The 104,442-nt window shown below is 42.7% G+C and overlaps 2 protein-coding genes across 3 annotated transcripts in view; both read right to left on the bottom strand.

Annotated features, from left to right (window-relative positions):
• Window positions 1–3,471: 3,471 nt before the first annotated feature.
• On the bottom strand, window positions 3,472–74,502 carry cachd1 (cache domain containing 1). The gene is made up of 27 exons (XM_084011365.1): window positions 73,992–74,502; window positions 46,840–46,902; window positions 41,352–41,500; window positions 33,162–33,268; window positions 28,209–28,335; window positions 26,947–27,091; window positions 26,620–26,836; window positions 26,341–26,490; window positions 22,987–23,271; window positions 22,486–22,635; window positions 20,349–20,472; window positions 20,138–20,255; window positions 18,877–19,045; window positions 18,599–18,741; window positions 17,583–17,764; window positions 16,669–16,779; window positions 15,124–15,246; window positions 14,419–14,518; window positions 14,204–14,320; window positions 13,620–13,780; window positions 13,339–13,425; window positions 12,009–12,125; window positions 11,429–11,580; window positions 10,295–10,456; window positions 9,668–9,745; window positions 9,402–9,503; window positions 3,472–5,354 (listed from the first exon to the last, which is right to left on the bottom strand). The coding sequence occupies exons 1-27, from the start codon at window positions 74,247–74,249 to the stop codon at window positions 5,110–5,112; spliced, it is 3,942 nt and encodes a 1,313-aa protein (XP_083867491.1). The 5' UTR covers window positions 74,250–74,502; the 3' UTR covers window positions 3,472–5,109.
• Window positions 74,503–94,035: 19,533 nt separating this feature from the next.
• ror1 (receptor tyrosine kinase-like orphan receptor 1) overlaps window positions 94,036–104,442 on the bottom strand; it is a 108,078-nt gene continuing 97,671 nt past the window's right edge. For both annotated transcript variants that reach the window (XM_084011445.1, XM_084011446.1), the window contains 6 exons: window positions 104,104–104,349; window positions 103,513–103,727; window positions 99,314–99,493; window positions 98,484–98,711; window positions 98,034–98,398; window positions 94,036–97,650 (listed from right to left, as the gene is read on the bottom strand). In XM_084011445.1, coding sequence (XP_083867571.1) covers window positions 96,948–97,650; window positions 98,034–98,398; window positions 98,484–98,711; window positions 99,314–99,493; window positions 103,513–103,727; window positions 104,104–104,349 — 1,937 coding nt within the window. In that variant the 3' untranslated portion in view covers window positions 94,036–96,947. The remainder of the gene's footprint in view (window positions 97,651–98,033; window positions 98,399–98,483; window positions 98,712–99,313; window positions 99,494–103,512; window positions 103,728–104,103; window positions 104,350–104,442) is intronic.

Genomic DNA, 104,442 nt, shown 5'->3' with positions numbered 1-104,442 from the left:
TTACTTGAAAATGAACACACAATTAGCAGCATTTGAGCACTTCATATCAAAAATCACAATTTACTTTTGAGCTTAATGATTGTATGAAGTGAGATGAGTTGTCAGAAATGCTTCTGAGAAGACTTCTGCTTGTAACACTGTGTGTGTTTGTGTGTGTCCAGTTCACCTGGTTTTATATATTATCTTTGAACACAGTTCAAAACTAGGCAACATTTCTTGATTGTCGTCATGACGACAGTGGTGACCTGGCCAAAAAGAAAGAAAGAAAAATCCAATGTTTCATGAGCGTAAACAAGTGCATCAACAATACACAAATGAATACAGGGGAGCACATCCCCTTTTCCAGGGCTTCAACTAAAGGAGCTTTCACACAAGACAAGAGGGTTACCAGTGCAGTCGCTCGACAAAAGCCTCCACGGTGCCATAAAAGCCATGAGAACTAATGGGTTTCAGAGCGCAGTGATGCCACCGCCACATTCTGAGTGAAAGGCCCATAACAAGAACAAGCAATGTTACGATAAAGATTTTAAAGTGAATGTAGTGGATATGTGATATTATCATAGCGTAGAAATGATAGATGGTAGACGAGTGGCGGCGTATGGAAGAGCTTTAACTTACGGGAGCCTCCGACTCTGGCTGCTGGAAGAGTTCCGACATGTATAATTTAACATTTCACTCCTGGGTGTCTTCAGTTTTTTTTTTTTTTTCATAGCCTCTGTCATATCAGAAAAGATATCTTGGTTTATAAATGTGTCCTCAATCCTAACCGGGACAAATAACGTTGAACATTAACACAATTCTTTACTAATTTAATTCAAAATTGATCAGGTCCCCGCTAATAATGTTTTAGCTAGCTTGTATGGAGATAGCTACTGTTGGCTAGTGGTAACTTAACTACTTAAATGTTTCTTTGATGAATGAATGATGAAAAATTAAACTTAAATGCATTTATATAGCACTTGCTAGCTAACTAGCTACTCAAGGTACTTCACATACCTCATTCAGTCACTTTCACCCGTTCACACACACATTCATACACTGATGGCAGAGGAGCCGCCTGCACATCAGGATCCAACTCATTTATACACATTCACACGCCAATGGCGCAGCATTGGGGGCAATTGGGGGTTCGGTATCTTGCCCAAGGCATGCAGACAGGTGCCGGGATTTGAACCGCCAATGATTGAAGGATGACTCGCTCTACCTCTGAGCCACAGCCGCTCCTGTTAAGAAAAGAAATTAAAAAAAGCAGGTGGATCTAAATATTAAAAATATTTTTGGAATGGCAAATATGCATATAGGCTGCATAATCATGGCAGTGACAAATGCTTTTTTTAAAACACAATTGAATAACTTGATTTTCTATTAACTTTTTTTTTTTTTTTTTTGACTGATGGTGGTTAAAGCCACATGATATGGCAGCACTCAAGAAAATCAATGGAAAACATATTATTTTCCTATCAGGTCAGTGTTACAGGTATTTCATAAGTTACCATAGTAACTGAGCTTGAACTATGTTGACTTTGCTTTATGGAACTGGATCAACAGAAAATTAGACAGACATATTTGGTAAACTCGCTTTCTCCCCTCATTTTGCCTGTAATTAAAAAATAAAAGCACATTGTTACTCAATCGTCAATCTACCTTTATAACTCTAAATTAGCTGGATAGCATCAACTTAGCCTGAATTAGCTAGAACACATTTGAACAACAAGGCTGTGGAGAGCAGCACACCTTTAACCCCCAATTTACTTTGTAAAAAAGGAAATTGAAAACATAAAAAAGACGGATCATTTAAGTGTAAAATGGACTTTATCACATTCACATTGCAATAAATCTCAATTTGATAACTTTATATGATACATGAGAGGGTTGATGTACACATGTTCCTTCAGTACATTAATTCATGTGATTCAGAGTGTCCTGTACACACACACACACACACACACACACACACACACACACACACACACACACACACACACACACACACACACACACACACACACACACACACACACACACACACACACACACACACACACACACACACACACAGGTAAATACTGTTTAAAAGTTCTCCAGAAAGAAATATTTTAAAAACAAACTCACTTTGGAAAAAATGAATTTGCCCCAGCACAGACACACACAATGCTGCTTCCAACTGTATTACACATGGTGTGAAGTGGTAAAAAAAAAAGGGGACAATTTAGATTGTTGTTAGCGTTACGAAGGATTACAGGTAAATAAATGTGGTTTGTATGGTCAAACTTCCAACAGTAAACAGTCTGATGGTAAAGTCGTGATGATGAAGAGCGATACAACCATAGCAGGCTTATAGCTGCCTGCTGTTAACCCTGAATCCACGACAGGGATGTGGTTTTGGTCATCACTCAGTGAAAAGATGAAGTACCATTTTTTTTCATCTTCAAATCTAAATTAGTTTGTGGAGAGATTCTTTAACATTTTGAAGACACATGATAAAAACTTTAAAAACTAACTGTCTCTCAAACAACAAAATAAGTGTGTGTATTATTTTTTTTCCAAGTACTGACTTCCATCCAATATGGACCTAAAGAAAAATAAATCTAAATAAAACATCCAAGGCATTGAGAATATAGTGAGACACCATGAACAGACAATTCAATACATGAAACCCGAATATCTGAGCATCATTCGAAGAATAAATCATGTCTTACATTTAAAAAAAAAAAATACGGAGTGTACAGGACGTTAATAGCTATTTGTGATTCTGTATTTACACTTCATAATGACTCTGTGGAAAAAAACAAAACATTTTTGCACCCAGACATGAATGGATGTTTATGTGACTTTGACCAGCTGAGCAATCAGAACCCACGAAGAACACATCAGGTCAAGTGACTCTTTATCGGAATAAAAATAAGTGGATTTCTCAATCATAATAATTTCACTATTATTCTCTAAAGCTATTTTAAAGGAAAAAATACATTATATGCATTCAATGAAAAGGTTCTAGGTGGATAACCTCTCACACACACTCTCTCACACACACACACACACACACACACACACACACACACACACACACACACACACACACACACACACACACACACACACACACACACACACACACACACACACACACACACACACACACACACACACACACACACACACACACACACACACACACACACACACACACACACTTAAACCAGGGACGTGTAGAAAATACATTTTGAGTGGTTAACCACAGAGGAGCCGACAGATGGGTGTAACCTCTGAACAACAACAACAACAACGACAACGACAGCAGCATCTCTCCCCCCATTCACTCTCATCAATTAAAAAGGAGACTCCATCTTGGGAATCACTGGAAATTCAACTTGCTTTGCACTGAATCCAGCACACGACCGGGGCATGCATACAGCATCAGCTCGGCCTCGGGGGGGCAAAAAGTTGTGGTGAAGCGGGAGCTTTTTCTACTTCTGCTCGGGCAGAAAGAGGGGACAGCACTCGGTACCGGTGAATCTCTCAGGATCCCCAATTATCCTCACACACACCAAATCTCCAGCAGTGACTAAAGCCAGGAATGTTTCACTGGTGTTAGATTCTCTCTCTCTCCTCCCTCCTCCATCCCCAGGAGGCTTACAGAGGCCAGCCAGCATAGCCAGTTCTGCCTCTTGATAGGGAAGTCCAGAACGAGGATGTTCAGCACAGCAATTCTTACCGTACAATAATAAAAACACTATTACTGCAGAAAGGAAACACATGTTAAAGACCACTTCCTCCTAACAGCTCTGACGGATCAGGATGTTATTTAAGGGTCATGTTTTCTTCCCGTTTCTTTTTTAACCGATTTTTTATTTTTTTGTAAAAAAAAAAGGAGCAGATCTGGTTTTGATTTTAAGTCTCCGCATCCAAAAAAGATTTTTTCCTGCTTGAAGAAGACACAGCTCACCACACCATGTGGTAAATAGAATCCTCTGGTGGAGTGGATGGCTCAGAATAGAATAGAATAGAAGTCTGGCAAAATAAAATAAAAATGGAAATAAAATCCAAACAAGCTTCTGATTATGCAGCGGAGTCCCTCATTTGGTGGATAAAAATGAACACAAGCAGATATTTAGGGAAATAAAAAACAATGAGCTCTAGATATGATGCATTGTTTACAGGAAGAGGGTCGCTACGCATCACTTCTCCTGATTACTTTCGTTCGTGCTTCCTCATCTGTCATCAAAATCTACCTCTTTAATAAATAGTAGAAAAATAATTGTTTCCTCTTTAAAGTGTTTCTTCCTGTATTCATGTGATCATTGAAGCTTCTTTTGTTTTTTTTTGTTTTGCACTCTGATGTTCAGACGCTCGTGAAAATGTCCAAATGCCTTTTCGAGGAAACCAACTGGGGAGTTTCTAGCTGCAGAACTGAGGAGAGCAAAGCTGTAATACAATCCCACATTATATCTATGTAAAAATACATTATTTCTGCTCTTCGTCTGAGATGTTTTCACAAATAAGGAGTCCACTACTCCCCTTCTGCTCCTCATCACAAGTGGGCTTCGTTAGGATTAGGCAAAAGGGGTCTAATCATCCATCTCTCTGCTTTGCTAATATGATTATCCTCTATCCTATAAAGTGTTCTCTCTGGCCTTCCACGTGGAAATGAAGACCTCCGTTCTCCCTCAAACATTTCTGGTTCCAGTTGTGTCCTCTCCTCAACCAGTGGGCTCAAACAGCATTCTGGTGTGCTCTCACAGAGTCCCGAATGCCAACTTCCTTCAGAAAACAACAATAAAAAAAAAATCTCATTTGGTTATTTTTTACTGGCCCAGGTCTGGTGTGAAGCTGTGTTCCAGATTTATATAAAGAGGGTTGAGATAGAGTTCGGCACAAGGAGACCATGAGGCTAAAACCCATATTAAGCTAAACATCCATTCATGGCAGAGATCCCAGCGGCCCGGTGACGGCGAGTCCAGCTGTAGCTTTCCTCTCCAGCCGTCCGTCCTGAAAGTACCTAGTGTGTGCCGTCTAATCCGGCATTTTTAAAAATAGTCTTTTAATAAAAGAAAAAACAACAAAAAAAACGTTCCATCCCTGTCAGGAGGGCAAACGCAGCACTGAGGATCAGCACTCGGCGTCCACGCTGTGCACGGTGACCGCCGCCTGCAGGTGGTGCGTGTGCGTGTGCAGCGGGTGGTGGTGCGTGTGCCGGTAGGGGTGAAACTTATGGCTGAGCAGCGCCGCCGTCTGAGGAGGCGTGTCTAGGTCCAGGTCGTCGTCGTGGTTACCGACGTCGACGCCGGCCGAGAGCGGGTCGTTGTTCCCGGGCGGATTCTCGCTGTCCTCCTGCGGACTCATTGTGCTGTAGCCTGGAGACCAAAAAGGGACATGCACAGGACGGTGTTAGTGGACATTTGTAAAAGTCATTTGTCTGATGACATTGATTTGGATCTTCACTAAAAAGAGACCATAAAAAGGTATTCCACGCTCAGATTTATTTAATTTGGCATTAAATATGTTTTGCTTCTTGAAGAAAATTTTGAGGCCTTAAGTGGAAAAAAAATGTATATATCCTCAATATGAAAGTTTGCTTCAAAACCATCAGCCTCAGGGGTTGATTTATTCAGTTCAATACTACATTTATATACTACATGATATACTGAAAATAACATTAAAAAGGTTGATACAAGATGTTTTTTACCAAGATACTGGTGTATGATTTATTATATAAATAATTAATAATTAAATATATTAATATCCGTGTACTTATTGATTGCATTTTGAGTTACAAAGTTAGGAAAGCAATGTGCAAGTCACTGTAGGACGCCTCATTGGGCCACTGGGTGAGGTGTTAATCAAATATAGAGCACTGAACAGCTGCTCTGCACCACTTCAGAAGAGCTGCGGAACAGCGAAAACAAATGGGAAGACACCATCAGAGAAACTACTCGGCAAATGACGCCCTCCAGTCATAGACGGGCAACACAGCACGTTAATACGCGGTAACACGCGGTGTTTCTGAAAGCAGCACGAGCTCTTTGATGGAGCAGTGACAACGCAATATTCCCACAGGGCATCCTTCTCCTCGTTTTCAGCCTTTCCTCACAATTTGAAAAGAAATGAAGCAGCATACATATTTATGACGGCTTCCCTACACATACGTTTAACCCGAGGAGATAAAACATAAGCCAACATGGTGGTTAGGGTACACTGGTAAGCAGAGAAGTGGGAGGGCAGCACTGCTGTCAAAGAGGAAATTACTGGGTCAGAGAATACGTAAACAGATCATATCAATCCTTATTATATTACATTCTACTGACGAAAGACAATCCATGTCTGTTAAATGACTAATTATGTACACTTCCAGTATCTTATTTTCATTAAAAAAAATCCTGGTCGGCTCTGGATTTAATCAGTTGTTTCATTTGAACTCAAGTTCATCATAACCCTTCAAAGGCTGAGTGGGTTTCATCGCCTTCAGGGCCATAAAAACACACGATCTGACAAGAAATAATACTTGGGAGTTGATCTGGAATTTTTAGTGCAGTTTTAGTGACACCGGCAACGTGCTGCACGACGGGAACATCAATCTGTTGTTGCAATCGAGCAAATAACCCCGTAAGCCTGACAATTATATTTAAAGAAGAATAAATAAATCACTGCAGTACTGGACGATGAAACATTAAACCTCTGGTGACACTAAGCTGAAGTGATTTGTGATGTGATGTGTGCGAGTCAGAGGGGGTTCATATGTCTGAGGTATGTAGGGGGGGAGGCGTTGGCTGGAAGGACGTTTCTATGTTTGTGTGCCGCAATAAACCATTGAGGAAACGGATCTGATGAACATTCTTCTCAGGGCTCCGGGGGTTCACATTATCAAGCAGGCCGTCCTAAATGAACTGCTTTGTCACAAGACTTAGAGTCTGTCGCTGAGCTAGCGGGGTCTACGAGGCTGTAGCCAGCATGCTAACAGGCTAAACTGACAATGCTAAATGTGCAAATGCAATTAGTTCATTCATTCATTCAGGTACAGTATTTGGTCAAAAACAAAGAAAAGAAACATTAAGATTTTGACCCGACGATGGCGCGAGAGGAAGTTATTAGGATTCATCCTGATGGCGACATAAATGTCTGTACAAAATCTCAATGTTAATCCAAACGATATTGTTATTTCTGTCTGCTCTATAGCTTTACAACACAATTAAAGGTTTTCTACAATATTGTTATCATTGATTTAAGTGATTTCTTATGTATTGTTTTGTCCTGTGATACAGTGTCGTATAATACAGGAAAATGTTCTATAAAAGAAGTAAGTCCTTTATGTCTCACTGTGGAGTCCTACAATCCTGTGAGTCAAACTGTGAATTGTGCACAGAAAGGTCCATCCCCGACTCTTAGAAGATCCGCTGGACTTTGATAGTGAAAACAAAAGGGACGAGGAGGAGAAAGGAAGGGACGGAGACTTCAAAGAAGTTCCACACCTGAAGAACTTCAGCACAGTTTATCCCTCTTTTCCTCAAACCAAGAGCAGAGTTTAAGCCAGGCCTACAGCTAACTGTTTGCAGTGGACGGATTCTCAGCTGCACCAGATCCCCGACTGGGATCAAGAGATGTGGAAGGAAAAGGTGGACTACCATGTTGTCTCAGGTTTTTTTTTAGTTGTCGGTGGATATCTAAATCCTCAAATTCAAACCTGGACAAAGTAATTGAGTACGTCCTATTACATATCAATTCAACATTATCATTATCATCAATTATTATGAAACATAAAGTCGGTGTGCGGCTGAAAGTTGGTGATTATCTGCAGCTCTGCCAAACAGCACTTTAGTATGTGTGCGTTTAAACGCTCTGATCCTTGTGTGATCATCACGTAGCTTGTGTGTTTGCACGCGTTTCTTCGTACCCTCCGGCAGCGAGAGCGAGTGGACTGTGGTGGGAGGCCACCTTTGGCCGAGCAGCAACTTAGACGTACCAGTTAGTTTTAATCACCCTCCTCTTCTCACGATTTCAAACCCGTCTCCCTCCCTGCGCCTCTCCTCCTGCCCTTTCATTTCACTCTTATTTCCCCTCTTTCATCATTTTTGCATCTTTACATCTCTCCACTTGTCCTCCGTTTTTCAGTTCTTCCTTTCTTTCGCCGTCCTCCGTTACGCAACATGTGACGGCCCATTTATGCAGACTGCTCTTTTGATTAGCGCACATGAATCACTGCGTTGGCTTCTCTTACAACAAGTGAAAGAGGATTCAGATGTCCTTCATGAATCAGGCTGGAGACTAAAAACATGAATCTAGTCCACACTTCTTCTTCTGTAGTTGCATAAAATAATTTCCTAATGTATTATGCACAAATATGTTATGAGAGGTGAACAAATGCCCTCTTATTTAACAGCTATACATGCAGCTAACACGCTCTTCCCCCTGCCTTGGTTTCACTTTAGCCCACTCTCCTCTCTCCATGTTCACCCTTGTTCTCCTCTGTCACCGTCGGTTACGTAACGATATGTTGGAGACACTCACTGCCAGGAAGCGGAGTGATGCCATATGTAGGTGGTGAGAGCCTCGTGTGGGTGAAGGCTGTCCGTCCGCGCCCGCCGAGTGTCAGACTTTCGAGTTACACAAGTGGTTAAAGCCAATCATGAGCAACTCTCCCAGCTGGAGTGGAGCGAAAACCAGGTTCTGAGCTGTGATATAATGAAAAGAACAAGCCGGGAAGCTGAGCCGCTGCCAAAGAACGGAGAGCCGACCGTGGATTCCAGACTGTACACTAACAACCATTTAAATAAGATGATACCTTGGAGGGGCTGCTACATATTTATCTTGATATGGTTTTTATGTTCTAGATCGTATGTTATGAAAAGATTCGGGGACATTAACTTTATGTTCACATCTCTGGGCCCGAGTCACTGTAACCCAAACTTCTCCCTGCTTCTTCCCAGCTCTCTATCGGGGATCCTGAGGCGTCCTCAGACCAGCTGGGATGTGGGATACTTGCTGCCTCGGGTTCTCCTCCAAAGCTGGATGTGTCCAGAAGGCCTCCTACGTCTAGTTTTTACTGTAGCAGAACCGATGCCGGGTGAGGTGAGCCCATGTGGTTCTATAAAAATCATCATTTTAAATGCGTAGTTGCCGAGGGCAACATTTCAGCAGAGCTGGTGCAGGGGTTACTTCTGTAACCCATGAATGATTCATTTTCCAAAATCCAAGAATGTTCTGGAATGCACTGTCCGTGTAGGAATAACATGACATGGAGGTAAATATTGAACAGTTGCAAGAAGACACACAAGTATATTGTAATATAATAAGTATACTATGTTTCATAATCTCATCATGATAAAGTCCCAGCAAAACCTACAGAGAAACCACAGTTATGAGGGATATTAATGTAATAATAGAAAGAAATGATTAGAAATGATTACCGTGATCACTCTCTGTCCCAGATCGACCCCAGTACCTCCGCCTCCGCTCGGGCGTGTGAGTGTGCCGCTCTATCACCGCGGCGATGAATCGAGTATTACTGACTGAAAGTGAAGAGAAGAGAACGCAGAGTTCAGCACAAATCAACCAAATATCTGCACTGTTAATTAAAAGGAAATACTGTAATGACGTTATCTTAGGGATTCAAACCCTACATCCGAATATTGTGTAGCGCGTGTAGTTTATATCAGTGGGGTGTCAAACTCACTGATTCCTCTGTCCTCGTGGCTGTCTTCATCCCTCTCATCTCTCTCGTTGTCCAGGTTGGACATTCTCACTGACATTTCTGGAGCAGAGAAATAAGCACAATTAGGTGAACATGGCCAACAAAGCTGCGACTTTATGAGCCGCTTCCTCAGCCTAACGCCTCGTGATAATGTAGTTCCATCCTCCACCGTCTCTCCAAAGCTGTTTATCAAACTATCGGATGGAACAGGACTTGGTCTCAAGAGCTTTAATGAGGTTGGAATCTCGTCTGACTGCTACGTCCGTATCACTGAGTAATTACACAAATCATCACGCAGCATCTGCTGCTGCTGCGTGATGCTAATGTCAGCTGTTTAGCTCCGGCAGCACTCGCCACACTGCTTGTTAATCAGAGCACTTTAAGACTCCTTTGGTATTTAAAGAAATGTCAGTATGTGAAGAGCAAACCACTACTGCACCACACGTGTTTCCATTATTGCTCTTGTAGTTTTTTTTGGCCCTACAGTCCGACCGATGGGAATACATGATACAGAAAGTCCACTAGAAATGCATAAATGTATACCGAACTTTCACTCTAACTGCTTGATAACGGTATAAATGTGAGACAGGATTAATGCGTCAGTCCTACCCTGCGCTGCCAGTGGCGACATGTGCTGGTGCGAGCGTCTGTGGATCTGGTGTCTGTATGCGTACACAGCCAGTACCAACACCATGATGCATCCCATAATGCCCCCGGCAACCGGACCCACAGGGGCGCTTTTGATCATTGACAAAGGTGACACCTCCTCATCTGTGGGAAGAAAAGAGGGAAGACGAAAGGAGAGGGAGATGGTTGTTGAAAGATATAACAAAGGATTTCAGACGACTGAAGACATGAAAATACAACAAGCCAATATCAAACAGCTCTGGCTCGGATCTTAACTCATGCTGAGATATTTTATAATTCATTCTGTTCTCCCATCAGTGTGAAATGCCACAGGAAAAAAAAATATTCAACTGCAGACAGACTGCCAATTCTCAAAAAAAAAGAAAAGAAAAAGAAAGCAGAACCAAAGACGAATAAGCATAAAAACAGAACCGTTTCAGTCAGTTTCAAATATTGGAATTATAATATCTGTGATCAACGAAAGTAACAATTCCACTGTCACAATGGCCCTCAAACCATTTGAATATCCTTGTTGCTTGTTGCTTATTGTTTTACTTTATAGCAGCTATTCTCAACCACTGGGATGGGCCTCAGAGGGCCATCTAGTGGGCAACGGAGGTACTGCCACATGGTTAGATTACATTTTTAAATTATATACAGTATATGGTAATTTACAAATCTAGTCATTTTATATCTAAATGTGCTCAATAACGACCATAAATTAAAAAAAATAAAATTAAAATGCATAATTGCAATGACCGGCCACTACACATCATCAGGTAGCTAACGTTCCCTCCATGCAGTGACACAATATTTATTTGTTTTGGATTCATAATGTCAGAGAGGTATAACTCATATTGACTGCCCAGTTTATTTTTCTCCTTTTTTGTCATGTCATTTGTTTTTTTTATATGATGTATTTCTAATTTATTTAGGGAGGTGGTTTTAACAATCAGAAGTGGGCCTTAAGTTGCACTACACTACATTTAGTACCAATATCTCATAAGTGTGGGACCAGACTCCACCCACTTTGCCCCTTAACTGAAAAAAGAAGGATCTAGTCTATATATTCCTTAAGCGTGAGTAGATCTCGACTTCTATCCAAATGTCACCCACCTAGGATTCCCAGGCCATCCGCATAGGGACTCTTGGCACCGACGATGCCCCCGAAACAGTCCTTCTGCACGGCACAGTACGGCTTGTCCAGGTGAGTCTTCCCATCGATGCTCACCATGCACCACTCACAGTCCAACACGCCGAAGCAGTCACTGAAACGGGACGCAGGCAGACAGAAATATGGGCTTGAAAGAAGTGTTTTTAGAGGGTCATCATTTTACTGTCAAATTACTCAACGCTACATGGAGGGAAAGTAAACTAAACTGGAGTTAATCTTGGTGACATCCCAGGAATCCAGCAGCCCATTATTGATACAATGTAATATATCAATAATGGGCTGTATAATCATAATAATAATGTATAATGTATGAACAAAAGTGATTCTAGCAGTTTGTGACCTACAATTAAAGATTTGAGTCCATTAGAAGGGGACCCTTTTCCCAGTTCCCATTCATTACTACTAGTAAGCACTGTGCCGTTGATGGATAACAGTAACTTTATCACAAATACAACCGCGTAGCTCAGCCTCTGGTATACCTGTTAATATGCAGGGTACGCGTGATGCTTAGTGTGTGTCTACCTGCTGGTGTATCTCTGGGTACAGCGTGTGTTGATGCACTGGGGCAGGGTGTCATGCAGACTGGGATCAATCACATTCAGACTGACTGGCTCCTGATGCACCTCGCAGCTCGGATTCCTGCACAGCACAACGATCACGAAACACAGAAAGTACACAGTATTGAAAATACAGTAAAAAGGTGCAAACACGGTGCGTATTCTACGGTCACAGCACAAAGATCCGGCTGACAACATCCATCCAAACTCCCAGAAACGAAACACGATTGAAGAAGAAAGCAGATGCTGTGCAGTAAATCTGACGTACAGAGAAATCAAAGCACGGGCCCTCAAAAGGCTTCAGCGTGTCAATCAGTGCTGCTTGACACAATAGTACTGAGAAAACATCTTGACAGCAAAAAAAAAAAAGTGATAATTGCACGTCTACTTGAAATAAAGGAAGAATCGGCATTTGAACCATTGATGTGCTGTCGGGGGCTGCTGATGTGTGATGAAAGGAGACGGGCGAAACAAGAGGGAGAGACGGGACGGGGACTGAAAGGACAAGAGAGACGGTGAGAAAGAAAGACAAGAGAGGAAACACCCACAAACATTTACACATCTCCCAAAAAGTGCATACAGTTCAAATGATAATGACAGCAATATATAAAAAAAAAAGACTTGCCAGCTTGGAAACACAGAATGCTCATCTGCAGACGCTACTATCGTCGTTACCCTCCATACTTTGAACCCCGGGCTCTATTTGACGTTGCGGCTGCTTTGATCCCTCTAGTCGTAATGTGAATTCTGACTTATGGCACGGCATGACTACAGTTTATTCTGGCCTCTAGCATGTTAATTTAGCATTCTAGTTTATTATCAGTAATAGATCTTGAAGGAACACTCTTATTCGTCTCTATGGAGACCGTCTCTCTGGGATGTGACTGATAGTTCGATGGTGCGACACACTCAACATTTCACACAGAGTCTGAGCCTTTAATTGAATGTAAAATCCTAGTATTACAAACTATGGTTTCCCCTCTGGCCTGTTATTACGTGCTCCAGTGGTCTGTGGTGCAACCAGCCTTCAGACTTTTTGCTCCAACAGTACAGTTTTTAAGATCTTTTTTTTTGGCATTTCTGCTAGATTTTGATAAGAGATAGGAAACAGCAGCGGGGAGAGAGTGGGATGCTAAGGGCCCGGACTCGGACCTGAGCTGCGGCAGGACAGACTCCGCCTTGATGAGCACCCCCATCTATTCGTTTTTTAAACGTTTTTCTCATTTTACATCACACGACATAACTCACAAACAAAGTACAATCTGTGGATATAATGTAATGCAGTGTGTACTGACCTGTTTTCAGCATTGGTGAGATTGCCGGTACATTCATTGACCTCCAGGGGGCACTCACATGGACACTCACATTCATTCTGCTCCATTCTAAAAAAAAAAACACCACAACAGTCACATGTTAGGTCTTCTTTTTCTCTCCCCGTCATAACTATTCAGTCCATTATGACCTTGCTGCAGAAACACACTGTCAGATCTGGATCTTCACTAAACTCAGACGTGTGTCTTATTGTCATATTGTTGGATTTTAGCATCAAGGGCCCGAGAGGTAAACAGTGAATGACCTGTGGCAGTTGAGGCAGAGTCGGTCCACGGTGCTGCAGGCACAGAACGCCAGTGAGTCACACGTCTCATTGACGATACCGGCAAAGGCGTTGGTGCCAGGGATTCGGGTCAGACGGTACTTGGAGCAATGACTACCATGGACCAGGTTGGTTAGGTCGCCCTATGAGAAAGACATGAAATGTACTTTTTTTTAAATAAATAACTTATAAATTCTATCTAAAAGAAATCAAAAGAAAAAATGTAGGCCTCTTCACAATTATCCATAATAACGTCAAAATGAAGCATGTGTTGAAAGACATAACTTCATAACTTTCAAGCTGTAGACCTTAAATTGGAATAATATATACTCTCAGACTTTAACTACACAAAAATACACTGCAGCTTTATAAGAATTATAGTCTACAGTATAGGGACAATTCATGGTTGCAACACCAAGGAACGACCACAAGGTGGCAGTGTTAATCTACCACATGTTCACATCCGGATGAGAAAGGCCTGGAGGAGCATGTGTCCTTGTGTGTCCTGAGTAGAACGGTAGAATGGATTCTATGTGCGGTGGTTGTCTTGTTTTTTGCAGACGTACCATGATGCTGGTGTTGAACTTGTAGAAGCGCTGCACGGTGCGGTCACTGAAGCTGTTGCACAGGTTTTTCTTGACAAAGTTGGGATGGTTCAGGATGTCGTTAGCCACCAGTGGCTCCTACCATGAAAGACAGGTGGTAAAAATGAGGCATTGAAAGAAAAATAAACATGAAAATAATAATATAAGCATTTGTATATTAGTTCCTGGCCCTTTACCTTGTGTGTGATGTGCTGTTGCTCTGCAGGGGCGTGACCTTTGGGGTCAATGAGAGTGGGGTGAGCGACAAGGTACCCTCTGTCCTCCATGATGAAGCACCTGCAATGTATGCACACAAAAACATATGTAAATATAACTTAAACAAATCTTGACTCTCTCTTTTTGCCCCCCAATGCTTAACTCAACTTCAACCTGCAAAATATTACTCCTTTCGACTTCCCTCCATTCCTCAATATGCCAAATACGGTGACTCTCTGCACCAACCCCCCTTTGATCTAATCCTGTTTTATATGGCTCCTGAACACCAACAGAGAGAGCATGAAGGAAGTGCAGAGGAAGAGGGGGGTGGGGTGGGGGAGACAGGGGAAGGGGAGAGGAGCTGCTGGAAGAAAGCGGATGAAGAGAAAAAAAACAAAAAAACAAAAAGGAAGAGGAACATAAAAGCCGGAGAAAGTATGTAGGACTGAGACAGCAGCAATGCCACATCTCCGGCAGGAATGCTGTGTTAATCAGCTTATCTCTCCTCCCCTCCCTCTTCTCTTCTTTTCCTCTCTGCAAGTTTAATTCTTGTGCAGGAAAACAGACGTTTAGCCACCCTCCAGGGAAATAGCAAAAGAGGAAATAGACCAAGAACCAGAAATGGTTTGAATGATGAAGAGAAGAAAAGACGAGTCCGACAACCATCCGATCCTTCCCCTTCCTACCTGATCTTGTTGCCTTTGTCCTGGTTGCAGATGGGCAGCAGGTCCAGTAGGACCTTATAGAAGTAGCGTAGGGTGAAGTCTATACCCATCACTGCTATTGCATAGCCAGGGGCCATCTGAGAGCTGGGAGGAGTGGAGGAGACAGAAGACAGAAGTCAGGAAAGCATCACAAAGTTGAATTTGTTTGCTGTTATTGTGTGTAAAGCTGTATGCTCAGTTGAAATTAGTTACTTGATGGAAAACAGAAACCCACACCAAACACAAAAAAAAATCTTCATTACACACATTCACACAACACAGTACACACACTTTAAAACGGTGTTTACACAAGCATTGCAATGTTATGCTTACTGAACCGGTCATCAACACACTAATCCTGACTTATCACACACCGATGCTGGATGTTTACGTGAACATCAGCATGGACCGTGGTAAACAGCTCCTTTTGTGCTACTGAGATGTGGTGTCGTGGCGCTACATTGTATTTTAAGCTCACAGAACTAGAAACAAACTCTTTAATCTCGGCCGCAGTTACAGCCTTCAATTCACAGAGAATGCGTCCAAAATAAAATTGGACTACAGCTGCTATGAAAATTGGCTGAAGCACGGGGTAGTACACCACTTCTTTACACCAGAGCTCAAGGAGCTGGCCGGTATACAGTGGCTTCGCTCAAAGGCGTTTTGGAAGAGCAGCTACTTGAGGACATGATATTACACAGCCATTAATCTAAAATGGTTATTGGCCTCTTTCAAGTGATCTCCTATCTTCAGAGACGGCGCGCTGAAATGACTCCAGGGCCGAGGGCCCGACAGACCACAATGATGCCTCGGCTCATAGAATCATACACTGCAGATCATTTTATCACAGAGTTAGGAAAACCCCAGTGACACATTGTCACCTTTAAAAGTATAAGCAACGTATTGTCCAACAATTCACTCTCTTTTAGCTCTTTTTTTGGTCTCCACCAACTCCCGAGGGGAACACGTGTCCCTTTAGCTGCTAATTGCTCCACTATGTTCTCCAGCTAGCTGCTAACGGAGTCTGTCTGCTGTGAGTAGGTGGTGGACGACGGGCGTGTTCACAACATTGTCATTTTAAACAGCTGCCTGCTGGGCTGAACACGACACCAACGCAGTGGTGAGAGTGAACCAAAACAGCAACGTTTGGCTGGACATGCTTAAAAACATTCATCAGCTATTAAAAGGTTAATAACAGATAAATAGTCCCTTCATTTCCCATGATTTTCTTGTTTCCTAGTAAGTTTTGGTGTGTTTACGATTTTTTTTTTAACTTTTATAAAAACACTGAGGTGTAAAAATGTAAGGTTACACAGTCTAACATTAGTAGCAAGTGTGATAGCATTAGCTAACATTAGCCACCTTAAGCTACTGGTCATACCAGCCCAAGTAGCTGATGACTTCAACATTTATTTAGAGATTATTATTAATTTTATTTCCAAGCATCACATAGTCTAACTTTAAAAAACTTCAATTAACCAGATGATCAGGATATTTGACTTGTAAAATACACCTTCATGGTCTTACCTTAAGGCGTGGATGGTGTGGCTGATGGTGACCACGTAGCCCGCCCCGCCCACATCCAGGTACGGTCCCGTGAACGTGATGAGACCGGGGTTAGCCACAGCATGCTGGTACCTACACATCACACGGTCAGACAAAAACGCATTGAGTCTGCATTTTTATCTTGGCAAACAAAGTAAATGAAATACCTTGTAAGGGTGCCTTTACAGGTTATATCCAAGTTTTGACTACATACAAAAAAACTGTTGAATACACTGCCCCAATTTATTAATGATCATATCAACTCTTGATTGAATTGATGCACTGAATATGAGAGGATGTTTTATTCTCATTTTACCTGATTAATAAGATTGCTATTTTGACAAAAAATATTTAATTATTGTGATTATCTCTTTTCTTTTCTTATTCTATCTGTCGAGTGTGTTTATATGCATAAATTGTATACATAAGCTATGTTTCATTACTCTCTGTACACATTTGTTGAAAAATAGTATGAAAAAATAGCAATTAAAGCAGGGTTGACACTTGTAAGGTAAAATCATTTTGTTATGGATATGACAAAAAGCCTTGTGCACAGTGATAGAGCTCTACTCTAAGTGCTGAGAATCACAAATCTTCCCAGAATACTATCTTGTGAGGAAAAACTTTTTGTGTAATGTTAAAAAGTAACTATAATTCAACAGCTTGAGAAAATCTGCACTTAATTTAACTCAATAATGGCTGATGATCATTTTACACACACACACACACACACACACACACACACACACACACACACACACACACACACACACACACACACACACACACACACACACACACACACACACACACACACACACACACACACACACACACACACACACACACACACACACACACACACACACACACACACACACCAAAGTAAGCCTCACCATTGTCTGCGGGTCGGGTCGAAGGCTTTGTCCATCAGTGATCCCGGGTAAATCCGGAGAACCCCGCTGGGCGTTGCTATGTAACGCCGCACAATGTAGCAGTTGAGGCTACTCATTTCCATTAGTGTCATCCACTCATCCGTGACATGACTGGTCGCCATAACCTCGTTCCTGACAGAGGACTGCAGAGGAGATGGAGGGAGCCGGGAGAGGAGAGGGACGGTGAGGGTGGAGGGGGAGAAAGAGAAAAGATGGTGTAAACAAGGAGAGGAGAAAAGGTCGAGTAAGCCCTAGAAAAGAATGAGTCTGAGAGAGCCTGAAATTAAAGTTGGCTAAAACGTTTGCAAAGTTCAGTCTACCCACAAACAACACTGAAATAAAAAAAAATGTTGTGACAATTCAAACACACCTAAACTACTCTAGTATTGCTGTTCAAGATATATCTATTGTATGACAGCATAATCACAAATCGCAAGGCTCAGAACACCAGGTTTAGAAATAAACGGGACTCGATTAGCCCTAAAGACCTGAAAAACACCCTGAAAAATCACACAGCAGTAGCATTTTCAGAGAGGCTTCCAAGTTTGAAAGGGGTGATGAGGTCACCGGAGGGGGCCTTTAAGACTAGCCTGGGAATCAGAGCTGGGACTAGGGCTTAGAGTTCAAACTCTAACCCCCTTCTCCCCCCGCCGGGACTGGAATGCACACAGGCTGCCAAAACCACGTGGGGGCTTGTCCCTCTCCTTAAAGATGCAGAGCTTCGTTACAAAAGTATGAATTTTAGTTGTGATGTCAAAGTTTGCCAGTTTTTGTAAGTACGTTGCATTAAAAAAAACTAATAGTACTTTAAAAAACAAGTTTACATCCCATACTTTGAGTGTGCTTCTACATGAAGAATAGGAACATGCCCGTACATGCCTGTAACCGGACTGCTGGACATGTGTTTGTCAAGTAAACAACATTAACCCCTGCGTCGTTGCCGTGAGTTGCGTCTGTGTGTTTCAACGCTTGTTTACCTTTAGGCCCGGGTTGGCTATGAGCCTGGTGTTATCGCTCAGGTAGGCGGTGTAGTGCTCCACCATGCGCTTTGTTTCTGGCTGACTGAGGTGCTCGTAGGGGGAGGAGAAACTACCTGCTGCCAACATCACCGTGGGGGATTCTGGGAAAGAGACGGAAAGGGGGAGTCAGATATGCTAATCAATGTTATAAGAGCTGACTACGGATAAAAAAACGAAAGTTTGCACACGTTCCTCCAAGTTATTATATATTAGTCAGGTGTTTTTTTCTCTCTCACCAACTGTGGCGAGCTGTTTGAAGTGCAGGCAGGAGCTGGGCTGACCCAGCAGGTCTAAGCGATGGTACAGGAGCTTGGAGCTGGGAGCGGTGTTCAGGTTCTTCAGATGCTTCACTGGGATCTCCGGCTGCACGTACACGATGCACAGGATGAACGACGTGTCCTGAACCTACAAGGTGAAAGACAGGAATGGAGGGTGAAGTCGGATCCCTGGGAAAGAACAAGACAGACAATGCTCCTGGATGCAAAGATCGACAGTTATACATATGATAGTTACCTACTGTAGCATTTTTTTGGCAGGTTAGTACTTTAAAATAATGAGAAGATAACTTGGTCCCAAGTTATGTTTTGTCTAATTTCTGGTCACAAAGCACAAAAACATGGTCCACTCATAAAGGATTCCCCTGGACATTATGTGTCATAAAAAAGACAAAAAAAAAGACTTCTCAATTTTTCTTTATGGGAATTTTTTTTGGCTCTGGAAACTTCATTTCAAGAAACAGAGAAAGCAGCCAAACTCAAGGCAAAAGGTGACATTTTTGAACTTGAGCACCTGTGTGACAAAAAAAAAACTAAATGTCAAAAGCTTTTAAAACAGATTTAAAGTGAAATGCCTAAATCACGTGTGATATTTTTGCTTCTGCCAAAAGAAAAATCCAAACGTCAGAAATCAAAAAGACGTGACATGATGTTATTGCTGCTCTGTAGCCATTTGTTCCTTAAACGTGACACCTCTGGGTCGGAGAGGAAAAGCAGATACTGGGTGGAGGAGCACTCGGGGTTCTTACTCATTTAAGGTGGCGGATGTTCGGCGGAGACATAAAGGCTGGGAGCATTAATCTGCTTTAAGACAGCTGTACAGTAATGATGAAGAGCTATAGACAGAGATGGATGCAATAGAGAGGAAGTATATGAGATCATCATTTATATCTGCTGAGTGCTTCAAAAAAAGATCTGTTTGCTCACATTTACTCCATCGACACATGTGTTAAATTACAAATGTTCTCTGGAAACAAAACACTGTGTCCAGTTGCATCATGTGTTTAACTCTTCGTTGTTACATTAGTTTTTCTTTGGGAAAAACATGAGGCTCTTTGTTTGACATAATTATGTGCAAAATTGCTCAATTGTGGGTATAAAATAGTGAGCAGAATTTATTTGTTTTTTTTAATCGAGGCAAAACGCTGGACTGTGAAATGTAATCTCCCTAGTCAACACGTGTCAGACGTTCAGCCTCTACATGGCTTGTATGGACACCTACCAGCTTCCACGCGTAACTGACGTTGTATGCGTCCTTGCTGTTGTCCCGGAGTCGGTTGGTGTGCCAGGACAGGGAGGAGTTGACTGGGACAGAAATGACCTGACTGCCCAAAGGGAGGCTGCAAAAAATACATCATCAAAAATACACATAAAACATGATACGCATTCATCAAGTGTTTTTTTTTTTGAAGGCACTCCTCGTCTTCAGTTACCTGAGGATGTTCTGCCGTACAACAGGGAAACCTGGGATATTCTCGTAGTGGATGATGTCAGTGTGAAGAGGAGGCTCTGTCATCAAGTAGGGCCGTGTCAGTGATGGATGCATCAAGGTGTAACCTGGGAAATTAAACAAAAAAGCATATACATAAGCATATATATAAGCACATACACAGCACGATTGGGAAAAACGGGATGTCTTGTGTCAGGTAAGAGGCAAAGCTTTTGAATTTACAACAGTCATTAAATGCAACAAGTGATGTGAAAAGGGTTGATTACTGAGGACACGACTGGTGCACTTTGATGTACATAGTATCCATTCATACGTCAAAAAGATGCTGCTCAGAAAATTGAAGTTAATTAAGATCTTGTCATGTCTGAAGCCCCATTCATCAAACATCTTAGAAAGACGGAAAACCTTGCACCAATAATATAATTATATACTGCAATGCGTAGATCATTGTTTCTGGATATGGTTGGGTCTAAATGCCACATTCTAGCTAACTTGTTTCTTTTTTTAGCACTATTTGCTTCTCCAAGTCTAACCAGCATAGAGCCTCCTCCTTATCAAAACATATTAGCAAAAAAGCCTGAGCAATAAGGAAAGCTAATATACTTCAAGGTTAGGAAAACAGTTTTTAATTGTCTGTTGTTAGTCACACCATATACATTAGGAAGTAAATACTTGGAGTCTGTCCAAAAAAAAACAACAGGGTGGATCACTCACAAAGAACCTTTGGGCATGAAAACACTTCATATTTGAATTAAATCACATCAAAGCTGCTGAGGTGTTGCTCATTTCCATGCTCCTCTCGATGCAACGTTAAAATATTAAATATATATATATATATATAAACAAACAAATGTGTTTTTGACACCGTTCTAATAGACTCTGAAAAACAGAGCGTGTTGCTTTGTGTGCTGTCTCAGCCTCTTTAAAGAGAATCCATTTTGCTGTATTAGACCAAGCATCACTGTCTACACATAGAAATAGACAGAGCATTGATATGAATTATACAGAAATCCCTACACAACCCGGTTCAGGTTCAGCTTGTTTAATCGTGGTCAACATTAGATAAATGCCTCCCACGCACAAATATTTCACATTTCAACATACTCACCTGTTATTTTAAGTCTCCGGTCCGGAAGCTTCTTGTCAGCTGTGTATTTACCTAAACGTATTTACCTACACTCTAATTGCCAGCAGACGATTTGAATGTCAGCTAATAACTTTAATGGGAATCATTCATCAATGTTTACCGAGTCACTGCTAATAAGCATGGCACGGTAATAAACTACAATTTGGTGGCATATTTATTATAATAATCATTTTGAAGGAGAGAAAAAAGAAACTGTTTGAATGGCGCAGCAGAGGAGTGACACTCACAGTCTAATAGTGAATAATTATGATGTTAAACACGTATTTAAACCATTGAGGTAAATGGTAAACGCCAACCAAACTAATGCAACTTTTCATTTCAGCCTTTATTTCAGGAGAACACTGTCACCACGTTTGGTTTTATTGTAGCCACTATTACTCAGTATACATCAGGGGAACACGTTTGTAGCTGTAGTTCCATCTCGCACAACCCCGTCCATTAATGTCCCTGCTCCCCGGGCCCACAGAGCACAGCTCACCTGCTGTGCAGCACCAGTGCTTTAGTCAAGAGGCCAAAACAAACTGGGACCGGACACGAGCTCTACCGCCGTGGATGTGGCAGCACACTGAGGCATGGCTCAACGGAGAATTAAGCGTCAAAGAAGTGCCAGCGCAAAACCATGACGATGTCAATCAAGTCTAACAAGGGGTAATTGCACCGGAGGAAGTTGGAACAGACAAAATAACGTGTAGTTCCAGTTGTATGTGAAACAAAAACACCAACCATTCCAACCATTAGGAGCGTTTCTCTCAGGTTAATAAAGATTGAATACGCAGGGAAATCTTCTGTGGACATCTAGGAACATTATTCCTGATCGGTGCTTGTTTTGTTACCGACGTAGAAATCTAATCTGTTGTACGACCCGTTATTCCCGCACATGGAGAAAACTTCTCTTAGAGAAGAACAGGCGGTCGTGATCTAAAGCCTCATTTGGCTTCGACTGCTGCTGTTCGCCCGTCTCTATGCGACTGACCTTTGTTGTCGATGAGGAACGTGTACGAGGCCAGCGAGTCTTGGTAGTAGGTGACATCCTCCAGGATGTAGGCCAGATTCACGTCCACGCCGACCACGCCCAGGAGCAGGTTGCCGAAATAACACGGCCGGCTCACGGTCATTATAAACCCTGTGGAAAGAAAAGGAAGGATCTAAGTAAAGGTCATGCAACGGCAGCAGAATACAGGATACAAATGTAACCGTTTTCATTCAGTAAACATGTATAGAGTTAGATAAGAAGATCAATATGCTCTTCATCTGTCCAAAGGTAACACATGAGCCTACCAGCACATCCAAATCTCATTTATGTCGCCCCTGGCAACAATCTCAGAATTTTACATTTCTGCTTTTGTATGCATTAAATAAACAAGATATAACGTCCAACTGATCTAAAGTTGTTCAGGATGAGAACCTTCGCTATTTGACCAAAAATTCAAATGTCATCCAACATGAGTCCAGACTCTTTGACCAAAGCACCCACCGTCTCCCATGGGGTCCGAGTAGGGCAGGCTGAAGCGGGCCAGGTCGATCATGCGATTGGGCAGATTGATGTAGAAGCGGCCCACTGTCGTCTCCAGGTTACTCAGCTGGTTCAGCACCATCATGCTTCCCTTCACCACCGGCATCGCGGAAGCTCCCGCCGATCCCGACGAGGACGCGGCAGAGAATCGGCCTCGCTCCGACATTCGGTCCACGCCGTACTTCACAGAGTTCTGCTCGGCGAGATCCCTCAAGAAGGCCAGCTCCTTCAGGCCGGTTACTCCCTCTGGAAGGGGATGTGACAGAGAATTAAGGATAATAGGGAGAGTCATCATGTATTTGATCCAATCAGATGAACAGAAAAACTGTGGAAACGAAGAGGAGCAGTAGAAAGAAGGTAAAAAGAGTAGTGCATGGCTCCTATTATTATGGGGAAAAAAAGGCCTCTGGCTGTAAAAAAACAAAAAACCTTCAAGGAGCTGCCAACAAACATCGGCTGAGTTCGTCAACAATCTATGAATGATTTAACCTCACGCAGTTCACAGGTTTAAGCAGCGAGAGACTTGCATTAGGAAGGGATCATGAATCAAAGCACATACTACAGGCTGCCATATGGCTTTCCCAAACATATTTGGCATCAGCAGCAGAGGCATTTCATCCATGCAGGCCCTCCCGACTTGTGAACCCGGCTTCGTGATCTCTATAAGCTTCATTTGTTCAATCCTGTGCATCATGTCATGAAGCTTAGAGATCATGACATGAAGACATCCCTCATCCCTTTAAAGAAGTTATGCAGCCGAGTGGTTAATGCACCCTTCGGACTCGATGTTTCCGAGCCCCGTAAGGTCATTTGGAGGAGGGTGGATAACCGCGGCCGGGCCCCTACAGCTGTCACCTGGAATATTTGGCATCCCACGACCTATTGGGAAGGATAGAGCACTGAATGTCTGCCAGTATCCAATCATTGACTGGATTACAGCCGAATCCCTTTTTAATGCCGAGGCTCTGCTGATCATCACGCCGGGGCGACTGAAGGGAGGCAATGTCGTCATGGGTGGCAATGTCAAACCGACACAAGGGAGAAAGTTTGCTGACTGCACAGGTTTCTGTTCCCTTTCATTTGCATCCATCCCCACTCTTCTGTCTCCAACGGGTAGAGAAAATGGTCCTTAGTAGAAAAATCTGAATTCATTATAAAAAAAAATCCACCTCTGCAAAGAAGCTGTGAGGTTTCCTTGTGAGTGAACACACGTTTCTCACTCATATGTAGTCGATGTATCTTATGAACCAAACAAACATGCAAAAGGTGATTGTTTGTCCTGCAGTTCGTAGGCGATGTATCCCAGCTTCAGCAGGTCACAATGACATGATATCATTTGCCAGAAAAACTGACAATAATTGTTTAACTGTGTGCTAATGAAGGCTGTTTTTATGGTAATTATATTGAAGCGTGTGCTCTCTTCTCTTCACAACAGTAGTGTTATTAGCTATGATGCATGAAAACAGATAAAAGAGCAAATGTGTGTTCTATTTGGAGACAAAGTTTTTACTCCAGTCATGATGCCACCACTAAACCATCAAACACATGAAATTGCCCTACGTTTTAAAAAACAGGGCCTAGAATCAGATCACACATTCAGTCGATTGGTTGAATGGAAGAGAATTAAAAACTGAACAGCTGATTAACAAAAGAGGAATTCATTGTTTCATCCATTTGTCAGACAAGCGCCTCAAATGTGGGTATTCACTCCATTTCGTATGATTTTAGACTAAACACCTAATGTTTTACATATGAAACTATTTCAGAGGCCACTTTGTGTTTGAGGAAATTGAAACATGGATTTTCAGCATTTGCTAACATTTCACAAACTGTTAAAATCTAAAATACAGCTTAACGCAAACTACATTGAGTTATATTCAGGTAATGATCGAAAAGGTAGGGTAGCAACCATACTGTAGCTCTGGTGGGGGAGGTGGGCATCACACACACACACACACACACACACACACACACACACACACACACACACACACACACACACACACACACACACACACACACACACAGGTTCTTTTTTTTAATTTAACGCCTTGAGAATATCTGCACTTAATTTACCTCAATAATGACTGATGATCATTTTAAATACAAATGTGTTGTCAGTTTGCACATACTTGCCAACACACACACACACACACACACACACACAACACACACAGCACACACACACACACACACACACACACACACACACACACACAGCCGTGCTGATCTCCTCGAACAATCAGCACTTCACATTTGGCAAGAGATGCAGGGAATAAGACGTGCACACCCCACGGCGGGCCTTTCAGCTGTGTGCAACAGCGTCAGCAACAAAACAAATGTTTTTTTGGATATGCAATGCTAATAAACTCAGCGGCCGATAGATTTCTGCATCCTTTTCATCATGGAGCTCTTTAAACCGCCAAGGTCCTCTGTCAGTCACACACAGGGAGCGAGTAGCGCGCCCTTTGAAGTCTCACTCTCTCCTCGCTTAGATGTACCTCATTATCATTCTCAGATGCAAAAAAACAATTTGTATTAATGGTGGACTAATGCATGCACGGCAGAAGTGAGTGCGTGTGTGTGTGTGTGTCGCAGAAAGAGGCGGGAATGGGACGGAGGCAGATGGACGGACGAGGACAATAAGAGAGGAAGAGGAAGCAGACACACCAACACGCACGCAAGCCTTTGAGGTTTCTGAGCACCTCTCTAACCTTCAGTCTTCTCTTGAACACATTGTACCCAAGAACAGAGAATGGCTATCGAACACAAAAACAGCTCCACGCACAGAAGAATGAATGTGGAGTATATGCGACTGATACAGGGTTAATGTTCAATGAGTGTTTTGGGTTTTATCTCCAAAACATGTTTTTTCAGCTGGGCTGCTGTTATAAATACCCAAGTAAAGCAAAACAATGTATACAAGTGTGAGATAACTTAGTTTATATCATACTACAGACACTTTATTACACTGTGCTTTTACAGTGAAAAAGTCCAAATTGGAAGTAAAATGCTGGCCTTATTTTAAAAACAAGCCCTTATTTTTCCCCTTTTTTTTTTTATAATTTTCACCCCACAGTGAAATCACTTTGATAATAGTATTTAAAGAAACCATTTGCATCACAGTGCTTAGGTGTAACCAGTTCATGTCGAGGGAAATAGTGAAGTTGTATTTGCATTTTGTGTTCATTGTCAGATCACTTGATGTTAAATGAAAAAACATGTTTTTTTGCAGAAAATCCAGGTTCTGCAAAACCAATCCAACCAATTCCAAACACTCGGTAAAACAAAAAGGAGTAAATCCGAGTGTCCTACCGTTCATGAGGGCGTAGGTCAGGATCATGACAGAGTTGTTGAGGTGTCCGTTCTCCTCTCTGACCACGCTGAGCGTCGCTCTCTTCTCCTGCTCCGACGACTCTCGAGACGTGATGCCGGACGACAGGTAGATGATCACCATGTCTGTGGCTGACAGACGACACAAACGAGACCATGTCAAGTGATCCTCCACAAAGTGACAAAGACGGTCGATCATATTGTGAAATATGACCACGTGGCATTCATCTCCTAATATGCAGCATCAGCACACGTTCTTACTGGCACTCTGTTTGCAGAGACTGCTGGTGTTGCGGAGCAGCTGGAAGGCCTTCTGGAAGCCCGCTGCATGCTGCGTGGCTCCGTCCGACGCCTTGATATTGGAGATGAAGGTGCTCATCTTCCTCTTGGTCTCGCTGGTGGCCGGAGAGAGCAGACTCTTATAGCACTGGTCCAGAGAACAGGAGCGAACCACCTCTGCCACCGACAAGATGGAGATCTGGAGGGGAGCGGTCGTGAGAAATGGATTTGAGCATATTTGACGAGCATTAAACTATGCATTCTGGTAAATAAAGCTGCTCAAGAGAGACGTCCATTCCCTTTCACTACCTTGTCGTGTTCATCCACAGCATTGAGGATGACCACGGCCGAGTCCCTGGCGATCTGCAGCTGGGTGTCCGTTACAGACGCTCCGTGGTCCACCATCACCACGATGTGTTTAGACTGGGGACGCACCGCAGACACATACACAGGCCTGCAGGAACACACACACACACACACACACACACACACATTAAATGTACGTACAATAAAGACAATATTCACTCATAGCAGCATAGTGATAACAACATTAAACAATATAAAATAAATCTGATTTAAGTGCATTAATGATGGAAACATCTGATATATGACAGATAAGTCAATATTTACCGTGTCTCACATGTCTGCTAACTAAACATTATGTCTTTCGCTCTTTTTTTCACGCTTTTGTCAGAGTGTTTTCACAAGAGATCCCGTTCCCTTTACTGTTATTGTTGCTGGAGATTCCACACTTTCTTCATTTCTCGCCGCCATTGCAGTTATTATTATTCCAGAACCAAATGTGCACGTCTTTATACAACTATACGGGAAGACTTTGAGCGCCAAAAGTTGTAAAAAGGGAATTTTACTTTAAGTCAATTGTTTTTTTGAATTACAAAACTTAAAACTAGGTCTTCATATATCATCTCGATATTTTCTGGATGCGTTAATGTACGTATATGATCAGCTTGGTTGGGTGCAGAGGGCAGGGGCCTGTGTGTGTGTGGTCTGCTGGGTGAACACAGGCTGGAGAAGGGGAGTGATGTACTCACAAAGCCTCATTCACACTTAAACAAGCTGAGTAACGTCATTTCTCTCATGGCTGTGTGCCAGCTCGCTGGAGGCTGGAGCAGCCAGACGAAGGAAAAAAGGAGAGAGAGACAGAGAGAGAGAGACAGAGAGAGAGAGAAAGAGAGAGAGAGAGAGAAAGAGAGAGAGAAAGAGAGACAGAGAGAGACCGCAAATAAAAGCCCACAACATTGGAGGTGTGAGATTCCGACAGGCTTTAGTGGTACAGAGCCACATTCCTGCCAAGGGCATGTGTGGTCAGGGTGTGTGAGGGCGGTGTGCCATCAACTTGCCCTCCTGGCCACCCCACAGCAACTGACTGACAGGAGGGGAGGGGTGGGGGAGGGGGGAGGTGGATGAGGGCAGGAACAAGTTAATGTGGTTTCGACGTCAGTCAGCCTGTGTTGTGAACTTGCCAAGAGACCGATATCTGTTGTTTGACGGTGACTTTGAACTTGGCAATAAAATAAAAGTGAAACAAAAGGAGAAGTCGGGCTACGTACCTGCTGCGGTGCTCGTAACTCCCCTTGCACTGGAACTTGTGTGCAGGGAAGACGGTGAAGATGCCCTCCTCGGAGCTGAAGTACTGCCACTTTATCCCCGGGTTGGACTTCAGGTTGTCTGCCAACACTGCAGAGGGAAGAGACAGAGAGGGAGCAGAGGACGGGGTCAAAAAGAGTCCGCTGATTGGCTTACCCTGATATTCTTATGATCCGATATCTCCAATCATCTCTTAGATGAGCGGAGTGTCGGGCATTTCCCATCATGCCCTTGATCCTGTGAGTTCTCTATGTCTGTTTTGTGTTACGCCTTTTGACACCTAATTCGAATCTATGCAAATCTGCCCAACCAGGTGTGACGAGGAGTTAATTGCAGCCCTCTCTGGCTGGACATGACGTATACACATGTAAATTCATTTCTCCATTCACACCTATCACAGAATACATTCCCTTGATGAAAAAGCAGCAGTTTGAACTCTTCCACGACTAGCAAAGTAATACAGTGCATTTCTTTCATTTGGATGCCAGAAATGGGTCTGTGTTGTAGCCGTGAGTGCAAGGCGAGCTGAAATAACAGCCTTAACTACCACCTCTGCAGAGACACTGAGCCCGAGTATTTGCTCAATACCAACACACGGATTTCTTTTTTTTTTTTTACTGGGTCACAGAGTCAACAATATCTTCACAGAGATCCCATCACAAAGCCAGCAACTTCCTTTCCGCTCCGCGCAACACAAAACAGCCTTTCACAAAGAGATGGGGGGGAGAGAGGGGGAGGGGGGGGGGGACACGAATACAAACTTTGGGCCCTTTGCGGTCGAAAACAGAGACAGAGTGGGAGGAAACAGAGCGTAGCCATCAGAGTCGGCTTTAGAGTAACATAAAACAATAATGCAGCTATTAAAGCTATTAAATAAACTAATCCTATAAATATAGATCAGTACATCTAGTCAGGATTCAAGTTCAGAAACTCAGTGTATGGTTATGAAACAAACTGAAAAATTGAAATAGTTTTCTGTTTTCTGTCTGCTTTAATTCCAATAGTCACACAAGGCTACTTCTTGTTTCCAGCTAAAAATGTATCTATAATATTCAGTCCAATGTCATATTTTCAAACGTTTGGTTTGAAGAGCCAGGTATCACTGCACAACATTTCACTTCTTATAAATATTCACAGTGGTCTCTGCAGGTCATTAGCAGCTGAACACATGCACTAACTATTTTGCCATTTAGCTGACTATTTGTTATTATTCGGGTAAAGCTTTCCACCGGCGGATAGGATGTCGAATACCTTGTTCGGTAAGTCTATGGCCTTCGCCAGATTTGCTAACCACCATTCATGCACAACAGCTGGGTCTAAATAGACTCAAAATGTGGTTGTTGGCCTGTGAGCACGTTGAATTAATCACCTGCTAACAAGAACCCGCTTTGAACTTTTCCAAACCTCCCGGCAACATTGCCAGCCAAACACATTGATTTTTTCCTATGGGAGGGGCAGAAAAACATATGTCGAATACTCAACGCATACTAGAACCCAAAACAAATTAAATACATGTATAGATAAAGAATAGCTATGAACCCGTCCGACTGCCAAACATTACAAACAGCAGCAAAACACACCTCTGACTGCATGCGTGTGGTAAAAGAAGTCCTTTTTTTGAGACGCAGCAGGTCCTTGCATACATCATCCCTGCCCAGTCACTCAAAGCACCTCCGAGGCTCTTATAAACAGGAAACTCTCAGCTGTGTTGACAGTGGAAGAAGGGCTCTGTATACATCTGTCAGGCTACAATGCTCCACTCTCTTCCAGGAAACGGATGAACAAGCCAAAGAAATAGGACCCAAATGACGCCCACTTCCCACAACCTTAATACCCACTGTTTGTAATGACCTGCTTTACATACATCTGCTTCTAATTCCAAACCCAAACACACCAGATGATTTGAGGAATTAGACTCTTATAGACAATCAGAAAAATCAAGACTCGTTCTTTCATTTAAATTTCAAGCAGTTCTATAAATATAGGTCAGAAAGCAAAGTAATGGACAATAAAATATGGAGCTGACAATGGCGCTACATACTACTATTAAACAAGATATAGGGTAACTTCTATCTGGTGGTAAATCACCAAAATGATGAGGATTTATCCTCTGGGTATGATTTTTATCCATAGAGCCTCGGCGGTAGCATGGCTCGGCGGTAGCATGGCTCGGCAGTAGCATGGCTCGGCGGTAGCATGGCTCGGCAGTAGCATGGCTCGTGGTGCTACATTTTCACTCTCGTCACAAGGTTTTCAAAATGAAGGCTGCAAGAAGGGAATAATGGACGGAAGATGGATAAAACCAGTCCTCATAATCACAGCACTCCCCCACCAGTCATCTCTCATTTGTCCTTTTTCACTCTCACCTGCTGGTATCATGAATGAAGCCTCCCCCACCCACTATCTCTCTCCCTATCTCCTTCCTACTCCCCTAAAAAACAACTCAAATTGAAGATGAGAGGACAGAAGATGGAAAGAATACAATGACTCAATTTCACTCAGCTCTCACCCCGTCTTTCTTCCCCTTCATTCATCAGTCTCTCCCTCTCAATTATCCCCCCCCCCTCCCTCTCTCTCTCACCCACTCCCTCCTGCCTTCCCCTCTGTAGCTCCTTGTTTAGACTGGGCTGAGATAAATGGGAGCGAATGAATGCGCTGGGAATGTGGGGGTCAAGGAGGGCTGAGTGTGAGGGACGGGGAGAAGAGAGGGGTAACTTGAACTTGCCGTGACTGGCCTGCAAGGAAAAGAACACCCAGCCGATGGTGACGTGTTATGAATGGCAGTCATTAAGAATGGTTAGCAGAGAGAGAGAGGAGCAGGCTGGGACGTCTGGAAAAAATGTGGGTGGGGTGGGGGGGACAAAGGAGAACAGAAGAAGAACAAATGATGTTGGAAGTTTCCTGTAAAACGGCAGGAAGAGGGGGACAAGAGCGATATCCAGTGTGCAGTGTGCTTCGAACAAACTGGTTTGTCTCAAGTGTCCTCCGAACATGTCTGGAGGCAAGAGAGCTCATCTTTCCCGAATGGCCACGCTCCAATCGTGGAGAGATGCAATTAATCATCCGAATGACGATAAACGGCACACACCGTCATATTTACAGAAAGTTTCTGACGTCTGAAACGCTTGATGATCCGACAAGAGCTTCATTTGAAGGATAATGACACATTTTAGCAGTCTCTCCAGAACTATTTTGGGAGTAGCCCATTACGCCCAAAATGATTTGGTGTAATTTGGCTAAATCCTGCGATAAACAAGCTAACTATGTAGTTGAAAGTGCTTGTTGAAGTTTTTTTTGTTCACCTGAATTCAGTCTACAATATAGGACTGTTAACAAGCTTTGCAGCCCAAATGGTTAAATTTAGGTGTGTGATTAGAAACAGATGACTTGTGTCGAGTTAAATGTTTTGGTTTTTGGTCAGAGCCACAGACTGTATAAAATACCTCTGTGACATCACCCGTAGGTTGGTTAAGAGCAATTGTGGAGCTCAAAGTGGGTTAGCTCCGACGTCGCCATCTTGGCAGTGATGTCGGAGCAAAGAGGCGGATCACCGGTGGAGCCGGGCCGGGCGGAGGAGACGGCTAGATGAAAATTCACCCCACGTATAGTTTCATGAATGGCTGTCGTTGTTTTTAGCAGGCTGTGAGCATGTTTATGGGCATTTTAACATGGGGCTCTATGGGGATTGTCTGCATCAAGTAGACATTTGAGCAACTGGATTTGGGCACTTCTGCATTAGCTTCATTTCTTAACACCGGAGGTTGCTGCTTGGTTGGAGCAATCATTAGCAGAGGAGGAAGCACTGCCTGACGAGACATGCTACATGTACAGCCTGTGTATGTAAAAGGAAAGGTGGTAGCAGAATTTGAAGCTGGATTTTAACTTGACTCTGTCTGCAAAAATGCATTTTAAATTTGTTTCTGCAGAAAACTGAAAGTTTGTGGTAATTTACATAACTTTTATTATTTCGGGGATTTGAAAACAATTGCAAATATAACAGATCGATTTGATTGGGTTGAATTGTGAATTCTGAAATTCAGCACGTGTGCGTCATGAACCCATGTGATACAGCTTGAGGTTTCTTCTCTGGAAGCAGAGGGAACACCGCTAACCAGCCAATGGCATCAGGACAGAAAACCCAGAGGGGGAAAGTTGGCTTTTCGCGATTTTGGTTCTTACAAAATTAGGTAATAATCAAAATTTGGTTCTTCCTAATCAAACGCAGACGGACGCATGTGGGTTTTACATGCTAATAATCTGCATTCATGCAATCTGGAGCCTCAATAAACGTACTGTGAGGGCAAGCGAGAACACCGGCAAACTGTTTTTCCATTGCTCTCTCTGTCTCGTACGACTATGAGGATTGTGTTGAGCGTGCACGTGCGTACTATAATAAAACATGCACGACTGCTTCATTTTCCAGCGAGGGACAAAAACAGAATTGACCAAGAGCTTTCACGACAACGGTAAAAACGTTGCTACCTGAATACAATTGCAGAGTTCAAAGCCAAACAAAGAGCATTTGATCTCTCAGGCTGTAAAAATAATTTTAAAATCTAACGGAGGATGGAGGGAAAAAAAGAGGTGAGACAGAAAGAAGAAAGAGTGAGTGAGGGAGCACAAGAGAGACTGTAAAATCTGGAGACGTGGGGAGCTAATTATTTCCACCTCAGATCAATGTCCTCTCGTTTTAACATTTCAGAAGATAAGAAGAATGGAAAAGATAATACAACTTCTTAATTAAAAACCGGTTGCCATGGCAATTGATGTTTAATTATTTAACATCCTGCATGTAGTAGGAATACATTTAATCTTAGGTGTAAATGGTTTAAGCTTTGTGTGTTCATTTGTTGACGTTTGTGTGTGTGTGTGTGTGTGTGTGTGTGTGTGTGTGTGTTTGTGTGTGTGAGACAAACCTGAGTTTAGGTCCCGTCCAGGGTTGAAAGCTCGGCTGTTGACGTTGGGGGAAAGTCTGTCACAGCAGATGGTCTTGGAGACGTTGGTATTGAAGTTTCCATCAAACCTAAATACACACAAACAGGCAACATTGGAGAGATTTATAGAGCGTGTCCGACTCATTTGTTGGTGGAGCAGCTCTGGATTTTATTCCTCAGCACGGACAGATTTACTACTTCGCAGCTTTATTTCCAATAAAACCAAACTCGCGGGTTTGCAAATACCTCTCGACTTTACGGCGATGTTTATGTTTTAAAAATACACATAATCTACACGAGTTATGCAAATAGAAAAGAAATATACTTGAGACCATGAAGTTAATGCAATTACATGAAACATCTGTTGAAACTAATAGATCCTGCGTGTTTAATATGAGCTGAATTGTATCGCCGGCTATATCATCTGTTGCCCAGACCTCATATTAAAGTAGGAGTAATTGGCTGGTGAATAATATTTTCCATGGAAAACTACTTAAATTTTCTCCCAACAAAGCTAATACTTGGTTCCTTGAATGTGTCTGAATGTGATTGTAGAAAGAACCGCCTGCTCAATCCGATGATTCAGATCATCTGTCGCAGAACCTCAAACTTTTATTATCGTTCCATTTCGCCCCTTAATTCCTCCAGTCTTATTTCCAACAGAACTTTGTACTGAAAACAAAAGAATTAAAGTTGAGCCAATGTTTTCCTATGGTAACTAAGCACTTCCCTCTGGTTGTTCTCTGCTAAATACAATACTAATAAGACAATTCCAACTTGGAACTATGATGCAAAAGGGCATAAAAGTAATTGATGAAAAAAAGTGTGACAAACAGGAGTGTGTACATTTTTGGTCAGTTATCTTGCATGTGTTCCTTAGCCTAATATCCTGATAGAAATCTAAAAGATCATCAGAGTGATCTCATAATTAGCAAATGTATGTTTGAATGTTTAAATCATGCTAGTTCCCAGCAGAGTGGCTTGCTTGCACTGTGACGGGCCCCTACATGGAGCTCTGCCTCTGAGTCATGCAGTGTTGTCCTTGAGCATGAACACAGCCAAATGTGTTTAAGAGGTGTCAAAAAAAACACACGTGTTGCCATCAGCACATCTTTTTTAGTGTTTTATTGTTTAGCAAGAGCAGTGTTATAATTAAAATCTGTGTGTGTGTGTGTGTGTGTGTGTGTGTGTGTGTGTGTGTGTGTGTGTGTGTGTGTGTGTGTGTGTGTGTGTGTGGATGGAGAAGCCTGTTTCCAGAGCTTGTATCTCTGGAGTTAAAAGCTTAGGTAAGAGTTAAAAGGGGGGAGGTATGCAGAGGAGCAGCCTGTTCTGCAGTGCACCAAGCCTGAGTGCTTTGATCCTTCCATCCCTCCAACTTCAACCCCCTTCTGGCTTAGCAGCATACAGACACGCATGTACACACACACACACACACACACACACACACACACACACACACACACACACACACACACACACACACACACACACACACACACACACACACACACACACACACACACACACACACACACACACACACACACACACACACACACACACACACACACACACACACACACACACACACACACACACACACACACACACACACACACACGCTACACACTCTTTGGCTCCCTATTCTAGCAGACCTGGCCCTGGCCCGGTTTGATTGGCAGGTGCTGTGATGTACAGGCTGTGTTTGAACTTCAGTCATTTAGAGTCCCATAAGGCCAAAGTCATTACTATTCTCCTTCAACCCACTTTGCATAGACGCGGTGGGCAAGACGCTCAGCACAAATGTGTGCCAGATAAAAAATACATTTGCAGCCGCTTTGAATTCCACATCAAAAACGCATATGAGAACGCGAGAGTGAGAGCGAGAGCGTGGGGGGGGGAGGGGGTTCGCCGACTCTGATCAAAAAATTTAATGAGGGCAAGAAAAATCTGTTTCGCAAACAGGCTGGACTCAACAAGACACGAACAACAGCACAAGCTTGATTTGATTTACAGAATATAAAGAATATGTTCGAATGCATGGGGCTTTCAATAATTCCTCCCTGACTATGCATATTAATAATGTATTGTTGGACTGCGTGCGTGATTACCATACCTCCCACTAGGGGTTGTTCTCTATGCAGCAATTAGTAATGATCCTGAGGACAATTCAACACACAGACAGCACTGGTAATGGGCCTGTGAGTGTCCCCGACAAGGTTCAAACAACAATGTGTTGAGATTTCTTTACAAGCACACTTTCCTTGCTTTTAATACAACACGCCACTGAAACACAGTGCACTAGTTCTGACGACCCAACGGACCCTAAATAAGGCAACACCTGCCGCGTTCAGCAGCGACTGGCCATAAAATACATTATATTAAGATGCACTATGCCGCAAGAATAATGTATATCCACAGGAGGAGTCTGGGGCCTGCAGTTAGGCTGCAACGTCAAGAGTAGAACCCTTTCTTATGGGTTTGTAATGCCTCAGCGACTGGAAGCAGTGGAGCAGGCAACACGCTGGCTGGAGTATGAAGAGTGCTTAAAGAAGGCTCCGTCTAAATAGACTTCGCTGTGATATCAACATGTGGCGTTGATTTTGGAATCATGTTTGTTGCTCAGCAGCTGCTTCCACGAGGAGGGATTTTAATCCTGTGCTCAGGTATTGTATATGACTAGCTGGACCTGTTGGCAGTACGTCATGTTTGCCATCCGGTCTATTCCCTCCTTCATTCAGACCCTCACACTGCTGTGCTGTTAGGGAGAGTTTAAGGGAGGGTCGGTTAGAATTGGAGTTGCGGTATTATAACGGGTGGATGACAGACTGAGCCCCTCAGCCCAGGTCCGACCTGGGGTTGATCCTCAGAGGCCTTTAGGCATCATATTTGTACCACAATGCTAAATATGTAAGAGATGTTACGGGGGCTTCAGGCTGCTGGGTGATCTGGAGAATGAGCTCCTTATGTTGTATAAGCTTTTCAAAAATCACACAGGTTAACAATATGTTAATATGTCGACTGCAGTCTTTTAGATCGTGTCTGCATGGGTGTGCACACACTGGAAACAGCAGATAGTGGAGACCCTCACTGCTTAAAAACCCTCCTTGAATACCAACAGGAGAAGGGTAAAAAGGGAATGATTCGAAGCAAGGTGGAGGGGAAAAGAGACCGGATGGAATAATAAATGAATGAAGAGTTCAAGGGAGGCAATGATGGGAGGAATAAATTAGGGCCCGACCGATTATCGGCCGCACCGATATATCGGGCCGATATTTAACATTTTAGGGATATCGGTATCGGCCATACTTTCCATAAATTCCCACCGATAAGTTCATATAATTTTCACAACCAATTTTGCAGCCGTTTCGTTCTGAACGCGCCTTCCGCTCTTGCCACTTGGAATTCATGAGCCTTGCCAAGTTGCCTCGCCCGTCACAGCATCTGATTGGTTTGGCACACGGAATACAACCAATCAACACGCAAGGCTGCAAGCGGGGCGGGGTGCCTTCACGCTCCCTGTGACTCGTGAGCGGTTTCTAGACGGCCACGTGGGGCTAAGGACGGTGCTGCGTGCGGATACAACTTAAAGCAGAGAAAACACATTTCCTTCGAGGTAAGCAGTGTTTCCCCTACCATTGTACAGGCCTGGCGGGTCGCCAGGCCAAGGAGACCTGCCGCCAGGCCAAAAAAAATAAATCAATACTCCAAAAATAAGCTACCTATCAATTAATTCATAAATCAATAATCATTTACATTAGGAGCGCCTCCGCGCAGCACAGTAGACTTGCTCCGCAAGATGCGCGGCCGCAATAATCCTCGCCGCGCGCTCCCGCTACGTTTTTCGTGTAGCCTACTTTACACGCTTGATGTTGTTCTGATGCCGTTCCGCCTCGTTAAACCACCACGATGTCGCTTTCTACTTTGAAAACACGGAGTTGACACTGTATTTTGACAAGCTGTTGCACTCTTTAGACTCGTGGTGTGAGCGGAACCGGACCGGTACCGGAACCGGACCGGTACCGGAACCGGACCGGTGCATTTATAAGAAAAATGCCGCTGTGTTTCTCCGTCCAAAATCCGCTTTCCTCGCGCTGCCTGCTCGCACAGATCCGCTCGTGCGCACATTCGCTGATGCAGGTCGAGTGTTTAATATAAATATATGCAGAGACGGCGCTCCTTCAAAACAACATCAAGCCATGCATGTGTAGTATTAGGACGTGATGACGTTTGTACAACCGGGCTAACGGGCCAAAGCCCGTTTGGGCTGGAGCAGTGTGAATGCAAAGCCGCTGGGGACCCCCCTGGGGCAATCGTGCCGAGTTTCCCAGTTTTATTCTATGTTAAGTTATTCTAAGTTAAGTTCGGCTTTATTTTACAAATGCTGTTGGCAGCTCCCTGTACTTAAAATGTTTACTATTAAAAACACTTAATGGAAGTTCGAGTCAGTGTGTGCCATTTTTAATTTATTCGAGAATTTTTTTCTTCTATTTATCGGTTGCACATATCGGTTATCGGCCTCCCATTTTCATAAATATCGGTATCGGTATCGGCCCTGAAAAAACCATATCGGTCGGGCCCTAGAATAAATAGAAGTAAAGAGGAAAAGGTTAACACCTACACAAAACATGGAGAAGAAGTGTGTACACTTTGTTAAGGTCACTTAAATAAACCCCTCCCAACCTGCATCGCCATTTCCATCTCTAATGTGCAGACAGAGGTATCATCATCACGCTGACTGAGCAGCCAGCAGATCAGCTTGATGTGAAACTCCGAGTAGCGGAGTATACTCTTGATCTGGACTGTAAATCTGCCAAAAGCTGAGATGGTGAGAATTCCTCTCAAGAAACAGGAGCTCTGCATTAGCACTATGCCGTCTTTAATCTTTGGGTTTCATTTAGGAGGGAAGGTATTGGGCATTCTGCAGTATCACCGCAGATCTGAGATTATGGCATTTTATTAGGTATCTGGTGTTCTGTTCAGCAAGCCAGACCCATGATACGCATGTAATGAGAATCCTGCAATTGATACATTAAATATCACCTATCATGGATCTGTTTTGTGATAGGAATTGGAGACCTTTATTTACAGCTTTCTGAAACTTTCTAGTGTAAATAAAAACATTAGATATTTAAAGCCATGAAGCGAGAAAGGATAAATTGTAATAACTCTGGTGCCTTCATGTTTCATCCATTGCCATCGTTACCTCACACACCCCCTACCTCTCTCTTCTTCTTGGCGGTGAGACACTTGTTTGATTACATCTTAAATAGAGCCCGACCGATAAAGGATTTTGAAGGCCGATACCGATACAAATGTTTGTTGATTTAAAAATCCGATATTCCGATATATCGGCCGATATTTTTTTTTCTTTCAGAAACGAGTAACAAAACATTAACATTAACAATTTCCCTAACATTAGTTATTTGTAGTTATTTATGAGTCTTCACTAAAATAATATGATAATGCAGTTTAAAAATAAACTTGTTTATTTTATTGTCACAACGGAACAGAGGAACATCAAAATATATTAAAGTTCTGATAAATAAAATGTATAAAAATACAAACTTAAGATATAAAACTTATAAAATAACAACAACCAAACACAAAGTTACCAGTATTAAAAGACTTGGTAAACTTCATTAATATAACTTCAAACAAGACTGGAGACAAATTCTGTTAAGTTCTATAAGGGTGTTTCGTCCGTTTTTATTTTATTTTTAGAATAATCATTTATCGGCCATTATAAATGCCGATAGTAACCAATAGTTTGGAAAATACCTAATATTGGCCCGCCGATATATCGGTCGGGCTCTAATCTTAAAAGAACTCCACAGGATCACATGAATGCCGTTTCCCTTGCACGGTCCATTCGCAGCTTAGCTCCTGTACAACTACTGGTGAAACCAGACCATAAAATGCCGCCTGGGCTGCTCCCAAGCACACTTCTCACTTTTGCAAGTGCATAGCAGTGGACCTGTTGAAATGAGCACCTCCAGATTGTATGTTAAAAATACAAACACGCAGCTACACACAGCTCCGCGAGTCGCGTAGGTTTTCTATATTCAGGTACGAGCCTGTCGGGGAGAGCGTGCGGTGATTAAAGCATACCAGCGGGTGCTAAGCACTGCCCTCGGTGGCCTCCCTGTGAAATGATAGCCTGCTAGCTTGATGGCTAACAGACATGGACACCCTGTGAACCACCTGATCCCCCTCTAAACTGGCTGACCTGACTGAGACCTGCACAAGCAGCTGATGCCTGATGAAGGACAGTCTGTAGTGGACTACAGAGAGATGAGGTGCAGAATTCTGGCACCAGGAACATTAGGTCCTTTTATTTTATGAAAAAATATATATATTATTTCTTCTGCATTGCCCCCTAGCTTTTGTCCATTTTAATAGCTTTTGTCCATTTCAGAGCTGAACAGTACTTGAACTTGAACTAGTCATGATGTTAATTAATCATTAGAGCCTGACTGATGCTGGATTTTTGAGGTGAATAACAATATCTATGTTTTAATAATAATAATAATCATAAATCAGCTGATATTCCTTTTTTTTCTCCATCCATTCATCTTTTTTTTTCATTACAAAAACATATTTGATGAAGATTAAGGACCAGGACTTGTAAATGGAAGGACATATACAGGTGGAAGATTAACTGTTCTTGTCATTGGACAAACTAACCAGCAATACTATGTCTGAATTATTCTAAGCTTTGGTGTTTCAATGTTGAAATCACAGATGCAGAAATCTGTAATAAACTGACATTGTCCAATAAATCAGCACCTCTGAAATGATTGGTGAGGATTTATTAATCATTTTAAGAACAAGGATTGTGTCAGCGTTTAAAAAATGCAGTTCCCATGAGCTTTAGACATACATATGATGTATATGGGAATATATCAAAGTCTAATCTAACCTGAGAGGTGCTCGGTTCTTCAGCTGTAGAGTACTCAGGAAGAGAGAGCTAAAGTATTCTGCATTGTGCGCCTGAAAGTAGATCACGATCCTGCAGAAACCCCAAAAAAAGGAAAGAGAGAGCTTCGTGCCTTTCTTCCCCCGAGGAAGATGCTTTGAAGTTCAGTGATCTGTCAGACTCGGCTTCAGTTTGGTATGTCCGTATCCCCGACACCACCACCATACGACTCCCCCCCCCCCCCCCCGCACCAATCCATCCTTCCTACCCGGATCTTATTTCATTTTTTTTCCCTCAGCAATTTCTGCCTCACACCGTCTCTCTAAGCTGTAAATGCCTGATTTTAGACCTGGGCTTAGAGCGCACATGACGAGACAGATATACAACGTATGTGGGTATGAACAACTGTTGAACGCATGGAGAGTATGTCATGTGCATGATTCGGCTACAGGTGGCCGGTGGCCATTGGCCCCGAGCCAGACGAACCTTCTCTTTGCACACATGAAGAAAAGATAGGTGACCTTGCAGCCAGTGAAGTCTGCGGTGTAAAAAACTTCAGAGAGCCATAACTGCTTACATCGGCTGATAAAAGGGAGGGAGAGAGAGAGAGAGCGAGAGAGAGAGAGAGAGAGAGAGAGAGAGAGAGAGAGAGATGATGGGTAGGGACAGCTGCTACTCTGTAGATTAGAACTGAAAGCAGCTCGCAGCTTTGAACCGTGTTGCTGCCTGCTCTAGTTGGTGATTGGCTGAGAAGCTGGGTCTTCGCTGAAGACTGGGGCAATTTTAAACTCTCTCAGCAGAGGACTTAAATCTGACATATTCAGTCTCACGCCCGGTTTCATCAAAAATAGAAGAATTGTCATGTGGCCACCCGTTTCACAAGGCCCCATGGCTCATTTTGGTTCCCAAAACTACATTCATAAAAGAAGCACAATGAAGATTATACACTGAAATCAAAGAGCTGGAAAATGTTGCAGCCAGACTTCGGATAAATGAGGGAATGAAAATGAAAATGGATGTATGGGTGAAGGAAATAATAAATGAGTTTAGGCCAACACAGCCATCAAATCTCCAGTCTTTAAAAAAAAAACTGCATAGTATCATAGCATGTTTAAACAAGGGAGAGACTGGGATTTGTGTGTGTGTGTGTGTGTGTGTGTGTGTGTGTGTGTGTGTGTGTGTGTGTGTGTGTGTGTGTGTGTGTGTGTGTGTGTGTGTGTGTGTGTGTGTGTGTGCAGGAGAACGTTACTCACTCCATCATAGATGCAGGTATGGAGCAGCAGTCCTGTATGGCAGTGAGTGGGGAGGTGAGGTGAGCGGTGTACGAGGCCTCCACCACCTGTTTGTTCCGGTTCACCACGTCCAGGTAGCGGTTAAACTTTTCCCGGATCTTTTTGGCCAACTGCACAAAAGGAAACACAGACACATCAACAAGACTGCCAGTCATGGAAATACCTTCATTCATTTCTCACGTTTACATTTAGGGCATGTAGCAGATCTCTTACCTCCTTCAATTCAGTTTTAGCGTTTAAAATTAAGATGGACCAAGATAACATAGGTGATATTGTAATGCATGCATACAAATCTATACACATGCATGCATACATACTGATCAATATTCCTACAATTTTAACACCCTGTTAAACACTATCCCTTGTTGGTATTTTTGGTGGTCAAGCAAGCTGGAGAGTGAATGAAGAGAGGGAACGCCGTTAGTTAAAACAAATCTGTTAAACTGAAGAATTAGAAAGTTATTTTCTGATAATTTTACGACAGTTCTGTAGTAAAGCCCAAATTAAACCTCCTCACAATCCTGCGGAAAGGTGCCATATTTTGAATGAATGCACTCTCTGACGTGAAAAGTTTCAATTTAAGTTATTATAGTGGGCGTTAAGCCTATAATTACAGCTGATTAAAGAAACTTAAAGAGTTGGTGAGATAAAAGGTGTGAGATAACCTTCGTGTAGCCTGAATAAATAGGAAATCTCTCGCCTAGAGCACAGGCTGCACTATGTGATATGCATCACTGTTAGAAGCAGCGCTGAATGAAGAGGAAGAAAAAATACTCTCCGTTTCCACACAACACGCCCATCATCTTAGGGCATTCATATCTCAGACCGACTCTCAGAAACTGGTTCATGCATTTTTCCCAAGCAGGTTTGACTACTGTGACGCTCTATTTGCAGGATTATCAGTCAGTGGGACGGCTCCAGCTCATTCAAAACGTGGCAGCCAGAGTCCTTAAATGTATGTGAAATTTGAACGTATCGCTACTACTGAAATCATTGGCTCCTGATACAGAATCACCTTCAAAATCCTGCTGATGGTCTATAAAAGACTTCATGGTTCGGCTCCTTAGTATATCTTAATGGCTCACTGTTCACAACGTGATAGGCCTCTCAGGTCGTCAGGCAGAGGTCTTCTAGCTGTAGCCAGGACTAGATCCAGGTCCGGTGAGGGAGCCTTCAGTTACTGTGGTCCTGGTCTATGGACTAAGTTGCCTGCTGACCTGAGGTCCATCACAACTGTGCCCACATTCACGTTCCCAGGCCTGATGTAATTACAGTGTCTATGCATTTGTATGTGCATGGGAGCTGAAGCATTATAAATATTTGTGGAAAAGAACAAGCTGTTAAAGTTAATATAACTCTCAGCTCTTATATGAATGTATCTGCTTTCTGATTCAACACATTTATGTATATTTCTTTCTGTGAGGGCCTTGCACAATGCACATTTTAAATAAAGATTTGAAATACAGTGGTATAAACTATTTATCCTAAAAAAAAAAAAACATTTTCTCTTCATTTAAAAAGACAATGTGTGTAAATTACCTTTAAAATGCATGAACACCAGGAAGCAAGGAGGAGAAAATTGTGTTTCTAAACAAAAGGCTAGCTAGCAGCCAATTCAGTCGGTTTACTGGGGCCCTTAATGAAGGCCTCTGGACATGCATACATTATTCTTTGGCTTTGTTCCTCAGAACAACTGGGTTCTGGTTGAACACACATCTCACAGTACTCTTTTAAAAATGGGGCTTTCGGCTCTGTTGGGAAAACTAATAACCAGCTCTGCAGCCGCCTCCTGGGGGAGATTAATAACCGCCGCACCACCACAACAGGTTCCCGCTCTTGCTTTATTTCGTGAGGAACTCGCATTCACTTAATCTGAAACATCACATGCATGTGATCTGTTGCAAACGATTTGCTTCACTTCAAAGATGTCACATGATCCACTGGGTTCAGTCAAGATTGATCAAAGATGTAATTACTAGTTGGAGCTAGTTACTTATAGATGGCTTCGTCAGCTAAAATCTGCAAAATATTTAATGGCATAACCCTTAAATATTTAAGGGTTCTGCATTACATGATGGTAACCACAGAAATTGCATTTAATTAACCCCTAAAAATGTTAAACTGGATTTTTGTTGGTCCACAATGAATGAGGATGACTAGCTCTAACCCTCCTACGATGTAAGACAAATACACTGTTTATCATATCATACTTTATCAATTTCACAATACACTGGTCATTAATCTCATATTGTAATGGAACCTTACTATGCTTCAAGGAAATGGAAGGTTATGTGACAGTTTTTTAAGTTTCCAAAACAACAATTCAACAAGTATGCATAGGTGAGAAAGGAGGCAGGGGTCACACACTCTCCCACTTTTTCAAGCCATGCTAGCAGTATTTGCTCATGGGGGGAACCAAAACATTTTTTTCAAGTTCTATTTCTGTAAGTATAAAACAATTTGTTTTGTTTGACCTTTGAATAATACACCAATTTTGTAACGCACAACAAAACTGGTAAATTACTCAGCAATGTAAGCTGGCAGAATCATGACAGGGAAAAGAGACACAGCTGAATTCAGTTGTGTGTGACCACACCCATCTTCAAACGCAGCCTTCATCATCAACCTATAAAGTCCCTGAATGCGTCGTGCACGGTAGTGATGCTGGTGACAGCATCTGTCAACAGACAGTCGGATACATAAACACCTGGCTTATTACTCACAACCACTTCTGTCTACAGTAGGTGTCTCCAGGAAGACATTCTGCCATGATGACACAGACACGGTGAAAATAAAACAATACCAGCGGCGCTGACATGGACGGTAAAAAATGGCAGCGGTTTGAATACTTTCCGAAGTCATTGTATGGAACCTACTGGATACAGTACATGGCTTATTTCCACAGTAACTGGAGCCCCTTTGTTCATAATCCATAATTACCAGTGCCTGCAGAAAGGGCTGTGATTCTAGCCAGGAACACGGAAATTTACCGCGACCCACTGACCGCTTGTACACCTAATCAGTCGGCCGCTATTCCTATTAGGGGTTTAACGGGGGCCTGAGGCACAGCCCACAATTACTGCCGCTCCACCACAAGGAACACACACACACACACACTTACATGTGCGCTCTCACACACGGACATAAAGTTAAACACACAAACGTGGAACTCCCCCACACACGGTCTTGTCCAGGCACGGCCGCATGGCAATTAGCTGCAGTGAACTTTGTATTAAAAAGGGGGAAAATGGGCCAGTGTTTAGCTGAGGAGTGTTTCCATAGCTGGGAGGGGAGAGAGAGAGACAGAGAGAGAGGGGGGAGAGACAGAAAGAGGGAGAAAGCAAGACTCAACTTTTAACAAAGTGACTTAAGAGAAACCAGAAACGTCCAGCCGTGAAAGTTAAAGCTTAAGTTACAGTGTGCTACAGTGCAGCCGAACCATCCAACCAGATTTTAGGGATGAAAAAAGACACTCACCTACAAGTCGGTCATGAAAATAGTGTCAGTTTAAAATTTCAAGAAAGCCACCAAAGGCTCGTAACAAAACTACTATATTACTATATTCCCCTACAACATAATGATTTAACTATTGTTATCAGACTGGTGCTGTGGATCGTTTAAAATGTACTGGTATATGCCAAGAAAAAAAGTGATCTTATGCATAGAATTTATATTCCGAAAGCAGGAATCCACTCACTATACAGATAAAATGATGAACGTAACACGTCTGCAAAAATGGTGAAATAATCAAATTCTTATTTATCAGATGAATGGAACCATTTCTGGTTGCCCTTTCCCTTCTATTTCTTAAATGTCATCTTGTGAGGACTTCATCTACCCGTGCTGCGACGTCCAGAACACTCACACACAAAGATCATATGCTGAACTGATAAAGCGCATAGTAACATGGTAAAAAAAAAAAATAAAAATAAAGCTGTAGTTTGGAAAACTTCTCATCGACTAACTTTTAAAATTTATGGAAAAGGCCTCGCTGAGATTAAAATTCTCTTTCCGACTGTTCTGGCAAAGATCAAAGTTAAATTCCACACAACAAATACATATTAGTAGGCATATACTGCGTTGATCTTCGAGCTCAGTGTTTGGGCCCACAGGTTACATTGGCTGCATAATGCCGGATCTTTATTCAACTCTTGGCTCATCGTACTCGAGAACATGACTTTGTTGTTAAAACAAACCGCTGCTAAGACAGCATTGCGTGCGTGTGAATGGGGGACCGGCATGAAAACATTAGTGGCCGGCAGTTTCTATTCACAACACCCACTGACAGCACACGTCAACGAGTGAAACAACAGACGGGAACAGACTTGGACAGGACCGGACTCGACGGTGGAGTGAGGTGAAGGGAGGGCTCGTGTCATCAGAGGGGGACAGGTGTCTGCGTGTCTCTCTGAATAATTCATTTCCATGGGAGAAACTCGTCTTAGAGGCGAGTAGCTCCTCTCTGAAGCTCCCGGCCCTCGGCTCGTGGACACGACCCCTCTGCCCGGTCAGAGCTCGCAGGTCGACCATGTCAGAGCTGTCATCTCCTAGCCAGTATTGTAGCTGAGGTTTCTGTGACGGGAAATGCTCCTGGACTGACCCTACATACCGAGAGAGACTTGCACAACAGGTTACGAGTATCATGATGATCTCCCTGTAGGCTGGAAACACTAGGGCTTGTATGAATACTATTTTTGTGCGAGTTAGCAGGGAAAAGTCTGCGTTTCTAATAAAAGTAGAAACGGCAAGGCTTCAAGGCCTCGGAGCTGCCTCTGGAATAGCAAATAGCTGTGCAAGGTGAGAGATAGCAGGTATTAGACGCACATGCACCGACACCCGTGGAAACGCTGGCGTGCGCACACGGAAACAGTCACAAGAGAAATGCAAACAAACATCCACCTCTCTGTTCTTGCTGGTGGCTGTTTACCAGTCTGGTGTTGTTTACCGCCACTCTTCCCGAAGATCCCTGACGCACGAGTGCAATACACACACACACATACACACACACACATTTACACACAAGGCCTGTACGCAATAATGGTTGACATGAAGCCGGGTGACAGAATTCTGAGTGTTCTCGGTCCAAAACGGCCTGCATAAATTTCCGACTTTCCGATTTTAATGTCATCAAAGAAAGATGCCGTCTTATTCTGTCCGACTGCAGCTGTGCGCTCACATTGCGAGCAGACAGACAGAGAGAGAGAGAGAGAGAGACAGAGCTCACAGACAGCGGACTTCAAAGCCAATGAGGCAGCAGCCGCTGAATTATAATAAACCTCCTTCTTCCTCTCTGATGGCAAGTGTATGCAGGAGTGTTTCTGCTCATGGCTGCTGCATTGAACACCACACAGGACCACAAACACACACCGTCCATGGTACACGCATGCACAAACGGGCAGGGAACATGCAAACACCAACACACAGGGAAGGAGAAGCCTTCGTCACTCACCTGTTGCACCTCCGTCTCTCCATTGGATGTCTTATTGGTGTACACGAATGAGTTGAAGATCCTCTGTAGAGAGAAAGAAGCAGAGACATTTGATGAGGGGGACGGCCAAAATTCAACAACCTAAAACCGTGTGTTAGCAGAGTTCCTTTACAGAGGCGTTTGGTCCAGGTGTTGCTGAGGAGAGACATTTTGTTATCAACACTCTGGGATTACGCCAAACAAAAAAGAAGTGCTTTCCCTGTGAAAATCTGCAGTGTCTTGCATTATCATCATCACACGGTCACCAAAGTGTTTAAGGATTTGCATGTTATGTTCGGTGGCGTGACAGCACTACGCGCCATGAACAAAGAATCTAGTCCAACCGGGACTTTCTTATAATGGCTGCGTGGTGTTCATGCTGATTAAGCATATCAGTTTTAATGAAGCTGCAACCGGAGATGATCAAAATGTAACCATATACACTATACTTCACATCCTGATCAAGTTCTTTTATCGCCATTTGTGTTATACATTACATACACCGATGTATCGGATTCATTTCATTTGTTTTGTTCAGCGAAATACGAGACTGAAAGATATTTTGATATATTCATTAAATATAGCATGAAGGAAACTTTTTAGTTTGCCCTAAACTGTCCATTACAAAGACGTACGAAGAAAACTGGCAACAGACACCGTCACCCTGCATGACACCGTCGTGTGATCCCTCATGCATTTAATTGCTGCCAGTGTAATGTGATTTGGAAGCTGTACCTAGCTTAACTGGTCCAGCACTATTATTTTATGGAGTCATCCAATCTGACTTCTGAGGAAACCAGGCCACTAAATTCAAGTGTAGTCCTTTCTAATGGCAATGACAGTTGGATTTGTCAACACAAGTGTAACGAATGGCATCTACATTAATGATAGCTTCGTTCCGTTTGGGGGTTTCGGGACCTTGGAAGTGGTTTTTGGCTCACTGACGTTAACAGTCATTTAGTCACACTTTTGCTTCTCCGAAATGCAGGAAACAGTTTTTTTTTAAAGAATCGTATGACATTTACAACATGGTGGGGGGACACACAATAAATAAACATGATCGATTGGTGATGTATTTACAGCTCACCAGTTTTTAATGGGTGGTGTAGTGTAACAAAATACTAAGTGACTTCACTGACTTGCCGTTTTGATTGTGAGACATTAATACTGATACATTAGTCCACTCAGACAGGTGCATCTGGAGCCACTTTATTACCGGTCCAGAGAGACTGATAAAACCTGGTTATCTGCCAAAACCACCAGCCCATAGACCCCGACAGTAACGCTCCGTGGTTAGCATCAGCTTCTAGGGTCGGGGAGGAAAATGCGTCACCTGTCTTGAATCTGGAGGTCAGCCGTAACACTAAATTAAGGGTTTTCATGAGGCCCCTGAATCACAAGGTGATGCTAAATTTCCCCAATCTGTCCTCCAGACTGAAACGTTTTAATAGTCCCTGATTTATATTGTTAAGTGAATGGGAAGCAGAGCGCTACATTAACACATGGAGAAAATGAGTCCTGGTGTGACCTCAGCCTTAACGCACGCTAAGAGAGCTCCAAACACATGTTTGAAGAGCTGCCTGGATCACACACACACACACACACACACACACACACCTCTTCCCAGATAGTCTCTTGAGTGCCATCAGTTACACATTTTCTCTCTTTTTCTCACTTCCTCACACACACTTTCCATACACAGGCAGCCGGCTAGCAGCTACAAACCGAGTAAAACGAATGTTTGTGCTGAAGCAACAGGTAGGCAGGTGTCTCACTAAAAGCCGCCGCCACTACACACAAAGCCTTAAATGACCTGCTTCCACACTGCAACCGTTTCCTGCTGCCGGTCCACACTTTTTTTTTTAACACATTCTTGAGGACACCGATTACCCAGAATGCACCATGTCCAACTATCCTGCTGGAGCTCCTTCACCGTAGACTGCCACATTTAATACCTTTCACTTGATCTCTACACAGCATCACAAAACTAAAGTGTCCGTGCTTTCTTACAGTTGAAGGGAAATGTGAGATATTGAAGCCTCCGATACGTCCGTAAGGATGCCTAAGTATGTATAGATTCTTTTTCAACTTCCACAGAAATGTTTCTTGATAGCACCATACTGAAAGGAGAGCTGTAACAATGGGTTATTGTGATGAGCTAATCTTGTGGTCGATAAATCATCGGAAAATCAATTATCCATTATCGTAAAAGGTACCAATCAAGCAAAGAAAACACTGAGATACAAAGATGCGCATGAACAGATGCTGCACTTATTCTGCAAAATCTTGCAATGCAGCCTCTTCTGGGCCATAACGAGGCCATTCACTTGTGATCGTTATGTGATTTCTGAAAATTCAATTACGTCTAATGCGGCCTATAAACAAACAAAGTGCTAATTGTCGATCTGTCTTCAACAGAACATTAACAAAGTCCCCGTTTTAATCCTGATTGTCTAAATAGAATCAGGACTTGTGTTGACTATTTTTATATTTCTTTCATTTTCAGAGGCACGGGACTAACAGAGAAGTCCTATACAAACCCTTTCATTATCAACACACACACACACACACATATTTCACTACTGAGTTGTAGTGTAAAACCAAGTCCAGACTGCCTCCTGTTCCACACCCTTCGCAGTAGAAAAAAAAGTCCAAAGATGTAGATCTGTCAAACAAACATGAACAAGCGCACACAAACAGAGCGGCCACTACTTAGCAGGAGTCATGTGCTCTCAGAGCACTACAGTAACAGCAGAGGAGGGAAATCGGGGGAGAAATAAGCACTGGAATGCAGAAACACTTTGTTTCCATTAAGCCAGCAATTCTGAAAAAATTGGGGAACAAATCGTGAAGAGAGAGAAAACTCCTGTTGTTGATTAGCCACAGTTTAGCTGTCTTTCCCCCAGTGCCTTGAGTGTTTGTTGTTGGAGCTGCTTTGCGGTTTTCACAGTTATGGAGCAGCCACGGAGGAATGCTCAGCTCTGAAACCCGAGAGGCCTGAGGCCGCCTGGGCCACCGGGAGTCTGTGGCCTCCCCTGACCCATAATCAAACACTGAAATGTACACAGAAACATTCACACCAGTGGAGAGGCGCGCACAGACAACTGTGCGGCGTCTGGAGCGCACGCTGGCTTCCCTATACGTCGCTCGCCTCTTCCGAGGAAGGCTGGCCAGTATGGAAAAAAACCATACCAGATACCAGCAGATGAAAAAAATCAACAAGATTTAAAGTAAATATAATCAGCTCTGATTACGTTCCATAAGAAAGGAAATGCATTCAATGTGTTTGTTGGACCTCAGGGATACACACAATGGGCCTCAGTCACGAAATGTTAGTAAATCTGTGATTAGAGGTTTACATCAAGCATCTCGGTACTAAAAACATCTGATTTGATCGTAGTAAGAGTGTTTATTCATGAATGCCAATCAATCGTCAACTGAGAGTGCGCTCCCGTTGGTCAGTATTCAGCATAAATCCCCGCCCATCAAGCACCATATAAGGAGGTGCTGATTACTATGGAGAGGTGCAGTCTGTCGACCTGCAGACATGGCGCAACCAAAGAAATGTGTAAAGTACTGTGACTTAATGAATCAGACAATGTTATCTTGTTAGTGATTTTATTATTATTATTATTATTATTATTATTATTATTATTATTATTATTATTATCCACACCTAGCCTAGACAACACGTAGGATACTAAGTCAATTTAATTAACCCATTGATATTTTGAAGAAACCTTATCTGAAGCTTAAATATGAAAATTGTCCACGAATTAAGATAAATGTGTTCTTATCTTTTAGTCATGTTTAAAATACGTGTTTTTAATCCATGTGCATACTGTGAACACAGGACGCATTAACGCTGTCATTTCTGATAATGACGAGCAATATTTATGTGCCTTCCTTATTTACACAAGCTGTACAACAGTCGGAGGCGGGAGTAGATTTTGTTCGTAGCTACGAAAAGTTCGGAGCTACCAGTGTTTTGATGAAAGTCGAACATTTCCCTTTGCGAACAGTTTACGCAACAAGTCCCTGTTTTCTTGAGTAAGACTGAATGTAAACAAAACCTTCGTCTACACGAACATTCTGCAGTGCCCCTTGAAAATAAAACATTTCAATTAGGCAGCTTTCTAGACACTCAAAAGAAATGCACTTAAACTCCTCAAAGTCCATTGATTGCAGAGCATTAGACCCGTTTTTAAACCCTCCCACCTTGAGGTTAATCCTGACCACAGACCAGAGTGGTTCACATGAATGACTAAACCTCAGACACTGAATAAGTAGATAAACACAGAACAGAACCTGTGTGGTGGTATATTCTTCATATGACACACAGTAGTTGGTTGTTGCTAATTGTGTTGCATGTATTGAAAGAACTGATTTACTACATGAAGCCTTTCCTAGGTTTACCCAGACCTCTTAACCTGCTCCTCTCACAGTTATCCAATCCTCTCTGCACCCCGTTATAGCTCCATGGGAACCCTGCATGTGTATGGCATCCCTTTAATTGGGCCTGCCTCTTCAGCTCTTCTGTCGGGCTGTCCTGGGGATGCTCTAAACTACCCCAAGAGGCTCTCCTCCTTTAAAAGAGGCTCTTCTGTTCTTAGTGGGGCAGAGGATTAAATCCAGACAGATGACCGACGATACCGGCCCCAAAGACTGGGAGACTTTAGGGGAATACCCATGGAGAAGAGCAAAGGCACAGAGATGTGGCGTAAAAAAAGCAAGAAGTGAAGGGGGAAATGGAGCAGACTGTGGAGAGGTGACAGTGAGAGTGGGGAAGGAATGCAAAAAGGAAGGAAGGAAAGAGGAAGAGATGAAGAGGAGGCCAACTCCAGGGGTAGAGCTGCATTGGGAACACACCTATTACCAATTCCCCATCTTCAAAGGCCAGAGGGGAGCCGTAAGCTACTCAAATTTGGAATTGGACTGGAGAGAGCGCACACACAAAAACGCACCCCAGCACACACACACACACACACACACACACACACATGCACACACACGTTAATCCTGTCTGTAGGGCTTGTTGATCACCGGACCACGGTTTATCTGGGAACATGCAGCAGAGCAAAATGGTAGCATGGGTACACCTTGAATGTGGGAGCAGCATGCTATTTGGTAGTCATGATTCCTTCTTCATTTGCGGCTAGTCGGCAGTGGGTGGGGCTTATCAATTACCCCAGTGGCTCAGGTGTGATGAGGCGTTTTCCATTCGGAACTAACCACCACCAACGACAAAAACGATTATGGGCCGGCCACTCGGGTGCAGCTCTGGGTCAGAGCTGGCCATCGCTGTTGACTGGAGGTGAGCCCACAGAACCCACAGCCAGCCAGCCTACGCTTCATGTTAGGGAACGGACTAGCCCTAACAGGTCAGAAACCATCGACTGGTTATCCGTCACTACGGGCGTCTCATTGTTGGAAATGTCTGAACGTCTCACATCCACACATTAGGCTGCAGTGTAGATGTTTTGAAGCTGTAAAGCCTGAGAGATTGGTTTCCATACAACTGACAGAAAAAAGCCTAGAGCCCAAGGGAGAGTAACTGCTGCTTCCTCCATGCTGCTGGCATACAGCTCAGCCCTCCCTCCTTCCTTCAGTGCGTTACCCCCCTCCCCCCCCCCCCCCTGCTCCCAGCCAACTCTTCGCTCATTGCACTACAAAGAGCTGGAGCCAGGGATGCTGCATCGGAGCTTCGCCTCTGATGTGTGTGTGTGTTTGTTTTTTTTCCTATTTTCCTAGACCCTTTGCCATGTCTCCATCCCCAACCTCGCCCTCCCATCTGGATTTTTTTCTGAACACTACAAAGCAAAGTCAGGAACCAGGCACCTGGGAGTGTTAAAGCGAGGGGGAGGGAGGGAGAGAGAGAGAGCAGTTTCTGGGGTTTTTTCGCAATACAACAATAAAAGTCTGAAATAATTGCACCTGCAGTTAAGAGCTCCATAACACGTAGAGCAGAACAACAGAGGAAAAGAGCATTTGGATGCATTTATATTTCTATGGGGATGAGCCTGGTGAACTAACCCAGAAAACTCAGGAATCCTTTTTTAAAAAGGATACACCGTGTTTCCTCTCAATTATAGCTTTGCACAACACAACCTTCACTCAGTTAGAAACCTGGAAACAATTCTGCTTCTGCTGAAGAGTTTCTACATTATTTCTCTCAGCTACAATCACGCCAGAAGGAAGTAGTTAAGTTGATAAAAGCATAGTGTGGGACTTCCAATTAGTGACTATTGTACAGTTTGTAAAAAGGAGATTGATCATACTTTTGCAAAGGCTTAACAACAGCAAGTGGACAAACAAAATTTAAAAAAAATGCAGCTTTAAGTTTCTCAAAAAAGGCCATTTTGGTTTGAGTCTGTTTTTGTATTTATCAGGTCATTGGAGATAAAGCAGGTGTTAGCTTGTGGAAGAAAACAAATACTTTGACATATCTTCATGGTAATCAACATCTGCTCATATATTATTTATAATATATACATATATTTATACATATGCGCAGACTTCAAAATCAATGCAACGCTTTGGTGACTGGAATGAATCTTAACTCATCAAGGTTATGACTGTTGCACCATTAAAAAAAAAAGAGGAGGAGGTTAAACAGGAGGAGGCATGAAGATCACTATAATGACCATAGAGAAACCAAGCCCTTGCTAATTAAGTGCATCTCCATTTCAACCCGGGGAAGAGGGTTCGCTAATTAAATGACTGGCTGTCAGTGTCTGGGGTCAATTTAATTTGCTCGAATCTAACTAACGGACAACCCGAGGCGATAGCTGCAAAGTCACAGCCCACACACTGCGTTAGTGTGGGGAGTGCACGTCGGTGTGCAGTTAGCTCTGATTCACCGTGCTCCACTTTCACTCGTCTAAGCCTGTCTCCGAGAGCTTGTTGATGTTCGTGCGCATGTGAAAAACGGGGAGGATCGCTGCCACATGCAGAAATGATTCCTAGCTTTTATATCTTCATAAAACTCGGTTGTCATAGCAATGTGACTTAAAGCCATAATGGATAAAACAGTTCAATGTTCTTTTTTAAGGCAAAGTCCCAGGCTGCACCGCTTCACAGAAACACTGAACGGGCCTGATGTCCATCTTGAATCCCCCGCCTCGACCGCTCATCTACTACTGTTCTGATTTCAGTCACAGCAACACGGAGAAACAAAGTGAAGTGATTGGATCTACCATACGAAATCACAGAATCTGGTGTATATGAAATCATGGTGTACCCATATTTATTTCCAATGTGATCAATCGCTTTGGAGGGAACTCCTGCCAGATCTGCCTGGAAATGTACAAATTGCAATTTCGTGGGTCCCGGTCCAAATGTGTGTGGTTTCAGCCTGCTGTCATGGTTACCAGCTTTGGGACATAAAGTAAAGACGGGGAACCTTTTCTACATCCAAGCAAAAGACATTGGACACATGTATCCCATTGAACACATATGATGACTTTTCAGTGTGGAGCTGTTTTCAAGCATTTTCCTCCAGAGTCACTTGTTCTTTTTCCTGGTCATCAGCTTTCTTGATGAGGCCTGACATTTAAGAAGAACATTGCTTGTACGTTTAACGGGATCTATTTTAGTTACAATACATTGGTCTGGCTTGTTGTGTTTTAGGTACGCAGCTAGCTATCACTTTCATTACAGATTAGTAAAAATTCCCAGCACAACATCAAACAACCCTGTCATCAAATTGAGTTTTTGAGTGACCAAAAATCCCAAACCCCCAAAAATATACTGTTATATACGATGGAAGTCCAAGAAAAGCAGCAAAATTCTCATATTGCAGATCGTGAAACTGTAAAATCTTAAACGAATACTCGATAACCAAAATGCTTGGCAGCTCGATTATGTGTGGTTGGGGGTTGCATTTCTGAGAGCTGGGTTCCACATAGATTAAGAAAATCAACACGTTTTGAGCTAACAAGCTTGAAATCCCAACGGTGACCGTGCTCTCAAAAAATGGTTCAACAAAAACAGCAACCCATCTAAAAACACATCAAAACCAGTCGGAGCACTACCGCATTTTACCAGCTCCAATGATCTCCCTGAGAGGGAGAGTGAGAGACCCACACGTGTGTTTTAAACTCACATTTACAGATGCTAAGATATCATTCATGAGAGACCTAGACCTCCGACTGGACTTCTTTATCTCCCTCATTCAACCAGGGTCTCGTCCAGTCCAGCATGTTGGGAGGGTGAAGCCTGTCAGCTATCGGGTGCTGCAGTTCTGAAATAACAAGACCCCCTTTTGTCCAAAAAGCACTGGGGCCAAAGGGGTGGGGGGGGGGGAGAGAGAGAGAGAGAGAGAGAGCTATGCAGATACTAACAGCCTCCCTACATCTACCCAAGAGGCTCTCAGTCTCAGTCTGGGATGTTTGCTCTCCCTCTCCACCAGACGGGATCTAATGCTTTCCACATGTGAGAGAAAAATGGGAGGGAGTGGAGGGTGGAGGAGAGGAGATGGGAGGAGAGGGGAGAACTGTGGAAAAGTGGGGTGGCTGTGGCTCAGTGGGTAGATGTTGCTACCAAGTTGCTCCCCGGGCGCTTTGCAGCAGACCACTGCTCCCAAATGATTGGAGTGGTTTAAATGCAGAGGTCAGATATCTGCACCTGCATGCATATGAATATTGAAATTAAGTACAACTGTAAGTGGAGAAGAGAAGGACGGCTGAGCCTTGGATTTATATCAACCAAATATTCATGTTTATTTAAAGCTATAACTGTGAACAAAGATGTTAAATGTGTAAAGCGTCCAATATATTTGCCTTTACATGGTAATAAAGAGACAGTAAAATTAGCACATGGTTGTGCTAATCATACTTGAATAATTAGAAATACTAAAATGTATTTTTCAATGAAAGTTTACTATGCAAATTTCATGCCAACTCAGAGTGCCCTATATAAATGTATCAGACTGATTTTTTTTCATCTTATTTTAGCCTGACAGCAGCAACACGTGCAGTAGGGGCAGCGCCAGGCAAGCAGTGCATTATGGGAATAGCAACTTGCTGTTAAAGTGGAGCCAATGTGAAAACTTTCCAACGGTAGATCAAAGCCGCATACCTGAGCGCCTCCATTTAGCGGATAAAAATCTAGGAGTGAAAGAGGATGAAAACAGAACCTCACACACTGCGGTCAAAACAGTTCAACAAAGGAATGCAGGATAATGAGAAAACACTGGTTTTTATAGGGCTTTTGAATGTTTCTCTACATCAAAAAAAGGGCCAATAAGTAATGGTGTTTGTGCTCTCACAACAGGACAGAGAATGAAAGCCAAGAGATGATCGCAGTGAAACCACTCGGCACTGTGCGGCCATGAACAGGGAGATCATGGCTGAGCGTGAATAACTGGGGACAAATCTAAATCAGTTGAGATCCAGGTACTGTGCTTGTTCCGTATGACCGACTTCATGTCAAGAATGCAGGTAAATTACTATGGGGAAATCACAAAATAAAATCTTTCAGGACCAACAGCTTCCACTCAGTTGACAAATGTCCCGAGCGAAGCAAACAGGCGGCGCAGCAGTGGAAACTGAGTGAGAGTCTCACAAACACTTAACCTCTGGACTGGGCTGGACTTCAGCCGCCTCGGGGCCCGCTGCCAGCTTCCCAGCAGATTCTGGCACCACGAGTCCCAGTCACAACCTTGTGGTACACCCTACCAAGGCCAAAACTTCATAGTGGCCTCCTGGAGATGTCAAAAGGATCGGAAAAGGTGTGTGTGTGTGTGTGTGTGGGGGGGGGGGGGGGGGGGGGGGCATCAATACAGGGGGGCATCAATATATTCTAAACGTGCTTCCTGCCAAAAGACACTCGCTCTCAGCCAAGTGAAAGGATGCACAAACTGCCCTAGATTATCTTCCCATTCCTATGCTGTGGACTCAGTTAGGCTTTTATTTGCAATGTACAAGCATCAATAAGGAATATAAGGAAATAAGACACCACGCTCTTGAATGTGTGCAACAAAAACAGTGCTTATAGCTCAATTACTCTTCTGGACAAGGATTTTCATTTACAATAAAGAGACGCTGTATTTTCTTGTTGTTTTTTGTTAAAGTGGTGGGAGGCAGTGAGAATCAAACCAAAGTAAGAGTAAGAGAAAAGAATAAAGACAGTAGAAATGTGACTGCACGACCATTAAATGTGTGTGGCTTGTGAATGTGAAGGAGCAGCAGAGAAAAAACAGAGGAACAGATCAGAGAGATAAAGAAGAGAAGGGACATAGGACAGGGGGGGTGGCGTTCCCGGGGTGGTCTCCTCGGGTTTCTGAACACGGTGTGAGATCATGTCTGGCCACTGTTATAAGGTCTCTCTACAGACAGGGCGCTTTGTTCGACTCTGTGTATTCTTAGGGCAGTTACACGCACTGATTAATAGAGGCATGTGTCGCTCTGCAGAGAGGCTTAAGCCACACATGATACCAGTTTTGCCTTTGCCAAGACAAACTAGAACCGCCTGGTCCAGCTGACCCTCATGTTCACACCAACAACCTGGATTCAACCAGCAACCGCAGCCTGGAAGGAACGCGTCCGTCGTGGGTTGGAGCATGTCCGTCTTCATGCCTTTAACAGTGAGCGTGGTAGCGATTCATTTGCCGTCAGGTGTTTGGAGAGAGCTAATGCAGCGGTCTCGTGATAAATTCTCCTTTCATGAAGGTTGTAATGTTCAGCGGATGTTAAAACTGTTTTAGAGGTAATGATTCAACTGTGTGGACATTTTAAGGGCTATAGTTCGTGGTGCTGATGAACAGTGTTGCATTGTGGATGGTGGGGTTTCTAATATTTAGTAGACTCTAATTTATATAAATGGAGTGGAATAGATGCGTTTCTGTACAATTAAACTGCACTATTACTGTAGCTGACAATATAACTGTAAAAGGTGTTAAAACAAACAAACATTATAACCTTCTGCAGGTTGGATTCATTGCCCTACTTCTGTATTAGACTGCAGTGGATAGGAGTTACGTCTAGACCATACCAAACCAATGCCTCTTTACTTCAGGGATTCATTACATAGATTTATCACGCTGTATCACATGAGAGAAATGTCCTTCACCACCGTGGCTTTTCTTTTGCTCTCTGGATGGACAAAGAGCAGAAGTTTCTTCAGTCAGGTCACAACCTATAGAGTTTTCTGTTGAGCTAGTTTACAGCACAGTAAGTGATGCTGCTAGTGACTGGTTTAGTGATGAAAACGCAGATTATGAAGTTGCCATGTGACTGCAAAAAAGTGCACTCTGCATGGTTTAGGCAATTCACCACTTCATCATACGTGTTAATTGTTTGATTTTGTTCCATAGAAAACAGTTCACATGGAGAAATTACCCAGACATGTGATCAGGGCAACAGTATAAACAATGTGGGAAAAGAACTTCTCCAAACAAACTTGTGAGTATAACTTATATAAAATATCATTACTGAGTAGAGTGTTGCATGTAGTGGTCGTACAACACAGCACAGCACAGCATTAATCTTCATGACATGAGATGATTAACTGGATGTCGGATTTGTGTTGGCTACCCGGCGTGCCAAGGGAGGCAACCTGGGAACTGTGGTGAGGAAGGAAAACACCGGCCTATGCTTGGCTAAATTACAGAAATACCAATACAAACATGTTTATGCGCCGTCGTATCGACTTGTATAAAAATTACACATTCGTACAGACGCATCGTGCACCCAATGGCAAAGGACGCCTCACATGACACGTGAAAAACATTTTTCACGTCCAACCTGTCTTCACCGATGCTCTTGCACAAAAGGAGGGGGGGGCAATTTATGAGTTGTGACCCTCACTAGTGGCAGGAAACCACATGACTAAAGTATACACATAAAACACACGCAAGTGCACAAACGCCCTTTCTCGCTGCGTTATCGTGCAAATGCAGTTGAGTGACTCACAAACACAATTTCTATCAGAGAGCCGTCTAACAAGTCAGCAGAACTGTCTAAAAGACGAAGCACCCGGGTCTTTTACTTTTAAGTAATAGTAGCAAAGAATTACTGTGTTAAAAGTAAAGGTCCTCCATTGAAATGTTTTATAAGTATAAATAAGAAAAGTTTCAGTACTTCAAAAACTACAGTGCTTATGTAATAGTACTTGGTTACATTCCCACTGGAGATTAAAGTTGGAAACGAATTAAAGAATGAAGGAAAAAAAGGAGATCAAGTAGGAAAAAGTATTGTCTGACTCATGAAACAGATCCGTTCGGAGATATGTTTGACGGAAAGTAGAGAGAGATGATGTTTGGAGGGGGTGAGGGTCTCTTGAGAGATCAGAGATGGGGAGGAAGAGCAGCCACAGTGGGAAAAAAAAAAGAAATGCAAACAAAGAAAAGATTATAAATGTGCACCTGTTCGTTTTGGCTCAGGTGAGGCACATTTTGTATTCCCTCAAACTCCCACGTACAGCTTTGACTAGAAACGCAAACCAACGTCAGGAGTTTGGATAAGAAGCCCTTCCGACAAACTCCTGTTGCTAACTTGCTAACCTGTTGTCTGACACATCAAACAAACATATCAGCTTCTTATTTTCATAAAATATAGTAGCAAGCGGGAAAAATAAAGCGAAGTTTGTCTGTTAATATCCCGTCTCAAATAACGACCTTCACACTCTTCTGTTGAGGTTGAAGAAAACTAGCTACCTGCTCTTCAGAGCTAGCCGTATTAGATAACCTTATTAGCTTGAGGCTATCGAGAACAACAACCGAGCAGAGAAATAACTGAAGAGAGACTAAAGGTGACTCAGTTAAGGTGAATAAAAGTTCCTGGTCACTAATAATGTATTTAATGACACATTTACCCAGCCATAAATTAAGTAGTCTGGGTAGCAGGAAGCTAACGTGCTGAACCAGCTAACATCAGTGCTAAATCTAAGGAGCCGCTTCTACAATCGCTGGCTAATATAACAGTTAGCTCTACCTGAACTCCATACGACATGTTATTTTTTTATTTTGAATGTGTCCACCGTCATTACAGTTATATCACTTTATTTCTTTCACAAGTGTGCTTCTTGTGAGCTGCCACAGTGCCGCCATGCACAATCCCACTGGAAGACGTGTTTATAGGCGCCCCGGCACATTTTGGCTTCTCTTTAGCTTGTTACACTAGGAAGTGACATGCGGTAAAATACATTCTGGAGGGCGGCAGGTGAGTGATCACAACTGGCAGCGGGAGCTAGAAACGAAAACCTGGACTGGGTGAAAGACCAACCCAGTACGGCCCAAAAATATGAGTTTTCGAGCAAAAACAGGATTGTTTTAAGATTTTTGTGGTGCATGCACACATTAAATTTACAGAAAAAGAATGAACCTGATGTATTAATGTAATTTTCTCTTTATCATTAAAGTTTAGATGAAATGCCTTTTAAACCCTTTTAGATCACATTCCCATATTTTTCACCGATTTAGTAACATATGCGTACATATTTTTTCCCAAAAATTCCCTTTTTTTCTTTTCCTTCTTCTTTCTGAAAATACCAAACTCAAATCATCTTTTATTCCTGTAAAGCTATAATATGATGTGTACTTACCAATAATATGACATCCATCCATCAATCAATCAATGGAAAGTGTGTGTGCATGTATGTGTGTGTGTTCTAAGCCTGGATTTGATTTAAATAGCCCGAGTAACTGTACAGCGCTCAAATATACAGTCTCACAATACAGAAGCTAAAACATTCTCACTTCTGTTCCATGGGACTTTAAATCCCACTGAACGGGTCTTCAACCACACAAGCTCATGGAACTGTAGGCAGCAGCTTTTCAGTGAAAATATCTAATTAAAAATAAGGCCTCAGTGCACGATAAATACAATGCATTGGAAGTGTTTGTACTAGGGCTTAAATCTCAGGCATGAAATTAATATGCACAAATGGTGTTATGCAAAAAAATATGGAGGAAAAAAGGATCTAATTTGCAGTCATTAGCACTCACGCAAAGCCCACATAGTGTCTGTGTTTCACAAACATGTCAAGCTGAGCTCTTAGACAGCAGGCAGGCCTGTGGTGGATGTCAGCTGAATATGCATCAGGTTTCTTACCCTGCGCTGTCTAAACATCGGAAACCTCTCCTATTCAGATTCATGAGCCCATCGTTGCTGTGTGCAGGAGCTCAAGTGTGTGTGAGAGAGAGAGAGGGAGAGAGAGGGAGAGGGAGAGAGAATTGTTCCCAAAGGACATTCACAAGTTTCTGGTATGTAAATGATGAGTAGCTTTGCTGCTGTGAATATGAGAAGGAGGGGGAGCAGTGTTTTGAATGTTTTGAAGTATGCAGGACGCATGCGACAGCTCTTCTCAAAGTGGAGTATTCCATTTGGCACCCCCGCGGTCAATCAAAACGCCTGGTTAGGGACTTCATTAAATAATAACAATATTCATATATTCACATTCCAAGTGTGGGTGAAATGACGGTATTTTATATTTATATATAAAATATTTATAGCATTATCAAGTCCAATTTTCTTTTGTTTTGTAGAAACTACGATGATTTAAGAGCGTTCATTTTTCCATGAGATGGCTCCAGCGTTGTGTACAGAGAATCCATAATTTCACACAGATATTTGACAATACAGCCATAAAGATATTTAAAGCTGAAACCAACAAGGGCTGCATTAAGCTGCAGCCACAGTATGCAGTCCTGCCAAACCACTGATTCGACTCGGACTACATTTCGCTGCCGGCTTAACAGCAGAACAACAATGGCGCCCATTTCGTGTTTGTACCTTTTATACAGAACAGTGAGGCGGAATAGCGGAGCGACAACACCGCCTTGAGCAGGCTGTGTGAAAAGGCCCCACTAACAATCTCGGAAAAGACTGTTCAACTATTACTTAGTCTGATTTCTTCAGCATTATACAGTAAAGGCATTGTTGTAGACCATAAACATTTGATTTGTTTGAAACTGTACACAGCATTCTGATTGAGGGATGATGGGCATACTTAAGTGCATGACAACAATAAAACCTTCATTCAGGCATTCGTACATTGTTGAATTTATATCATAACTGATGCTATTAAACCATTTATTGATACAATGGTGAATGAAAGAGATAAATATAGATACTTATCACAATTCCATAAAAGGAGTCCTGATCATTAATTTGCAACATTGCCTGCATTGTTAAGCGCACACGCACGCACGCACGCACGCACACACACCGTTCCCACAGAGCTCAGTATCAGTCTAAGAGCCTTTTCACACATAGACCATATAACACTCTCGGATTAACGTTTCCAGAAAAGGTAAGAGATCTGGCTTAATTCACACCATCACCAACGGAGCTGTTTACGGCTGCTACATGCTTCAATTTTCTTTTAATGCCATCAAAGTCCTATTTTGTCATTGTTTCAGTTTAAATTGCCATTTACCAAGTGGATAATGTTTCCTAATATGTAGCATCACACATTTTTGTTTCCTGTAATCGTGTTAAAAAAAGAGCAGGAAACAACACTGCAGAAACCTGATTCAGGAATAAACTCCCTAAAGACACCCGTTAAATCCACACACCTTTTACTTTGTGATATAAAAGCTGTGAGGTTTTATGAGTTTGCTCTACCAATGGTGGGAAAACCGCCCGTCACATTTGCACAGATATTGTTATTCATATCTAACATAAGCTGATAACGGGTAACGGGGGACATCAAGTCAGCATAAATCTTGAGATTTGATGCGTCCATATGGAAATTCACGTGAAAAACAATGCTAGATTAAATTTACTGAAATTCTCCACCACAACATTTTTTTTCACATATGAACAAGCAAGTTCCATAAAAATGTAGTGAAAGGGCTGAATGCGGAGACGGGGTTCGTCTCCTGCTCAGCTGCCAAGAGATGCCAGCAGCAGAAACCCTCAGCTGTGTGACGGTGCCAACACCAGGGCTACACACACTGGGGAAAGCTGGCATGACACCAGGCAGCCAACGCTGGCAGTGAGCAGGCCTGCTGAAAAAAGAAAAAAACAAAAGAACATTCTGGGACACAGAAGTATGGAATGATAGTAGAGGATCGGATACGATGTAGGTTTCCTGTACAAAAGGGTTAACTGGGCTTAGAGAAAGACATGTGAATGTTTAAGTAGTGAAACAGACCTGCTTGCTGTACAACTGGCTTTACATTAGACCTCTCAGCTGGACCACAGTGCCGATTTCAGTGGGCAATGGGCAAACAAAGACAGGCTGACAGTGGGGTTTCTTTTGGACAGGAGATAGGAGGATGAAACTGATGCTGCAGCCAGAAACATAACAAAAAAAAAAAAACACAGGATTGTCCCTAAAAGTACAATATTAAATGGATCTGAGATGCAAGCAGCAGCACCATTTCAGACTGTACCAATAATTGTGAACTCGTTTAAGAGAAAGAAATAAAGGATTAATTGCCGGTCTGCACCGGGTGCCCAGTGTGTGAACCAACGAGGTAATGAACACAGAGACCAGACGGTCCTATCTGCCTATTTTACTAAACAAACAATTGTTTTGTTTCTTTGTAACTTAGCTGGGAAATCAAACCGCAAAGAGAACCTGCACACACAGATGGAGTCAGCCACGGAGAAAAATAATGAGAAAACTGAGGCCAAGATGTAAAAATGTGTTGCAAGATGATTTCAAGATGGTCCCTATGCGACAAGAGCAATGTGTTTTTATTAGTCTGGGACCTGTACCGAGGCATTGCGGTTATCATTTGGGCACAGAGAAAAAATGTGAGAGCTCAGTGATCATGTCTTGCCTAAATGAGCTCTGTTTTCTGCTGGGCTGACTGAAATATCCGATGCGATGCTGAGGGCCGAGTTGCTGCAGTGTTGACTGAAGAGGCACTGTGCCGACACAATTGAAGGTGAGCTCGTGAAACAGCGATCTAGTCAGTGGTGCGTCCAGACGACCCACGTGGGACACTGACTTATGCAGAGACGGCAGGATTTGCACTCACACAAGTAGCATTCATTTACCATTCCTGTCGTCAGTACCCATAATTACTAACATTACTGTATCTTTCAGGTATAAAAAGGTCTAGCAATCACAACACAACCGAGTGGCACCATACAAATGTAATACGAAGCTTCCATACGTCTTTAAGAATTGTACCTTCAAAAGTAGGCTACATACTAAACAAAACACATGCAAAATGCAGTCACACTATAAAAAGATACCAGAACAATTAAATAAATGTGATGTAAAAAACATTGTATTGACAAAATTGTGCTAAATACTCATTTACTTTGCCTCTCAACATGGCGCCGGCTCATAGCTAGTGGTGCTAACAGCGCTAACAGTAAAAACAACAGCAAAGGCTAACAGAGCTAACCTGTTAACCTGAGGGGGAACCAGAGGGTGGATCAGTGGGACACATTCATATGCATGAACATCGCAACCAGGCTACATAAACAAAGCATGGGTGAGCTCTGATTACAACACAGAGAGAGAGAGAGTGACTTCAAGATATAGTGGACACATTACTCCACTATCTCGTTAAATAGCAAACTGTTTGCCGCTACATTAACACTCTGAATCCTGTATAGTGCACCTTTCACAAGTCCACAATACAACAATAAATCAGAACTAAGGCCCCGGGCCGGTAGCCTGTCTGTTAAGGAATATGAGCAAGGCTACTCCCTGAACAGATTCTCTGAAAGAGGACCCTTTCTTCATTAAAGCCAGGACAAATGAGCTGTATACTTTGGTGGTCTGCAATCACGTCGACGTGCCAGCAGGAGAAGATGTGTTTAACACCAAAGCCTCTCCTAACGCTCATCTTCCATTACTTGAGAGTCAGTCCAGATCAAATAAGCCAGTCGTTTGGCAGAAACCAAAGCAAACTCAGAGACACTGATAGCTAAACACAGCTGTGGCCGCTCCACGCATGCAGCGTCACACGAGTCTCTGTTTATGATATGTAAGGGTATAGGTAGAGATAGAGATGAGTTTCAGAGTGTGACTTCAGGTGTTTACATGTGTTTGGAAGGTTGAAAGTCTCTGAAGCAGTCTACCCATTTTTTCCCCCTCACACTCAAACGGCCCGACACTCCTCCCTTCCTCCTAATTAGAAAGCTGTATCACATTTTCTCGCTCTGCATCCCTTTTCATCTTCTGAACGAGCCCGGTCTTACAGAGAGGAAAAAGGCTGAAAGTCTTAAGCCCAACTCATTAGCCCGGGTTACTTCCTGACTCATCTTCAAAAGCAAGCAGAAGACGGAAAAAAAAAAGAGAAGGCACAGGACAGTTTCACATGCCGCCACCGGCAGACACAATTACACTGAGAGATAGGAACGGGGAGCAGAGAAGATGAAGAAGATTGACAAGTTTGCACTGTAGTTACTAGTTTCTCTTTTGTCTGGCTGCTCAGACCTCAAGGCGCTAGGGGAAACCTGCTTCCAGTCTCTGCTAAGCTACGCTATAATCACCTCCCGGCTTTAGCTCCAGTCTGACATCCACACTAATATGGTTTAAGATGCATTACTTTTGTTATTTTTGTACCTAACGTTCACACTGCTCCGTCGTTGTAGAGGAGACAACTACAAAGCATCAGGAGCAAAAACTTGAAATCTCAGCATCCACTGAAAAGACATAAATAATAGCTGGATATGTTGTGTTACAATCATTACTGGCCGATGTCACTACGGTTATGAATGGACGAGAGGAGAGAAGTTAGACTAACTGAGCTGACCTCCACAACCCCGTGACCCCGGCGTCTGAGAGGCGGCGTGCAATTCCTCACCGTCACAGACGGCGATGCAAACCGCTGTCCGCGTTTTGTGTGTTTGTGTGAGACCTGTTATTTCTTGGCTGCCACTGCTGCACACAAACACAATCTCTCCCAGCTTTCCTTTTGCACCCTGAATGGCCCTCCGGCTCGAGGAAGAACCCCAAAGCCTGCTATTACGTATTAACAGCCAGATCGTTGCCTCAGAAAATGCACCTATCCAAATACAGAAATTTTGCAAACAGGCATAAAATGTTGGACTGAAATCCGAGACAACTTCGGGATTGGCTTTTTGCAACAACAGTGAAGTTTAGGTAAACCGCTAGTTTGTGTATGTGAAAGACAAACAGAGAGAAAAAAAAGAGGCACGAAAAACAGTCTGATCTGCTTCTCCACAGTAGGAGCTCCAACTTTCTCCTCATCGAGAATGCAAAGCCTCTTCTGCACCCGTGTGTGTTAGCGCTGTAAGGGGGATGGGGGCCTTACGAACGCATGTTGTCTAGGGGAGGGGACGGGTCCCTCTGCTCTGCTTGGTCTCCCAGTCGGGTGTTTTGCTCACTGCCCCCTTGCCTTCGCCACAAGCCCCCGCCCCTCCATTCCTTTCCCCTTCTTTCTCTCTTTCATGGAGAGTTCATTTTGAGTCGTGCCCATTGTGGCGAGTGAAGGGACTGACTTGCTAAGGGGTGGCCCGAGGTCCCCCGGCTCACACTGCCAGGTCAGCCCTGTTGGAGCTAACTACGTAACACTGGCAGGAATCTGGAGAAGAAAAACACAAAGCCTGGATCACCAATGAAGATCCCCCTTTCTCCCTATCATTAGTGCATTTGTTGTCCCTGTGTGTGTGTGTGTGTGTGTGTGTGTGTGTGTGTGTGTGTGTGTGTGTGTGTGTGTGTGTGTGTGTGTGTGTGTGTGTGTGTGTGTGTGTGTGTGACATGGCCAACGGGGTGATAGTGAATGGGAGATTTAAAAAAAAAAAGTAATAGAGGCAGTGGGATCATTAAAAAAAGTGAGAATGAGCTGATTAAACACAGTCAGTTAATTAGCTCTCCTCTTTAATAAAGTTAGTTGCTCTCACTGAAAACCTGGAGGCTTGTTGCACGCCGCTCATTTTAATAAAGCAGAAAATTAGTGCTGAAACGTTACTTGACTAATCAGCAGATGGAAATCGATTGATCATTAAAAGTATGACGGCATGTTTTATATTTTTTTTGCCATTTAAAAGACTAACTGGAGGACTACTCTGGGATTAATAGTATACAGAAATCGTTAGTTGCATGCCTACGGGAAAGAAGGAGAGAGAGAAAGCAGGCAAGAATGTTATCATGCATAAATCGTGGTTATCAGAGCTTGACTTGAACAGAGTAAACTGGTCAGGGTCTACATCCAAGTACCAATTATGCTAAACGACTGTGGTTGTTATTTTTTCCCCCCATTCTACAAAACGTCCTAAAAATATTGACCAAAGAAACTATTAGCCTTTGTGAATCATCAGAACAGACGGCCTTCAAGTACCAACATGTGACAACTAATGATTATTTTCCCTCCCTAATTATTCCTTTACCCCAGGCATCACCAAATAGCGGACCACGATCGAGAGGCAGTTCTATCTGGACTATCTATGACCAATTTCTGATAAATTAATGAGAATAAATAGTAATCTTCGTGGAGCATTGCTGTTTCCTGACATTTGTGGCTTCAAACTGCAGGGGCAAATAATCCAGTTAATACTGCAATAGGTTCACTCAAGTGGACCAATTAAATTGTCCGTTTACCGTGTGAAGACAGTTCGCTAGAGAGGGCATGAGAGATGTGAGAGAGATGACAGCATGAAGCAACTGACCTGCAACTTGCTCACCATCTTAGACAGTTTTACCTTTTCTAACCAAAGAAGCAATGTTGACCATTTTTCAAACCCCACAAACTATTAATTATGAAAACAGATTCCCACCATTAACTAACTCTTTCAACTGCAAGATAAGGATACAACACACAGACGGGTGTATGCATGCGTTCATACCTGCAAAGGGCATCCGGATGTTTATGCCAAGTAAAACTGATAACGACAAGATGTTTGCAGCTGGAATGAAATGTTACTTTCCCTAATCTGATCATGTTAGCTAAATTGCACTTAGATACCAGCCAAGGAAATGTTGCGTCTAGATTCTTAACTGGGGCTTGGTATTGGACGGCAGGTCAAAACGAGACGCAAGCTGGGAGAAATTTGGAACAAGCGAAGGCAAGCACAGTACGGCGAAGGCTGAGGAGGGTGCAATCACTGCGAAACCAATTTCAGTCAAGGCCAAACACAGAGGGAGAGGGAGAGAAAAAGGCCTTCTTCAGTGGGGAAATGTGGGAAACCGATCAAAAAGCGGTCAGATAAATGATCTGCCCACGACGGCACAGACAGATTTAAACCACAACAGCTGGTGCAGAAGAGGAAGAACATCATCTTTATGCTCCATGCCGACCGCAGTCCAGCAGGAGCCAAGAGACGGTGCACTCGGCTGGACTGACACAGGCAGAAGAATTAAAGGGATTTGATTTAAATGAATGGGAGCCATGTTGTTCAAAAGCTCTGAAGGGGAAAAAACATCCCTGGAAGTGTTTTTTTTCCTCTACATTTCTTGCTTCCAGCAGGCTTCAAGCGAGCGCATGGAAGTGGGCTGCAGGTAGATTCAACTAAAGATGAAGCCAAACTCCAAATGATCCATGATGTCTGTTCAGGTCTCCTCGCCGGTCGTTTGGCAACCGTTAAAATGGACCTCTTAAAAATAAAATTTCACAAAGTTAACAGTGACTTGTGCCCAGAAACTCCCAAACTAAGTTTGGACGCCCTAGAGCTCATTTTTGGCTGTCGTCACTCAGGATTAATATTTACAAAACAGATAAGTAGTTCTGGGCGATAAAGCCAAAGACGAAATCTCTTTTTTTCACCCTTTGCTAAGCCACTACCCTCTTGGTTACTGTTGCTAGGCCTGTGGAGCTTTCGCACCCAGCATGTCAATGCAATATCAGTGAGAGGTATTCCAAGAAAATAACAGCATATTTCTTGTATAACCAGTGTGAAATATTAGAGACAAATAGACAGGGAGGAACTACAATATACATCTGAAAGCTAAGTTCACTATATCATTTGAATAATTTGGAGTATTGCGAATGAAGAGGCCATTAAAACCAAAGGTAAAGCAGCGGTCCCAAAGCAAGAGTCAGACACTCCAAGACTTGAAGACTCAAGTGAAAACATGCAGTAACAACAATGTTAATAAAACCATTCAAACATTCAAAACATATAAACTAGACATTTTACACACATTTCAAAAAGAAATTCCTGAATTAATCACTTTGATACCATAAACACAAGACAATCTTCACAAACCTCCATTCATAAATCTTGGCAATAACCATGAATGCACATCTGTACAATTTCAGCGTTGGATACAACATTCAGTGAGAGTACATTAGGAAAAAAGTAACCTCATACTGGAATAAGACCTTCAGCTTTGGGCCCACGAGACCTACTTTGTGTCAAAACGTTGAGACATTTAAGAAGCTCTGGTTCCAATGTATTATACGTTCCTTTGTAATATATTCCCATGTAGAAGCTGGATCTCAACACACCAAAGCCCACTAACCCACCCAATGACCCCATGTATGAATTTAAATATCTCAAACTGGATCTACGAGAAATATAGGTGTGTTTCCGTCTGACAACAGCATTTAATCCCCAGTTTTGTCCAACAAGTCGGGGGACTTCGCCGTGTCTGATGTCACTTTGGAGGTAAGACGCGGCGGTGCAGTGCAGTACGATACGAGGCGCGCCTTAGCCTCTCAGTGCTTGGACCAGGGCCAACACATACAAGCGGCTCTACGTTTAATGAAAGCGTGGCCCGTTGCTGTTCTCTCCTGCATTGTGGCGGGATGATAAAGGTAACAGTTGACAGAGCCTGGCTGTTCCCCCCGGGTTCTGGACAGGCCAAGAATTTAGAAGACTGATATCGAAAGTCAGTCCAAGTTGTAAAACACTGCAGATGTCGCGGTGGGCCTTTGCAGATGTTGGCAGGGCGCCCCGTTTTTACATGAAAAAAAACAGGCTCAAGTAATATAATTCTTAATATCAATGCAATCACTTTTTAATTAGGGAAAAGTTTAGCTTGGAAATAAGGTCATGAACACCCAACAGGTTACCATGTTCATTTTCATATCAGCCTGGATAAAAACTAAAAGTATTCACCAAGAATCCAATAACGGTGTGTGAAAGGAAGGCAATGTAAAAAAAAAAAAGAGACGATCCTGCAATAGCTGTTTTGAAAAAAGCAAGCGTTAAAATGGAAAAAGAAGAGAGGTGCAGATAGTTCAGCACAGCCTTGAATGGCTCGTAAACCGCTGAGGCACATCGTGATTTATGGCTGGACTAAAAAAGAAGGGCTTGTGCTGTAGAATTGCAATGCGAGGCTGACTAATGCAAAGCACCTGTAGCTCCGACGACTGGAAGAGAAAGGAGGTGAGAGTAAGAGAAGGAGAAAGAAATCCCTACGACTTTCAAATCCTGACAATGTGGTAAGACAACATGAGTGTTGGAGAGGGAAAACCGTGCTTGCCATTGGTGTAAATGGGTTAGTGCATATTATCTGGTGTGACTCCAAACCCTGATGCCGATGTGTTGTGATGTGTGTATTGGACGGACTGTACAGAGCTAGAAAATATATATTTCACCAACAAACAGCAAACCATATCGGTTATCTAACCTGCTACCACCCTCAGCACATGTTATACTTTATTGGTATTATTCAACTTTTCAAGGACATTCATAATTAAAATGAAACATCCTATTCACATATTCCTACCTTCTTCGTACACATTCAACACTAATTTGCCCTTTGAATGAGTGTTAATGTGAAGGAAAATCATATACATCTAATAGAATATATACACTCTAATCTTCTAATCAACTGTACATGTAGTCAACATCCACACACCCTGCATGGACTGCTAAGGCATGTCAGACTGGGTGTGGATCAGTTCATACTTAAACGTGCAGCGAACAGAGAGAATGAATGAGAGATGGTAATAGTCCGACATGTAACCTTGACTGTTTGAGCGCACAGACATGCAGGCAATTCAGTAAGAAGGCTTTGAAGCTGTACTGCAGAGAACCGAGCAGGAATTCTGATGTGCTGGTGTGTATCCTCTATCCTCCCGACTGCCTCCAAAGAGAGGAAACACGCCATAAGCAGCCGAGACAAACGAGAGAAAGCAGAAAAATAAGTGGAATCATAATAATGGCAGGTGGAAGACATTTAGATCAAAAACTATAATCCAAGCAACAAAGCAGGGATTGGGGTTCTGTGATAGCCCCTCAACTGGTGTTACCTTTGGACCAAACCCAAACCAGAAAATCACAGTTTAATGACAGTAGCACCAATTTTCTCTTTTCCTGCACAAACCCTCCATTGCCCTTAAATCACTATCAATATTCAAGTAGGGGGCCGGGGAGGCGAGGGGAGCCAACCTCAATAACAAACCACACTTTTCAGGGGATTAAGACCCTTCAAGATAACACGGTGAAATTTCTTCTGTAAATAATCAGCCGGCGGGGCGTAAATACCCTCTCTGTAAAAGCAAGGGAGCCGGACTTTTCACACAGCGATGAGTGATCTCTTCTTGGCTTCGCCGTTAGTGGTGTTCAGGGCACGCCGGTCCGTTTCCAACAGCGATCAAGCATGGCTTATAATAATCCAGAAAATAGATGAATAGTTGCAATAATCAGATTGAAATCAACTGACTTGATTAAAAGAAAATTAACTAGGTGATTGCGGCAGAATGCCTTTAAAATTAAATTTAAATGCATGGATTGGCTTTTATGACGTAAACCTAAGAGAGAAACATCCCCTGAAAAGTTGAACCACTACAATTAAACAGCATGTGTCGACTGGACGCCCTCGTGTCCCCTGATAGTTGAGTAACTCAATGACAGATTGAACAAGGTTGACCCGGTGACTCAGAAGCACTGACAAGGAAATCCTCAAATTACACATCTGCCAGAGAATGAGGGGTGGAGTGGAGAGAGGTAGAATTACGTTTTTAAATGGAGATGCCAAGATGCTCGCTGGATAACAAAAACCCTTCAGATCTTCTCCGTAATAGCAGAGCGTGAACTTTTGCATGCTGGCGTCTTCGTGCCAAAAAAAAAATAAATAAAAAATAAATAAATAAATAAAAGAAGCCTTGATGAGATAATGAATGTCAGCCGTGACTCCACAAATCAGAAGTCACATTAAAGCCAATGGTGCTGCTTGGATACATAATCACAGCGTGGAGAAGTCGGTTCCTCCTTCGCTGCACCGGGAAAAAGGAGAAATGCCAAAAGGGACAGAAAGATGAAGTGGAATGGGGGTCCATCGGACACACCTGCACACTGCCAGTCCGGCTGCATCCCAGCACCAGAGCAGGTGTCCACACAGCCAGCTCCTGCTGATTCCTGCAGTTGTTTTCGCAGGGCAGATGTGGACTGTTTTTACTGGATGGCACATTCATTTGTGGAAAATCACTCTGACAAATCCATGAAATGCACCGCTTCAATCAAACTCGCACCAGCGTCATGCAAAGTCTGATTTTTCACAGCAACAACGACGGCCTCAAAGCTGCTTTCTCACGGAACGTGGGGGGAATCTCACAAGCATATTTCCATAAATACTCGGGGGCCGTATGAAATATGAATTAGCCTTTAAAAATAGTAAGCAAGCGTGATTGCATCTTTGTAGCTGATAGAGCGATTAATGAGAAATAAAAAGACAGAAGGAATGAGACAGAGAGTCAAAGAGCCGATTGTTTAACTGTGAGCACCAGCAGCACAAACTAACACCGAGGGAGAAGGACAAACCGCAGAAAGAGCAGAGACTGAGACACAAACTGGAGCTCGGGGAAGGATGAGCGGTGACAAAGGCGGATCCAGGGGGATCAGAGGAAGCCCTCAAAGGCGACTCCCAAAGCAGGGATGAAGGAAGCTCAGTGTGGAAGCAGAGAAGATGAAACACCCGTTGGGGGCAGGGCCCCCCCGCTGCCTCGCCTCTGTGTTCAGGGCCTGTGAGCTCCTCAGCCTCTGAAGTGCTAAACACCCCACCCCCCCCCTTCCTCACACCCCGCAGCACCCAGCGCTGCACCCTGTACCTCCTGCCGGCCATTTGGTGACTCAACGCAGGTCCGCATTGACATGGCAAAGTAGTATTCTGCTTGTGATCACGTACGTCTAGAATAAAATCAGGACTGCAGCAGACGATCAGTTTCATCACCGATTAATGTGCCGATTGTTTGCTCGATTGGAAAATAGTGAAAATGTCTATGGATTTGTCCGATCAACAGGCCTAAACTCAAAGCGTTCATCTATTATCACATCACATGAACATAAACTGGAAATCAGTTTGGTATTTTTGTTTTAAAATGACTTAAAATTGAATTCATCTCATTTTCAAATAGTCTGTTAACCAACAGAACTAACACCATGCCTTTAACATCTCATATGAGGATGAACTCAGCAACATTATGGGGGTCAAAATAGCTTCGAGGAAAACACAAAAATTGTGCATGTTGCAGTCAGGGCTGAAACAAGGAGTCAGTGAGTTGAAAACAACGTTCATCTACAACAATGTGGAGTTTAAGACATCTGTTGAACAAAAATGTAAAAATAAAAATCCAAGTAATGTGCATTCCCCCCTAGTTTCTAACGTCTTACTAAGCAAGCGATTAATCGGCTACTCAAGGAATAAATCATCAAGAGAATCTGATGTTGTTCCCTTCCACAGGATGAGGAAAACAAATCTTATTTCTAGTTTCTAGTTAATCATGAGGAGCATCAGTCCCCCTCGTGTTTCTGCAGCCAGCATAGATCCAAACGGATGTGTTCCTGTTGTTTGACGTTCAGGAGACCTACATAGCACAGATTCTCAGACACACTGGAGGGCACGTTCAATTCTAGCTGCTTCTTCTTCTTCTTTTATCTGCACAGTGGCATGCGTACAATCAGCACATCCAGCCGGATGAGGGCCAATCCACAACGAAATGTTGCTTCATGGCTGATTTCTCATGAAAATCCTGTGGGTGACAGTCGGTGTGGCTTTTCAGCAGACACCAAAACAGAGAGAGAAAGAAAAAAAACACCTGAACTTTAGTGGAATCGGTCTATTTTAGCGGAATAATAAAGGCGCCCATCAGAGCAAACCTCCAGCGTGATGATGTCCCAGATAAACGCGTCCCAACTTCAAAGCGTCTGCTGTTGCGCTGCAACCAAACCGCTCATTGTTTCCCAACACTGCAACATTTCTGTCAACAAAGTTGCCCTCTATAATCTACACATAATTTGGGGGGTGGAGGCTGTAAATCCGCCCCAAACTCACAGTGGCACCAGCAGCGACCCCCATTGCCCCTCCACGTTTACCTGCATGGTGAAGACTCCCAGCTCCTGGGAGGACAGCTTCTTCATCTGATCGGCCAGAACTTGCGCCTCTTCCAGGATGGAAAACTCCGTCTCGGCTCCGCAATATCCACAGGAAAGAGCCGAGCAGACTAAAACGAAGCTCCAGGAAAATGCCAACAAACCCCCGCGGAACCCGAGAGATTTATCCCGGAAAGCGGCGCGCGTACTCGGCGTCGAAGCCGGAGGTTTGTCCCCCGTCCGCCTCGCCATGATGGCCATGGAGGACGAGCCGGAGAAGCGCGGAGTCTGAACTGGTGGCGGAAAATGGAAGAAGAAGAAAAAAAAAACTTCAAGGGAAACTACTTTTACAACTTTGCAGCGTAGAGGACGTGTGCCATTTCTCTCCGGCTCGAGTCTCCAAAATCCTCCGCAGCGAAAAGCATCGCGGCTCCCTGAAATCCCTCCAGAGAAGAAAGTAGATCCATGCGTGAAAGAAGAGACTTTTTCCCCCTTTGAACGTGTCGGTGCTCCGTGTTCGGTCAGCCGCTCCAACTCCTGGAAGTCTGGCAAAGTGTGTGTGAGCCGGAGATTCACCACAATGGGGGTGAAAGTGGGAGGCGTGGAAATACACGAGTCCTACCAGCGCCTGGATCTCCGGATCAGTGGATCGGGATTCCGTGGCGCCTTCAAGTGCTGCTGGGAAAAGAACAGCCGGTAAAAAAAAAACAATAAACAAAAAAATGACACTAAAAAAACACAAACATGACAGGAAACGCTAAAATGTATTTAACAGACCTGCCCTTTAGTTACCGACGGACTATATGAGGCTGGGTTTACATGCAGCCGTCAGCAGGATCGAAGTGGATTTTTAGAAAATCCGAGAAATGCCATAAATGCAGGTCCCCTCAATGCACCCACCACTACCATCACCCCTTTCAGAGGTTTCACCAGACAGCCAAAAGAAATGTCTGCAATTATTATTTACATAATGTATTTATCATGTGAACCATAAATCCTATTTCCAAACATGGAGGTGTTAAAGCATTCACACTGCCAGGAATACATTCTTATGGCGTAAATATTGATTTACTTTTTGATTCCTGGCTTAAATGTCAAGTCAAGATTATGTATAAAGTCTGCTTTTTGGACCAGGATCCATAAGTATATCTCAGAAATAGCGGGGACAGACTACAAACTCTGTCCTGAACTCTACATACTAGGGAACCCTAAAGTTATCAATCACATGGTAAAACCTTTAGCTAACTGGGTCCAGACAAGCATCATGATTGGCAAACAGATAATAATGAGAAAGTGGAAAGATGCTGTAGGTCCATTATTCCAGGAATGGGTCTCAGAACTGGGTAAGGTCGCTGCATTTGAGAAAATATCATACAGTCTGTTGAATGAGGTAGAGAAGTACAATGAAAAATGGGGAAAGTTTCTGCAATTTCATTCATTACATGCAATCTAATGGACTAATTCCCAGACTCCTTTTCTACCCTGCTGTCGTTAAGTTATATTCCATCTATCTGTGTCAACCTCTGTCCCAACAAATTATCTGTACTTGTGACGTATGTGTGTATATATGTGATTGCACACACAGGTGTGTGTGTGTGTATGTATATATATTATTATTTTTTTTATCTATTTTTCTTTTAAACCTGTCACATTTTTGGTTTCACTATATAGGTAGGATGAAGGTGGTGAGGGCGCTTCAGAAGTAATCATACGGACATTATATTATGGACACTATTCTATTATTTAATGATCGTGATTCCTCATGTGACAATGGTACAGTGGACACTGGACATACTTCTATGCTGAAGTCTTACTTCAGATACACCAACGCTGACTTGGGCCTCTTGTTTTGTTTTGTTGTTGTTGTTGCTGTTGCTGCTGGGTCATCTGGCAGCCTCTTCAATTTGCTTTATACTTGGAAGCCATTTTTTATTTGTATTGTATAACAAAATAATAAAAAATATAAGTCTAAAAAAAAAAAAAAAAAAAAAAAAAAAGATTATGTATATAGTCAAAGGGGGCTTTGCAGTGCAGCACACTACCCTGAGACCCCTGTGTCCAATAAGGAACGCCTCCACAAAAAAAGCCTTTCATGGGAGAAAAGGGTCAAACCTCAACAGAGGAGTCAAAAGAAATATTCCATGTGCAAGTTCCTCCATGCAGGTAAATTCCCAACAGATAAATCAGTCATATCAGTGACTGGTGGTTGGAGTCGTGTGATACCTTTACATAGCCTACAGGGCTTTTTTTATGAGGCTATAGGATCATTTTCTGCAAGTCACACTGCCATAACGTGGGATCATATCTTCAACACAGTTAACAACAAGGTGGGAAAAAGACATAATAGTGCAGTTGAGGTAAAACTCCAGGTAAGCACGAAGAGAGCTCCTCTGTCAGTGAGTGAGTTAACTGGTGATATGTGATAGATTCAGACCAACATAAATGAAAGAGACACGGTGCAGTGATCAGCAGAGAATCCACTTCCCGTGAGGATCCAGTTCTTGATTTTGTTGCAGCTTCAATTTCCCTGGCTGAGCTGCAGCGAGGAGGAGCAGAGGCTCGTGTATTTGGGTTATTCACGTTTTGATTTCTGACTGCAAAACACATTTTTTTTTCAATCGTTACAGAATGTTGCATTCAAGGCCAACGAAGAGAAGCTTTGAAGTGCAACAGCACTGCATCCCATCCAGCAACTGACCTCCAATCAGGGCTCTCTCCTTCTGTCTCTTTAGTACGACTATACTCTACTTCACTGGCCTGCAGAGTGCATTTATTTCCAAGCTGCACAACTGGCCCCTACCCATCACTGCTTGCTTTAACTTTGGGGAGATTCTCTGGTTAAACGTTGACAATTTCATGACAATTTCATCTGGAAAAAATATTATATTATGAGCAGAAAACTAAAAATCTGTCAAAGAATACACAACTTCACTCACTTAAAAAAAATGTTTTTTTTTATAAGCATTAAAGACATTTGACGACTTTTTTTGCTGTTTGTTTGGAAACTGTGGGTTTAAGCAAAGATGGAGCCAATTGGAGGGAACAAATTATTTACAGACATGCACTGCAGGGTGAAATGTCTCTTTGTTGTTGTCTCCAGACTCAATAAACCCTTTAAAGAAACAGATGACACAGTTCAGCTTAGTGTTTTACATTTGTCAAGATTTTCACCAAGAGTATCATTCTTCACCAAAGTCTATCCATAACTTAAAGATTGGCTGTGTGACGGTTGCAATGGGATGAAAGCATATCTGCCGTTAGTTGTTTAAAAAGGCCTCAGGCGGCGTTTTCTTTATGGGTCATTCCCACTAGAAATGACAGTCAGGTCCACATCACACATCATTGGAGGGTTTTTAAGAAACCTTCCAAATGTCTAGCAGTGATGTAGCTGTGAAGTGCTAGAATAACTAACCTCGACTCTGTTGCACAAAAAAAGTAAACGTTTGCATCGACTGTGTGATGGTTGTTTTTCCATTTCATTTCCTCGCGTTGCGTCACTTGCTGGAGAGTCGACATATTATGAATATATCATTTCTATGTTTGAGTCAGTCAGTCAGCCATGTTTAGTCACGGTCTTGATCATATTGAGGATGGAGCAGTCTGCCCACCATGATCCTTCCACATTGCAGCCAAGATACCTTCAGTGCCTTGTAGCCGAAATATTGTCAATGTATTTTTGGTATGTGGTGTCTAACGATTTAATTTAGTTTCATTTAGACAGCATAGCCATAATATGTCAGAAATAAGACGTGATGAGAGCAGTAATAACAGTAGTAACAGTAATGGCAGATAGTAGAAATGGTTACCACTTAAGGTAACAGCAGCAGTGGATATATAATAATAATAATAATAATAACAATAATAACAATAATAATAATAATAAAGCACAAATAGTAGCATAGGAAAAATTTAAATATGACTAATAAGCTAAAAGTGTATGTTGTAGACAATGTTAAGAAAAATATTGATTACAGCTACCAGCATGCTTTTAAGGATGAATCTGACATATTACTAACCACTTCTTGCTTTTACCAACATTTGTATTTGTTTCTAACTGTCAAGATTGAACTCATATGGACAGCTCTGCCCGTGCAATACAAGTGTGATTGATGCAGCGAGCCAACGCTTTGCAAACCAGGCATCTGCAGCAGGAAAAGAGCTCATGCCTCCAGACTTTACTACGCTCCTGAATGGGCCGTCTGTGTCTTTGGGTGCAGACGCAATCAGATGTTTGCATGGCCGTCAGATTCTTTTAGACACTTGCAAACACAAGGATGTTTGTTGAGTGGTCAGCTGTAGTGTGTGCACCACATACATGATCAGCTCCCCAGAAAATCCCTGTTTTCACCCTCAGCTCTGAGTTCAACAAGCAGAACCGTAGTTTATTTGCAAGCCAATCTTTATTCATAAGGACACAACTGGACTGTTTTTGAAAGGAATTCATTTCCTGAATTGGTTGCGATGTTTGTACAGGGAAAAATGTATGAAGATCCCTGTGCAAATATTAGAAAGGGTGCATGAATTAACATCATTTGAAGCAGGCTAAAATAACTCAAAGTAAAATCTAAGTGCCACAACATTTTTAAATTATAGGGTCAATTTCTCCTCACAGCCACAGAGGCTGAGCTGACCTCATCAAAGCTCTGAGTTTGAATGATGTTAAAAACCTGCTGAACTCTCTCTCTGCTCCACCTGTTATTTGTTCATGTGTGGTCAAACAGGGGTCAGAAAAAGACTCGACATGTGACCTTTTTGAATCCTAGATTTCCATTTAGACGAGGGTTTGCTAAAGACTTAGTCAGTTGCTGCACAGATCTTTAAATACCACATAGCAAACACTTCTGAAGATAGTCACATAACATTTTCCACCAAATGTACCCTCACACAGTCCTGAAAAAGGTGACATCAGTTCACTTTGGTAGTGTGATGATATACTTCATACTTAAATAAAATAGGTTACAACACTCATTCCCAAAGACTGGGTCGGGACCCAAAGGTTGGTCGAAGGAGATTTTATTTGGGTTGCCCAATGAATTTGCAAAATGTCTTCCATCATCCTTTATTCAACATTTATAGCTGCAGTACACCTTTGAGCCACATGAAGGGGCCTGAATGTAGCTATTGTTCTGATAATTATAGTCTACTTATAACATTGAATCTAATATGAAAGTCTAGTGCACATTCTTTGTTTTACTGATGAGAGTAAATAAAAATAATCATTTAGACTGTTTACTCCTCCTAAATGCAATGAGTCATTCTAATGACTATTTCATATGTTTATGAGTTGGGATTTATCTAACGTGTATCTCTTTAAAATGTTGGGTTTACCTACTCGAGAGAAGGTGAGATAATCTGGGAATGTCAATAAAATGGTCAGGAATGTTAAGTCACATATTCATTAATTTCACGTTTTATAAATAGATTTTTAAAAAGTGATCCCCAGAAAAATTTTTGGGAAACACTGTGAACATTAATGACATATTTGTGGTTCGAAATGACTCAAACGCGGTCCCACTATCACCTATTTTGTGCACCCAGAGAAACCAGTAAAGGTTGATAGTTGCATACTCCCTCACTGGCTTCCCACCAACAAAACAGACTGCATTCTTTGAAAAGCACGACCAAGCCAGAACTACCATTGCCAGGAGTCATCGGCAAGTGCTTTGCTCTGTAGCACCGATGCGCTGTGTTTAAAATATTATATTTTCTTACCAATATCATTTTCACTCTGCTGGCAACGACTGTGACACATTTACCTAATCTGTTAAATTGAACAGCATCACAAACTAAAGCCTACAAAATTACAACAAGGTTCAATCAAACACTCTCATACCTAATCCCAGTAAGAGTATAATACGCTGCATGAAGGTGGGAATTAGGGCAGGGCTGTTGTATGGGATTGTGTTAGCTTTAGGTACATAATAAAGTGAAACACAATATATGAAGGAGAACATGGAAGCTTATAGACTTCGTTTGATTCATTTGACAATTGCAGCGGTGTTCATTTTATCTCCGAACCTCACTAAGAAAACACTTTTCTATCAGGTATGATGACAACAACAGCTCCAAATCAATCTTTTTATCATTAGCTTGTAATGCAGTATAATACATGGCACCAGTTCGACTTGCTCTCGTTGTGTTTTTTAACTTCACACCTTGGATCATTTTCAGTCTGCAGTTCGGCCAAAGCAACGTGTCCGTCTACAACATTACCAATCCTGACTGGCTCTCTGACTGGCACGTCTCTGTGGAGAGAGCGCTGCAGGTTTGTTCAGAGCAGAAATATTTCATTACACAAGAAAGCGGGCAGGGGTCTTCATTAGCGGAGACAGGAGGATTTGTTTTACAGGATTACCCCATTTGCATTATTTTAATTACAGCGTAGACCCACAAAGCCACCTGGTTGGGGAAGATAAAGGGGAGAAAGTGAAGCTGATTAGTCCAGGATTCAGGATTCGTGAATATATTAAAGGAGATTTTGGGGGTGAGATGGAGGGAGGCCGTGTTCAAAGCGAGAAAGGAAGACTGGGGTTTCACATCTGGCTTCAAAGGCAGCTCTGAGCGACATTTTTATGACACGAGAACAGGAAGTGTTTGGCTCAGGATCTAATATTACCGGTTACCTGTGGAAGTAGAGATTAGATTTGAAGCTAGATTCAGTCAGGTTCAACAGCTTCTATTCAGTCCCACCAGGCTTTTTCAAATGCTGGATTTCATTGCAGCTTTTTTTTAGTGAACATTGCAAAAACAGTTGCGATTTTTGTCATCGTCATCAAAGGCAACTTGTTCCAACGAGAACAAAAAACTGCTTTGTTCCAGTGTTTAAAGTTACCTTACCAAATATGCTCAGGAATACAACATTTCTGACAAAACATGCTTTATTTCTAAATGAAGAAGTGCACCATGGGAGTATTCCACAAAGTAGCTCTCCTCTACCTCACTCAGTAATGTATCTAACATGCATGCTCTCCATCATTACACATCCCTCTTGATATTTGGATAAAGCTTTCACACTGTGTTTAAACATTTCTTGAGGCTTTTTATTGGCAAACTAATTTCTTCGTTATCACACACACACACACACACACACACACACACACACACACACACACACACACACACACACACACACACACACTCAGGTCAAGCTGAAGGAGAAATAAATCAAAAACAACTGTAATCATGTCAGGTCCTAACAGCAAGCGTGACATGACCTCATGTAAACAGACCACATCAGCTGTGTGCTAAGTTTCCACTTAAGGGAGGAAGCACTTGATATCTCTTGATGTTTGTTCTTTTTAAACAGAAAACATTTGTATTGTGATATTTACAGCAAAACATACAATAAGCCAACAGGATGTAGGAACCTTTCAGGTGATCTGCTGTATGTCCACTCTACCAGCCCCCACCTTATTTTGCAGAAAAGTGACAGGGATTGGAAGAAATTGCAAGCTCGTGCAGGCATAATTCTCAGTGATTGGTTGAACTTGCATTTATAGTTGCGTTTGCAACTTCCTGGAGGGCCTGTCTATTGTAAGTGTTTAAGTATTGTTCTGTTAGGGAGGGCGTCGCTGTGTGTGACAAGTGGGCAACGCTACAACTGGAGTTTCTCATGCTGTGTAAATGAAGCCAAATGCAACTAAGTGAGCAAGACAATCCCCCACTGCAGTAATGTGTAAACACAGGGGTTGACAGTGACACATGGAGGCTTGTTAGGCTCTAATAGGCCTTTACATAACACAACACACAGGTAGGAAACAAACTCTGTTACACCAGAGAATATCCACTCTCACCAAAAGGTGCAGAGAGAAAGAACACTACATCTATCTGCTTTACGGCTGCATGATTATGTGCTCTGTTACATGATGCCCTTATGTACATTTGTGATTTTTGTTTAACATCTGCCTGCCTCAAAATTTGGGGAAATATGCTTTTTCAAAGGTGGATACCACTCTCATGTCTGGCCATTAACTATGAAGCTAAAGTCTGCAGCCAATTAGCTTAGCTTAGCATCAAGGTTGAGAGCAGGTTCTCTCTTAAAATAAAAAATAAAAAATGTCTGCCAGCCTCTACAACTCACTATAAGCTTTGGATGTGTTAGATCGACTTTTGGATTTACTGTTGAATTTCTGCTCTTTAGATCTTTGTGCTGCGTTCATTTCTTACTTGTGTAAACTATAACCAGTCTCATAAAGCAACCACTTGGATGAAAAGACATTAGTTACATTTCATGTTCAAACAGATAAATACTACAAGTCACACCCCATGGCATCAGAATGTAATATAAAAGTGCTGTCTGTTTAAAGCACTTAAGATATTCATTAACATTTAAAGCAACCTGATTACAGTAATTAGTCAGGTAAAGTTGACTGACCTTGTTGAATGACTTTGGTTATGATACATTGCATGCGTGTCCTCACTGCTGCTCTCTTTCTTCCCAGCTGGTCCTGGGTCAGCCTCATGCCACTCGGAGGAAATGTTTTGGGTGCAGCATCATCAGGAAAGTCACCACTCCTCTCTGGATGTCTAACCAGAGAGGCGAATGAGGGAGAAGAGAAACGGCACTCTTCTTCAGAATCAGAATCATATCATATACATACGCATACGCTTCTTCTTCTTCTTCTTCTTCTTCTTCTTCTTCTTCTTCTTCTTCTGTTGTTATGATCTTTGAACAGCGGTGTGGCATGTTAATGTCGGCCCTGTGCATATGCTGGCCCTTTTATCTGCTTCATATGTTTATTCTCATGCATGCACAAACACTCATTAGAGGTTATTAACACCAGATTTTTACTAGGAATTTGACTTTGGTCTTAAGTTGCTTCAGCTCATTGACCTTTCACACAGTTCCAAGAACAGGATAGAAACAGACACACAGCTCAAAACAAGGACAACAAAACTACAATAAATAAGTATTATGAACTTACAGGACAAAAATACATGGCTGAATATGAATATCTATAAAAGCAACAATGACAAACAGCAATATACAAATATTGTTTATAAACAGATACAAATAGTGCAATAGTATGTAAATGGGGATCCCGCATGCTACCACAACACCTGCAGCACTGTAAACATAATCTAAAATAAGTATTTCCATTTGTATTACATTAAAGCTGTTTTTAAAACATATGATACTAAATAGACTTCCACAAAAATTTAAATCATCAAATTTTACCCATGGCTTCTCAACATAACCGTGTAATACTTTTACTGTGGGATCTGCCCGATGAAAGATTATTACAGTATTTTGTGTTTCTTCAGTCTCAAAGCAAAGAATATTGTATATATAAAGTACATCATACCACATTTCATTGACAATTCATCCAAGTGCTGTTAAGATATTTCAGGCTGGACTAAAGAGGAGGGCCGCCCAACTCACAAGCAGACATCGCCATCCATTAAGCCAAATATCAAATCATATCAAAGCATATCAAGTCAATCAAAATGTTACTTGTTCACATGACGACTCATGTCTCTTGGTATATCATCTCTGAAAGGGGGGGTGTTTAGCTTGTGCTTTAAATAAATCGTTTAAAAGTCAAACGAGTGTAGCAACACTTGACAAAAAAGTCAGCGAAAAAGGAAAAGACAGACTCGGAGACAGATCTGATTACAACTGGTATTTAGATCCACAATACTGTAGCTATGAAGTGATAGCATAATTGCAGGGAAACAAGCTCCAAAACATGAAGAAGCTGCCAGATAAGAGGAAAACCAATCGTTTCACAGAGGGAATCCGAGGCATTAGCCGCTAACCCTATTGGGTTTTAATTAGCTGCAGCAGAACCCATCAGGGCACACATCAACGTGATCTCTGCTGGACATGGAGAGCAACAGAAAGGCTGGAGAGGGAAATATATCAAAAGTACAAGGGAGTACGTCTGCACCCAGGACACACTCCACTCCTCCGCTGCCACCAATTTATGTGCTACATGCATGCGTGTGTGTGTGTTTGAGCAGGGGTGGGTGGGTCTTGAAAGCAGGCACCATACAGTTACCATGGCAACGCAAGTCTTTGAAGTTTTTGTGCCCCCCCCCCTTTTTTTACAGCTGGATATATAAGAACCAGCTCTGCTCTGTTTTCTCCTCAGTTTTTGCCCCCCACCCCCCCACCCCTCTCACTCTTTCATTCCCTTTGCTACATCAAAATTTTCTCTTTGAAGATTTAAGCCGATTCCAAGTCAAACCCAACGCTATTTCTGGCTCTATTCAAGACTGGGGATGTGGCTTTGTGCTGTGCTGTGTTTGACATCTGTGTGTGTGTGTGTGTGTGTGTGTGTGTGTGTGTGTGTGTGTGTGTGTGTGTGTGTGTGTGTGTGTGTGTGAGTAAGTGAGACAGAAAAAAATATGACTCAGTGTTGCTTGGGGATGAAAGATGTGTGAACAACCAGAGTTGATGGTTATACCTGTGTGTGTGTGTGTGTGTGTGTGTGTGTGTGTGTGTGTGTGTGTGTGTGTGTGTGTGTGTGTGTGTGTGTGTGTGTGTGTGTGTGTGTGCGTGTGTGTGTGTGTGCGTGTGTGTGTGTGTGCGTGTCTGTGTGTGTGCTTGTGCAACCCAACACACAAACAGTGAGATCACAAAGCCGCCTGCTGGTCGGGACCGATAATGAGAAATGTTGTTTTCATGTGTTTGAATATGTGTGTGTGTGTGTGTGCCGTCTATATGTATAGACACAGACCTTTCAAAAAAAGATATCAAAAGAGAAGGAGGGCAGAGAGGAGGTGAAAGGTGCAGAAGGGAGTACAGGAAGAGATTGGTGGGAGGAGGTGAAGAAAAGAAGGGAGGTGCCCTGAAACATGCCATGTAGTGTCGTCATGTTTGCCCACAGGTTAAGATCAAATATTAATCAGAATCCTGCTCGTTATATCTGTAGTATCTTGGAAGTCCATGTGGGCTGGGCACCTTTTGGTGCACGGTGCTTTGAACAAAATTGATTTACTCGTATAAAACATCCATATACAGCTAACACCAAACTCTATACCCACAGACCTGTGATTTAAAAAGCCTGGTTTTAATCCTAAATATAAAACAAGGCCTAGTTGGATTGATGTAGACAGTAAAACAGTCCTAATACATATTGAGCTTACAATCTATAAAATAAAATAAAAATGTGATGCATTGGTTGAAAGAAATAGATCAACATTTAGGAGGAATTTTGAGTGAAATGAGATGAAAAATACCGTTCACATAGCTGTACGCTAAATATGATGCTGTCGGTTAGCTTAGCATAATGACTGGAAACGCGCAAAAGGCTAGACTTCATCAAGCTCAGTAATCCGCATGATATGATTTGTTTAATACTATGATGAACAATAGTAGATACTTCAAGTTGCCAACTTTGATGATTTGTATGAAGCTAAAGCAAGCAGTTGATTAGCTTAGCTTAGCTTAGCTTAGCTTGGTATAAAGACATAAAGTGAAGAGCCTAAAGTTTTGGCTCGTGGCTCAAATAAATTACATAACACATGTTAACTACTGAGCTTTAGAGGTCCAGGTCCTGCCTGTACAGTAAATATGAAGCAGTCCATTATCTTAGTTTAGCTTAGCATAAAGACAGAATGCATGGGGAACCAGCAAGCCACATTAAACACATCATATTTTATACATATTAAACAAACAGGCAAGCGGTTTCTCCTTATTGCCAGTCTTTGTGCAAAGTTAAACTAACCATCTGCAGCTTTTTATATTTACTGTACGAGCCTTGTAGGGATCTTCTCATCTGAGTCCTGGCAAGAAATCGAAAAAGCATTTCCCAAACTGACAAACTAACACTGGACAGTAGTGCTGCAGTCTCTTTGAATACTGCAAAGGCATCCATTCACACCTTTATCACCAGGAAACAGGAGAGCGATCATAATCACACATCTGATCTGGAACAAGGATTCTGCACAGAGGAGTTGAAAGAGACCTTCAGCCTAATGTGCACAACACACTCGCCGTCTTTAATCCAAATCAGGACTTTTCCCACAAAGGCAGTTTTGTTGAGGCAGCAAGTATCACATCGGTCACAGGGTAAGAGGGGAGATAAAAGAAGGAGCATTTCTCAGGGCAGAGCACTGTATGGATGTCTCACTGAGAGCTATACAAAGCGAAACCTCCCTCAAACCATTTCTTCCATTAATTTGCTAAAACGGATGACTTCAGTTGCCACACAATTACTGCAGAATTCCACCCTAAACAAGAGTCCCTGTGCAATATTTCCATTTAGTAATTATAAAAAGGCTGATGTTGGAGTCCAGCTATACTTTTGTCATCATCACGCTCATCACAGCCTCAAGTAATTAGTTCACGGTCAGAAATTGTCAACAATATGAGGCTGCATTCTGTTTTCAGGTGGATGGTCCCTTTCGTGGCACTGGTGCATTCCTCCACCATGACAAGATGTATTATACTATAAAATCTCCTGCAGAGTTTGGGCTGCCCACTATACAATTAGTCTTTCTTTCATCACTGTCATAGTCCACATGCCACATGTAGTCTCACTGGGTGGTCTGATCACACTCCCATCATTTATTGTAGACGGGTAGATTTATGGGGCTTCTATTTAAACAAAAAAAAACAGAAAATTAAAGTTTTGGTTGTCTTATTCGAGGCAAAGAAAACATTTACGATGCATGTTGTAAAATAAAACATGTTTATATGTTTTATTTTAATTAGAAATGCATTATACACATGAGGGCAGCAAACAACGACTATTTTCATTGTCTATTAGTCTTTAATTTTCTTTTGGTTGAATGGCTTGATTTTTGAGTCTATAAAATGTCAGATAATAATGAAAATACCCACCAAAATTTTAATGCTGACACCTTCTAAATGTTTTTGTTTAATGGACCAAAACCAGAAGATAGTTAATTTAATTTGATATAAAACTGAGAAAAGCAGCAAAACATCATATTTGAGAAGGTAGAAACAGAGATTTTACCTGATTTATTACTTTTTTTTTTTTATTAAAAAAGAGCACTTTTGCTTTATATATTTCATATGAGAGGAGTTTTCTGATTTGTACAGTATCAACACACACATGATAGCTTTCTGTGCTGTTTTATAATCATGTATAATACACACTTTTTTTAAAAATACAAATTTTGGTGTACTTTTGTCATTTTTTTCTCTTATATTTCATACAAAAAGTCCTACCATCACTAAGTATTTTGTTTGAGCATACAGGTCTCTTGTCAATCCTCAATAATGATATTTATAATTTTCACACAATAAAAGCCTCATACTTTCTGAAGAAACCCGAGAACTGTCCAAGTACTATAAATAAGAAACTTCTCCACACATGAACTGATGGGAGGGGGAAATAGAAAGTTTTATAATCTGCAGATAAGTTTTATTATTTTGCTTCTATGCAGAATACGTTGTGTTTTTGAACGATGTGGGCCGAGAAACTTTATGGATGTGATTAATTGACTCGTTCATTCATTTCAGTGTGACCCAGAATCTCCAGGATCCAGGGGGCCTGGATGACCTCCCCCTGCTGCCTCGGGCCAGGAGGGGCCCCAGCGTGGAGAGAGATCTTAGACTTTCAGGCTGAGTGGAACCAGACTCGGGGGTTTTGTTGGAAAGGAGTTGAAGTGGAGAGGGGGAGTGAATAAAGAGTGGCAGGCCTTGCCCTTGGAGCCCCACCACTGACGCACACAGATGGAAAGCATTAGGCCTCCATTCCAGCACAAAGATGGATGGATTATTAGATAGCGTCTGTGTGGAGTGGGAAGAGAGGGGAGGAGAGAAGAGGAGAAAGAGGAAAGAAGAGAGAGGAGAGGGTGAAGAGGCGGCGGGGGGGCAGTACACTTGAAGGAATATTGTTTAGCTCATTGAGGAAGTAGTTGACGTAAATTAATTCATGATGCAGTGGATACAAGTTCAGCAAAGAGCAAATATCTGTGCTCAAATTTCTTTTTTGATCTGGTTTTCATCATCCGTGTTCAGCTTTGTGACACTATTTTTACCAGCGTGACAGTCCTCCATGGTGTTTCTTTCTTTAGTGGGGGGCAATGGCATCAATAACATTTGTAACATCCACAAGATCATTGACTGAGACACAAGTGGGGGGCAGGTGTGGAAGGGGAAAGCCAGAATAAATAATTCACTGGTGCACAATATTTAAGTGGCCTGTAGACGTTTAAGGATGCAGCTCGAGCAGCAGAATATTAAAAAAGGGAGCGCATTTTTATGTAACACATCTGCTTGAATTGGAAAGAATTATTAAACAAAATGGCAACTTCACCTCCTTTCTTGTGCCCCTCAATTTCAACAAGAACTGCTGCACTGCTGCAGTTAAATACATTAAATCATTACCATGCTTAATTAAATCACTAATTAAAAGAGATTTGCCTGCCAGAGACCTTATGTTTAAATTTAGTGTGTTAAATAGATTCTTCACCATTTTTTGTCTGAAAAACTAGTAAATGACATAATTTCAATCTGCATATTGAGTACATTTGGTTCACTTGTATTTATCGAAACAGGAAATAGAAACATGAAGTCCAGTAGAAGTGTCTGCTTGTTGGTGGGGGGCAACGGTATAGGCAGCAGGTTGATGCTCGATAGGAGAAAGAAGAGGCACATTGGGGGCATCAGAAGTGGGGGAAGGAACAAGTTTGTTCTCCCCTCTATGAATTAAATACCATTTTCTATTTCAGTCCCAAATGAGGTGAGTCAGGTGCGAGTGAAGAGAGAAGGAATCAGGAGCACGTTGTCAACACACTGGCATTGATGCTGTGATGTTTTGTCTTCACGGTGCAGAGGCTGCTGGGTATCAGTGTGCATCATCTGAAGCGTGTCCTCGGCTGAACCAAAAATAGTTCTATTTTTAAGATAAGCTCAGATGGAGGCCGTCTACCCTGAAAAAATGCCCACACCCCCCAGAACAGAGTCAAGTTATGAACAAAGATGATCCCTTTCAGACCGCAGGAGCCATGTATGAACCCACGGAAGTCTCCTGAACCGGCTGACCGGCCAATAATAAAAAAAACTGGGCTTCGAGTTTGTCCAGACAGTTGAACAAATCCCACTTTAGCACTTTACACGGCACGTTTTGGAGGGTTTATTTATCAGTTGAGCACTTCTCATTTTTATGCCAGAGTACTCGGTATTTGCTATAGGCTATTTATGCCCTTAATGCCAGAACTATTTATACCCTACCTCTCTGCGCATAATAACACACACAAACACTTTCCTACCAAAGGCACCAGGTCTCAAGATCTCTTCAAATCTAACAGACGTTGGTTTGTTCACTGTATCTGGAGTACAGCATTAAACACACAACCCCGATCTAACAATCCACGTGGTCTCTCAAGGCGTCTAAATCAGTTTCTTGAGCTGCTATGGGTGCACACGTATCTCTATTTTAAACGTGAATAACCAGATAACTCAAAATATTAATGTTAAAATGGCGTCATTACAGGCTAAGTGGAGGGAAGTAGTTGTAATTTTACACATTCTGTGAAAGACACGTTGACAGAATCATCAAATAAACATCTAAACTAAAGCCAGGTAGTATACTTTAATAGCTTCCTATATTATTCAGTAGTAGGATGTTTACATGCATATGAAATGTGGTAGAACTTCTTCAAACCGTGCCATAAAGTTACCACCATTATCTTTCTATGCTTGGTCCTGATTTGCTGAATCCATCTCACAAATGTATTATTCCATTGGTATTTATCACAGATCGCATTCAATCAATAAGGATTTTCTTCACTTTGACTTTGAATGTGCTATTATAAATACTATTTACCACTACAAGCATTATATCTGTTTAACCCGTAAAAAGACATCTCAAAACTACACCTTCTTCAGGAACTTTGGGCCCGACCAGACTTTCCCCCCGTTTCCACTCTTTCCACTTGGCTAACCACCTGCTGGCTCTAGCTTTACTTGACAGACATGAGTGGTGGTAACGATCCTCTTATGCAACCTTAGAATGTTGAACTATTCCTTTAATCTCCATGAAAGAGCAGCTGGTCTTAGAGAACCAATCAGGAGGGACACAATAATCCTTATGTGGCAAATATGATTCCAAACCAAACCATCATTTTCTTTCGCCTGAACTGACATTTTGTTGTAATGAGTTTATAGTTAGAATCACATCGTTTGTTTCTGACGTCAACATTCATTTTCACCTTAAACTGAAGTGGCAAATGCTATCACAGTGCATGGTGATTTGTCTCGGAGAGGTCATGTGATCTCCGGCCTGTGAGGCATGAATAGAGAGAAGGAATGTGGATCCATCTTTTCACTCTATTGTTCTCCTTCCACGTCCTTCCGACTCTGCGCTCATTTAGGAATCTGTCCGACGATGAAAAGGGCCGTTAATGTTTGTAGCAACTGAATGTGTTCGACCTGAACAATGACTTTCAGCTGTCAGAGACACAGAGACCATCTGACAGTTCGTGACAGGAAGTCGGGGAGTGGATATTATGTATGCAGCCTTGTGTGATTGTTTTTTAGAAACATAAGCTGCAACGTCCGTCTCAACAACTATGGAGTGCCATGACATTTTGTACAGAGATGCATAGTCCCCAGAGGATGAATCAGACTGACTGACTTTGGTGATCCTATGACCTTTCCTATAGCGCCATCATCGGGTGGTAATGTTAAATTCTTCAGTACATTACGTGCTGAATGCTAATTAGCGAATGTTAGCATGCTAACATGTTAAAACAAGATGGTAAAAGCTGCTAAATAGCTGCTGAGCACGAACATTATTGCATTCTATTCTTTAAAGCATGAGAATTAAAAAGGTTCTCAAAACATCCTGGATGTCAAAAGTCGATATCTACACGTTTCATTTTGAAAAGTTAGTCTAAATAAAAGGAATCAAGCTAATAAAAGTGGAAATATGGTTTTTCTGGAGAAAACAATTTGCATGAGCCAGGAGGATGGCTATAGAGTCCACATGACCTTTCCCAGCTGTGTCAAGCCCGTCGGGGGAAATTAAACAAGGCAGTGATAGTTCACTTGACAGCGTTCAAAGGCTTCACTTCACTTCCTCTCTCCAAGGTCAGCGTGTGGCAGCACGGCCAGCAGAGGTCAAGCGCCTGTCAGTCGCTCAACAAAAACAGCTCATGTTCCCCAACAATCAGGGGCTTGTTGGAGGTTCCAGGCGCCGCCATGACAGAGCGAGAGGACGGTGAAACTGTATCCCGCTCTCTGCCTCTCCCTCCTTCAACCCTTCCTCTCGCTCATCGTATCATCAAAGTGGAAGCCTTCAGTTATCACAAGCCTCTGAAGTTCTGTGCTTAAGAACTATTCTGAGATACTTTGGTGCCCCTTTATATGTCTATACAGTTTCCAGAATCTTCCTCGGAAATGATTAGCCAATTAAAAAAAACATAAAGCTTTGCTTTTACTTAATAAATGACTCAACCTATGAATTCATTTTCAATAGTGTTGAATTGATTAATTGATACGTGTTTCCTCAATTCAATCACATACGTTACCTTTCAAACAGTTTTATAAAACCTGGTGTCATAAAGCTTAATGCAAACATGAGAACTCTCATATAATTTAAAAACAACAGCGTCTTGTCAGCATCTCTGTTTCATGAAGACCAGAGATCTCACACACGATTATATTGACATTGATGTTTTGCACCTCAAGCCTCTGAATGTTTCACCTTCGTCCTTCAGCTCTCCTCCTCATCCTCCCACGAAACCAGATGAAACCAGAAGTGCCTAGACTTACCGTTTACAAGTAGTGCCCATAAAAACCTCATGGTAAATCCCCTGTGATCCCTCCCTACAATGGTCTCTCCCACCACCCTTCATTCTCTCTTAAAGCCAAACACACACTCATTCTCTTCTGCGGCGTCTGTTTTAATTTCAAAGGCCATTACAGCCCATCACTCCCTGAACTCAAGAGGCTTTAATGAGGCTCCTTTAGAAGAGGGCGCCCTCAGGCCGCTCCTGTCATGGGAGTGGTCGTCCTCAGTTACACAGCCTGGGCCCCTATTTTAGCATCGGGACGGGACCCACCCATCCCCACATATCACTCACGTGAGTGTTACATGACTGTAATTTACTCAGCGTGTACTAAGTACTATCTGAGGTACTTGTACTTGAATTGATCCATTAAATTACATTTACCTGAACTATAAGTTACTTTGCAGATTAAGATTTTACGTAGACAGGAAATTATTAGGATATGAGGCAAAACAAAACAATAAAAATAAATGTTTGAGGCACACATTGTGTTAAACTGCAGCAAGGATGGGGAAATCTATTTTAAATTGAACTACATATCCAGTGGTGTTTAGGTGGAAAAATAATAGTGGAGCAACAACAAAACATTTTAAATATTAATGCCACACATTTCCGTGATCATGCAAACAGGAGCTGCAAACCTGCTCTTCTCAGTTTGCTGTTAACCTGCTCAGACAAAGTCAATTTGGTACATGTTATCACACTGTCCTGCTGTGTTCATGTTTGGGAATCCTCCAGAAGCCTGCTACCTGTTTGACCAGGTAGTCTGGCATGATGGGAATAACACACACGGCCAGGTAGCAGTTCAGTTTCAGGCTGACTCTCCTCCTTCAGCCTCCAGATGTTTGGGTTGTAACTATCCTGCTGCTGGTGTTTTCAGGTTTTCCTCCAAAGGGCATACACAGTAACTATTTCATATCTTAAAAGATTCAATTACGACCAGCTCTGCACACTGCAATTTGGCAACAGGACAATGGTGTGCACGGCTTTAAGCATGCGTAGTGTAGTTTTACCAAAATGTGTCTGCCAATTAAAATACAATTAAAAAAAAAAGAAAATTCTATCAGCCACTGACCTTAAAATGTATAATGACAAACAGCAGACAGCGTTGTTTTCTGATGTTTGTCTGATGTTTGTCTGATGAGGCACTAACTCAATAGGCTACAACTGCACTTCATTGTGCAACCCAGTGTTGCACAAGGACAAGAAATAATGTTTGAACCTTCATGTTTTATGACAGAATTATACTAATTTCTAAATTACTCAGTTCCACTGAGCCACTCTTGTTTTCCAGCTGCCAGCAGGCGGAGCGTTGCTTTTCATCAGCTTTTCCAGGAACTTCTGTGGATGGATGAGTCAGATACAGTTCAAAGCTGCAGGAAAGAGCAAGTGTACTTTGCATTTAAAATACTACATTAAATACCACAGGTGTACTTCAGAACCAAATTTGGCAGATTTTCATTGAAAATCCAACCATTTTCCCCCCCACATAGGCCGAGATATCCATGTTATATATAGTCAATGCATTTAAATTACTTTCTGTCACTGAATCAGGTCCTGACTACATTAAAATACAGAGCTGAAGTTATTGTTCAACAGAAGTTTGATAACTGATTCATTTATAAAGCAAAAAAAAGCTAAATATTTTATATTTGTGTGAAATACAATTTTTTTGTTGTTGCTTTTTTCAGTTTTATATAATAAGACATTTTGTATTTTTTATATTTTGGACTGTTGGTTGTCACCTTGCAGTTTTTTTTCTTACATTTTATAGACCTAGCTATTAAAAACTACTGGCAGATTACTCATTAATGAGATAATAAAAAGATGGAAATTTAATAAATCCTAGTCATTCAAAAGCTGTGAACAACAGTTGTGTGTATAAGATAGCTAAAAAAACATCAGTTTGAAACCCGGATGTCTTCTCATATGCAAATTTCCAAAAGCACAACAAATTATTTTCACTCTTGCCTTGCAGTCATAGAGTTTACTAGTCTGCTACCTGCACACAAAATACTATTTCAAACAGGCTGCAGAAATGAGAAAAAATAACATATCAATAAACACAAATAATACTACACTAGAATAATTTTTTCCTTCTTTTGTCAAATATTATTTCCAGCAGTTATGGATCCCAAACACAAATCAAACAACTAAACAGCAGCACCACCTGGTCAACAATGGTCACTACAGTTATGAAGCTCATATTAAAGAACAGAAAAGGTGACTTACTGACACCTTGTGGATTCATACTGCCATTACAATACTGATGCCAAAGGCAGCTTTCATCACAAGGAAAACAATAAACAAATTAACGATCATGTTGACTCCAAGGTTAACCAAACAACATTCTTTAATAAATGAGTTTGTAATACAAAACATCTGTGCAAAAATGTTCAGACAAAATACAAAGGCAAGGCCTCTCTTGGTCAAAAGGATAAGCATGTAAACCTAACGGGTACACTGATATTGAAATATAAATGTACTTTTATTTCTTGTTTGTTTGTTTCATTTCAAATGGATCTTAAAAAAAAAGGCACATTAATGATTTTTTTTTTGCCAAATAAAAAACACCTCGACCTGATTGAGATTCACAGTCTTGTGTACAAGTGGTTTTTGCATGATATATTAGTACACATAAATCCTTTACATGCTGGATGGAGTCACATGTACAAACTCAGATGCCAAGGTAGCTCAATCTGCTTCAGAGAAAACAAAAAACATAAAAAGAGACACCTCTAAAACCTCAATGGGAAAAATTAACTTAAAATCATCTCAAACTCGAACAAAACACGATCTTCTCCCTTTATTTTGCTAACAGCAGACAATCAGCTCCTGTTGATCGTAGTTGGTTTGAATAAATTATTTCGGGGGCAAACTGAGACTCGGTCGAATAGAAATCAGATTTAATTGTAATTTCCGTCCGCAGTGAAGTGGAGCCGCTGCTGTTCTTGCAGTGACATCAGATAGTAGCCATGATTGAAAGAGTTTAAGGGACATGAACTAAATATTAAACAGGATACAGTCTTATCTATCTACATTCCACAAATGTCAACTTAAAAACTTTACCATTAACAAAAAAAAAAAAAAAATGCACTACAGGCAACAAGCCTTCTTCACTTCGCTTCATGCTCGGCACATCCACAGTGAGATGCTTCCAGCGTCCCCTTGTGGCAGACTAGATGTGTTTAATCAGTAAATACAGCTGATTGATCGTGATAAAAACAAAGTGCAACACGTACAGTCTGGGACGCATTTATGACCATTCAAAAGCGATGATTGTCTACTACACAGAAGGTTCTGGAGAAGGGAACTAAGATCACAAACTGCTGCTTCTAGGACTTTTATATTCTCATAACAAAAGCTGCTTATTTATGCTTCTAATCGACCATCATCAAATAGTAACAAACTGAGGCATCGTGTGTTTACATGACTGATCATTAATAAGCCATCCCTCCATTATCTGTATCCGCTATTCAGGGTCGCTGGAGCCGATCAGCTGTGGACCCTGGACGGGTCGCCAGTCTATCAAAGGGCAGAAGACCATTCATGCTCACACCTACCGGCCATTTAGAGTCATCATTTAACCTAACCTGCCTGTCTCTTTGGACCGTAGGAGGAAAGGATGATTAAACATTTGCCAAAAACGTCTTCACATCACAAAGGATATTTGGTAGTTGCAGTTATTCCCTGCTACTGGACGTGGGAATATGAATACAGCTGTACTTTTCTTATTTTCCTTTTAAAAGCTGCACTTCCCCTCGTTGGGATCACCTTGGTGCAGATGGCGCTCGGCGTTTACGGGTGCCATTTACGCCACGATGCTGACCATTCGCTGATGGAGAACCAAATAAAAGCAACATGCATATGTTCTCTCAGCACACAGTCTGTAGCCAGCTCATGAAAATGATCCTTAATTAGGGCAAACATTCTGTATGAATGTAAGCACATCAGATGAACTACTCATAGGAGGTTTTATTCATGTCCATGAGGCTGATTTGTGACGTGTTTATTATCTTCTGAGCCTTGTGTGTTTGAGTTGGCAACTTTCACTCCTCCATGTCTGGAAAGGTTGTTTTTTCACAACAAAGATGAAAAAAAAAACAACAGGAAAGGACAAATACATGAAGACAAGCCCTGTGAATAAAATTCCTTCAAAATAATAATAAAAAAAATCTCCCATAAAAACGACATACCCAATTTACAATAATAATAAAAAAAACGTTATTTTACGAGGGTGAAAGTGGAGCTTTTCATGACTGACAGTAAATCTGCCTCAGCGTTTGTGTGGTGAGTGTTTGTGCCCTGAGACCGGTCCAGTTTAGCCGTAGAGGATGTGAGCGCAGCCGCCGAGTTTTGAAGTTAGATGCCATGTTTGAAAAGGAGGAGGAGGAAAGGCTGATGACGAGTTTGTTGTCCAATCAGAATAACTCCCGCTTCCTTGTTCGTCAGCCTGGGAAGATGTCTACGGAGATTTGAAAAAAGGCAAAGAGGCCTGTGTCCATGTCGCAACAGTGTCAGATAGTCACGTTGCGGTTGCACAAAAAAAAAACATTCAGGTGTCATTTTCCGAGGGGTGTGAAAACTGTGAGGCCAACTTAACACCTGTGTCTGTTTTAATTCCAACTGCTTCGATGGATGAGCTGTCACATCAGCTGTCTGCGATACGCCAAAACCCAAAAGGCCACCTGTGAACCTCGGTGTATTTGAGGCGGGTCGGTCTTCTCAGTAAAAGCTGGTGAACTCCTCCTTTGTTGTTCCCATTTTTTGTTCGCTCGTTTCATTTACAAGCAAATGCACCTTTACGAGTCAGTGTCAGAGTTCCTTTGGCTTCTGTCAGACTGTGACACAAACCGTTTCTAAGGACGCAGGATGGACTCGCTACTTGTTTTTTACACCTTTTAAAATGTATTCCTTAATAAAAAAAGTTCTTTTGAATATATATCTTTGTATTTCACTCATTCACTCAGGACTTATGTACCGTATTTACACAGAGGTTAAACTAATTTTTCAAACCATGGCGGTAAGGACACATGCTTCAAACAACAAGGCATTAAAAAGTCAGACAGCTGTGGATATACTTGTGTAGCTGCGACAGTGTTTCTTGCACACTCAGCTGTGCGTTAAGGTCTCTGTTGGGTCTCCATGGGACCAGGGGAGAAACCTCAGACCGGGTCCCTTTGCGAGAGGCTAAACTTCTCCAATGTGGGTCCCGAGCAGAAAGAGTGTGAATGCCTCTCCGTCCACCTACAGGTCTGCGGTAATGACCGTGTCGACGTACATCAGTCCGTCAGAGTCGACGGCGAGCAGCGCCGTCTGTGAGGCGTGGTCCAGCTGTCCCACGCCCTTCTGACAAACCTGTCCGTACCCCTGAAGCGGCCCTCCGCTGCCTCCCGGCATGATGCAGTGGGAGAGCAGCGGCGTGTTGGCGTCGTGGTTGGAGCCCGTGGTGGAAGGCACTCCACTGACGTGACCCGTGCTGGTGGAGCCGCTGGCGCTGCTGGGTGAGCGGCTTTTGGGAGGGGGCAGGTGATGCTGGATGACCCTGGTGGGCGGGGCCGGTGCGGGGAAGTGGGCCGGGAAAGCTGCGTATCCCGGCGGGATGGGGTACCCGTTGACGGGGATGAAGCGCTGGTGGGTTTGCGTCACAGCCATGGGCGTCCAGGCCTGCATCGGGGCCATCTGGCCCGGTGCGGGCATAGCCTGGGCCGGGTAGAGGTACCCCGCGGCCGCCGCCGCAGCGGCGTAGCGGGGGTTGCTAAGGTTGCTGACGGGGCTGGCACTGAGCGAGGTGGTCTGGGTGGTGGCGTTGCCTCCACCACCAGAGGGCGTGCTGGAGCTGGCGTGGGACGACAGCCCCTCCCAGGCTCGCAGGCGGGCGTGGATGTCTTTGAAGCGCGCTCGACGTGTTGATCCCTCATGCCAGCATTCAGTCATCAGACCATAAAACCTGAGAGAAAGGGTTCATCATAGGGATTTTAAAAAAGCTATTTTAAAACAAAAACGTTCACGTTGTGTTTCACGTTTTTATGGTTATGGTGAATGAACACTTACTCATGTGATAAATTCAATAGAATTCAATAAAAAACTTTGCTGTTTTATAAGAACAAGGATGGAAGACACGGAGCCTCTGGGGGACTCTCTGGCAGTAGTGGTACTGGTATTAAGTATTTGTGTTTCTTTCCCTTTACTCTGTATTCTGTCTGGAGCAGCTGTTTGAAACACAACAAGGTGAAGGGCCTTCAAGAGGAACCTAACGGTGAAAATGTGTTGCCTCACTAGCCCGACACTCACCATGTTGGTTGTCCAGACTTCAGAACAAGATAAACATACCTTGGGGGACAGTCCTCGGGGCAGGGCAGCAGCTGCCTCTTCCTCACCATCTCCATCACTTCCTGGTTGGAGAAGCCGTAGTAGGGCTGCAGGCCGTAGCTGAAGATCTCCCACAGCACAACCCCGAACGACCAGATGTCCGAGTCCGTGGTGAACTTGCCGTAGGCGATGGCCTCGGGGGGCATCCAGCGGATGGGCAGCAGGGTTTTGGGTTGGAGGCAGTAGTAGTCTGAGGAGTAGATGGCCCTGGAGAGACCCAGGTCAGAGATCTTCACGTGCAGCTGTTCACCCACTAGAATGTTCCGAGCTGCGAGGTCTTTATGGGTGTAAAAGTGGCTGGCCAGGTACTCCATCCCAGCAGCCACCTAGGTTTGAGGATTACAAAGAAAACGGTCATTTAAGGTGGAAGGAGAAACAGCGTGTCCAGAAATCTTTGGCGTCATATCCCACCTGTATGGACATATGCAGGAAGTCTCCGTGGTCCAGGCTGGATTTCACAGTACCGTCCTCATCACTGCTGCAGCCAACGTCGGAGTGCGGTGAGCGCATGATGAGGAACTCGTGGAGGTCGCCTTGGGGCAAAAACTCAAACAGCATACAGACGGGCTGCTCCTGGATCACCACGCCCAGCAGGCACACCACGTTTGGGTGCTGCAGCTCTGTGAGCACGGCGGCCTCCTGTGATGGAAACACAGAAGGTACATCAGTGAACTTCAAGCAAAAAGAAAGGAAATACCTTTTCCTTACAGTGACACTGCAGCTTAAATAAGGCCATGAACGCCGTGTTTCAGACTCTAAAGACAGATTTGTGGGTGTATCCCTGTAAAGGCTGGCAGTTCAGGCCTCATTCGTTGCACATGGAAAGGTAGGATTATGTTTTTACAAGTCTGTTTCAATCCTCCTGAACATCTAAATGTATCCGGACAGTCTGACGGTTTATTTTTGGAACTATTTCAAGAGTAAAAAGGGATTTTTAGCTGTATACAGTCTGCCATCGCCCACCGCGTTTACCTCATGTGGAAATATACCAAGACATGCTTCAAGGCTTGCGTGGAGAGAGATGTTTCCACTGGCAAACTTGTCCCGTGTATTTTAAGAGAAGTAGATTGTTTTAGTATCACATCCACACGCACAATTTGCAGTTAGAAGCATGTCTTCTAAAAGGATAAACTTTTAAGAGGTCATGAAGAGGTCAAACTACTTGATTTTCACCGTGTCCTCACCAATAATATCTGTTTATAAATGTTCTAAAGCTTTGAAGGGAAGGATTTACTCCGTACCTGCTGGAATTCACCCCACTGTTGGACGTTGGAGATATCCTTCAGGGTCTTTATGGCCACGAGCTGTGCCTGGTCCATGCCCGGCAGATACAGGTGACCCTTGTAGATCTTCCCTAACGAGCACTCTCCAAGCTCCTCCATGAAGCGCACAGCCGACAGGGGAAGCTCTTTGGCCTTACTCTGCAGGCAGAAGAAGAGAAAGAGGAAAAAAGAAGAAGAAGAAGTGAGATCACCGGAGGAAAAGATGTGACAGAAAAAAAGTTGGATGCAGGCGAACTGCCTAGTATAACATGAAATACGTGTTTGAGTTGTTAAACAAAATAAATAATAAAAATGAAGCCCAGAGAGTTGATAATTATCATAATCAGCCTCCATCCATTACATCAGCTCCTAACGACTCCCTTTAAGCCTTTGGAGAGCGATGTTGGAAAATGGTGAAATTGGCAACGCGCTCTCAGCTTAGAAATGCCATTTAACTGACAGGTTAGCGGCTTTTAAGAAGACTAAGCAATGCATTCTCCTGCCAGTAAAAGTGTAGAATCAGCTGCAGAAATAACAGAAAAGGCCACAGCAGCCTTGTGAGTGGGGACATTTTAGTCTTCTATTCCTACTGGGGAGGACAAAGTGTGTTGTTTGTTAATCCAACAGGACTGAGCTGTGGGGTTATACCAGGGTCACCATTTCATCATTCAAAATCTGCTTCATAAAAGGGTCATGCTCATGTACATTTTCAGGTTCATACTTTCTACTGTTCACATGCATTTAATGTTCAAAAAACAAACAAAACAAAACAAAAACAAAACAAAATATTTTTCTGATACGGTCTGAGTATACCTCTATCCACCCTCTGTCTGGATGACCAGGGTTTATTGCCAGAAAGGGGACAGTATATACTTTATTATTATGATTTCATAAGTGTATAATCACCATTAATGGTGTGTTTTCATTAGCATAGAAGGAGCACCACCATGTCTCTACACTGCCACGGAAAAGACAAAAAGGGGCTCTACAGAGGGCCCTTCACGTTTTTGTTACAAAAACAGCAGTTCCTCAAATGGCCACTTGAGGCCAACTATAAAAGAGAGTCAATCCCCATTAACCCCCATGTTAAAATGCTTTATAGCAGAAACATGTTTACTGCCTGGCCTCTACAGCTAATTTACCCGTTTATGACAACTACAATGGGGGTGAATTTTGATGTCACTTTTAATTATATAAAGGCCTAAGACATAATTGAGGGCGTGGCCTCTTTGAGTGGCAGGTGGGTGCTGTCTAAACTCACTAGTTGCTAACTGTCATCAGCCCGACTTAATCTCCACCGACGATCCAACTCTCTGACTGAAATTGTCGACGCAGGTGCAAAACAGCACAATAGAAGCACACTATCAAGACATGAGGGGGGACGTGTGTGTGTGTGTGTGTGTAGCTGTATTGAAGATAAAAGGTGAGCCGAGGTTGGCAGAGATTTCCAGATTCCAGGAACTCTGAGATGAATAATGAAATTCCTCAGTGAGCAGAGGAGCGACACACAGGCCTGTAAGAGCTCTGAGGGGGGTAGTGTGTGTGAGTGTGTGTGTGTGTGTGTGTGTGAGTGGGGGCGTGCTGATGTTATGAGAGGCACAGATGTTTTTAGTTATGGGTTAATTTCACCCCTTCTTTCCTCCCCGCACCCAAACTCTCAGATCCTCCTCACACCACCGCAGGTTTGTGTGTGTGTGTGTGTTTATGTGTGTCTAAATGGGTTGTCACGGCCGATGGCCCCAGGGTGACCCCGCAGCAAAGCCTGCTGGGAAGCAGCCTAACCCAAGACAAACTTGTTGTATAATAAAAGGTAGGGAAGAGAGACATTCTCGGCAATAATACTGTATAATTTGAAAATTGAACACTAATCGAACGGGTTTGAAAAACGTAGACATTACATGCAAATCCTCATTGACCCAGATTGTCTTGTAGGTACAGTATTTAGCTAACAGATCAGAGTCATGAGCTGGAAAACAAGGAACAAACTCCACCTCTTTTTGCTTTTGAAATCTTAAAATGGATGGTTATGTGATCTGATATGAGTGGCCCATATATCAGGGCCTTGTTGTCCATAAAGACAATTTAAAAGCTACTGTATCATTTCTTTACTGCAAAGTTGTCTCTCTGAAAAAAAAAACAACATGTTTGATTTCCTGTAACCGTGACCCTCTGCAGACACAAGGCCGTCATCTAAACACGGCGCAGAAAAGGATTCAATAATCCACATATTAATGGCATCTGACGCTTCTGTGACAATATGCGGGTTCTTTCTCCTGCCGTTGATGGTAATATTATACACATTACCTTTGCACAAACAGACACGCTGTCTGGATAATCCCCCCACCCACCCACCACCCGTCCCACCACCCACAAAATGATGTGAAAAAAGATAAACAGACATGATATGACTGAGTGTGCAACCTTGAAATATGATACAGATCCTAGTGTGAGCTATGTGTTGGCTGGCAGAGCGGGGCGGCTTGATGATCTACATTACAAAGAGATTCTGTGAGAGAGGGAGAGAGGAGGGGTGAAGGAGAGAGTGAAGGGTGAAAAAAGGAGGTCCAGAGGTAAAAGGGATGGAGGGAGAGACGGAAGAAGAGCAACAAAGAGAGATGGATTAAGTGAGAGGGAGAGATGTGGAAAAAGAGACAGTGGGAGAGAAATAAACACAGAGGGAAGGAGCTGCAGCTGAACATTCCTGGACCCGCTGAGCTCTGATGATAGAGATCTGAAGCTCCGCCTGACACAGGTCATTCACACACACACACACACGCACACACACACACGCACACACACACACACACACACACACGCACGCACGCACACACACACACACACACACACGCACGCACGCACGCACGCACGCACGCACGCACGCACGCACGCACGCACGCACACACACACACACACACACACACACACACACACACACACACACACACACACACACACACACACACACACACACACGCACACACGCACACACACGCACGCACACACACACACACACACACACACGCACACACGCACACACACACACACACACACACACACACACACACACACACGCACACACACACACACCAAGCCAGTAACCTCAGCATGCTGCGACATATCCCGGTTGACACAGAGGGGTTGTGCCAGTGTTTTGACTCCTTCATCCGTCTGCTCCCATGACTAAAAAAGACAAACACAGCAAACGAGCGCTGATCGAGATTCAAAGCAGGTGTGAGTGTGTGTGAGTCTGCTGATGCTCTACAAGCAGGGAACGCGTACGGAGCAGTGAGACGATGGTGGGAAGACTTTAGACTTCTGTTGTGTTCAGTGATATGTGGTAGAAAAGCGAGAGAGAGGACTAACATCTTCACAAGGCCAGCGTGTTACCTCACTTGCTTCACGTTCAATGTTAATGTTGTGGCATTTAGCTTGGTTCGCTCCGGCTGGTGTGAAAGCCGTCAGTCAAACCAGCCCTTTCCACATGAACTCTCCTGGAGTTCATTTGTGGTGCAAAAGCTTAATAAAATGTTTGGAAATGTGGTTTGCAACCCAGTGTTCTTGTTTGCCACCTGATGAAGACGCATGTCAAACAGCTTGGGTTTTGATTCAGCACTATGTTGATGGAATGAATAGAGATTGATGAAATGTATGCCGTCCTCCTTCTTCTTCAAAGGGAAATGAAGCAAAACAGCCAACTCTTGCTGGATTCACCTTCTGACTGGGAACTAAAAGGAGGTCGTCTCTAATACATAAAAAGAGTTTATTGCAACAATGCTCATTAAAAAGTGCTCAGATGGCAATTCATGTGCCTGATTTTTTAAAAATATATTACTACCAGTTTGTCATAAAACAAGGCATACAGTATGAGGAGTTATTCATAATCAATGATGTGTTCGTCGGCCCCTTGTGAACATTCAAAGATGCAAATAAGAAGCAGTTCAGTACTGCATGACTCGACTTGATGCAGGATGACATCATCAACTGTCCAATCAATAGAATAAATAAATCAATGACCTGTCATTCCATGTGACTAATTTCCATAACATACTGTAAATGTTATGATTGATTGGAATTGTAGGGTGATGTTTTTTCTTCATCATGTCGTGCTATTTTTTTAAAATGTTAATGGAACATGTCTGTCTGACTGTTCCACCCACAGGGTCATGTGACTGCTCTACCTTTGGCTTGTATGCAGTGGTGAGCATGGACATCTCAACGTTTTGTCCCCGGACCGGTTTGGGCTGGCGAGGGGCGGGAGGCTGCGGCGACTTCTGGTTGTTGCGGCACACGCAAATAAAGAAGAAGAGCAAGGCGATGGCCAGCGGGATCGCCACACTGGGGACCAGGATGTACAGGATCTCCATGTTGCTGCCGCCGGACTTTTCTTTGTGGTCTACAGGGACAGACGGAGGGAGAGAGCATTACAGAGGTAACTATTTCATCATCGAGTAATTGTTGAAATCATTTTTCTGATAGAAATAGTTCAGAATGTTTGGGTTTTGGTCTGTTGATAAAAAAAAAATGAAAAAGAGATCTAGGTTGTTGGGAGAAATTGAGGTGAAAGAAAGAAGAAAATGAGAAGAATAAAGGATCACAGTTTTACTCCATACAATGAAGGTTTCATAGTAATAAGGACATATGTCAAAACACTGTCAAAATACAGTTTGGAAATGAAATTATTAAATTATTTAACTTATTTTTTTACAATAAAAAAATCCTATACACACATGATAAATCTCATAAGTATAGAGCACATTCTGGTCTCTCACCACAGACGGGTATGTCACAGATCTCCATGCGGACGCCCTCGTCCAGCGTGAAGCACCAGGGCGCCTCGAGTTGGTTGCCGGGGTTACGGCAGTACGAGTGCCCCCCGTTCAGCTCCGCGTAGCGGGAGGCCTGGTAGTTGTGGCTGTGGGGATACTGGGAGTTCCAGGGCTGACACTGACGGCCCGACTTGGTCATACTGACCGTCCCTCTGTAGTCTGACCCGCTGCTGTTGTAACACTTGTGATCTGAAGGAGAGGAAGGCGTGTTACGCTCATATTATTTGGGTCACATGATCTCATTACACTGACTCATTAAATCGGATGTTTCTCTGATGAGCT

Source organism: Eutrigla gurnardus (genome assembly GCF_963514095.1).
Source record: "Eutrigla gurnardus genome assembly, chromosome: 6".
Taxonomy (NCBI): Eukaryota; Metazoa; Chordata; class Actinopteri; order Perciformes; family Triglidae; genus Eutrigla; species Eutrigla gurnardus.
The sequence above is the reverse complement of the archived record's forward strand: the minus strand, read 5'-3'. Positions and strand labels throughout refer to the sequence as shown.

Excerpts from the sequence above, each read along its gene's own strand:
- cachd1 (XM_084011365.1), bottom strand. The coding sequence starts at position 74,249 with ATGGCCATCATGGCGAGGCGGACGGGGGACAAACCTCCGGCTTCGACG. Across the intron at positions 19,046-20,137 it reads TCAGTTACGCGTGGAAGCTG|GTTCAGGACACGTCGTTCAT; the intron begins GTAGGTGTCCAT and ends TTCACCTTGTAG. Across the intron at positions 11,581-12,008 it reads ACCCAGAGATACACCAGCAG|TGACTGCTTCGGCGTGTTGG; the intron begins GTAGACACACAC and ends GTCCCGTTTCAG.